General features: G+C 46.8%; 2 protein-coding genes and 1 long non-coding RNA gene across 4 annotated transcripts; all 3 read right to left on the bottom strand.

Moving 5' to 3' along the window:
* Window positions 1-35,185: 35,185 nt before the first annotated feature.
* On the bottom strand, window positions 35,186-82,388 carry LOC144095606 (uncharacterized). The gene is made up of 4 exons (XR_013306743.1): window positions 81,999-82,388; window positions 78,375-78,616; window positions 67,075-67,147; window positions 35,186-35,276 (listed from the first exon to the last, which is right to left on the bottom strand). It is a non-coding gene; the product is annotated as an uncharacterized LOC144095606 (long non-coding RNA).
* A 37,158-nt stretch (window positions 82,389-119,546) lies between these two features.
* LOC144095612 (uncharacterized) lies at window positions 119,547-120,753 on the bottom strand. 2 transcript variants are annotated; one of them, XM_077629291.1, is made up of 2 exons: window positions 120,605-120,753; window positions 119,547-120,182 (listed from the first exon to the last, which is right to left on the bottom strand). In XM_077629291.1, exons 1-2 carry the CDS (start codon window positions 120,652-120,654, stop codon window positions 119,561-119,563), a joined length of 672 nt encoding a protein of 223 aa, XP_077485417.1. In that variant the 5' UTR covers window positions 120,655-120,753; the 3' UTR covers window positions 119,547-119,560. The 2 variants fall into 2 exon arrangements, with proteins under 2 accessions (XP_077485417.1, XP_077485412.1); XM_077629286.1 differs by having other exon boundaries at window positions 119,547-120,185.
* A 22,235-nt stretch (window positions 120,754-142,988) lies between these two features.
* On the bottom strand, window positions 142,989-143,462 carry LOC144116097 (histone H2A type 2-C-like). Its single transcript, XM_077650775.1, has one exon. It carries the CDS (start codon window positions 143,460-143,462, stop codon window positions 142,989-142,991), a length of 474 nt encoding a protein of 157 aa, XP_077506901.1.
* Window positions 143,463-144,179: the final 717 nt, after the last annotated feature.

Genomic DNA, 144,179 nt, shown 5'->3' on the forward strand with positions numbered 1-144,179 from the left:
GATATTTCAACAGAACGGTTGTAGCGAGCTCCGTGTCCATCTCCAAGCCTCATAGGGCCTATAATCTGGGAAATAATGATGTACTTTGCTAACAGCAGTTGGATGCACGTAGCTTTTTGGTGTAGCAGGAGGTTCCGCTGAATAGAATGTGGAAACAAGCCCGTTCAAGTAGAGCTAGACGGTGACCAGACGGGTGGTGAATTACCCGACTATGCAAGCGGCCACGGTGGCCATATTATATGGAGGTGAAATGCGAAAATGAGCGTGTATTACGAAGTTTAAAGGGAGGCTGAGGGCAACGAGTTGCCTTGTATCGATAGAGTACAACGTTATAATTACAAATGAACCACTCTCACAGAAAACGGAGCTGTTATAATCTAGAAAAGAAAAAAAAGAAATAGTCAAGCGTTGAACATCGTTTTCCTTCACGCGAGTCTGAGATGCAAGTGTTACGAGTGACCAGTTTTGGAGTTATAATCGCTGTGATTGTTCTTCTCTTGAAGACCAATGTATGCCGCACTACTTTCAGACATCTCACAATGTCATAGTTGCCGCCCATAAATGCCAGGGCTTCGCCGCGCTATTTGACGAGAAGGAAACATTGTCCAGCGTAAAGGTGCACGTTCTGTCCTTCGAACGGCACATTTGGCTTCATGAAATTGGTGAAATAGTAATTCAGCATTGGTAGTTCTATTTGTTGTCGTAGTTGCACTCTACTGGCTCCTTAGAGGCTCAAACGACAATGCTAGATCAAATGGCAGTTGAAGCGAGTGGACATCCGTTGGAAGCCGTACCTCAGAATATTATACAGTTATTGCAATGCCAAGGTCTGCTGCGGCAAACATTTGGACTGTGCGCTTTCTGGTGAGTGGGACTTGGCACCTTTAATGATGAGCTCCTACGTGACATACATATCCTACACTCGGACGTTGTTATAGTCGCTGTTTTAACCACGCCTTTTTAAGGGAGCCTCACAGACTTGGAAACTTCCGCACCGCCTCCCCGATAATGCCCCCCCCCCCCCTAAAAAAAGGAAAAAAAAAACAGTATGAAGCATGTCCTCAGAATTAAATGACGTGTGTACTGCATCGACTGGCCGGACCTGATGTTGGGAACTACGTACAGTGTACCACCAACGCGTCAGGTGCACAATGAAGGGAATGCATTGAAGAGAAAAAAGCTAGGACGAAAGAATTACTGGTGAACTCTTATATGTCCGTGTACCTATAGCTGGGAACAGGGGCCATCACCGAAGACGAGATCTGGCAATGGCCTTGCCGTTGACCACCAGGCTGTCGGGCCTAACTCACAGGCGGGATGGGACACGATCGAATACGACGCCCAACGCCGCCACGCCGCTAAGAAGACTGATTACCAGGAAGCGACACACACTTCTGCCAGCGCTGACGTCAATTCCCTACCAACTGAGGCTACTGACAGGATGCGGCACCGCATTCTACGCACGCTGGAAGGAAAGCGGAGCCATCTGGCGCTTCTGTAACACCACTATCGTATGAGCAGAACTTCGTCGTCGACGCACGATAGCATGCGGCATATAGCCAGTTTGCTCGTGCCAAATTTTAACCTCCTGGAGGAAAGACGCCGGCTAGCCATTATTAACAACGGCCAGAAGAGCTTGTATCAGCTCGCAGGAGCTCACTGAATAAAAAAAATATAGCATGAAAACCCTCTACACTGCATGTGGTGTTTTTTATCAAGGCTGCTCTTTGGTTCTTTAATTGACTATGCGATATTTTTTTAAAGGTACGTGGTCGGAACATATTACGTCGCGTGAAAAAGTGTTGTTTTAGAAGTGGAGTGCAACTGCTTGCACACTGCAGATCTGATGAGAACAAGCTTTCATGGCAACATGCGGCGCATAGAAAGAGGGGGCGGGGGAGAAGGGGCATGTGATTCCTTCTGATGTTCAAAGTTTAAAGTTACTAAACTTTGTTTCAAACGCAAAAAAAACAATAGAGTAAGAGATAAAGGCACAACCCGACAGTGGCACCCTGGGAGGAAGGATGTGTTTGCACACAAAATACTCCAAAATACGGCCGCTGTTGGAGTGCACAATCAGTAAATGTATGCTCAAAGATTTTTAAATGGAGCAAAAAAAACAACTCAAACTACAGCAGAAATAATTTGAAAATTTTCAAGGCCATTATGTATACAAAAATACAGAGGTCAGTTAATTGCGATGTCGCGTAGGATGCTAGACAGCTACAATATTATGTTCGCTTTACAATCGTCGCGCAAGCGCTCAAGTGTCCTTGTTTTTTCAGACTTTATGGTTAGGGGTTATGTTGCCGCTGGCATAGGATTATCCCCGCCGGCCATTGTCACCAGATCGTCAGCTGTCATGTGGACGATCGCCAGGCGTGTGTTACTGGTCGTGGAGCTGGTTCTGCAGAGCACAGCGTGTACACGGTTTTGCAGAACGTTTTTTTCTTCTGGCAACACTGCAATTTTGCCCCAGAACACTTCCTGTTTGAAGAGGGCGTGCTTTTCCAGCAAGCAATTACCCCAGAAAAAGAGTACCATCAAAGCTGGCGCGTCACCAGCCCCGCCTGCACCGGCGCCTTATCAAACACTGCGCACAATGCTTCACACGCCGCACTTCCTCATCACAATGAGCACGGCACGGGTCGTCTGCACCGGCGCAAACCTTTTCAAACGCCGCACCATTGAAACCGGAAGCGGTTTAGGGCAAAGATCACCATCAGCACCTATGTTAGTTTGGAAACGACAAAACCATGTATACGTTCCCTCGACAAGAAGAAGACGAAGACGCCGAGCTGTGCGGACTTTTCCTTCTTGTTTGGCAAGAGGATGAAGAAGAAGAAGTGCGGACGTGAGCGAACAGCAATTAGCACTATTACTACTCCTTTTCCCATCAAAACGTTCCTGTTTCCAGCAAATAGCCGCCAGCGTGTTGGCTACTCCCCCATAGTGGGTATGTGCCAGCTTTATTGGGGGCCAACCAACCAACTAACAACAACAACCATTAGCTCGGCGTCAGTTAACCTTCTTCTTTTGGCTCTCCTCACTGAACCCTGGCCTATCCCCCGTCGCTGGTATTTGCCATGTCGCTAAGGCAACAACAACAACCACTACATGGGATTCCGCTTCAGAGCCAATTTTTGGCAGATTTACTGCATCCTCGGACCTGCCGTTGTTGGGAAAGTCTTCGGAGCGCTGCCCCACACCCATGGACACCAATTTTGGCAACTCAAAGCCTTTTTCCGTGAACTTCACGGACGTTGTGGCCCTGGCTCGCTTCTTAGAGCCAGTCCCAAATTCCCAGCGATGGACCACATCGTCGAGGGGGACGACATTTCGCCTGCGGAGTTGTAATCCGGGGAATGGGAAACCATTCTTCGCCTCCAAGTCTGCGCCAGGCGCCTGAAGCAAGACGCCGCCAACCAAGCCATCACCGAGAGGACTAATCAGGGGCAAGCCAGCGGCAAGCCTAACTCCGGCGCTCCCGCCAAAAAGACACGGAAGCCGCCCGCTACTAAAAGGCGAGTACCGCTACCGCAACTCCCTCTGAGCGACTATAATATACTCTACCATCCGCGAAGCTGGAATTTAAACACTTTTGCACCACGCCAACTCGAACTCGCCATGTGCGAGGGAGCCAAGGTTCCGCATCAGGCCGCGCTAACTGAAGGCACCTTTCGTAAAGACTCCATCAATAATACGCTCACCGTGAGTACTCCGGCACGCCAGTGATTTGCAGCTTATGCCGGAGTTAAGACTTTATAGCTGGAAAGCCAGAATTATAACGTGGCAACGTATGTAGCGGCGCCAGACGACTCGGTCCGAGGCGTAATTTACCAAGCAGATGACGGAAGCTCGCCGAAGGAGGTCCGACAAGGCTTCATGAACCGCAACCCAGGTGTCGTGATCGTCGGCGCTTGTCAAATGGGTCGCTCCCAAACGATGCAGATCACATTCCAAGGGATTAAAATTCCGAGCCAGATTTACTACTGGGGATCCGTCTTTCATGTTCACCCTTACCGTGAAGAAGTGGAATCTGCTACAATTGTAGAAGAGTCGGATATCAATCCGACGCATGCTACCGACCCAAGGCTAACCTTTGCCACCGATGCAGCATGCACCATCCTGCACCTCCTTATGGGGAACCACTCTCATGCACACCCGACTGCATCGTGTGCCACGGCCACGGGGCACAGCACACCGGGAGCCGAAGCTGCGAACACCGCCTCGTGGTCCGGAAAAGACAACCATCTAAGCCTAGCTACGCCGCCGCGCCACGAGAACATCAGCGGAGATCCAGACAGCGATCTTCGAGCCGGGCGGGGGACCAAACAAGGAACTAGGCCAGAGACAGATGCAGATCCTTCCCGCCGCTGACCGGGGCGGCCGATGGAAAGAAGAGCACAAGCTCAAGCCGAGGCCGAAGCCAATATCCAACAAAAAGGTGAGCTGGCCAAATCCGGCCTCCCAACAGATGAGCGCTCGGGAGAGAGAACTAACAGAACAATTCTAAAAAACAACTAAAAGCGCATGCCGAGGAATACGCCAGACTAAAGAAAGAGATGGCGGAGCTCCGTCAACTTGTAATGGCTTCGAGAGAGCAAACATCACAACCACAACGAAAAGCTGTGCAAATCCCTCCGAGAACCTATAGACGCGCGCGTGCGAGGCTATGGAATCGGAGAAACGCAACCCTGCTAAAAGACCCCCTCCCCCCGCAGAGAATACACAAAACAAACGAGCTGCCGAAGCCTCGGAAGGCGATGTACCGCAGCCAGCTAAGGCCACATGATTCCTTAGGGCTGACGTTAACACACTCACCAAAAGTTTGGATAGCACAGAGGTCAAGGTAGGCAACCTAGAGGTTAGAGTAGGAAGCTTAGAGGGGCTAAATAGATGCCTTAACAGTGGAATTTAGAACATTCCAAACACAAGTAATGGCTATGTTCCAACAAGTGATGGAGAAGCTGACTGCATTGGAGACAGGCTTACCATCATTACAACAAAAAGTGGATCAACAATATGGCCCCCTCGCAACAAATTGAAGTATGGCACAGGAATTGCGGAGGCTTCCATCGCAAACGGGGGAATCTACAATTTCGCATTCAACCACAACAACGTCCACCGGTCGTTACCGCATTGCAAGAAGCTAGTGGCGTGGTCAAATCACCGGGATATAAGGCATATCTACCGCTAGGGTACGATGCCGGCAGTCACAGGCGTGTCCACCGCCGTATTAATACAACGCAACATTACGGCAATACAACACAACATAGAAACTTCAAAGGAAGACCACGTCTTAATTAAGATTGTCCCCAAAATACGAGGAGATACAAGTTTGTTTCTCCTTAATATATACAGCCCACCGAAAGATAAGGGCACCGGTATACCGGAGTTATTTATCAAGACTTTGAAACTAGCCACTACTAAAGCTCAGCTATTAATAGTAGGGGGGCTTCAACGCACCACACACGGAATGGGAAAACATTAGGGCTAGCCCCAAAGGCAACAGAGTATGGCATGTAGTCCAAAACTTGGGCCTAACTGTCCTGAACAGCCCGCAAGAGAACACGAGACTAGGCAACAGGCCAGACCTCACCCTGGTCAGGAACATACGAAGTGGAAAGTGGACTAACACAGGACACACGCTAGGTAGCTACAATTACATTACATCTACCACCTTTGAGACACCAAAGCATAAATCTGTCTTGAACAAAGTAAAATTACGGACTGGGACAAGTTCAGACACTTGAGGAACAATACAGACACAGTAATTGAAAACCCCGTGGACTCAGTGGAGTCATTAAGAAGGGATATTAAAGCTACCCCCAACTGATATGGCCATTGAAGAAGAGGGACAAGTCACTGACTCTAGGCTATTGTACATGTGGGAAGGATATTTCAGCTTGCAAAACCACTGGAAGAGGAACAAACGCAACAGAACTCATAAAGAGAGATTAGCCTAATTACAGAAACAAATTGAAACCTATACTGTAAAGCTTCAACACCAACTATGGTAGCATATTTGTGAACGCATAAATGGTCAGCATTGGTACAAGAAGACTCGGCATCTGATGAGGCACCTTCTTGACCTCACACAGACCAAGTCAACTCAACGGAGATTAGTGCATCAGTTTGAAGGCACCATAGAGGAATTCTTAACAGAACTACGAGATTGATACTTAAACACAACCCTAGAAGGACCGCTGTCAGACTATCGCGGCATGTCAAACGAGGAGTTAGAATCCGGGATCATGGAGGCGGAGGTGCGGTTTTCCATGGGGCAACTACGCACCACGTCGGTAGCCGTACCCGACGGTATTACCAACAAACCTCTCAGAGACTTGGAGGCGGAATCAGTGAGAGCTCTCACTGATCTCATAAACAAGTACTGGAGGGAAGGAACTATTCCACAAGAATGAAAACATGCAGATATTACTTTCATTCCAAAGGCAGGCAAGAAGTTGTGTATAGAGAATCTACGCCCAATTTCTTTGACATGCTGCTTAGGAAAATTAATGAAGCATGTATTTCTCAACCGCCTGCAAGAATACGCTGAGGAGAATTTTTCACTTCCAATACTAGGTTTCAAGATGATACGCTGCAAATCAAGGCAGACACAATAGACCCGAAACGTGGCCGAGGAACTAGAGCCATATTAGGCTTGGATTTAAACAAGGCTTTCGATAACGTCACGCACGATGCTATCTTAAAGAATCTCTCGGATATTCATCATCATCATCATCATCATCATCATCATCATCATCCTGACTACACCCACTGCACGGCAAAGGCCTCTCCCATGTCTCCAATTAACCCTGTCCTTTGCCAGCTGCGCCCACCCTATGCCTGCGAGCTTCTTAACCTCATCCGCCCACCTAACCTTCTGTCGCCCCCTGCTACGCTTACTTTCTCTTGGAATCCACTCCGTTACCCTTAAGGACCAGCGGTTATCTTGCCTTCGCATCACATGCCTTGCCCAGTTCTTCCTCTTGATTTCGATTAGGATGTCATTAACCCGCTTTTGTTCCCTCACCCACTCTGCCCGCTTCTGGTGTCTTAACGTTACATCTATCATTCTTCTTCCCATGGCTCACTGCGTTGTCCTTAACTTAAGCTGAACCCTTGTCTTTAGCCTCCACGCTTCTTCCCCGTAGGTGAGTACTGGTAAGATACAGCTGCTGTACACTTTGCTCTTGAGGGATATTGGTAAACTGCCGCTCATGAGTTGAGAGAACCAGCCATATGCAATTCACCCCATACTTATCTTTCTAGTTATTTTCCTCTCATGAACCGGATCAGCTGTCACTACCTGCCCTAAGTAGATGTATTCCTTTACCACTTCCAGCACTTCGCTTCCAATTGTGAACTGCTGTTCCTTTGCTAGGCTGTTGGGTATTACTTTGGTTTCCAGCATGTTAATTTTTAGACCCACCGTTCTGCTCTGCCAGTCTAAATCATTGATCATGCTTTGCAATTCATCTCCTTAGTTTCTCAGCAAGGCAATGCCATCAGAGAATCGCAGATTATTTAGGTATTCTCCATTAACTCTTATCCCGAACTTTTCCCAATTAAGGCCTCGGAATACCTCCTGTAAACAGGCGGTGAATAGCATCAGCGAAATCGCGCCTCCTTGCCTGACACCCTTCCTTATTGGAATTTTATGGCTAACTTTATAGAGGATTATTGTAGCTGTGCAGTTTCTGTATATATCTTCCAGTATTTTGACATAAGGTTCTTCTACACCGTGATTCCGCAATGCCTGTATGACTGCTGAGGTTTCCACTGAGTCGACTACTTTCTCGTAATCAATGAAGACTATATATAGGGGTTGGTTATATTCTGCTCATTCCTCTATCACCTGACTGATAGTGCGAATATGATCTATTGTGGAATATCTTTTACGAAAGCCTCCCTGGTCATTCGGTTGACTAAAGTCTAAGGTTCCCCTGACTCTATTAGCTAATACCTTAGTAAATACCTTGTAGGCAACGGACAGTAAGCTGATCGGTCTGTAATTTTTCAAGTGCTTGGAGTCTCGTTTCTTATGAATTAAGATAATGTTTACGTTCTTCCAAGCTTCTGATATGCTCGAGGTCATAAGGCATCGCGTATATATGGTGGCTGATTTTTCTACGACCATTCCCCCTCCGTCCTTCAAACGATCTGTTGTTACTTGATCCTCCCCAGGTGGTTTTCCCCTTTGCATTGCTCCTAAGACTTTCTTTATTTCCTCTCGTTACTGGCGGGATGACGCACTGCTCTGCGCTACTGTCTCTATCACTAACGTTCACGTTACATTGGCTACTGTATAGATTTGTTTAGAACTCTTTGGTTATTTTAACTATCTTATCCATATTGGTAATAACATTGCCCTCCTTGTCTCTTAACTCATACATCTGGTTTTTAGCTATGCATAGTTTCCTTTTCACCGCTTTTAGGCTACCTCCGTTCTTTAGAGTATGCTCGATTCTCTCTATATTAAACTTTCTTATGTCGGCCACCTTGCGCTTATTTATTAACTTCGATAGGAGAGTTCTATTCTGTCTGTAGGGTTAGATGCCCTCATGCTTTGACGTTTCTAAATCAGATCTTTTGTCTCTCGAGATAGCTTGCCGGTATCCTGTCTAACCGTCCTATCGGCTATTTCTACTGCGCACACTGTAATGATCGCTGCATGTAATGCAGCGATATCCTGTATTCCTCGATTTTCCATCTTATCGCTAACTCGCTAATGGACTTCCTCTTCACTGGCTTCTTTTTTTCTCTCTTCAAGTCTAAGCTAATTCGAGACCTTACAATTTTGTGGTCGCTACAGCACACCTTTCCAAGGGTGTCCATATCCTGAACGATGCCAGGTTGAGCGCATAGTATGAATTCGATTTCATTTTTAATCTCACCATTGGGGTTCTTCCAGGTCCACTTCCTGTCTCTCGTTTGAAGAAGAAGGTATTCATGACCCGTAAATTATTTTTATCTGCGAACTCTACTAACAACTCTCCCCTGCTATTCCTGGAATCTATCCCATAGTCGCCTACCGCCTGGTCGCCAGCCTGCTTCTTGCCCGCCTTCGCATTGAAGTCGCACATCAGTACAATGTACTGTGATTTTACTTTGTTCATTGCTGATTCCACGTCTTCATAGAAACTGTCAACGGTCTGGTCTTCATGGCTGGATGTAGTCGTGTAGGCCTGCACAATCTTCAGCTTGTACCTCCTATTGAGCCTGATTACGATAGCTGACACCCTCTCGTTAATGCAATAGAACTCCTCTATGTTGCCAGCTATATCCTGATTAATCAGGAATCCCACACCGAGTTCTCGTCTATCTCGAATATTATGGTCGGTCTCGGATATTAACCAAGGAGAAATCACTTTCAATTACATAAAGCCGTTTTTGAGTAAGAGAATGGTAGAGCTATCAGTGGGAGAGATCAAATCACTTTCTGTATCACGAGGAGGTAAAGGAACGCCTGAGGGTTCAGTCCTGTCGCTTTTACTTTTTAACCTCATACTAATCAAGATTCCTCCTAAACTCGCAGCCTTTCCGGGCCTGCAACACAAATTCTATGCAGATGATATCACTTTATGAACCACAACTGGCAGCGATGGTCAGATAGAAGATATCCTGCAACAAGCTGTAGAAATAATAGAAGACCAGGCCGATAAAGCAGGGCTAGCCTGCTCCCCTCAAAGTCCGAATTATTTGTAATCAGGGACACACAAAGAAGCCGTCGAGTTAAAAATTATAAACCTCCGTCTCCACTTAACATCTGGGTGGAAAAGAAGTTCAAACTATAAGAATCCTGAGACTCTTCCTTCAGTCAGACAGGAAGAACAAGGAGACATTAGAAAGACTCAAGACAACTGTCAACATGACAGTAAGACTAATCAGACGAATTGCGAACAAAATGACGGGGCTGAAGGAGAAAGAACTCTGCAGAATAGTACAAGCATTTATAATGAGCAGGCTTGTCTACGCACTCCCATACCTAAAATTAGACAGCACTGAAAAAGCCAAAGTAGAGGCTGTAATTAGACACGCATACAGGATTGCATTAGGACTACCGAACTGTACCGCCACCGAAAGACTCCTGAGCCTAGGGGTATGCAACACCCAGACGAGCTTGAGAAAGCACAATTAACTATGTAACGAGGCCGGCTTTCCCACACCAAAGCAGGAAGGACCTCACTTGATCGCCTAGGACTAGGCATCGAGCTGCCACCACTGGGTACCAAGACACATATACCTAAACGCGCCGCTCAGGCAATACTAGTCACGCAGAATATCTGCTCACCACGAGGAGAGAAGGAAAGCTAGGGCAAAAGCTCTGGACAGAATGTACAACCAGCATGAACAAGTGGCATATGTAGATGCCGCAGAATACCAACAGAAACAAGCGTACGCACGAGCGGCGGTGGACACGCAAGGCAGACTGATAGTCACCGGCACTACTGAAACTAGATCCTCAGAGACTGCAGAAGAGGCGGCTATCGCCCTTGGCATCATAAACACCAACGCTGATACTATACTAAGCGACTCTAAATTCACTACACGCTATTATGCGAGGGGAAGAATTTCTCAGGCATACATGAACATATTGCGTCAAACAAAAAACAGAATTATTGAGTTGATGTGGGTCCCTGCTCAATCGGGGAACCCTGGTAGCGAAGCGGCACACATCAAAGCTCGAGAAGTCGTCAGCTGAACAGGGGACGCGGCAGTTACTAGAGTTTCTCAAAGGACGGCCTAGCATCATATCACATTACCAATCATTTTAAACTAGAAAGGAGGATATTTCCTGCTCCAGACAAAACCTTAGTTAAGGAGCAGGAGAGCACCTGAAGGCGACTACCGACGCGATCCTTAATGACTCCTTACTTAATATCAAAATTCTATCCCGGTGATTACGACCCAGAAGGTACACTATGTGGCAAAACAGCCACTTATGATCTCATATTGTGGAACTGTAAAGAGGAGCTGCCACAGGAATCTCCAATACAAGTTCCTAATCTCGAGCAATGGGAGGCCGTGTTGGTCAGCTCAGAGCTGGACGTTCAAACCCGGGCCATTGAATGGACTACTCAGGTCGCTGTCAGTCGTGGACTGATAGCCACCTTGCTAGAGCACGGATTATCTGTCTTTTTTCTTCTCACGAAATAAATGTTTTGCAATCCAATTTCTTCGACAATGACTACTGCGATAATCATGCGGCAAAGCGCACTGACCTTGAATGACAAAGTTACAAGATCAACCTTGGACAACACAGCGAAAACGCGATGCGCACAGCCTTGTGACTGCAGATCGCGATGCGTATAGTGCAACGTGCCGTGCATCGCACATCGTGACACACTTTATTAGCATGTATAGAAGGAAACGCTTCGCACCAATTGTGCTTGGGGGCTTCGCCGCTGGGCTTCAAAACTACTCTCGTAGCTCTGTCGTAGGCCTACTTCTACGCGGTAGCGTATACAGCTCGTTTGGTCGAAATGCTGTCGCAGTGACCTTGGATTGACAGGAAGGCCTCAGGAACGTGACGGAAATATTCCCAGAAGTTTCAAATGAAAAAAGAATTCTGCCAGCATTAGGGTTTGAACCGAGGCTCTTTGCTTGCCAGGCGGGCACGCAACGCATATGCCACAAATAGTTTATTTTTTCTTTAAACGTGATATTTATTACAGTGAGGCAATGTTCTGGTTTGTGGTGGTTTGACGTTCCAAAGCGACTCAGGCTATGAGTGGCGCCGTAATGAAGGGCTCCGAAATTTCGACCGCCTGAGGTTTTTTAACATGCACAGACATTACACACTACATGGGCTTCTAGACTTTCGCCTCCATCGAAATTCGAGCGCCGCGGCCGGGATCGAATCCGCGTCTTTCGGGTCAGCAGCCTAGCGCCATAACCGATGAGCCCCCGCGGCATCTCCCAATGTTCTACATATGTGAACTATGTTCAAACCACGAAGGAAACAATCGAAAATCAACACAATCGATAATACGCACACCGAAACAACCAAGCACGAAAAAAGATGCAACACAGGGGCACATCACTACTACAACGTAATGCGGCACACCTAAGCAAACATTCATTAGAAAAAAGGCAATGAAGAATACAGCATTAAGAGTGCATGGTTGCCACTCCAGCTCAAACTCGGAATGGGCGCACAATTCTTTTAGATGAACAATCTTTTTTATTTATTGCATGATAAAGAGTCGTTGGTTCAAGTATGTTAGAGGGGCATCAAGTGAACGCGTTGTGGTGTGCATGATAGTTAAAGTGTGTAGGCGATTTGTACTGATGTTATAGTTACAAAAGAAAATGGCGCTATCGTATCTACTCTTAGGGCGAAGCCTAATTATCCTCCGAAGTTTTTTAGCAGCGCCAGTGCGACCGTGAGTGGGACATAACTGGGGCCGATGCCAGAAGGTGTGACACCCTTAAACACCGCTTAAGGTTTTGGCAGGCCCTTCAACAGCCGTCGCTGGCCTTTTCTAAGCGGAGAAAAAAAATTCAAGGGGGCGTTGTTGAAAAAGAAAGCATTCGAAGACGTGTGAAAATCTGGACGCCGCAATTTTCAAAACTGCGCTGCGGAACTGGATTACAATTGGCTAGATTTGTCTTAACTCGTGCAAAGTGCGAAGAATGTTTGCGCTTCCCGCCCTTATGAGGGAATTATTTTAGCAGCAGGATGCACCTGGGGCAAACCGCGACATTGTGGTGTTCTGCAAGGGACTAAAGTAACGATAATGTCTTCATTGCTTGCTCCGAAACGCTGCCTTTGTTATTTCTTTCTTTAGGTTGGCTTGGTCGACAACACTGACAGGCGAATTGCAAGAAGAAAACGCCAATAACGCAAATAAAGCTCTAGAGAGCATCAGGCAACAGCGATGCCACCAAGCGTTCTGGACTTCCTAAAGGCGCTGTAAAGAAAGAGAAGGAATGTGAGGAGAAGAACGTGCCCAAACTTTCTTTAGACTTCAAGCCGCGCCCTCTTTTCGGCGAGCAAGGACACGCATTGACAATGGAACAAGCTCCGTCCGGATTGATCCAAAATCACGTCCAAAAGCTCATGTTCACATACGGCGAATCGAAACATATCTGATGTTCATTCGAGATGGACGAGGTGAAAAAGTAACAACCACGTCGCAAAAACGAAAAAAGGTTACGAAGGAGGCAGGAAATTGAAAAAAGTGTCACGTAACCAGGCTGCATGCAACGACGTCGTGCCTATAGTCTGCAGCGGGTCACAGGACAAAACATTTATAGGCTCTGTCTGGATCGAGTGTTTGTCATGCGGACAGGCTCTCAAAGGTTTTGTTGGTACCCATGAAGCTAAGTTCGAGTCCAGTGAGCGCAAAACTGGGTAATACAATAAATTTGAAAGAGCGCCTCATTTTGCCCCACGCAGTCTCACATTTTGCCCCACGTGGTGAATGGGGAAAAACGTGACATTTAAATTTTTAATTTCATTAAATTTTACCCAGTTTCCTTTCAGCTGTCCTTTTCATATTTAATGAACGTGGACCCTGGATGGCAGCGACTAATTCGCCAAGGTAGTGATTTGTAAATTGTTGTCGCGTTTTGCCTCGCTTCCCCGTACCTTTTTATGCTTTTGCTGTTCAAATAACCAAAATAAAAGTTCACCGACAGCCCCTGGCGCCAGACAAGAGCGAAGAAGCCTGCTCCGAAACACACATGCGTCAGACCATAAGGCTCGGAGAGTTTGTTCTGGAAGAGGAAAGAAGGAAGGAGGACTTCAATGAATACAGGAGAGGCCTGCCTGGTTGTTAGCCTAGCATGCTACTCCAGGTTGTTGTTGTTGCCTCAAAAGCGATGGCCCATACCCACGGTGGGGGACTGCCAGGGTTTGGTGCATACCAAACAGGAGAAAATTCATCCATTGTTAATCTCAAGCGGCTGATTAAGATATATAGAGGAATCTGTGAATACAAATAACGAATTTTGAGAGATCTTGAGGAAATAGGAATGAAAATGAAAACGAAGCGGAAATAAATTTTAAATTAATAACCATAGTGAGGGTGAAAGAAGAGAAGAAGATAAGGAAAGAAGAGGGAGAGCGAAGGCAGCCCTGAATGGACCGATTGTTGACCCGCTTCCAACAACTGCTTACATCACGGCGGCACGCTTTCGACGGTACACTGTAATGAACGAATTGGGCGCATCAGCGCTTACTTCCTTGGACGACTTCCAGCACCTACTGTTCACATGGAGAAGCTCAGTCTGGCGATCGCGCAATCTTGAAGTTTCCTTCACGAGGCTTCGTTGCCGGGTGCCGCAACTAAATTTTTACCTATACAGGCCTGGTCTGGCGATCTCCCCATTGTGTCCGTATTGTGCGGAGCCGGAAACAATAGAGCACTTTCTTCTTTTTTTTGCCGTCGCTACTCATCAATTAGGAGGCGACTATTAGAAGTTCCAATACAGAATCTCAGTGTGCGCCTGTCTTCTGCGGTTGTTCTGCCTCTTGGCGCTTCTATGCTTGGCCATACCAATGGGAATGTTTGCTCTGCCGTTCAAAATTATCTCCTAGAATCAAAACGTCTACCATCATGAACTTTCGTCCTGCCCATCCCATTATCAGCTTCTGTATTTCGGTTTTTACAACCACTTATATTAATCCCTACCCCATCTTTGCCTAAATTTTAGTTTGTATGACCCCCCTAACCTCCTGCAACCACCTCGGCTACGGAAACTGTGCGATCCAAATTTTGGCAGGTCATCCCATGCTTGCCACATGCAACTGGTCATTTAAATAGTCACCGCCTGGTTATGGCCAATCCCCCTTGTGGGTATGTGCCATTGTGTGAGGTCAACAGCAACAACAACAACAAAAGGTGAAATCAAGCATACCAAACACTCACGCACTCACAAATTCAAACATGATTATCATAGGGTGTCCGCAAAACCCCTGTCCCCAAGAAAAACTAATAATGCCTTTGTTACTCGCACAGCTGAAGCCACATCGCTCCAGGGTCCAAGGACATGCTCCAGGTCCACGGGGCCTTCCTGACAGAGTCCTAAAGCAGTTGAGGGTCAGTTGCATCATGGTTTCTGTATTGCAATTTCATTCGGCCGTAGTTCATCACACGTGCGTGCCCGGCAACGCGCCAGCAATACGCACTCCTATCATTCTTTAGTGTAAACATTTGTTGCACCTACCATGAGGCTCGGCCTGGTTCCTGTAGGCCTTGCCGCTGGTAATTAGCAGTTCCCTGACAGCCCGTTTTTACCACATCACAAAGGGCTTGGCGCCTTTTTCACCATGACAACGCTTTTTGCCTTGACTGCATGGATTGACCTGGGCAAAGAGAGGTGAGACTAGATGACGTGGAAAATGCGAGGTAGATTCCTCGCGTTGTCGCCATCTTCTAAAGTAGTAGGAGACCTTGTGCGCTCGGGGCATCACTTCAGATTTGTTTGGTATACCAAGCTCAGGAGGGCGTTTTGGCGCGTGGCCTTTGACTTCTATAGGGGTAGTCTGAGCCTTCCTCTTAAGACGATGCAGGAAAAACCAGCGGAAAGCAGCCTTCCCAGTTGATTATTAAAACACAGTGTGAGCTTAGACTTCGACATTCGGCTCAAGGAAAGGCTGACTATTGCTCGCTTCACTGTTTCAGAGGGCACAATGTCAAAAAAGCATATATGTATACCTCGAAAAACAAGGAAATCTTACACCGCAGAAAAGATACACGGTTTGCTCGTTGTCCTTCTTCAAGCTGGTCCCCCCCCCCCCCCCCCCACACACACACACACACTTTTTTTACGCTGTAAGGTTATTAGGAGGTCAGGAGCCCCCCCCCCCCCCCCCCACCCCTCGAGATTAGGAGGTCCTCCCGACAGTCCTGTACTATAGGGCCTCCGTCTGTACTGAGTTTATTGTAATCACTATGATTGTGTGTGTAACTCAATAAACTTGAAATTTGAAATTTGAAACAGTTTTGCACCTGAGCGCAAATTTAGCTCATATCACACCTTATCATAATGGCATCAGGTGTGATATGAGCTAAATTTGCGGTCATATGCAGAAACTGCAGCGAACTCCAGGAAGGGGCCTTGTGCACACGAAATAAAAACCTTTCCTGCGTTGCTTAAGATCGATTACAGTGCCATTCATAATCTCTGCGCGCGTCAAGGCGCCTTTTTCCTTCGTTGGAGTTAAAAAGCCGTTAATGAACCCTATAGCAAGGACAAGCCAGTCATTAAATGTTCGCAAATGAAAGTACCAATGCCAGCTAAAAATGAGTACACAACACAAGGGTTACATAGGAGCCAATGAAAATATTTTGTAGCAGCCGAAAGAGATCGTTGTCAAGACCGATAAAAGTAGCCCCAAGGTAAATCTCTAGTGAATAATATCGTCCGCTGACACTCCTGTGTAGTATTGGAAACTCAATACACCGTTTTCTTAAAAGAACTATTTTATCTGGAAGATCAGATCGCCGTGATGCACAAAATAAAAAATTCTTCAGCATCAACTGAACATAAGTTGCCGCAAGAGTCATTTCCCTGCAAAAAAACGCCATTTCTGATAAAGCTCTAAACGAAAAAGCACGCGAATGGTTTTTATAGAACACTGTGCAAGAAAATGCTAGCCAAACAAGGGGTGAATAGCTTTGTCTTTGCGCTATGCAAGGCCGTCGGTTAATGCAGAGGCAGTGCTCTTCAGGCTTTATGCCCTTCCAAGGATCAAGAACCGATGTCGGACCCCTCGGACTGTTCCAGAAAATAGCTGGCACCTGTGGTACCTGCTCAGCCTATACACTTGGAAATTTTTAGTGGCTTAAACTTCGTAGAGCACTTGGAAACAACGAACCGTAACCTTTAATATGCCCTTTTTGCAGGAAATTAGCTCTATAGGTAACTACTGTTTAGTGGTTGTTGAAAATTGCGTGATTTACATGAAATTCTCTTTTTGATCGAATCATCAGTTGGAGAACTTATGATAGAAAATGAAGCGATTGATTCTCAGAACTGTGCAGAAGTGTCGCCACACAATTTAATTTTCTTTACTCTAGCTTTACTTTGCAGCTACTTCCATTTTCAATACGATCTCAAACGACAGCTCTAGAGTATTTGTGTCAGCTCATGTGGGACCTCTGATCTACGTGACTATTTTAGCTCCCGAGCTATCCCATGGTAAAGTTAACGACATACTTAACCTCAAGGCTTACAGATTTGTTGACTCGTCGATGGGCTTATTTATTTAAAAGAAAAATGACGTCTTAGGACACCACAGTTGTGGAGTGTTTTAATCATTTTTAAAGTACATTGGAACGGCTCTGTTTTTATGTACAAGGAACCCCCTGTGGGTTACTCGCGCTTTCAGGATGACAGGTTAGATTTTAGTTTTCATCGTGCCTGGTGGCGCTGTGCTCCGAGAATTTTTTTTATTCTCGGCAGTATAGAAGCTTCCTCTGGAGGGAGCTGTCGTAAAGTTGTGCAATCGTGCTGCGCACGCAAGTTATAATAATTAATCAGAAAGCTGCGTTGAGGTAGTTTCTTCATAGGCAGCAATCACAGTAATGGGCGAGATGCTTCACGAAAATATGAAAGCTTTGCGTCGAAAAAAGAAAAAAATTGAGTCAGGGCAGCCAGAAGTAAGTGTCGTAAATGCCCAAGGTCGGGCAGAAATCAAAAAGATGGTGATAAGGCACAGGACCCGTATTTACTGAACCGCCCCCCCCCCCTTTTGTGGGTTCCACACACACACACCCGACTCAGGCTCACTGAGCAATTTTTTTTTTCTGTGAAGGCAAGAGATCAGGTCGTAACCAAAGAACTCTTCAAGCCCTACGTGAAATGGTCGAAAGGAACCCTCCGTGAGTGACTGTTTATCTGCAGCAATGCCTAAGTAGGCTGCAGGCCAAGCGGTTTATTTGCGATCGTGCACGGGAGCCTCTTTATCGCTACATAGGGATGATCATAGGCGTGCACAGAGAGGCGGGGGGAGGGGACTGTCTTTTCTAATAGGCATGGATTAGGGGGGGGGGCGCAGATTTTGTTCTCATATTGCTCTTTGTTACTCAGAAGACATCAACTCCTCTCTCTCTCTTCACGTTGTGGAGAGACCTGTGAACTACTTAAGGGATGGGGACGGGCATTTGCGGCGGGCGTAGTAGCGTGCGCGTATGTGACAGCCATGATCGAACAAGATTATAGCCACAAGCCGTGATGCAACTTACCGTGAACTGCTAGAAGCGTGCAACAGAGGAACAAGAACGGAATGCATGTATCGGTGACGTATCTGTTTCGCTATGCTGTAGGGAGATCAACTTCGTGGCCCTATGGCCCGATGCACGTGTGCCATGTATTGTATAGGTAAGAGGCAATTTTTGTTTTGTTAGGTGCGATTCGCACGTGCGACTGACTTGTCATTACTTTTGCTGCCCGAAAAGCTAATAAATACAGCTGTGAGCAGCGCACTCCACGGAAATTCTTCCTTTCTGCTGGGGCATTCTCGCCCCTGCCACCGTTCGATTCGAGAAGAGGACGTACACGATGCAGTTCATACATTTTATGGTTTTAATAAAATCCACTAGCCTAAGAACATAAACCTGAATTTCTGATCGAATACTTGATCGAGCAGCATCGAAAGAGGTAGCTTGTAACACCATGTTGGTAAGGTATACGATTGCTTCGTTGTAAGGGTCCAGGTTGAGGAGTTACATTATACTACTATATCTTGGCGGTGCAGTTTTAACAGCGCTGGTAGTAGGAACCCACTAATTTTGTCATTTTTGAAGTGGCATTCCAACATCAAATCGGCGTGTCTTAGGAATTGGCTTAATTTTGATATCTCACTTTGCAGGTTGGTGGGGGATATTTCGCTGTTGCCGAGTTGGTGCGTTTCTAAGCGGGTTGCGAAAGAACTGTGTAACAATGCGCGCAGCAGTAACACAAAAAATTACGCCTCATAGGGCACATCTTCTTGCGTTTAAACGTTTCGCGAACCGTGGAACAAGTAGGGTTCAAAGAGGTGCTGCCAGGTAAAACAGTTTGCGGTTGGCTAGCATTAAGCGATCACGTTGCCGATGTTAAGGCCTACCGACTGCGGCAGTCGCTACTCGCTCCTAGAGGTTCCAATGGGTCGATAAAATCGAGTCACAGGTCCTACGAAACAGCTAAGTGAACTATAATTAGAGGAGTGAGTGCAGAAGTGCAAAAAATAAATAAATATTGGCTAAACTAGGTTACAGCTTAGTTAATAGATTAGCAAAAACCGTCATTAGTCGCAAATCACACGCGACGGCTGTTTAGCTCTGACGCTTCCTAGACACTCAGTGCTGCGCAGCTTTCCTACATTCTATCTCAGTTGTTCCATACAGCACTACCAAAGCTGCGATGAGTGCAGCTCTTCTGGCCCTGCGCAATGCTGTCCCAGTATAAAAGGAACATAAGGGCACATACTATAGTGAGCTTTCAAGTGCGAGTTCGCCAAAAGCGATTTCAGTCGAGCCTGAACGTATGCTCGCTTTACGTACGCATTTCCCATGTTCAGCGCGCCCCATTCTTGTGCACGCTAAAATAACGTTTTGATCATGGCGGCCCGCTTCGAAGAAGGGATCATCGCTTCGGGGTCAATACGTCGGTTTTACTGGGCTTTTCAGTTCGTTCACTGGTCACAAATGAGCCACCGGGCTTTCATTCTGTCTGATCATACCTAAAGAAAAATCCATGGGAGATAATTTTGCTTTATTTTTTATTTCGAGTTACGATTCTGTCGCTCATAGCCCTAGAGAAGATGGTCGGTTTGTTGAGAGAAATGGTTTCTGTTCTTGAAACCAGATGGCACACTAGGCTAAAGCTATCTTTTAATCTCCGTTTGCATGCGCTGAACTTAAAGAGTGGACGCGACAAGCCGCGTAACATCCGGCAGAATGCTTGCGTTTAGCGTACATAAGAGTGAATACGAAAACAACGTCTGTAAGTACTGTTTTGCAACCATATCGGCATACGGTGCGAGCAGACGACAAGGAGACGTCGAGGCGCGTAGGAACACGTTTAACGCACTTTCCTGATTGGCTGGGGAGGTCTGTAGCTTCCATAGTGTTGCGTTTCCACTGGGCTGTGCCAGCAGTGTTCTGATTGGCGGATTTCGAACAGAAGACATCTACTGCGCATGCGCAGCACAGACCAACACGCACACTCGCTGAAACTGTAAACAGTGAAAGGTCTATAGCACGAGCCTCGTCCGAGTGGCAGGTCCGCCCCTTCGCTTTATCGCCGGCGCTCCTCTCGCTGCTGCGGGGCCTTTGTCTCCCCCAAGTACATACCTTGGCGCTGTCGACGCGGCGCTGTCCGTGAGCCTTCCTTCTTTCTCGCGTTCTTTTTCTAAAGCGGTAGCGTCATGGGTCCCGCTCGTGGAGAACCCGTCGTCACAGTTTTCCTGTCAAGAAAATCCGGATTGGTAGAAACTTTGTGACGTCACACGTGGCTGTGCGGAATTGAAAAGTTTGGTTTGGTTTTCTATATTAGGATTGACTTCCCAAAGCGACTCAGGCTATGAGGGACGCCGAAGTGAAAGGCTTCAGAAGATTTCGACCACCTGGGGTTCTTTAACATGCACTGACATCACAAAGTACACGGGCCCCTAAAATTTCGCTTTTATCGAAATGCGACCTCCGCGGCCGGGTTCGAAACCGCGTCCTTCGGGTTAACAGCCGAGCACAATAAACTGAGCCACCGCGGCGGCTCAGAATTGAATAGTGATTCAAGCGTTAGTGAAGAGTAATTCAAGCAATCATTATTATAAGGTCCCAACTTGACTCAGACGTCGTTATGACAAGTAGAAATGTAAACTAAATTAATTGCGGTGAAAACAAAATTGGGGTAATTAGACCAGCATCGCACCTGTGAACCTTGAGTTGCGAGTCAGACACGCCACGCCTAGGCAACCGAGGCACGTTCGTTTGACTTAGTTAAAGGGAAGCCTAGTGTGTCTTGTGGGGCAGTGTCCGTGTATGCGAAGTGATATGCAAAGAGGACTCCAGGCCGCTGAAGGCACCCATTAACGCTATGGCGTCATGCCCTGATTTCCCTGCGGCTTCGTATTGAACTCTCTTTTTTACTACGTGAGCCATGGTTTCGGCACATGCCTCCTGCGGAGCACCCTCCGGTGGGCATCTCCGAGCACCCATCAGTAGTTAAACGCGCATCTCCCACCAACGAGCCTCCCCTACCGCCAAGTTCGACGGATTTCAACCACGCAAACGCCCGGGGTGGGCTGCGTATAACGGTTCACGTTGTGAAAAACAAACAGCGGAAGGCTGGCATCTCGTCACCACGAGTCAGTCAATGCGGTCTCTCCTAGACACTCCAGGAAATTCCACAATATTCATATTCACGACTATGTATCCTTACTCACATCCGATTAGGACAGCACCTGTTTGTATGTGGGGCCTAATGGGTGCTACACTTACTTGATATGCAGCTCTTCAGGTCCTCCATTCGTCGCTTCCCTAAAAGCTCGGTTTGTGCGAGCTGTTCTTAATTTGTCGGTATATTTCGCCCATCATTTCGGTTCTTGAGGCTGGAAGCTCTTTGTCGCTTCTTTCTCGTGGAGACGAATCCTTTTCTCGGTTGCCCTCTATCGAAGCTCTTTCCAAAGAACTAAATGTGATGTGTAATACGCCCGTTTAATAACACCGCTTTTTGGGTTTTGCATAGCTGCATGTTTCAGTTCAATTACCGTATTTACTCGCATAATGATCGACTCCCTCGTCAATTTGCTGAAAATGTGAGGATTCCATTCATACGCGTGGATGAATATTCAGAAGGAATTTAAAGCAGTAAAAATGCGGCAAAAAAAAACAAGGCTTTAGGAATTAGTGCGTCATCTGGCACGACTCACCTTTTAAATAAAACAAAACGCACTTTTCACCACAGTTTCTGTGTTCGGGAGCGTATACAACTTTTATTTTAAAAAGGCACATGTAACTGCCGTAGTAGTCCCCAATGCTGTCTAAAGAAAGCGTAACTTAAATTCACTCTAGCGCAGCTCACAGACTTGAGCTTGAAGCCCAGCCACAACAAGTTGCTATAATCATTAATATGGCAAATCAAATAGAGAAGTTGCTTGTGACGAATCGTGATTTCGATTGGCTCACGAAATTCTTGCGAAGCATTCTTATTGGCTGTTTGTCCCGTAGGGTGAGGTATACAGCGCGAAAGGAAAACACGGACGACAGAAAGAAGGACACAGACATGCCTCTTAACCATCTTGCCCAGCTTTCTGCTTTTCTGAGGTATACAGCAGTTGTCAGGTGTGCCTGCATGGCACCCATACTCTTCTGGCAGGGCAAGCAGCTGCGCAGTGGCTTCACCACATGGATCAGAGTTGCATGACCATGCGATGGGCTGCAACTCCTTGGTTGTAACGCCGGCCAGTGACACGATCCGCGAGAAAGAGTTGATGACGATCAGACAATGCATCACGTAATCGAACGGCGCCGCTCCGGCGATAACAGCAAAAAGGGCGAGCTGACCGCAAGTGCTGCGAATACTTGAGATGAGTAGAAAAGAGCGCGGACCCACGAGCCGACGGTATAAAACGCAACTGGAGAAGTGACGAAGCAGTAGAGGTTGGGAGGGTATTCTTTGTTGAGGAAGCCGTCGTCGTAGCTTCGGCGGACGTGGTTGCTGCGACGCCACGTCTTTTCTTTTAGTCTCTTCTGTCACTTCTATTTAAACTCTGCTCTGCCTGCACGCGGCAGTGATTGCGACTCAGCTGGAGCCAGTTGAGAGGCCCATGTACTTTAATCTTGATTCGTCTCTCAGTCTCAACAACAAGAAGAAAGCAGTTGGAGTTTCTGTTCGCCGTGGTGAGTAGTAAAAGAAAATTCACGCAAGGATCTTTCGCAGCGTGTTCTCCACAAGACACCGACCAAGACTCAAGAGGCCACGAAACGTCAACGGGACCACGGGTTACCAACTAGAAGGGCCACGTACGAGATCCCCCCGGATTGACCGGTCAACCGGCTGGCGACAATCGTGACCTATTGACGAGACACCTCCAAGAGAGCACGAAATACCAAAGAGACCCAGGGACGCAACGAGACGGGCCACGAGCGCACCCCACGGACGACCATGTCATTGGGCGGGCCACGATCTTGGTTAAGGTGGCGGGCTCTTTACGCCGGTGCTCAAGCCACGAGGGACGCTCTCGAAATCCCAGCAAAACTCCACGAGGCTTCAATAAACGACATTCCACCCTATTTTTGGGACCAGGTTGTCACAGTCTTGATATTCGACAGGTGGTTTTTAGAGTACTGCGAAGTTGCTTCAACATTAAAAAAACAACAGCGCCTGCTAGCATCCATTATCGTCATCAGTGGGCGTCACACAAAGGATGAGGTGCGTTTATTACGCGAGGGAAAAAAAATCTAAATTTTAAATAGCTCAAGTAGGCCGTGCGTTCATTACAGGAGTAAATACGGTACCTTCTTCCAGAAGTGATGGAGTGTCTGGATGGGTAAGTGAGAAGCTCGAGCAGAGCGATTGTACTTGTTCTTATGAGAGGCAGCTTACTGCCTTCCGATGGGTTGCGGGAGGAGCTATTTGCGCATCCCTTTAGGTTGCAATAAGTTATTTGGTTTATCTTGTTTTTTTGTTGTTACCGCATAAATTTATCATAGGGAAAACCTGTGCTGAAGATTGCCTTACCGATCGCAGCCCCTTAACACAGAACCTAGTGAGCAGGAGAAGATGCGTTTTTCTGACACACAGTGTTTTCATGACGTCAACTCGAACTTATCCTGGAAGGCGAGTGTCTGGTTTTTATAGCAATAGCTACACTACGCCAGCCACTTGGCGAGGTCAGCGTGGCTGCGCGCTGAGCCGTGGCACCACCGGCCCGCAAGCTGTGCGCTTGCGCGGAGTGCCGTCATAGCCCGCAGCTGGTGTGTGCGCCTCGCCGCTGCGCCGACGGCAGAGCAGACGCCGCCCGCCTCATCAGTTGTGCGCATGCGCGGAGTGATTTCAGAGGACGCAGCTGGTGTGCGCGCCGCGCGCCTACATTACGCTAGCATTTCGAGCCTTCAGCGTGGCGGCGCCGTGGGCACCGTGGTAGCTGCCTGCGGCGCGGGGGAGGAGTGAGTGGGGGAGGAGTGGAGAGAGTGAATCCACGTCCAGGGACGAAGATGAAGAAGAAACGCCCAGCGAAACGCAGCGGCGAAAGACTGACTTTGCAATTAGACTGAGCGAGCACCACTCGGCCAGCTGTAGCTTTCGCTTCACTCCAGGTTTAACCAGAGCTAAACCACAGCCATTTTTTTTCTAAAAACTGACAAGCTTATTTAATTACGCTGCCGAAGTCATGCGTAGCGTGCGTTTGCGTGATCATAGCCCGTGTCGGTCTGAACAAGCCAGAACAGTTTTCAGTAAGGCGCGCATCTGTGATAATCCAGAACACATATACTATTCCTAATATCAGGTTTCAGTTTGGTTTATATACTGAATGGCTAGGTACGACCGCACTGAAAAGCAGATTTCGTCAAACTTTCCCCAGTCGCCAAAGATTCAGCAAAGGCAGCCAGTAGCACTCTGTCCTCAGGTATTCTCTCTTATTTTCCATCTACAGCTAGCGCATTCTGATTAGCCACACACTATAATTGTCAGGAACGTCACTGATGGTATTGATGCGTGAGCCCAATTCATTTCATAAGCCCCCTAGCCATTGCACGAATTCACTTCCTCTTCAGTCACTGCTGTGCCTGGGCGTTGTCATAATCATCACGAATAAATGCGAGCGTTAAGCGTGCTAACGCGATTCCCTGCACATCGCAGGCATTTTTGCGCTTCCTCTTTTCGATTTACTTTCATTTGTGTTTTACATTTACCGACCTTTGGCCTTTCGCAACATGCTGCGCCCCAGCCTTCCTTGTGACACGCAGCTCTCGAGACACTGGGCGCGCGATCTGAAGAAAAAAAGAGGCAGCAGATATCGGCGTGTGGTCGCGCGACACTCGCCGCCTCGTAGCTCGCCGTCTCGTAGCCCTCTTCTCGATTCCGCTCCGGAAGACGACCCCAGCCATGGCCGAAGAACGACGCCGCGAGGATGAAGGAGGCACTGGATCCGAGGAGTCGTCGATCCAGTCGCCGGGGGATCCTGACGAGATGAGCGAGTACGACGAAGCGGTCTCTGCATTCTACGAGGAGCAGGGACCTTCAGGGGACATCGAGCAAGGAGCCACTGCGGCACACGAGAAGCCTCCAATTGTCATCACCGTTCCCAGGCAGGAACCAGAGAACGCCCCTGCGGCGGATAACCCGGTGAGCGACGAGGAAGCCCCCACCGCGGCCGAATTCAGGGAGCCGGCGCCTCGCGGCGGGCACCTTGGGAACGTGGGCCGGTTGGTCTTCTGCATGATGTCCTCTTTCGCATTCACTACCGTACCGGTCGTCTTCCTTGTTTACCTGTACCGCACACGATTCGGCATGGAGGCAACCCCAACCGAGCCCTGACTGGCCAGTGGTGGAGATGGAACAGTCCGACGCCCAACCTTATGTTCCCGGGCCCACAGCGACATGGACTGCCAAAGCAAAAGGTGTTTTTTTTTTAGGGAGACCACTCCTGAAGAATTCTTGACTTGCCAGTGTGTTTGTCTGGAAGCTCTGAATCCTTGTAGAGCGAGAAAAAGAATGAGTGGTCTCTCAAAGTATTCATGCGTCGTGTTTGAATCGCCACACTTGTTCACATTATGCGCTTTGAAGGGGCTTGCGCCTTAGCCACAGCCTCTAATGTTGTACATTGCCAATCATTTCACATGATGTAGGGTCGGCGTGGTTGTGGATGCTATTACTCTTTTATGACTCAGGGGAAAAGAGCTTGTAATGTTTTGGAAGCTGACCGTTTGCAATATCTGTGCAGCGGGGTAGGGCAAGTTAGATTGATGTCTAAGGAGCCTCTCGTTTGTAGAGTTTAGAAACAGTTAAAAAATGATGCTAGTTAGTCTTGACAACTTGATGTATGGGAACGACCTTGCCGATTTGCCTAACGATAAAAGACGCGAAAGTGGCTACAGGTATTCAAAGGCTTGGCTGTATGGCCCGAAAATCTCGCCAAGAAGAATTTCATCAGATGAGATTTTTTCAAAACTTTGTTTCAAGAGTAGTTACGGCCGGGATAACAGAAAAGGCCCAAATACGTTCGCGTTATTGGTTGTGTTGTAGTGGGTGCACAAAAAGGAATCGAATGGTGGCGCCAGGCCCTTTAGAGGCCGCCAGTGCTCGCATTATATGCGAGTCCATACCTGCACAGAATTGCCGCCGCGGTGGCTCAGTGGTTACGGCGCTCTGCTGCTGATCCGAAAGGCGCGGGTTCGATCCAGTATTCGACCGCTTCTTTTGCTTCAGTGTCCTCCATCGAATCCCGCTTCCCTCTTGCCACTACAACGCCTTCTAGAACATTGTAGTTGGAGTATAAAGGAGCGTTTAGTGAACGCAGACGCCGCGCGCTGGGTGTGAACCCGAAGCCACGCAGCTGGCAAATGACCTCTGCATGCCTCTAGCCTCTGCTACGTCGCCCCCTGTGACCTCGACGCACCCTTTCACCCCTTCTGATCTGCGCTCTAACTTCCTAAACACACACACACACACACACACACACACACACACACACACACACACACACACACACACACACACACACACACACACACACACACACACACACACACACACACACACACACACACACACACACACACACACACACACACACACACACACACACACACACACACACACACACACACACACACACACACACACACACACACACACACACACACACACACACACACACACACACACACACACACACACACACACACACACACACACACACACACACACACACACACACACACACACACACACACACACACACACACACACACACACACACACACACACACACACACACACACACACACACACACACACACACACACACACACACACACACACACACACACACACACACACACACACACACACACACACACACACACACACACACACACACACACACACACACACACACACACACACACACACACACACACACACACACACACACACACACACACACACACACACACACACACACACACACACACACACACACACACACACACACACACACACACACACACACACACACACACACACACACACACACACACACACACACACACACACACACACACACACACACACACACACACACACACACACACACACACACACACACACACACACACACACACACACACACACACACACACACACACACACACACACACACACACACACACACACACACACACACACACACACACACACACACACACGGGCTTATAATTCGGTCTAAAGTTGAAGTATTTGTTCAGAGAATGTCAGCTTTCCCCTTTATAACTCCTCTACCACATTCGTCCTTGTTCTTGGAGACTTGCTTGCATGACAGAAACAAGAAAACCATGCCCATACGAAAAGGCTTAATTTAATAACCTCAGCCCGATCTAGCTTTGACCAAGCTCGCAGTGCACTCTCTTACTCTCGTGAGATATTTTTCATTATAAGCACCGGTGCATTTTAGACTCCATAGAAAAGTCTGACGTTCGTCCATCAATATTACGGGATGGGAACTGTTGGCTTGTTTACACCCCATAACAAGCACGAGAAAAGCTGCCTAGGGACACTGCTTCTGTTCTGCAATGGGCTTAAATGATTCTCGCACTGGCCCTCTGTGTGTAGTCATGTAGATATGTCATAAGTAGTCAAGCGAGTGGGACATCTTCACATCTGGCACTTGTCGGGATGCGTGCAACACAGCAACTTAATCACGTCGGCAGGGTTCTTGACACAAAATAGAACCACAACTCACAAGAAAAACAGGCGTGTTTCCAAATATACAGAAGCGGTTAACACGCTACAAGATCCCAGACTCCGAAGCAATCACAGCCAGGAGTGCAGTGGTAGATGAGACAAAAAATATTATTCGGAGGAGAAGCTTTCTGGGTGGCAGGTGACATTGCAGTCGGTCTTATCTGTAGGATGTTATTAGTGGTTAACACGAAATGAGGGCTCCCATTTGTGTGATTGTCTGCAGCATCGTATGATAGTGTGCTATTTTTTTTTATATGCGGCAAGATGTGTGTCGTCGATGTGGGGCTTGCACCAGTTTCGAGTAAGGACATCTACGCTGTGACTGAGTTTCTCGCGCCGCAGGCACCTCGTCGTGCACAGTGGTTCAGCACTCGCCAGAAGTGCCAATTGCAGCTAAAAATAATACGCAAGGCACAGGTTACATAGGAGCCAATGCAAACACCTTGTAGCGATCAATAAAGATCGTTGTCAAGGTCGATGACCTGTGATTTCTGAGGTCTTCTGACTTACCTACAAGGCGGCATACTCAGCCACATCGATGTTGCAGCGTTCCAGGGCAGTATTATTTGTTAAGGTATTTTTCATCTTTTCTTAGTTATGCGCAATGAACCTTTCCAATATGGGCTGCCTGGGCGTCGCCATATTGGTCACTGGGCTGCTGTGTGCGCCTGACGTAACCACAGTTGAAGCGGTAGAGGAAATGTTTTGCAACAGCCCGCAGAGGAGGCATTTCGGCATCCCCCTCGCCCGATAGAAAGGCATATAGGAGCTGGCATTTTTGATGGAGTTTTTGGTCTTTTTAAGTGCTTTAGCGCACGGACCAATACATGTGCTTGCCTCCAGGAGGTAACGAAGTGCTCCCCAAAAGGAATATGGTAAGACATTTCAGCAGGGCATGAATTACATCAGGTCGCGCAGCTAATAGCCGATAATTTTGAAAGCAGAGAAGGTAGCCTAGAAGGTCAGCCGCATGCCTCTTTTGTTGGTCACGTACGAAATGGGCATGGCAATATGTGCGCCACATCCTAGGGTAGAGTGCCGGGTCAGAGTAACTAAACGACCCAAAGAAAAAATATGCTTCCGCAGCAGTGGCACCCGGAGTAATATTGCAGCTTGGAGGATGGTTAGCCGTCCCATACCATAAGTTGGCCTATTAAGGCGAAAGCCTGTAATACATCATACTCTCTGCCATGAATCTTTCCGGCATCCGTTACATCCAACAACTGGATAAGAAAAAAATCTTTTTTTTTCACGGCGGGATTCGCACCACCATCCGCCGTTCCGCAGCCGAGCGTGCTAACAACTACGCTACTTCCTGCCAACGCATATGTATTTCCGCTTGTCTAGGACGCTGGAGAGTGTTTGCGGAAAGGCGTCAAATCAGACGGGTATCTCCCAAACGGTATTCAGTGTCTCCAGCATTTTTGTGCACGGTGGAATTCGAACCACCATCCTTTCATTCCGCAGCTGAGCATGCTAACGACTACGCTACTTTTTGCCAACGCATATGTAAGTCTCCTTGCCTAGGACGCTGGAGAGTTTGATGAAAGGCGTCGAATTAGACGGGTGACTCTGGAACGCCTTCCAGTGTCTCCAGCATCTTTTTGCATGGTGGGATTCTAACCACCATCCTTCCATTCCGCAACCGATCGTGCTAACGACTAGGCTACTTCCTGCCAACGCATATGGAGTTCTCCTTGCCTAGGACGCTGGAGAGTGCTTGCAGAAAGGCGTCGAATCAGACGGATGTCTCCCAAACGCCCTCCAGTGTTTCCAGCACCTTTGTGCATGGTGGGATTCGAACCTCCATCCTTCCATTCTGCAACCGATCGTGCTAATGACTACGCTATTTCCTGCCAACGCATATAGAGTTCTCTTTGCCTAGGACGCTGGAGAGTGTTTGCGGAAAGGCGTCGAATCAGACGGATGCCTGCCAAACGCCCTCAAGTGTCTCCAGCACTTAAGATTCACAAACACTTGTGCACTTAATCAACATCTTAACCACACAAGCAGCAACATCGCGCTAAAGGGTTTCGCCTCTCTGCACCTTTGGGCAACAAAGCGCCCCACTGAATTTTTTAGGCATATATCATTGTAGACGAATGAGGCTGATCACTACTTAAATGTGTGTGCGCGCGTGTGGGTGTGGTTGTAACGAAAAAGACATTGTACGTGGCTGGACTGAGAAAGGGGCAGGACATACTAGACAGTCCTACCCTGGTTAGCGGACCCCGGAAAGACAAGCGCACCACGCACAGTTTCGGCAATGAATAGTTCTAGCCAAATAGCTTCCTGTTCGGGGTGTGGCAACTATTTCAATGGGTTCTGATTACGCACGCCTTTGCAGAGATAAAAACTATGGAGATTTCGCATTCTGGACTTAATATTGTATTTAAAGATAAAAATAAAACGCCTTTACCCACCGCGGTGGCTCAGTGCTTAGGGCGCTCGGCTACTGATCCGGTGTTCCCGGGTTCGAACCCGACTGCGGCGGCTGTGTTTTTATGGAGGCAAAATGCTAAGGCGCCTGTGTGCTGTGCGATGTCAGTGCACGTTAAATATCCCCAGGTGGTCGAAATTATTCCGTAGCCCTCCACTACGGCACCCCTTTCTTCCTTTCTTCTTTCACTCCCTCCTTCATCCCTTTCCTTACGGCGCGGTTCAGGTGTCTAACGATATATCTATCACACAGATACTGCGCCATTTCCTTTTCCTCCAAACCAATTATTATTAAAACGCCTTTTACGATTTGTAAAGCGTGCTTTTCCGTCGAAAGAGCAATGATAAGGTGAAGCGTGTAAGGATAACAAGCGCCAAGAGCAGCGCTGCGGCTACGCATCATTATGACGTCTCCTCTTGTGCCCACATGTCGTCATACAACGGGATGTCTTGCTCGTCTGCTAGCCCCCAAGCTGAGTCTATGATGTCGTTGTGGTGGTCATCTGCTTCATCGTTGCGCTGACGTCAGTTACTGTGCCGACATTCGAGTTTGGTAAAAAAATACTTCACTTCGCACTGCGGATTTTGTGCGTCTTCTAGAGGTTAGGATGATAGGTTTTGCGGGCTTAACCAAATGAGATTTCAGTCCAGGATTCTGATTTAAGTGAAGGACCTCTTTATTGTTGGCTGGGACACACGGTGGCGCTTGGGAAGATGGCAAAGTAACTCAATTTAGCTCATTTCCCGCAAGGTTCTTTCTGCAATAACGTTTACTTACAACTTTTCTTGAAGTTTTCGAAAACATCTAGCCTCCGCGTGTCAATGAGTGAATAAGTTATTGATGGAAATCCTTTTAATATCTCGGCTGTACTCATACCGAAAAACAATAGTATAACCAACAGTCCTATGTATAACTACTGGGAACCTTGTGGACAGTTCGAGTGACTACAACTTGAAACTGAGTATGTAAATAGGCGATTCTGAGAGTGGTTGCAGTTGCTGACAGAGTACAAGACACGCAAAAGGACACACATTTCAGGTGCACTTGGTTCGCAGTGACGTCGTTCGTGCCACTTCTCTATTCGTGGGTCTAGAGTTAGTTTTCAGTTTTTTTTTGTTGTATGACACCAGAATGATATTCTGGTGTCTTGCAACTCCCTGCATTGACGTCGTGATTAGCTTTCTTTTTCGCATTCTTTTAGAGTGTGCACCCAACTTTTTTTTTTCAGTGCCAGTTTTGTTCAAGTGCGCCTTGACTCACCGAACGCTGAGGCTGTATTGCAACATATGCGCTCCTCTGTGCTGATACTGAGTGCACTTTTCTTTTTTAGTGCTAAAGGCCTTTTCCGATGAATAAACTCCAAGCAACATCATGCAATGTTTGTATGCTTGCGGTGTTTCTGAGTTTGTTGAAAGTAAAGTAATTAAATAAAAACAAATCAGATAAATATCCCCGCCTGGGATTCCAACCCGCAGCGGCGCGAACAAATCAACTTCGCTGGCCACTGCGCGAGAACGCCAGGCTATCGCCGCAGCCAAGCACGAATCGTGTTACACTGCAGCACACTCTTGCGCTGTGCATTGCACATCATCGTCTTCATCGACTCACACTACTATCAAACTAATATTCGCGCTTTGAGCTATGCGGAGGTAGTGACAGACAGATGTGCGCTGCATGCATTGGCGGGGACAACATTGCTGCAGAAACGGGGCACTGAAGCATAGGCCACCGGTGTACATTGAGTAAATTGGCGTTGAAGACGAAAAAGTTGAAGACGCGCATAACTGGCTCCCTGGGTCAGTGGACACCTCAATCGCACTTGCAGTTACGTGGCGGTGGTGTCCACCTGCAAAAAACTGCGCTTTTGCACAATACTTCGTGCTTAGCAATATTCTGCCAGTCATTTTTTTGTTTCTGTTTTTGTATTGAGATACATCCCACACACGATAGCGTTTGGAACGTATGCTTATTCGTTCATTTATTCACTTCTGCTTGGATTGCGGACATCCAAGCAGAAGTTTATCAGAAGTTTCTGAAGTGATCCTGAAGTGAATAAGCTGAAGGCCCTGAACTATTGATCATAGGTAAAGGAAAAAAAAGCATTGTAAAATTTATATATGCGTAGGTAACAGAGGTATGTGCATTAGTTTTTCACGCAGGCGGTCTGTGGAAGAAAGACACCAGCTCTAAAAACTGATTCAACGTCCCGTTATTTTTTGGTAACCCTTCTTGCCACGTATCGAATTTCTTTATCCAAAACATTTTGTTTTGATAGCTGATTTCGGGCGGCTGCGGTTAGATTTTTACAGCATCGTTACCTTCGAGATGGAGTAAAATATATGTTGGCCTCTCTATTCCGGAGACTGAGGAGCAAGGATTGCCTTCACGAGTTCCTTCGTAGGCATGGTGGCTTCATCACTTGTCAGCATACGGGCTGCGGCATGCTAATGAAGCAGTACTAAGTACCAGTCACTTTATAAGTCCATCGCCACACTTGCTTTCAACAACACCAAGGAGAAAGGCAATTGAAATTATGCCAAGAGTGCAGCTTCACTAAGCCTACCTATTGTTCGAGAGTACCTGCTGTTGGAATAGTTGGTTACTGTTGATTCTTAATGTTAAAGGCGCCAGAAAACAGGGTGGAACACGGAGGAAGACGGCAGGACAAATCAGCTTCGTACCTATCATGTTACTTCAGGATCCGTCCCATTTCTTTAGCGCCTTTAAAATCAAGAGGTACTGTTGTTCAGTGACACTTGGCAATGCAACTTCACGTTTTATGCCACTGCAGACCAGTCGTTGTTTCTCATCTTGGCGATTTTTTTAAGAACTGCGAGTAGGCGTGCGCGATAATCGAAATTCTGGAATTGCGAACCGAACATCTTTCCTTTTATCCGATTAGGTGAACTCATCAGATATTGCATGTTCAAATTATTTAACTCAAATCGAGTCCATATTCTTGTTTTCGAAATTTTTTCGAATATGTGGCGCCAATTTTGAATAGGACGCGCCGCAGTTTTTTCTACGACGTATTTAAAAGCACTACCCACTCCGATGCCGCAGAGTACGCTGCCGCGACTTCTGTGAGGGAAGGAGTGTTTGGCGCCGCGACACGGTCCATTCATGTGGCGGTGTTCATAATACACATTTGGCCTTCAAGACTGGACTACGCAAAAGGGTTCAGCCGAGCTTTGCAAACACTGCATCCATCCCAATATTGGAGGGCATGGTTCAAACTCTAGTTCCTCTCATCAACTGAGATTTGGAGTTAGTTATTCACTCTCTTTACAAATAACAAAAGGTAATTTTCATAGGGGTACGAATGACAGTCATGAAGTTGATATACCGACTTCGTGTTGCGTGTCCCTTGTGGAGATTCCTTTTGCGCCTTTAGACAGTTAAGTAACGTGAACTCCATGACTTACAGCGCCGCCACTGGTGCATATTTCTCATGAATATTTGTTCTGTACGAATAATCGCACAAGAAGCGAATATTCACTCAAACATTAGAATCGTAACAATTCTGCTCTTTAACGATTCAATTCTTATCCTATTCGGATTTTATCTACATTACTTACATTAGATTCGTTAGCGAAAATAGGTTATTCGCATTCGACTGGGTTCCGAAAAATATTATTCGCGCACTCCTAGCAACTACGCATAAGGCTGACTCCAAGGCAGCTGATAAGCGGTGGCTTGCACTCTGTCTGAAAAGCTGGGGCACTCTAACACGAGGATTTCCGTAGAACTCGAGTTGCATTGGCCGAAGGTGCTAGCGCTATGTGATGCATGGGTGGCGCCATAGTTTCAATGTTGAGAATTCGCTCTTTCCGGATGAGTGAAGTCTGCTTCCAAAGTCTGATGAGCCTGAATGTCGTCCATATCTGGTTTTTAAATTCCGAGTTCTTGAGCTGCTTAACGTTTTATGACGCTAGCTGACAGCTAAGTGGGACCGGGTATGACGAAAATGAAAAGATGTGGTCACAGTGCACGCAGTATATTTTTAAAAATTTGAATCAGTTTTGCTGCCCCGGGGTTTGAACATACTGGGAAGTTATTCCTGCCCGCAAAGAAAAAGTGCGTTGAGTGAAAAAGGAAAAAGACATTTTTCTTTGTGAAGACCTGACGCTCGAGGCCAACGGCTTGAGGAATGAAGACTGCTTATCCTGCCAAAATAATTTTCATTTCATCACTCTCGTCGAGCGCTGTTTTGCTCTCCTTTTATCGACGAACCGCAGTTTGTCGATAAAGCACTTATCCGATGGGTCACAACCCCGAGCAAAATCGTCCGTGGTCTGTTCGCCTAGCGCGACCTGTTGTTGTTGTTAAGCTTTCAAAAAAATGGCACATACCCACAGTGGGGGATTGGCGAAGAATCGGGAGCTAGACGTTGTTATTGCTCCGTGCCGTGGCAATGCCCGCTCTTGGTCGTCTTCTACGTAGCGAAAATCCGTGCTTTCGCACCGATTCGAATGTAGTAAACATTATCTGTAGTTTTTTTTGACTGATTGTCTCTTTATACACTAGCTGGTTTATGCGTTTCGCAATTTTTGTGCGTTTATTTTCTTACGGTATTTGGGGTTTTGGTCACCCCCGCAGAAAGGCAAGTGGTGCTAACAGCACATAGTGAACAATCGTCCTTTTTTTCAGTTTTGTCGTACGTATCTGATCTCAAGACAATAAACACATTGAATGGGAAAACGCACAAAGAAACAATCAGCGTGCGGATCTCTTTCGTGTCTGCTTCGGTGCCAACGACCGTGGTCTATTGGTCCTTGCTGATATAGGAGGCAGTGAAAATAAGATTGGAGTGAGTGAACAAAAACTTTATTGGACGGAAATGGTAGAGTGGTGGTCAGCAGGTGATGTCCAGACAATGCAGGTCTCGGACGGCATGGGCCCATTCGACGACCCTGAATGACAGCTGCAGATTCAAACAGAAAAAAGAGTATTGAGTTTCGTCACACGCTTGGCACACGAACAATGCATTTGTGTTTAGTTTCTGATCCGCGGAAAGCGCGAATAAAACGTAGTCGTAATAATAGCTGCTTCAACGTTTCTCTGTCTGGACCGGAAGCTTATGCTGATGAAAACGAAACGCAACGTGTTGGAGAGAAGAATTGTTCGCTGAACGGCTGCACGAAATCTGAAATGGCTTACGCGTAGCCGCAAACAAGAAACTCGGAAATGAAGGAGTGATACTGGGCGCAAGAAATAGTACGGGCATCTCCAGCTGTGTGGTTGCCGTGTTCAAGAGGGACGAAGCAAATGAAAGTCAATGTCGCGGTAAAATAGCGTAGACGGTTCGAATTGGGTGTGGTAGACGTTGCAAAACGTGACCAGGGGATGTTACGTTTGCAGTGAGTTTCCTGTGCACTGCATGCACTGTGTTTCGCATTTGTGCAAAAGAAATTCCCAGACTTGTTCGCGCTGCAGGATTTTAGAGAATGACATTTTTTTCGGCTTTAAAAGGTGATATAGCATCGTATTCTCCGTAATTTTTTTCTCTGAATAGACTTTGAGCTCCAGACTGTTTATAAAAAGTTAATTGGCTAAGTAATTGAAACGATTTCGCAATAACTGACGTCCGCTGCTGCTAATAGTTTGATCCTGGAAAAACATTTTTTCTTTGCCGATCAGCCTAACATTAGGAATGGTCGAAAGAGTTCGCAGATACACCCGGTATGCCGGTGTGCATACGATTTCGACTGCATCAGACGAAAAAAAGCTTTACCAAGTTCAGTAATGTAATTAAATCAGATACACTCGTTAGTCAGTTCACTATTTTTGAGATATTAATATATAGCAGGCATGCAGAGAGATCAAACGCCCCGGAGACATTGTTAGGGGCAAGGAAGAGACGTTGGTGCGCAAACATTAGTCAGACGAATGAAGCCGCTCGTTTGGCGAGAAAACACCAGCCAAGAAGCTGTTTGTTTTAACGCTAACAGCGTAAGCGGTGGTAGTTTTTTTTAGAAAGTGAAAAATAACCACGTAACACACCCACAGATGGAATGAGCCTATAATAGAGAACATAAAAGAGGCTAGCCTGAGCCATAAAAAGCTATAATTCAAAGAAAAATAAGCGGGCTGGTGGATTAGAATGGCTTTCTTTATATGCCATACTAATAGAAGATGAACATATAACCAAAAATGACTTTGAAAACAGCCTTCATTGCACACCATCCGTCCGTCAGGTTCGCCCTGGCGCCTAGGGCAGTTTCCCCATAGAAAGGGCGTCCGTCCAACTGTCTGAGAGTATCTTTAAAGGCCCTCCTCGTGTTGTGAGGACACTCGCAAATAATGTGATGGGTTGTCCCTGGATGACTACAGTTAAAGCAATTCGGGTTAGCTTCAACTCTAATCTTGTGTAGGTAGATTTTAGTGTACGCTACACCGATCCGCAACCGATGGAGCAGAGTTCCTTGACGTCGCATAACATTTGATGGTAGGCGAAGTCGCGAGCCATCATCAAGCCGAGCGATGTGGTCTTGCTGGTGGTTCACATCGTTCCAGCGCAGTTGCATGGCAGCCTGCATTGAATGAGCCAGTAAGGCTACTGCGTCGCTCCTTGAGAACGACACATGGATTGAAGTCCGATCAGTATGAGCCAGCTTAGCTTCCGCATCGGCGCTCTCATTTCCCGCTGTACCGCAATGGCTGGGTATCCACTGAAGCCTGGTAGTGCGGCCGCGCTAGAATGCCTCAGCTAGCAAAAGTACAATTTGCCCGATTGCTCGCATGTGCGTGGTTTCATGGGTCTTGAGTCGCAGAATATAGTCCAGTGGTTTGCGGTCTGCTGACCAATGTAGCGGATGATCTCACGTATGCCTGCTAATTCAGTTCCCGTAGATCATGTTGAGTGGATGAGCCTGAAGCGGTGGCTGAAGGCGCTGCCAGGCCCAATAACTGCTACTGCTGAAGCGGTGTTCGTCACTGATCCGTCAAGCAAAACTTGCTCTGTGTCAACATACGTGGAGGAGATATATGATAACGCCAATTGCTTCAGTCCCGCTGTCGCGATATGCGACTTTTTGGTGTTCCTTGGAGTGTGACATGCCCATTGGTATTTGGAATTAAATAGATTAAATTTAACAGCAATAAAAGACCTAGCCCTCCTTTCAAGGACTTGTTTTTGATGATGCCCTTTATTGCGGCCAACGTTGATGAAAAAATAAAATGCTGCGGAAAAACTTATATCGCTGGCATGCTCAAAATAATCTCGATGAAATCGCCAAGGAAGGTTTTTAGCAATGTAGGCCATTTTAGTTGGTGTGTAACGCCTTGGAGCAGCGTGAACAGCCATAATATGGAATGTGTCGCAGTGTATATGAACAGAGAATGCGAACCAACAAGGATTTTGCAAAATTGTGTCTACCTGCCTGTCCGGATTGACATTTGTGTCAGAATAGGCAGGGGATTGGCTAAGAAAAAAATCAGTCTGTGTATCGCAAGAGTCCCACTAACGCATGGAATCTGCAACCAAAGTTTCAGCCAAATTCTTTGCGAAAGCCATTTGGCGTGAAACTTGCTTTACTTTGGAACGTTGCCCATGTAGGACAAAATGCAGAAGGCACACTGACGAAGTGTTTCGAATTTCGAACGTAAGAATGCGTCACATTTGACTTTTTCGGCATATTTCACTTTTATTTTTCTATAAAACATATAGCTTTACCACTTCGCCCTTCACAAAAGTTGCCGCGCAGTAAAAGAGTTTACGTAAAATTCCTTTCTTTTTTCGCCTTTCCGTGTTTTGCGCACGGGTCCAAGCTTCAGTGGCACTCCCGCCCTCCGAGTCATGGGCTCTCCTCGTGGAAGGAAGCTTCGGAGTTAGGGAAGCCTATTTTTCAAACTGTCTCGGTCAGATGTTTTGGGGCCATTTCAAGTGGAAGCGAAATGTCAGCTGCGTGCGTGGCAGTCTGCTTGTCGTCTACGTATGTGGGTTGTTATTGGTCGCATTTGTGAACTTTTTAACTTCCAGCTCTCCTTGAAAATTCCATCCATATGGTGGGCTCGATGTCACCATTTTACCCTCCCGTAGTAGTCCCCGCCGAAGGGAAGCTTCCGGTAGAAAAAGGCGGAAAGCGAGTGATGCTGCTGTTAACGAATGCCATGACACACAAAAATCGTTTCTTCCGAAGCAGCGTTTCTGAAAGGGTCATTATGCTTCATGAAATAAAACCTACGTGGCGCAGGGTCAATAAACAAAAATACACTGCGGTCGTCATTGAACCAAAAGGGGAAGCCTAAAACGAAGTATTGTTGAATGCGCAGGGCTCAGCTAGCTCTTTGTTCCGGCGCTTTCAACGCGATGGCGTCAAAGATCCCGGTTGGCGGAAATCCGGCGTCGGCGTGATTGAACAATCCTGATTGGTCGAGAGGGTAGTGACGTAGAAAGGCAGTTTCGCCGAAAAGAAAAAAAGTGGCCAAGCGCATTCGAAACGCTGGCCTTTGGGTCGAGAGCCGAGCGCGCTACCTTCACACCAGTGAGGAACGTTCGTCCAGTGGAATAAACGGAGGCCGTGTACGACCGTCTCAGACCGCACCGTAGGCGATTTACAGAGCAGGAACACTTAGTTATTTAGGCTCATTAATTGGCATCACCAGTTAATGTGAACGATGATGTCAAGCACGTGTTGGCGACAAGCGCGTCGATGTCAGCGAAAGGGTGCGCCAGGGGACCCCCAAGCAACCGTAGGAACCCTTTAACGCTCTCGCGTCATACTCTTAAGGTGAACTTAAGTGTATCCCAAGTTTTTTTTCGCACGCTGAAAACTGACAGCAGTGCCTCTTTGTAGGTATGAAAATTATACAGTGCCACTGAATTATCTCCGAGCTCCGCATAAAGTGAAAAACACGGTGCTCCTAGACTAAGATCAAGCATTCAATTGCTGAGATTGCTCGTAGAAGATAACGAACGGCTTCTTTGCGTGAAAACTGCAAAATAACCTCTGTGGGGTGATTTATCTGAACGTAAGGAAGCCTGAGTTGCCTAAACTATTGCTGTGCTCCTTGCAAAGGCGTAGACTGCAGGCCCGAATGCATTTTTGGCGCTCCGCAATGTGCGTTGTTTTAGGTAGGACCAGTCATTTGTGCTTTATTTCGAAGCACTCATTATTTTCTAAAAGAAAATCTTTTTTAAGCCACCTATTGAGGAGTCGCATCAAAAGGGTGTGGCCTGAAAAATAAAGAACAAAATAAAGGGCTCCAGAGTTGTCTCCGTTTTCAGAGCACACGCTTTTCTTAGATCTTCATTTCCAGTTGTAACCTTTGCACTTAAAAAAAAAGGGGCACCCGAATTGTGAAAGCGACCATTATAAACATGAAGTTTGGCTTTAAAGCACGTGAAAAAAGTTGGAGGACGCTTAAGCTTCGCCTGTAAGAGGAGAATGCGATAGCGTAATCGGGCCCAGTGCGCGAGCCGCTATCGGCCCGCTAATCGGTAGCCGCTACGGGCCGCAGCTGCTATGGGCCATTGCTATCGGCCGCGGGCGCTCATGGGCCCGCCTCCGCAGAAGAAAGGGATCGGAGCGCCCCTTGGCGGACAACGACGGAAGGACACTTTCCGCCAGACAGACCTAATGTCAGACTAGTATCGGAACACCACGTGGCGGCACACTCGGCAGCCCCGCGGCTGTTTTCCCTCGCTTTCTTTCCCTGATTAGTGTTGCCCGAATCACACCTTACACATCGATGCATCTCATATGCACATGCATCAAACAGTTCAAGTACAATAAACGAACTAAAAAATGAAATTAATGGTTAAATTACGTAATCACAAATTAGCATAGTCAATAAACTATGCGCACATCAGTACATGTCCTTAAGACACCACAGCAAGACAAAGACCACAACGCATTCACCAGGTACACCTCTATCCCGCTTAACCCGACGAGTGTCTGTGGACTTTGGATAGCGTGCCTGTTCCACAATCCACAAGTCGTGGGTTCGCTGTCCACCTAATTTCGCCCAATTTACTTTTCACCGCAATACGTTAATGTGCATATATAAACGTCCTTAACACGTCTGCGACCAATGCAAGCATGCTATAGCACCAATTTATGCCATTCACCGTGTACGGGAAGCAAGAGTGTGATCGCAGGGGGGTCTTTGAATTAGCCGCGCGATTTCATGTGGTTGTGACGTCACGAACCGGTCGATTAGGCTTAAATACTCGGCCACACCGCCGGTCAACCCCGACGCCGGTTTTTCTTCGACACGGGGCCTCTAACGCTGACGCGTTAAAACCACTATGATGTTAGGAATCAGTGCGTTAAGTTCGTGGAAATGAGCAAGCAGCGTTTGTGCTCTCACGAAGGATAGTGCTGCAGGCCGAGATTTGAGTCGTTCTGCCCTGGAAAGTGACCGGCACAGGCATCTCATGGCTAGGTATTCTTCAGCACTGACAGGGCAAATTGTAGAAACCGGGCTCAGTATGTGTCCCTTGATTGCTTATACTGTGCTGTTCTTCCAGACGTTTCACCTCGAACCTTCACAAAGAGCGATGAACTTTAACATGTCGTGGCACGGAGAGGCTGCTGCTTCTCCGACAGTATTATCTTTTTGTTCACTAAGGCAGGCTCATCACAAACTTTCTTATCAGTAATGCATGCAAGCCTAGCTGTAGTCGCCATGCGCTCAAGGCCAGCAGGCTCTGAATTTCTTGCTGCGCAGCTGCAGAGCAGCCTAACGACGTTGTTCTAGCATCGGCTCGTAACACGAAAAACATGTGGCTGCCTGTCAGGATGTTTTTTTTAAATATATGAAATTATGCTTTCGAGTGGCTTCAACCACGTGAACAAGGCTGCAGAGGGTTAATATGCTGCCATATGGTGAGCTGGTATAATTAGCGATGCGGTGCGCCCTGCCCTGTGGTCATGGCTAAACAAACAAACAAACAAACAAACAACCAAACAAACAAACAAACAAACAAACAAACAAACAAACAAACAACGTAAAATTTAAAACGCGTAAAAAAAGAGGCAGTTTGCTACTTGCACAACAAGAATGAACACTGCAAAATTTCGGAAAGTACTCCTTCCTTGAGAGCCTCTTCCTTTCTTGCTCAACATTAGGCGAGATATTCAGCTTGAAGTGCTCGAGGATGACGTGTTTGCATAGCCTGTAACTTGCAAGTGCGGGGAATGGGGAGTTTCTCTATGGCGACGCTAGGGATGAAGGATTTCTCGGGAAAATCTATCAAGGTGTTTTTTCTCCTAAATATGCAAGAGTGAAAAAAAGTCCGCCTGAAGGGAGATTTAGAGCCAGATGTGTCAGAGTGAACGCAAATAAATAAAAAGAGAAGCGCCTCTAGACAGAATTGCAAGAAAGGAAAGCATGCTTAACAATGACGTGTCAGTGGGCGCTCCAGCTTCCTGATAGCTAAATGAGTATATCATGTTCTCAGGTTGTGTAAACAATTCAAGTGCCTCTGATATTTTGCGCGTCCTTCTTTTCGGAGTCCCTCAGCTTGCTGGCGCACAAGATATACCTGAATGTTTTAAGCACGTCACGCTGGTTTATACACGAATTGTCTTTTGACTACGCGCGCTAATGCTGAGGCTAACTTCCGCACAACGACAGCACAAAAATAAAATTCAGGGGCACTTTGTTGACCTAAAGTGCGGTGAGGCGAAAACCTTTAGTGGGGTGTTGCTGCTTGTGTTACTGATGTATGGTTAAGATGTTAATTAAGTACAGAATTGTTTGTGAATCTTTAATGCTGGAGACACTGGAGGGCATTTGGGAGGCATCCATCTGATTCGACGTCTTTCTGCAAACACTCTCCAGCGTCCTAGACAACGAGAACTACACATGGATTGGCAGGAATTAGCGTAGTCGTTACAAAGCTGACTGCTACTGCATTTTTTGTTTCCTATTTTTTGTTTTCTGTTTCTGCGTATCGTCCTGTATTAGTGCGCACTGTCGGAGGCCGGCAATAAAGAAACAAAAGAAGTAGCGCAGTAGTTAGCACTATCAGCTGCGAAACGGTAGGATGGTGGTTCGAATACCATCGCGCCCTAAGACTTTTTTCCTTAACGAGTTGAACAGTGTCACAGACGGATGGACGGACACCGCTAGCATGAGCCATTCTAGGCTTTCGCCTTAAAATTTGTTTTCTGAGCACTGCAGCATGGTTGGGATTTATTTTCTCTCTTTTATTTCTTAGGGTCGACAATTTAGAGAATTAAGACCGCAGTGAATTTTACGCAGTCCCTAACTATAATTCACGACTGCTAAATTTTCGTCGGAATGTTCTTCCAGGGTGTCCCAGCTAAATTTAGCCGGGGTTTGAAACTACGCCGCGGCACTCTAAGACAACGCGACCACCTGCTTATTGATGGCTATTGTATGGAGCAAGTTACACTATTTTTGTATCGTGCTTGATTGCATAATTAGTCGAGATTAATTAACCAACTTCGCAAGCAATGAAGATAAGCGAAAAATTTCAACGAGCAAATTTTAGAACGGTGCCAAAACGTCCGACCGAACAGTTCCTACCTTTTTATCTGCTACATATTAGTTTTTTTTGCTCACCGAAGATGCATGTGAAAAAAAAAATAGCACGTGACATGCCAGCTTGCGCGCCGCGATTGCAGTGCTCTCACATTTTCCGCGAAAGAAACGAACAAATCATTCAACCGGTTGTGCTGCACCTTGGCGCTGTGTGTGCGATTTACGCCAGCGGTAGGTTTCCCTCGTGGTGGTTCATGCATGACAGCGATAAGCAGACGCAGCCTTCATCGCTTGCGCTTGCGCAAATCGCACAGCCAGCCCTGTCGCCCGTTCAGCGGCGGCCCACCCGGCCAAATGAGATGTTCGTTTGTAGGCGGAACGTTTCAGAGCGCTGAAATCGCGGCGCGCAAACTGAGATGTCAGGTGTTATTTTTATTTTATTTCGTGGGCATCTCCAGTGAGATAAAAAAACTTATACGTAATATAAAGCTAGGAACTATTCAGTAGGGCGTTTTGCGAATGTTCTGTAACTTTCTCATCGGAATTTTTCGCCTATCTTCGTTGCCTGTACAACTGGTTAATTTATTTCGACTAATTATGCAACTGAGCACAATACAAAAAGTCTGACTTGCTTCATACAATATCCAGCAACATACATTTGGCCACGTCGTCTTAGAGTGGAGCGGCGTATATTTTTAAGCGCCGGCTAAAGTTAGCTGGAACAGCCTGCATAAGTACGTGAAGTGCTAGCAGATTTGCCGTGAGTGATGGAAGGCAACTTTTTACCAAATAGGTGACTAAGAGTGTTCCGATAAAAATTTGTTTGTTTTTTCTTTCGCACTGAAGGAAAAGAGGGCTTAAAAACATTTTCGGTGATAAGTAGCGCTTTTCTTCTCATACTGTTGCCGATAGAGCTCACATGCTACCAAACTGTGACTTAAATGCGTATTTTTTGAAGCATCAGAGAACTAATCGTAGTCGCCAAGCAGTTTGCTCGGCGAGTTTTCCTAGGTCATTGCAGATTTTTTTTTTGCAGTTGTCGCAGCTGCTGACTGGCAGGCAGACAGAACAGCTAGAGTTGTGCACCGTTGGCCATTACAAACTGTTTCGGAAGCACTCTAGCCTTTGTGTGGCAAAGTAGAAACTTCCTAAATGCATCCCCGAAAGTGTCTGAAACTTATTGAAAAAAATGCAATTCGAACTGAATAAAGTCGATTTAAATAACGGGCCCGACATTTGGAGTGACTGGCGCACTCTAAACACGTAGACTACGTATGAACAAGCGCTCTTATCGCTGCCACGCATTAGCTGCCCAGTGAACTTTGGTTGTTGTAATTCTTCGTAACCTGTCACTGCGTCAAAAAAATAAAACACGCATCCGCAGGCTTTTCAGGGCAGTTTCATTGCTTTCAAGGTATGGCGAAGTGCGAAGCTTAGAAAGATACGACTTATAGACAGTTAATGCGGTCCTTAAAGGGGGGAGCAGTAAGCCTAAATGTTTTGCTCTCTCACTAACCTCGCGCCGCCTATGTTTTCTCGAATGTGGGAGTTAGTAATGAAAACTTACACGCAAGGCAGAGTCTTTCTTAGAGAAAAAACGCAGAAAGGTCGGCCCGAGTGAAGGTTCGCCAGCCCGCTGCTTTATACTTTATCAAAAATGCATTAAAATAGTAGATGCTGAAGCGCAAAGGGCGGAGCATGATTAGGCGTTGCCAGATGGCTCTGAAGTGCATCTCATGCGCGTCCGTACACGAAGTGTCGCAACTCCACTTGTGCCAGCAGAACTTTTTATCTATCGTGAACACATACGCAAAGTGTTTTGTTTGCAATCCGTTGAGAGCTAGGGGAAAAGTCCTCAAAACCCAACCGTAACTCCAGGTCGTTTTACACCAATGCAGACGCATGAAAGTAGCGCACATGTCAATCTATCCGAGAGCTTGTAGTGTACATCGATGTTCGACGGTCTTTAGTGGAGAATATTTCACAAGTCTGAGCCACACTGTTGCTTTCAAGGCCTTATTTTTGGCTCTAATCCCTTTTATGCTCGAAGAGTCTCTTTCGCCCATACTATGCTGGCGTCTGGAAAATGCTTGCGACTGTACTGATTTGGTTTTTAATCATTTAGTCACTGTCAGAAACACTCCTTGTCGTCTAAAATAACCACGATTACACTTTTCATGTGAAATAAATATATAAGACCTACAGAAGGCGGTGGACGTGCGTGGGAGGTTGCGATTGAGGAAGAGGGAAGGGCGGTGAATGCGTATAAGTAATGACAAGGAAGGTCCACCGTCTACAAAATAAATCTTAGTTTAAGTACTAGACAGCATGTAGGAAAGGACGGAGAAATGGAGAACAAGTGAGTGCAGATATGCATAAAATGCGCGGGGATTCCGTTCCAGGGGAAACAACTCTATTTGCCGAAATTTCAAATAAGCAATAATAAACAATAAACAATATGGCCTGATGAGTCGAGCCTCGTGTTCGGTTCCGTGGTGCGGCAGCACATCGGATGTCTGCAAATCTCAGCGTCGATCATACGAAAAGACTGCCGACGAAGGTGGTGCCTTGCGTAAGAGGATAATTTTGTGTTATCACAGAACAGGAAAATATGCAGCGCAAAAAAAACGCATGGACGACAGAATAAAGACAAACAAAAGCTCTGACAGCGCTTGTGTTTCTTTCTTCTGTCGTCCATGCGTTTTTTTTTTTTGCGCAGCATATTTTCCTTTTCTGTGATGAACCAGCAGGCCCAATTTACCACCCTTTGTATTATCCTCCGCCGTTCACCAGCGGAAATAATTCGTCAATCATATCATGGTAGCAACATGTTAGATACATTCCTCGGTGCCTTGCTTCACTCGACGTGATGCAGCACATGCCCAATTTACTTTTAATTTTTCATTTGTTTATTTATGTATTCATTTTTTGCTCTGAGCAGCTGGTTTTCTCGCCCCCATCAACGTTCTTCTTCCGTTCGTCACAGTTTTCGCGCAACGTCTCCCGTACAATCAATCGCCGTTTTCACGATGCCATAGCGTAAACGCCAGCGTAAACACATTTCTGCGTACGGGGAAAGTCGGTCGTTTTCTCGTGTAGCAGCGAGACCCACAGCTGCGTGGCACCGCTCTTATATTTTACTAGAGTTACTGCATAGTACCTAGATTTTTGCGTGTAGGTCAGCTATATTGATCCCCCAAGCATGGAAATTATGAGAGAAAGCCACAACTATTACATGCAGGAAGCGAACTTGGTGCAGTGGTTAGAGCGAGTGTAGGCTGAATCCGCTCGATTCTGACAGCCGAACTTGTTTTATTCTAGGCAGATAGCTGTTGCATTGAATGAAACTACTTGTAAGTAATGCGTCGGCTGTACCAAGGCCTATCTCACTGAGTTACGAATAAAAACTCGCCATGTAGGGGATGGGTGACGTGATAAAACGCCGCAAAGCGCGGGAATAATAGGTGTAAGAATGAACTGTGAGCAACTGTCTGGTGCTAAACGATTCAAAGCCGTTGGCCTCAACGCAATGAATTGATGCTTTTCAACCATGTGTTCGCGTTTAGCCAACAGAGGCGTGGGCGGCGCAGGGAAAACAAATGCAATTCTAGGTATATACAGTAGCTCTACATTCTACGAAGAGCAGGCTGGAGAGAGAGAAATACTATAAACACATGCGCTGCGCAAACTCCACTGCTGTCACCCTCCCCTGTGCTCTTAATAAGGCGTGCGGAGCAACGTCCTGCTGCTTACCTACCGGCCAAGTGCGTGTTAACGTCTGCATGACAAAAACTTCAGTGTTGTGAGCAACACCAATGTCCTCTGACATGAATGTTTTATTGCGGGCTGCAGCAATAGTCAACGAAAATTGAAAAAAGAACACACCTCCAGTATGTACGGACTCCATGTTATGCCGAGATCTCAGTGGTTCTGCGGTGTCTATTACTTCACTACTTTTCAACCAGCTCCGAGTTACAACGGCAGTGGACGCCTTCGGTGAACAGAAAACACTTGCGCCAACAAGCTTGCGCTTATGTTCATCGCATTTTGTGAATGAAATGCAGACAGAAGGAAACTCACTGCCTACGCGTATGCTTTATAGCGGGCGCGCAACTAATCACTGCGCCTGACCTACAAAATACCCTGCACATTAATTTTAGTAGATTGGGCCTAGGGATGGTTTGGGAAAAGCTGTATTAATTCAATAGCACACGATAGAGGGACGTCAAAAATTTGGCCACAACTTCGTTTCGCCACCTCACTCGTTCACAAAAATCGGTAGCGTGTAGGCATCGTCGCTTAAAAACAAAAAAAAAGAAACTTGCCGTTAGGACAAAAAAACTGATCGCATTTGCGCAGCATGCCTTGAATGGAAGCGGCAACGCGAACTTATTACCCTGCTGTAAAGTGAGAAAAAGTGCAGCGACGTCAACGAAAGAAAAAATACACGGCTTGCATGGGAGGGTTAACTCTGTCATGCATTGTAATAAATGCTTCGACTGAAAGCATGTGGAATGCATCGTAAATAGTTCTGCCCAATTATACGGTGCATAGCCGTGCCAGACATACAGCAATTGTTACGACTTGAGATTGGAATTCTCAACACAGGCGCGGTGATTAGGACTCCCAGTAAGCGGTAATAGCGAGCGTTACATTACCATACCTAACTACCAGTCCGTGTAATTACACATTTTTCTATATTTGTGGGACAGTGAGTGCTGGCGGGAGCGGAGTCGGAGAGAATGTGATGGCTTTGAGTCAACTGGCTCGTACCGCTCGTAGTTTGAACAGCCCTACGCGAGCGGCAGGACGGACCGAATTTGTTTCATCCCGCCTATCGGTGCCGACAAACCTTGCAGTGATCAGATGTGCATTCGTTTCGTTCACGTAGTTCGCTGTTGTCTCACTAATGTTCACTTAGCGAACGGAGTGACTGTGTCGTAAGCTTTGCAGTCCGAATGGTCATATTGGCCGTGGACCCAAGCAGGCAGCCAGTGCGCTCATGAGAAACGATGCTCTTCGAAACCAGAGATATTTGATCGCTGCCCCAGATTTTAAGTTTCAACATATTTTCACGTTTGGCGATGGTAACTTGTACTTTTGCGAAAATTTAACACACCAAAATGCGTCTCGAAATTATATTAGAAACCTTTAGAATAGAATGACCCTATCGCTTAGGGGCAAAGTGGAATAGCAGGACGCCAGTGTGAAGGGGAAGGACTATAACGCCCTTCCGGTTATTTCCCAGAGAATACGCACTGGCGCCCCGCTATACCCCTATGCCCCAAACCGGTAGCGTCAGCTATTCTAAACGTCCGTATTACTGCTCTTTAATCATTTGCCTCTCACTGACTTGGTCACTAATTCATCGGTATGCGTCATTTTTACTCTCTTCTCTTCAGAAAAGAAAAGTCGGCAGAGACACTCAAGACTGCTTACGTGTGAGAAGGCGTAATTAAGCCCGCCCGCTCACGTCGTGAACGCAGCTGCCGCGCGCTTGCGCGTGATGTAACCCAAGCAGCTGGCAATTCTACCTCTGCACGGCTCTACGCATCCGCCGCACCCTGTCTGATCTACGGAGCAATATCGCGATCCATTATTAATTTAAACGCTACATGGCAGGTGGCATGGGGACGCCATCTTTTCTGGGTACCACACACACACACACACACACACACACACACACACACACACACACACACACACACACACACACACACACACACACACACACACACACACACACACACACACACACACACACACACACACACACACACACACACACACACACACACACACACACACACACACACACACACACACACACACACACACACACACACACACACACACACACACACACACACACACACACACACACACACACACACACACACACACACACACACACACACACACACACACACACACACACACACACACACACACACACACACACACACACACACACACACACACACACACACACACACACACACACACACACACACACACACACACACACACACACACACACACACACACACACACACACACACACACACACACACACACACACACACACACACACACACACACACACACACACACACACACACACACACACACACACACACACACACACACACACACACACACACACACACACACACACACACACACACACACACACACACACACACACACACACACACACACACACACACACACACACACACACACACACACACACACACACACACACACACACACACACACACACACACACACACACACACACACACACACACACACACACACACACACACACACACACACACACACACACACACACACACACACACACACACACACACACACACACACACACACACACACACACACACGCACGCACGCACGCACACGCGCACGCACGCACGCACGCACGCAGTGAGGCTGCCGCCTTAGATAAACACTTTTTTCTTTACGTTTTACTTCGGGCCACCAATAGCCTCCTCGCCCTTCGCAACGGCGCTCAAGTCCACCGAGAGCAACAAGTGGCCAGCGTTTATTACTGGCGCTTGTTTATAAGTGCGCCTTCCCACTAGGCAAACGCTGCGATAACGCCAGAACAAGGATTGTCTGCCACGTTGACCCCGACAAAAAATATTCTCGCACTTTCCACGTGGAGCTGAAGACAGCATTCAATATTTTGTCCTCCATTGGCCCTTCAATGCCTTTGTCCTGTTTGACCTTGATCGCTTTATCTTTCATCGTGATCGATGGGAGTGTTGTGTTTTTAGTTGATCCTCCGGAACGGCGAATAAAATGGCTGAAATAGATCGTAAGAATGTATGCGTCATTTATGGATGAATTCTAGCGCATATTGATTTATTGACAATCGAATCACCTAGTCTTACTCTTCGTTACGAAAGCATATGCGGCGAAACCTCCATCAAACCATCGATTTTGGCGCAGGAATGGAAAAGCGGTGACAAGCTAGCCAGTAGAAAGCCAAAAATGCGACCTCACATACAGCATACATTCTAGGCATCAATATGGCAAAAGGGAAGTTGTATAACGGAACGAAAGAAATTACTTGTCGTATTCAAGGAACTAGTTTGTCCAATAGTTTAGAGTCACTGAACAGATACCTGTCCTACTTTGAGCAGTCGATCTATTCGGTCTCGCACAACCATCTGCATGCCAGGCATCCTGGTTAGCTCATTTGATAGAGCGACTGCCCCGTATAGGCGGTGGTCCCTGGTTCGAACCCCGGAACAAGACAAATTTTCAGGTATGAAGTTTCTGTGAAAGCTGTATAGCTTTCTGTATCAGTCTGCGCTTGGGTGGATACTAATGAGCAGATACTTCATTATTACGCTATAGGCAATAGTGCGGTCTTAATGCGCCACTAAGAGAGGGGACAAATAATATGCAATCTTGCAGCTCAAAATATGGTTGTGCCGTCCAACCTCATGCTCCATAAACGCACACAGCAATACTTGGAATTGAAGACACAATTGTCACCATGCGTGTAGTTAAAGTGTGCGTTGCTCACGGCCAGCACGACAACGGTACATAGGTAGATGACTACAGTGCACGTGCAGGGGCCTAAGCTCCCTACTTAAATACAAAAGGTAAGACACAGTTGCAGCTACCTACTTGGGATGTACATTGGGCTAAATAAACCATCTAGGTAGCAGCGCATTGCTTGTTCTCTTTCGGAAGGATATGCTGTGCAGAGTACTACTCTAAATGAAAATTTTTAATAATAATCATTTTCTCTGGGATTACTAATTGAACCCTTATACAGAGAGCTAGTGCAGCTATCTACATTAATTTTAAAACCTCATATAGTGCATGCCCATATCTCCAAGGTGTGCAACGCTTACAGATGACAATAATATGTCTTTCAGAAAGCATCAAGCGTTGGGTAACCGGGCCCGTATGTTTTCGCTGGACCTGCTGAGGAATGAACGAAGAGTTGGGAACACTTCTCAGTTTCTTGAGAGAAGCCGAGCTTTTTGTAGTGTCGACTGCGAGAAAGGAGCACGATCAAGAAAAACAAAATATTCCACGAGGTACTACAAGGACTGCCTCATCACAAGTGAACGCCTAAACCACTGCTAATGACTTCCTATATACGAAATCGGAAAGCCCTCTTCTAGGAAATTCGAGCGCCACGTTGCTTGGCTGTATCGGCCCAGAGAAGTACATATTCTTAAGCATGCTTCACTCCCATTTTTTATGCGTACGCAGTCAAAGTGCAGTAGTACAATTATGCGTGCCAAGAATAATGCCACCTGGCGCGATTTTCGAGTATGATTTGCAATGTGACTAGGCACGTAGTCGGCCTCAAATTTGACAGAAAGCTAATTAACATGGGCCGCAATTCGGCCTGAAAAATGCGACGCCACAGAAACAGGGGCTTTCTCTTTATTTCTTGCGTATTACAAATAATTTCGTTTGTAAACCGACAGATCACATGGACCCCGAACCAGTGACATCAAGAGCAATAGCTTTTGATGGACCAATTATATATTGCTCAGGTTTTCAGCCCCCGATAGCGGCGTTTCTTGGATAAGGCTTTAACATATCTATGCGTAGTATTGGTGGTGTTAGTTCAAACAGGTTGATTTTACGTAGTGCTGCGAACCAAAAAAAAGGAGGTTTTAGCGTGAATAAAACCCGACAGATTTGTTTACTCTTCTTAAAACGCGAGAATTTTAGAAAAATATTCGCACTTTAGGCGCATTCTTATACGGAAGTGTCTTCAGTACATTAACATCACATTTTGTTATTCGCTATTAATGAACATATCGATACTTTAACTAAATAGATGTGAATACCACTTTCAATCAAATACGAGTATTCTGTGAAATTGGTTTCAGCTACTGTCAGATGCATCCACGATTTAGTCTTTCAAGGCTGCCATAATCATAGTCACACGGCTGCCCGCGGTAACATACAATAATCCCGTCGCACCTACGTTCCCGCTGACCTGCGGCGTCTCAAACTTGGATCCAACGACCCCAACGCCCTTGCGTCTTCCAACGACGCGTGTGCTCCGTGTGCTCTCCTCAGAGCTGTCGGCTCCAACCTGTTGGGCAAGTTTCGTAGTGAGCTGCAGTGTACTGCGCCATTTTTTTCTCCCGAAATTCTGAGAAGGCCGAATTCTCTCGTATCTTCAAAGAGAGGAGCAGTGAACTAGATTTCTGGAGACAGCAGCACAACAGCAATATATGGCTCGAAAATGAAAGCAAACTAAATATCATGTCGTGTTGTATAATACCTCCAATCTGGATGATCAGTTCAAGCTTTTATCTCAAGCGTTGACTATGTTAGACGAATTAACTGTAAGGAGCAGGAAGGAAGAAGAAAGCGTTCGCTGCTAACTCATGCGCACGCATGCTATCCTCAGGTATGTGTTTCCTTTTTGGTCCCTGTTCCTTTTGTGCGCAGTTCACTTGTCTCTTAGCAAGCATGAACTAGGAACGAGTACCAATTACTGTGGCCATTGAGAATGTCTGTGCTTGTCAAAAAAATCTAAGGCATATCTCTGCTCCAAGCATGGCTGTTGCGTTTAAGCGAGGCAGTGAAAGCGGCTCTTTCGATTTTGTTTCCTTGAGGTTCTGCAAGCAAGTGCGCGCTATTTAACCGCTTTTTACTGCAGTGACATTGAGAAATAAGAATGAGTGATAGTATTAACTACAAAATGAAGGCGAAGAAAGGAATGGAGGTGCAGTAACCGGCACTGGACTAATGCGGCGTCTTCGGCCGGCGTACGTGCGTTCAACTCTCGGCCTTTGTATTCCCTTAGACATAAGCGGATTGCTGCCCTTTCACTGGATACTGTGCCTCTGAAGGCACGGAGGAAACAGCGAACGGTCGATGAGCCCATAAACGTTGGCCATGTAAGCCTGGGTGATCTCTTCCGTGGAGGCCCTTATTTACGAATCGATGGTCGCGCTCTTCCAAGCCCTTTCTCCGATGAGATTACGGTCGTTACGGTTCCTAAACTGCAGACGCTTAGGTTTGCGACATTGCCATCGCTTGCGCATTCGGCACCAGAAAGTACGAAGACAGCCTGACATGCTCTGCAATAAAAAAAGACTAAAAAACGAACAACGATATCAGTTTTTTTTACGTTTTACTTGCGCGCTTGCGCATATAGTTTTGCTCACTGAGTTCACGCAAAAGAAAACGTAACCGCTGTACTCTCTTTGTACGTGCATGGTTGGCCGTCACGTACAGTCTGTGCCAAAATTAAGAAATGCGGTTTGTTTCTTGGCAGTTAAGCGGAGAACTTATGACACCCATTAAGCTCTATACCTACGTAAGGTAAAGAGAACCCTCGTCCTCACCTTTCGAAACCTTTCGGTCTTTAGGGGTGCCCTAAGTACTGCACTGTGTACGACTGAAAGGCAAGTCCCACTGCGTGGTTACTTTTGGCAAAGACGGTGTCTTCAATCGAAGTGAAAGTCACGAGGGATGCATTTGCGCTGTTTTTAGAAAACTGAGTGCTACCTATTTTGCAAAAGGTGCGGGAAGTGTCTTCGTGGTTTGCCACGAAGCACAAAACCACTGTAGCTTTCTCTAGCTGTATGCTTCTTGTATTTTGTATATGTGGGGTTTAAGTTCCCAAACGTGCACGTTGCTTATGAGGGACGCGGTAGCGGAAGATTCCCCAATTATTGTCATGCCTTGAGCTCAGCAGCCTTACACCAAAACCACTGATCCACTGTAGCGAGTATATTTCTTGTATTTGTGGCATGCATTCTTGTGTTTCACTGGTGACACCCTCGTTTTTTTCTTGTACCTTGGTGCATTAGTTGGAGCGTTTAATTGTCAATAGTGCGAAAACTGCGCCATCGTTCATCACGTTGTTGGGGACAATTAAAAAGCCATAGACATTATGAGAGTGGTGAAACATGCCTCGACTAAAGAGCCATCAGTGACACATTAATGAGTACACGTTACAAAGAAAAACGAGGTTTTACACGTGCAGCACAGGGAGCTCATGCGTATTGCTAAAAAAGCGCGGATCAGGAGAAAAATCAGTCCACCCAAATAAAAGGAGATAAAGAGGTCTAGCTGAACGCTAAAACCCACTAGAACCCATATTTCTCGGAGAGTAATACTCACTATTACGCCCGGAGCGATTTGTCTGACACGATGCGTTTTGTGACTATCGCCTGGGGCTCTCGCGAGAGGCTTCTATTTCTTTGCGGTAGAAATGGTACTGGCATTACGGCCTCAGGGACGGTTAGCCAGACCAATGCACCGGCCCCCGGATCCGTCGTATTACTTTCCTGGTGGCCGTGTCCTCTAAAACATCCCCGTCTGTGCTGGCCTCTCGCCAAGTAACGCGGTCATTTTTCTTCCCACCCATCCGGATTGTTCCGAGTTAGAACCAATGTCTGCGAGCGCAGGCACTGGGCACACGCGAGAACTCATAAAGAATCTCTCGTCAAGGCGAAACGAAAAGGTCAGCCAGATGTGGGCCCGTTGTCGACAGCTTGAGCAATATAGAGGGTAAGTTTAATTTCGGGCCTGCGGGCTGTGGGCCGTCGATGATCTATGCACTTATTCTACGTAACTGTGCGGCCAATTCAGAGCTGGAGACGCTGAAGTGCGTGCTGCTTTGCGCACTCGCGTGCTTGTATGGTGAGTGTGGCGCATGGTGGGAGCAGTAACAGCTTTCGAACGGAGAGCTTGGAGCTAAGAAAACCAGTTTATAATTTTTAAGGCCGGCGTGATCGTATACTTGAAGTGAAGTATGCTTCACGGGGACGTAGTAAATTTACGAAAAACGAAACGTCGACGTCGGACACTCGTGCTGATTGTGTTTGTTGAATTGCTTACGGTTACTGTTCGGGCGTTCTCTGCGGTTATTGTAAATCTAAACAGCATCTTAGGCCATCGTTTTACCTTGCCGATCCAGTGATGTGGACGACAGTAGCGAATAAGCAACTTAGCACACGTAAAATAAAAATAAAAATGTGGCTGAAATTTCACAAAAGTATTTTTCAGCAGCTCTGGGGCTTCTTTTGCATCCTTTAGGAGATGCACGTACTCCGACTTGTTCTTGGAGGAGGAACTCTGGTGGAAGTGTCCCCTGCTTTGCTGCAAAATAATGTGCCAGCCCTTGCAACTCCGCCCAAGCGGCGGCGTTTCATCTCGGTAGAGAGTGAGTGTTCCTTCACCTTCACCACACCGCCTAATGCATTCTGAACGACTTACGAATGCGATGCGGCAAAGCCTGTGCCTAAGCCCCCCCCCTCCCTCCCAGGTCTGCGGCGTATAGCGGCTTTCAGGCTGGCACGAACGGCACTCTGTATCGCCCACGGCAAGGACATTCAGGAGTGTCGTTAACCTCCCTCTCATCGCGTACGTGACGAATGATTCAGGTGGTTATTATTCTTGGGGTCCTCTTATCTTGTGCATAGCGAGGCGAGATTCATGATGTGATTTTAATGAAACAGCCAAACCGCTATAGTAACAAGAAGGAACACAAGGAGAACAGATGCGTTCGCCTGCATGCATCTACACTTAGTCGAAATTGATGACACCGATGTCAGCCGACTCCGCTGACTGGCAGAGATTGCACGAAACTTTCGATTGAATTAATAGAAAGATAACGCTCGGCTCCGGTTTAAGAATATCAAGAAAACAGGGTGTTCTTGAGTAGAAGATATACCGTGCGTGCAGTTTGCAGTAAACTTCGCATAAATGAAAAATTATAAATTTGCAGACATTGAAGATAGTGAAGTTTCGACACTTTTGCATCTATTCCCCCTTTCTGTATAGGCCTAAATAATAACGGGCTTTAGGTTCAATGAAAAAAAAAGAAGACGCAATTTTGATACGTTTTCGTGTTGGAAAAAACAAGAGAATGGAGGGGTTGATCAGGTGGCGCGTTTTAGAATGGCTTAGAACTGCTTTCAACAGGTAAAAAAAAGGCCAAAAGCGGGGACCTCTGCCAGCACAAGTCACTGCAATTGTTCTTAGGGCGTGGTAATATGAAATTAAGAGAAATGCTCAAAGTTTACGTGCTTGTATAATTGTAGGCGTTATTGTTATTACATCAATAACAATAAAGTGTTGATGCTTAACGGGCACTGAGAAAAAAAAAACTCACTGTACGGTTACCACTGCGTAACGTGAGATTCAGAAACAGCTGTTCAAATACTACGCTCATCCCGCCTTCCAGAGATACCACTCGCCGAGTTGTTCCCGTGGCAGCCACTCTCCGTTGGCGCGTTCCTCCGCTCTCGCCTTACCCTCATCCTTTAACGGCAACCGTTTTCCCCCATCGCAAGCACCCTCCGGGAGGTTCCCGTGGCAACTCCTCTCCGTCAAATGAAGGTGAAACTGCAGCCCACGGTGAAATCGGCGCCGTTAGGCTAGTAAAGCTTTCACTTTAAAATGATAGGTGTAACGTTAAGAGACAAGAAGACAGGAAGAGGGCACAGTGAATGAGGGAACAAACGCGGTTCAATGACATCCTAGTCGAAATCAAGAGGGAGAAATGGTTTGGGCAGGGCATGTACTGCGAACGCAAGATAACCGCTGGTCCTTAAGGGCAATGGAGAGGATTTCAGAAGAAGGCAAGCGTAGCACGGGGTGGCAGAAAGTTAGATGGGCGGATGAGATTAAGAATTTTTCGGGGATACGGTGGGCGTAGCTGACAAAAGACTGGGTTAATTAGAGAGACATGGGAGGAGCCTTTGCCCTGCAGTAGGCGTAGTCAGGCTGATGATGATGATGATGTTTACCCAGCACCCTCCGGTTGCACCTTCCTCACACTGGGGATACCTTCCTCCTTCCAGGCTAACCGCCCCCCGCTCACGCACTCCCTCTCTGTCTTCATGCCCTCCTCCTTCCAAGGTAGCCACCCTCCAGATGGTTCCGGTGGTTACCACCCTTTAGTTACGCATTCCCTCCCTCTCGCCATACCCTCCTTCATCCTTACACAGTAACCAGCCCCTGGAAAGTTCTGGTGGTAATCATCATCATCATCAACCTGACTACGCCCACTGCAGGGCGTATCACAGAGATGCGGTAAAGTTTTTTTTAAATAGATTATGGGCATCAGATGAAACCATGAAGGCAAGGCGTAACATGACGGCAGCTTTTGTCACAGCCGTCTGCTTGCCGACTGGCAGCCGACAGGCTGCTTGCACGGCACATCCAAGCGGGCTCAGCGGTAATCACTCACAGCGGGCGCATGCGGCTGGAATGTTGTGCTGCTCGGGAATTTCGATCTCCGCTCTCGGGGAGGGGAGATTGTGACGAAAAACATTGAAACTTGAAGAACTGCATGACTTTTGTTTGTTTATTTTTTCACGCTCTTGAGAGTTTTTAATGAAACGTTTCGAGGTAGAGATGTATTTCAGCTGATGATCAACTCTTTCATTACCATGAAACTGCAAATTTTTTTCTTAGTTGCTTTAGATTGCCGTCACGGATGTTGTTCTGGATTAATTTTCTCCATCCATTCTGTGCTTTGCTGAAGTGAGGTGGATTATATTTCATTTTCACGGTGAGATTTGATATTTTTAATGTAAGCTGTGCACATCCCTCGATGTCCGTAACTGGTGCTTCTATTTGCCCGGCCTCGCTTCAGCACCACTCGGATAGGGACGAACTTAATTTGCTCACTGAACAAATGCTACTTCTTGTGCAACTGCTGGTTTTAGTTGTTTTACCGCGTGGTTGAACTGCATTGAACATGAAAAAAAACTCTCCGAAGGAGAAATCGTTAAACATTAACACGCCTGGCGTGACAAGAACTTTATCCTCGATCCCTGTGTAAAAAAGAGAAACAAACCAAGCGTATTTCAGATAACGTGCACTCCATACTAGCATAAAGATCTTTGATGGATGCGGCACAGGCATGACAGATCACCTGGCCTCCCTTTCCGGACATCCCTACACCTAGGAAATTCTTTCGCATTAAGAAAATGGTTACCTTGGAAAGCCAATGGAGTGGTCAGTATATGGCCGTAGCGTGAGGAGATCGCCGAAAGAAGACTCTGGAGGGAGGTGGGGAGGAATGGAGACGAGTCACGACTGAACGATAAAGGAGTAAATGCTGTTGTGAAGAGGAGAGCCTGTTCTAGCTGTGCGAGTTCGCACAGCGCACAGTCACCGCTGAGTGCAAAAAACGACCCCTTGGGCAAAAAGAAAAAGGAATATCTTGGTAGCGAAAAATTAACATGATCAGAGTTGACTGAGTTTCTCTCAGTATGAAAGAGCATTAAGACGAGAGCTCTGGGAAAAAGTAAAAAAAAGCAGCGAAGTGCAGCAAGTGACGAAGGGGGCGGCTCATCCTTCCTGTCATTTAAAAGCGAGCGCACGTGGGTGTGGCCGTTTTGCTTTGCTTTGCCCATGCACGAGCGAAGAAAACGGCCGCCAACTCATTGTTGCAGGATATGAGGGCGCCGCGTGGTAGCCAACGAACTGCAAAGGCAAAAAAGTTCTGCTTACCACGACGCCCAAATGGACTAGTCTTTGGCGTGTACAGCGGTTAATGCGACTGAAATCATGAGGGGCTCCCCTTATTGTAGGAATAACCAGATTTATTCCCTCATCACACGCACTTGCAAAGCACGCGAACTAGTCGCATTCAAGGACACATTTTTTCTTTCTTGGCAGAGAGGCACAACTTTCCGCGCAGTCGCGTTCTTTACTTTCTTGCGAGTTGCAGACCCACAGTGGGCACCGCCCCCAATTTGGATCTATCCCGTGAAAATCACAGCCCTCGGATCTAAAAGCACGCAGGAGGCGTGTAGAGGAAGCCTGAAGACAAAGTGCCCCCAGACAAGCAAAATACGGACGATTCTGGTGGCCAGCGGCGAGGAAAAGACAGAACGAGAAACAGGGAGCGAACGCGGGAGGGAGAAAGGCAGCTGCGATAAGCGCGCGAAGCGTGTGTGGTGGAACGCCCCGGAACGCTGAACATCGGCGATAAATCAATAACCTGACCGGAGGAAACTCCGTGCAGAACACTCGTTCATCGCAGCAGCTTCTGCAGCAAAGTAGCCCCGCGATGCCGGGAAGGAACGTCGCGAGAATGCGCCCGGTTGTTACGACTCGCTCCTTCCGTGTGGAGAGAAGGAAAACGTTGTGACGTGCACAAGCCCTTCCCGGCGTGGTGGACCGCACATCACCGTGGCCGGAAGTGGCGCAACACGAAAGCGCGAGAGGAGAGCGCGAGAGATAAAGTATAGGAGTGAACGTTCTTGACTTCCTTTCAATGCGCAATAGCGGTGGCTTCAATTTTCTTTGTTTTCGTTTGCTACTTGCGAATTTTTATGCCTTTTATGAATTGCCGGAACGCAGCTGGATTATGCATGTGCGTAAAATATTGATTAACTATTCCTGAACGCAGTGAAATGAGTCAACCATGCCTTATTGTTCTCGACTCCGCTGAAATTCTTATATTATGAATGCTGTGCATCGCGAAGGTCCGTCGTAAAACTAATCCTTCGAAAGATAAACCTCGACATAGCAGAGCAAAAGGTGCAGGAGACAAAGAAATGAACAAGCTTAGCTGTGTTGGTATAGAATCTAAAATTGCGGGGCCCGCACTGCCGAGTGATCAATTCTGGTGGTCATTTTTTGCCTCACTTGATGTTGTCTAGCATTGTCTGTCTTAGGCGGAAAGCGTTACAATACTTCACCAGCAGAGGGAAGTTTAGGTTCATGTATTTTAACGCACTAAACCAACTTAAGCTATGAGGGATGCCGTAGTGAAGGTCTCCGGAAATTTTGACCACCTGGGGTTCTTTAATGTGCACTGACACCGCACAGTACACGGCCCAGTAGCATTTCGTCTTCATCGAAATGCGACCGCTGCGGCCGGGATCGAACCCGCGTCTGTCGGGTCAGCAGCCGAGCATCATAACCACTGAGCCAGCGCGGCGTCTAGATCTGCTTAATGGCAGTATGGATACAATGTTTAAATAAGCTGACGAAGTGTAACCTACACTGGGAAGTAGATGTATGCCAGCACAAACAAGATAATAAAAAGGCAGGAAAGTAACATGGAAAACCGCCATGCTCTTCTTGCGCGAGAATTTTCTCCTAGTTGAATTGAGGCGAAAAAATTTAGCAAACTTCATGCTCCTGATTAAGAAAAAAAATAGTTATCCTGACAGAGGTGAATGAAGTCTAGGCTAATCTGGCTGCCAAAGTATGGATATAAAAACATATAAGATATTTGTGGTCGCACTTGAACGTTATCTATTCAATGCCAGCGCGTGCAAGCTGCACCACGACGTTTAACCGGCCATTGTGTTTTACCAGCTGAGACTAGCTTTACCGGTCTGTTTCAACTGTGATTTTCCTATGCAACAAGACGTCCCCCAATTGCCGCGCACAGCAAGCAGCGACACACTGACACTAAAGGTAGAAAATGAAAAAGAAGGCCTATGATTGTATTAATTTTTCGATAATGGGAGAGTACGAGTGTTCGTACTATGGACATGCTGTTGGTGGCAGGAGAGGCCACTAAACTCCTGAAGACGTTGCTGGTAGCTTGTTTGTCTCTGATGAAAAGCGATTTTGGTCTTCACGTTGTCGCGTACTGCTCTCAAAGCTGGTCTTAACCAAAACGAATAGTCTCATGATCTTCGAAGAACCAGCGTAAAAGTACAACGAACAAGAAGAAGGACGGCGTGGACGGAAGCACTGTACTAAATACTTTTTTTTCAGGAGTTATTAGTACAGCGCTTCTATCCACGTCGTCCATTTTCAACTTGCCCGTTCTCCTTTTGCGCTCGTTCGTCGAAGATCATGGAAGACCAACTAGCCCAACAGCAATCGATGCATGTTCTCAGCTTCGCTATTTTAGTCATTCACATTATACCGGTGAGAGAAGCGTATTATAATTTTGAGTAGACGATGCAATACGCCCGTATGAAACTTTCTTTGAAGCCTTCCTTCTTAATATGAAGATGCCACAGGTGCACAGTTCCATGATTTTTCGCCAGTTTCAAAGGTTTTACTCCAAAAGGTTATATTTCCGCACAAAAAGGCAAATTGGTCTGGTTTGGTTTATGAGGCTTAACGTCCCAAAGGCACTCAGGCTATGAGGGACGCCGCAGTAAAGGGGCCCGAAAAATTTTCACCGCCTGGGGTTCTTTAACGTGCACTGACATTGCACAGTACACGGGCCGCTAGCATTTCACCTCCATCGAAACAGAACCCCCGAGATCGGGATCGAACCCGCGTCTTTCGGATCAGCAACCGAGGACCATAACCACTGTGCCATCGCGGCAGCTTAATAAGGGCAGAATGGGTTGTTTTATATCCAGGACATGAAAGCCACAATCATAGTAAACCTTTTCTTTTTTCACAATGAGGAAAAAGGGTAGTACCATGCTAAAGAAAAAAATAATTCGCAGAGAATCCTAATTACATTACGTGCTGGCAAAGAGACAGCATCAGAAGCTGTTCCAATTTTCTCCAGTGTTGACAGCGCCGCTGGCTCCTGCAAACGTCACAGAGAGGGGCGGGGTGCTCCGGATCCTCTGCCCGTCCGCATAGGCAGCTGCGCCCGAGAGGTCAAGAGGAGCACTGTTGATGCCTTTACCGGAAATGACGTAACTACCCTCCAACCAATGGGAATTATCTCGCCTGGTGACGTCTCTTCTCTCGAGCCAATGAACTGCCCGATGAGGCTTTTATTGTTACCACATTAGAAACGCCTTTGCAGATTGAAGCGGGACCCATGTAGCTCATGCCCTGGATTTGCAAAACCGCTTTTAACTTTTAATTGCTAGGGCAAGAAATGACGGCACTAGGTCTGTCTAACGAGTGAAACAGTTAGAATTGTTGCAGTTAGCGTACACTGCAAGGAGCAGTGGCCAGAGCTCGATGGTGATGAAGAAGCTTGCGGTACGGAAAACACTTTCCGAGTCTGCAGAGCTCTGGGACATGATATATAAACTGATGCTAGCAGGTCCCCGGCGTGGCGGCACGCTTCAAAGTCAGTGCATGATATAAAGGAGCCAAAAGCCTCACCTCCCACAACTTAGAAGTTGAGCGACAGGGCATCACTGGTCTACGCTGTTTTTGACACACGTTACTATTCAATACGAGCACCCGTACACTTTGCTAACTTCTCTCTCTACTACGAGGGCCCATGTGGTACGTTTGCCCACATTCTCGCTCATTTTTCGAAACGAGATCACACAATCGTGCAGGTTCTTGAAAGTTGGATGAATACATCTGCTAAGCTATCAGTATATTGTGCTACTGTCCTGTGTGCTATCACTTCGGGATAAAATAGGAACGTCAACTTTAAAAAATCAATCCATCCCCTTTTCAGGTTCAGGTATATAGAACAACGAGAATGATTCACGTTAGCACGTAAATGTTCAGTGAAGGATGTGGGAATTGAACTGCTTGAGCGAACCGAGTGCGCGCCCGCTGCTGTCGTTTCGTTCGTTCGAGAGACCCCCCGTGGGTTGTACGCGAGCGGAATGTAGGCGGCCGCGTTCCTTGTCCTCCTGAGAAGCTCCTTCGAGAACCGCTGTAAATGACCCTCCCTTCCGTTCTACCCGCTTCGACTTCGCGTCGTCCCCATTGGGTAGCCCCGAGCCACATTTGGGGGCGTTGTTTCGACGAGAGGCCGCAAGCGGGAAAGGTACGGGGAGACCGCGGACGACTCGGGCAGCAGAAATGTGCGTAGAGCCTTTGCCGCAGCCCCTCGGTGCCGCAGCCTTTGCCGGGGGACCGAGAACGCGGGCGATTTAGCGCGCGTACCTAGTATGTGCTATGCTCGAGTCCAGGCCCGAACGGAGTCCTGTCTCCCGCCGGTGCGGCACTGACGCTCCAGTTTCGGGAGGACCTGATTTGGCTGTTTCACCGTCACCGCCGTCCATCGCCAATGGCGACGCGCGAGGAGCCATCGACGTGCGACCTGTGCCATCTGAATGAGCTCCGCGAATTCCACATCCTCTTTTATGCTGTGCTGTGCGGCCAGCGATCGCCCTTAGCTCTGCTGTCACACGTGTGTAGTCCTTGCATAGAGCGCCGGATGCCGCGGGCCCGGTTTCGGGAGCTGCGCCTGGGCTATGGATTATACTGAGGTCTGGTGTTTAGTGCAGTGTTTTGTAATGCAGACAAGGTGGAAGCTCGGGCATGCTAGGTTTGTCAGTGTCGCCACATTTGGTTTGTCATTACTGTGTTTTGCGCGGTAGCGATCATTTTGTAATGCAGCTTAATAGGTAATAAACACCTGCGATATCAAATAACCGTGCCTTTCTTCCTTCGGAGCGACAGCGCAGGCGTGCGGCGAACGCTGGCAGTGCCTTCAGCTTGTTCTGGCCCGAACCGAGTTATATGGTTGAAGTTTCACTTAATTAACACGCCGTCATAAGTAATCGCCACAAGCGAATGACCGTAAATCAGTTGCACACATGCCATGCAACAGTGGAATGAAATGGAAGAATAATGCTTGTGAGAACATGCGTTTCACTCTTCCGACGGGGTAGTAACTGCATGCTATTATTCGCCTGGTGAACCACTTAACCCTTTCTTTTTCACTTCGTTTTCATTTTATTATTTGTCAAAAGTTTATTCTTCTGTAAGATTCAAAAACCCCTCTCCAAACAGTTTTGAAAGCTAGTCTCATGCGAACTTTGAATTATAGTGTGGAAGATATGTATTGTGCCTATTTATCAGAGGGCAAGAAATATAAGCCTGTCTGTACGCTTTAAAAATTAATCTCCATGGGCTATGCAGCGATCGAGTGTCGCGGAAAAAAGCTCGATCGTTCAAATAAGCGTTAAATTGGCGTTAATTAGCGCAACTATCACTGCACTACTATAGAGGCTCAATTGATCGTAATGCTAATTTTGATTTCTCTTGGACATTTTATGTCCAAGCAATTTTTAAATTTTATGCACACTTTTGCATTTTTTTCTTATTGCACGGTCTGAATTCGGGGAAAAATGTTAATGTGGACAAGCACAACGCTTCCTTCGTAGTTTATTTCCATTTAACATTTGCCTGGCGGGGCAAGTAATATTTAGAGAAAGAAGCCCATTAGCAGTCTACGTGCGAAGTCTTTTTATTATCTTGAACCTGCATTTAAATTTGGCGGCATTGAAGAGCCCGTCGTGAGATAATCTGCGCCCGGATTCGTGGCTCTATTCAAATAATAGCGGGTGAAGTTATGGACCTGCATCTGATACCTTTCCCTGTCTTATCGTTTCGGCTCATGTGTTAGCAATAGAAGCGTGCCATGAGAGCCAAGATATAGGCGTATTTGCTTGGATCATGATCTGAGCTTTTAAACAATATCTACGAAGCGGAATGCAGTTTAGCGGTTTGCCAAACTATGCACGGACGGGATGTTAAAAGAAATGACGCCTAAGTAAAGATATGAGCCCGACTGTTTACAAGTTTTTGAGGTTATTCAGAGTCCGCACAAAGCAATTTTTTAACTAATAGCGAACAATACTTTGCTTTCGATCATTGTGCGTCCATTTTTTAAAATGAACTAGTTTTATCCGCGCTGTCCTTTAAAGAGGTGCGATTAATGAATTATTTTAAGTCTCGTACGTTAAAGGCCGACGTCATTCTCAGACTATCTTGATTCGGCTATAGTGATGAACTATTCAATGTGCGAACGAGGCAAATTCTGGCTATTGATGAAACGTACTTGCATGAGAATGTTTTGAGAAGATGGCCTTTCCTAATCAGCCACGGTACATATAACTACATTAGGGTAAAACAAATTTGTAGTAAGGTGTCTGTCTATACACATATGTACGAAAGTGTGAATGGTGCTCCCGAAAGGCGTAGAGTCTTTTCGTTTAGTGGTAGAACTGTAACTGTTTCGCAGAAACTGCCGTCGTTCGGACACCGTCTCTTGACAAACGCATTTGCGCCAGTGCATGCCTTCGCTGAATAGTGCTTATTGGCAGCTTTTGCCGAGGTATATTACTTTCTTCCTGTCGCTCAGGACGATACCTCTTAATTTTTCAGTCAGCGGAATAGGCGACGGAAGTATTTTGATACATGACATGTAGCGCGAACAGGACGAAGGACAAAGAAAGAGGCGCACAACACAGGTGCTTACTTCAGACTGAAGGAAACCGAAGGTGAACAAGGCGAAACGAAACCCTAAAGGACAAACAGGCGCACGCGCCCCGAAAAAGCAGCGATTTACGTTCCTTAAGAATGCCAGCTCTCTTTTGGACAGGGAGATACGACGGCTCGCTAACACATTTACCTTCCAATGCAGTGATCTTCGCTGCTTCAATGATTTCACGGGTCAACTGGTCACGGTGTCTGGCCAGGATCAAGCACTTCTACATAAACGGAACACAACCATGCTCTTTGGCTGTCGATTGTGAAGAGTGTACTTGTGTTCCCTGAATGTTGGTGCACGGCGTTCAATTTTCTCTATTCAAACACTAAACAGTGGACCTTCAGAACATTGCAAGTCCTCATCCACTGACACTAACGAAGGAAATATACCACAGGGGGTTGCATCAGCCCACCCTACTGGTTGCAGTGTCGCCGGCGCTGGTCAGGCACACGCCAAAGTTAAGCGGCGACGGAAGGCAAGTGCGCTGTCCCGCTAAGAAAAATGGCTGATGAAGGAGACACCTCAAGGCCCGAGTGCTGCTAGCCGCCAAAATGTATGACCCGTCATAAAGTCCGCAAATCCTTTTCTGCAGTGCATTTCATGTAAAAATCCACTCCGGACGAAGAGACAGCCTGTAATCTTACGCCACTACATCTCTCTATGCACCCGGCGAATAATTGCTAGCTGTGGACATTTTAGTAATAAAACTGTGCATTTATCTTCATCCCGAAGTGCAGAGACAAACTTATTTTTTAGATAAGAAGTCACTGAACTCCTGGAAATTGCCCTGATATTATTGATAAATATTTTGAAGAACACAGTTGGTTCAACTAAGTGGCCCATAAAAGACTCCCAGGCTTCCCGCCGTACCCCTGGCCAAGAAGTAGCCGTGGCAGCTCTACCTTATCTCTTACGAGAGTGCCCGCTCCCACGCCCAGCTGATCTAATCTCATGACCACTGGCCGAACATAGTGGAGAGCCCCCTCCTTCACGGGTGACATCTTGTAGATGTCCATCTTGATAACAATTTTGTTTTGACAACAGATGACTGTGGAAGTTTCGGTTAGTTTCCCCACAGAAAATCAAATTGTAGGCTATCGCTGTATATGTGCTGTGTTTCAAAATGCAAAAAAAAGTGAAAGGTAACAGAATTGGCTCTTCACACTCGGGCTCTTGAGTGACGCTATTTATAAATTTAGTTGGGTGGTAACAACTACCGCCAGAGATATGCGTTTGATGCGTACTACATTATTTGCAGGCATTGAGGATAATAGGGGTGGGAAATTGATGCTATTGCCTAACTGTTTTCACCTTTGTCGTTGCAGAAAACCTTTCCTTTCCTTCCCTCCTCACAATTCAAGTTTATGACGTCCACGCTCTAGTCCCTCAACGACAAAGGTAATTCTGTGCCAACTACATTCCAGTGTTCCGTCTGGAGTGCTGAACCGTGTCTTTCGTAGGGTCCACGCAACGCGACTCGTGAGTGTGCGAAGATGTTTCGTGTTCGTAGCCATTCCTCGCACCGAAGTTGTTCAGATGTGAAGCTGTCAAGCGATAATGGTCAGCATGGTCGTCTCGCTTGTGCAATACGACAAGGAAAGAACAGCGCCGATGGTCACCAAGCACGCACAATCTCCTGGGCGCAACAAAGTAGAGGAGCGACCGTCTACACGCTATCACAATATCTCCGGCTCAAATCGGCCTTATCATGACTCTTGACGAAACCTAGCTGCACAAAACCTTTCGTAGGCTATGCACAGCAGGAAAAGAAAAGATAGCAAAAAAAGGGAGCTAGTTGGGTAACCAATAATGCCTATTAGCACAAGCATGCGAGATAACTTTGCGTGCTAAGTGCTCGGTTCAGGTGCTTATGGTCACTGTGGCTGAGCCCAACGAGTGAATTGATAGCTCGAAGCTGCCCATAAGTCTTGCCCATTCGCAACAAATGCATGTGTATCGCGTAGCGAGGGGAAGATAACGCTATAGGATGCACACGGCCGCTCCTGTGCATTGTGTCGTCCAGGGGTGCATTTCTCTGCTTTTTCCCATTTTTATGTCCTTTGTGTACTCTCGAAGGCAGGCATTAGAGCACGACGTGTTTATAGAAACGGGTCAACGCAATTGGACATGGTCGAGTAGCTATACTCACACTGTTTTGGCGCGTTTCCTCTGTTGCCAAGAGAGGGCGTTCCTCTTGCGGTGCCTCTGATTACCGCAGTCAGCTGGGAAGAAAAAAGTCGGAGCATAGTGTCCCTTCTGCGAGCAGCGAGAATAGGGACTCAAACTTTGCGACTTAATGATGTGGACGTCGTTTTATCTTACTTTCCCTAGTGCAGGGTTGACAAGCAGACTATCTGATTTGATATTTTTTTCTTTTTCCCATGCCTAGATTCAAAGCATCGTATTTTGTGCATTTTGACGCCAATAACTATTAAGATGTAACGCGAAGCATGCAGGCAAGTTGCTATTCGTAACTTCCTCACGAAAGGTGCTGCACCTATTTTCATTCACAGTCGTGAGACTCGATCGCACTTCACAGCAATGCTTGCCTCTTAGTTACAGCAGCAGAGGTGGAAGTGTCCGCTCAGCGAAGTATTGAAGCACATTTGTAACCTGAACATACTATGTACTGACATCTCACATGTGTAAAACTCAGTGAGTTTATACTTAGCTGATAGCGTATCTTACTTTGTCAGTAATTTGCAGTAAAGCGTTGCTCTAAGTTTGGAAACTCATGAAAGAGTTGTCAGATCCTCGTATATCAGCGTAAGGAGTACTGCGGAACCTTCATAAGTGCACTTTTAGTGGTATACGCATTATAGTGACAGAACTGCAGTGCGATACTCTCGCGCACTAATGGATCGCTTGTTTTGCACAGCGAACGATTCAAGCAGGGGTACACTACAGATGGATGGATCGTTTGAGCGAAAACCTTGATGGTAAAGGCAGTGTTCTAGTGGTGTGCCAGGTTATGAGATTGGTGTGAAGCTCGTTACCACGCCCTGGATGGCGAGGTACATGAACATGGAGACCAGCTCTCTCAAATGAAATGCAGTGAACATTACTGGACATGCGGAAAAAACAAAGAAAAGAAAACTGATTACATCTTTGCGAGGGGAATTAATAAAGAAAAATAATTGCGTTGAATCCTTTCGGACGCGCATCTGGGTGTAAAGGGAGATAATGCGTGGAGCAAGCGCGCTCCACGAGATCGGCGCCGAACTGTGCGTTCTTCGCGCTGTCCTTCGTTTATTCCTCAGTAAGTTACCCCTCTCCCTGCCCGCTTTTACAAACCTCCTTTCAGTACTGATGCAAAATAAAAAGGGAAGAACACATGTGGGACCTTTGTAAAAAAACAGATGACAAATAACAAAAATGCAGGCGAAAGCACAATGACACTGCGCAGTTAGAACAGAGCATACTTCTCTAACAAACCCCCGTCCAAGCGCCAAGCAGTCGTTTTGTTCTCTTTCCTTTTTTGCACCACTTTAGCTCTGACAAAACAAGAGCGTTGTCGACACTCTATGTGTTGTCACTTTTTGCTCAATTTGCAGGTGTAACAATGCTCTTGGTTCATTTCGGGTACTACATACCTACATCACCAATGAATCCTTTAGGTATTCAGTTCATTGGGATACCCTGCAGCGTTAAGAAAGTTTTGACGCCTTAGAACTTCTTGCGAAGTGTTTGTAATTTCTCTGCGCTCTATGGCTCCAACGCGCAAAGCTTTCTGCCTGAAGATTTACGTTGAGATCATTTTGTGGCTGCTGCTCCTACAGTCAGCATTTTTTACATCCATGAGAAGCGATGATTTTCAACTCCCCTACGTCAGCGTCGCGTTAGTACGAAGGAGGCAGGTGAGGTTTTTATGAGCTGTCACCGGACGGCGCTCTCTCGCGTCGTATTGAATTTCCGGACCTGTCTGCTCCCATTTCCACAGCGATGATCATAGCGCATATTCTTCGCTCGCGCAAAAAAAGAGAAAACCCTGGTTTCCAAATTTTTCAATCATTACGTTGTAGTTCCCGCCAAAGCCGACAAACGGTCGAAATGAGTGGAATTGCAACAATTCATGTTTTGTGGATCACTGGCGCGATCAAACGTCCGCTGGTCGCTGGAAGGAACGTTAACATTTTATTAGAGTCCCTGTCACATTTCGAAGATATTGCGTTAGACGGGAGAACAGCATTCGCGGTGCGTATCGCAGATTAATGTGCGACTGCGTAAAAGGTAGGGTGATTTGAAGCATGCGCTTAAAAACTGCTCGCCAAGTCGAAATGACCATAGGGATATCTTTTCAAATGGTGCTATTGAACCATGAAATTTGAACTTTTAATGAGAAAGATTTGAAGTCGGTGTTTTTATGTATTTACACACATTCCGCAGCCCCATAAAGGGAGAGAGCAATGTATTATTGCAAACTTCGATAATGTTCCGGGGATTTGGAGGTCCCCTTTATTGAAAGGGGTGAGGGCGCAGGAAAAGAAAGGGGGTGTACGGGGGATGTACGTCTCTGGAAGTTCCATGTTTGAAAATATCGCCTCGTGGAGTTGAAATCGCCTGCAGTTATCAACACTGCGACCATAGTGGACAGATCGGCTATGTGGTTGCGTTCGTCCAGTATTTGTTGCTCTTATCCTGTTGTCATGTCCTAGGGGCGCCACAGGCAGCATCATGACTAAGAATACCATATATTATAGACGGATTAGCTACCTCTTGTTCGATGAGAAATTGAGGCTCGTGCGGCTGCCAGCTATCTCGGCCGCATAGTTGAGGATGGAGAAACCGAAGTGAAGCAGAGAAGGAGAGAGAGACGTGAATTGCGACGAAAGGCATCGGTTAGGCGCAGCGGTTTCCGTCCGGGTCATTGAAGCGTGTTGCATTTTTTCCGTCTGCGATCTCGGGTGGCTGTCTACTTGGCCACATATTGGGTGGGGGAGATAAAATTACTGCCCTCTCCGTCCCAGGTCCCCTTCCGCCCGCCGTGCATCCGAGGGCTGAATGCCGTCTGTTACAACTTGCACTATGGCTGACTGCGTTTGTTTGTCGCATCTGTCCTGCAACGCTGCTGGAGTGTCTGCGCAGACCCGACGCGCGCATCTCAGTGCTGCTATATAAAGTAAAAGGCTTCGATTCGTTCAGCGGATTGTTTGCTCAGCGAAAGCAGATTGTGTGCGGTCGGGTGTGCGCTCTATCGCTTATTTACCCGCTTAGCGCGAGCTCAATCATTATGGCTTTTCATTACGGCTATGCTGAACGTGATTAGTGCGTCATATTTAATGGAGAAGGGGAGCAGGAGAATGATGAGAATTAAATGACGTCTAAGATTTGCGCATTCGTGCAGTGCTATAGATAGCCACGTATGCTACTTTAGAAAAGACAGGAATCAAGGGAATAAAAAAAATATGGCTACACTTAAGCAATTCTTATGAGGTGTAAACGCGAGACCGGTACTTGTCGCTGATTGTGTCACTGGGTTATGCGGCTGAGTTTAACGATGCGGCGAAATGTTGCTGAGTTTAGCGCTGCTACGCTATTTTCCGAGCGTAATGTTCTGCTTATAAGATTGCGACAACGCTAGACGACAAACCGGCCATAGTGCGATCTCTCAGCTTAGTTTTATTTGCGGAGTTAACATTAAAGCAGTGCTTCCCCCACATTGCGCTGAGTGTTCTTTTTCGATGACACCACTTTTCAGCACGATGACGCTCCTTTGCCGAGCGATGGCAGCACTTCTCCGAATGGCGCCATGATGTTGACACTACATTTCTTCACGGGGTTCGTAGGCGAATTCCTGACCATACTCTGGGGGGATGTCGTCGTCGTCGTCTATGGGATCCGGCGACGGCGTCTGCAGGACCAAGTTGGTCGAAAGTAGCATGACCTTGTGATCGGAGTAGTACGTCGATGCGTATACCTTACTTCGTGCACTGCGCGTGGCATGTTCTCGAGCGTCAAGTTGATTCCGGTGCCTCGTGAAGTGGTGACTGCATCTATTGGAGAGCGAGTCTTATGCTGAGATCGGCACGCATCGCGCCGATGAACGTTGGCGCTGAACGTGCGTCCTGATTGAAGCCTCCAACGACGAGCACGGACGTGCCGCAGCGTAGAACCCAAGGCAGATTCCTGTACACAAGCGCAGGTCTCGTACTTTGTCGGCAGTGAACTGCCGCCTCCGGCCACGCTTTTCTGCCTCGCCTGATGATGCAGGCGCGAGCGATTCAACTTCAGACGATGAAGACTCCATAGCTCAGCAACCTCACTCTCCGAAAGCTGAAGGCCAACTGACGTTGGCGGCGGTGGCTTTATTTTTTGTGTAATCTTTAGCCGCGTTCTCAAGGCTACGACAGTGCCGGATCGCATTTCCGAGCGTATCCCGCGGAGGTGACACGCCATTGTTGTGGATGGATATGGTGAATTGAGCCAGCCGCTCCTATCTTGAGCGTAGTCTGCTTTGTAATCCGACAGAGGGGTATTGTATAGCCACCCCAGAGATGAGGAGTGGTGCCCCCCAATCTAAACCCAAATTTGTTTCCAGGCATTGCGGAAGTCGACTTGCCTTTCTCTGAAGGGGAGGGTAGCATTCCGCATTGCGAGGAGGAGTGTTTCCCTCTCTTGCCTGGGCGGCGGCGGTGGAACTTCCAGGAGGGGTGATGGCGTTATTTGCGTGCAGCGTTTCTGCTCCGGGTTTCTGACGACGGCGGTGTTTTCGTTCAACGGGCTAAGTAATCCTAGAGCTGCTCTCACAATAACATTAAAAAAAAATTCACTGACGTTTGCTCGTGACATAATGGCATTTTGAGCGCAACTGATATTACTGCGCGTTTGGCAGCGTATTTAGCAGCTGTAACTGCCTTGCTCATCGCAGTAGAAGAAGTGTCCGAATGTATTCTGCCACATGTTTCCTTCGCCGCCTTTTAATTGTGCAGTTTGTTCCCTCTGCGTGCGTCATGCCGCGCAGCTCGTTAAGTTTTGTCTCTACATACATTAGCGGCGGCGCGTTAGTCATCATCGCGGCCACCTCTCGCGTCGCGCTTTTGTAGCTGCTTCTGCTTTGCCGTGAGTACAGCTTAATCCTGACGCCGGCGTTGCTGAGCCTGGGCTCGGAAGGCACGTTTAGCTATTTCGTTTGCCTCACTCATCGCGGTAGAATGACTAACCGCATGTACTGTGCCGTGCGTTTGAGCCGCGCTTATATAGCCGCCACCATCTGTCTACGAAAACCTGTGGCCGGCCACCCTCGGGCGTCCCTCCGACAAATGCTCTGGTTACAAGATCGCTCCGCCGTCGCCGCCGCCACCGCCGCGAAAGCTTGTGACGATCCTTTAAGAGTTTCACTCTAAACCTTGTTTGTGGTGGGCATTACACAGCAGTGGTGCTATTAAAAGAAAATAACATGATGGGTTAGTGCGCCGGGATACAGAGGTAGGTTTGTTAAAAAAAAAAGAAGCTCCACTCCAAACTCTCACAGTGGAGTACTTGTCCCGTTTGATGCGTGAGAGTTCCTTTTTTTTCTGTTGGGGTGGGCGGAGGAAATGCGAATAATGGACAGATTAAAACCCAGTTAATATAGTGGGTATTTCAGGATGTCTGTAATCTCCTATGCAACCCTGCATGGTAGCTTCGCAGATATGCATAAAACCCATATTATTTTCTGTTGTCGTTGGGCTTTGGAAGCTTTAAAATGCGTACGGCACATTTTAAAGCTGGAAGACTTTTAACTGCGTTTCGTGGATTAACGATGAATTAGCGAAATTCTCGTGGCAGGTGTCCTCACCAGCACGGCAGCGTAAATGATGGCATCTTTTACATCGATATGCCAATAGACGAGAGGGTTCTAATCCCCCGTGCTGCATACGATATGGTCAAGCATGACCTTTGGGCACAAGTGAATAGGGGACTCGCCTGTCGCTCGCGGCACCCTGTATCTCTTTGCGCAAGAGGCACACCTGCATGCCCAGATTTCTTTCATGGCTCTTCCTCATTTTAATAATAGCGGTTATTTTGAAAAAAAAGTTTCGGTTCGATCATCTTTACGAAAACAACTTCAATTCCGGCCGCTCTTGAGGACCAGGAACGAGAGCATCTACCCAAGAGGCCCAGAGCCACAAGGCGGCGAGACTTAGAGCGCAAACATTCCGGGGTGCGTGAATTGTCGAGGACCTCCTGACGACTCCTCCTCTAGGGGCTGCCTCCGCTAAAAAAAAAAGGAAACAGGAGGCTCTAAAGCAAAGGCTGAGAGACCATTAAACGCACAGAGAAGCCAGCGTGAGAGCACGATTACATTGTTCCCGCCATTGCAGGCCTTATTGGAAAACCGTTGCAAGTCTTAAAGTGACTCCATATACTACCCCAAAAGCTGTCAGCGACTGAACATCGCTCTATTGACACCTTTTTGTTGTGCCTGTGGTCGCTACGTGGGCATGTGATTTGCTTCTCCGATGGCCGCATCACAGCTGCAGGTTAAAGAGCGCTTCGTAGCAAGTAAAAGAAGTTTCATGGCAACGAAAAAGAATTCCCAGTTATAGGCTCCTGTTGACGTAGGGGCTGTTGAACAGTGGGCTAACACTACGTGTTCGCGCGCGCAAGACAGCAGTTCCAGCTCCCTTGCGGCAATTCCCTGTTTCTTTTGCTTTTTCGTAATTACAGTTAACAGCATGCAAATTATTTATGATCTCCCCTGAGTGCGCACTTCATGTTAGGTCAGATACGAAGAAACGTCTTCATATCTGACCATTCAGCTAACTGTGAGACGAGCTACGAGGTATGGCCCAAAATCACAGAGTGACGTCCTCCTTCGCGCAAGTGGGAAGTAATTGGGCGATGGCGGAGAGTTCTTCGGCACACCCACTTCCCGCAGTGACGCAGTGATCAGGCATCCACTACACCTTAAATGCACAGCCTCGTTGAGCGAGACGCTCTATGTGGTCGCGCATTGCACACAACAGCGGCGAACACTGAGCACATATCTGGATGTGGTTGAGCGTGGTGTGGGAGACGCACAGCGTGCAGTGTACACAGTACAGTGTGCAGTACCTCCGCCGTGGTTTAAGAGCAGGGTACGTGGCGTGCAGTGGTCCGTGCAGCTGCGAGGCGGTGATGGTTGCCGCCGCTGAGATCGAAATATCCTGCATCGACACGAATGACGTCGAGATGCGTCGACGAAGGCTCCGGTCAGCTGCATCACAGCGCATAGCGGTGGGCTGCGCTTTCCGCGACGGCGACGACCTTTGAATGCACCTGCGATTATGCGTGGCGGGACGAGCCACAGCAGGCGTGGCGCCAGTTAGCTGTTTGTACTCTCGGAGTGCAGCACCCATGCGGTAGCTGTTGTGCTGGTGCAAGAGCTCTGAAGGCGCTTCATACCAGGGGCGGACTTATGGGTCACTGTTGGAGGGGGCGGCCCCATTTGAATCACTTCTGAACTTTGTCGCCAAAAAAATGGGGTTTAGCACAATTTTTCAAAGCAAAATTTCTCGGTAGAGGGGAGGAAGTGGTGATGGCAGTTGCTCTCGCTGAGCTATTTGAGTTGCAAGGGCCAGGTTACAGTCTCGGGCAGCGTGCCAGCACACTGGGAGACATTTGCGTAAGGGCCTAGCTTGAGCGCCGTGCACCGTGTCTCGTGCAGCGTGACGAGCGGCAGGGCAGAAAGAGAGCCACCTACGGCTGTGCAGTTGTACAGCCGCAGCGCGGCCTGCTGCGAGATGCCCCCGGCACGCGTGGTGAGCTTGTGCAGGACGACGGCGATGGTCCTTTTCATCTGCAGTTGGCTCATGGTTAGCACGGGACAAACGTAGAGGCATTGGTCGAGGGATTGACGTGCCTGCCAATGCAAGTGGCATAAACTTGGCTGCGCAAAGCTGTAAGCAGAGGCTGGGTAACCCGGCGTCGTCAGCACTGAGGGCCTCATGGAGGCATCCTGTCAAGTGAGTCGTTTCTTCCTGCGGCCAGGGAAGCCGCGTGGTAATGCCGTCGGTATAAATTCAGATGCAGGCGTGGTGCCATTTGTCGGCGCGAAGGACCCTTGCGCCACCAATATAGAACATTGAAATGAAACGGGAACAATGCAGCCGTGCGGCATGCCCGCATACACAGAGAGGCACTCGGAGAGCCCGGGTCCAATTCGCTTTCGCATGGTATGATGGTTCGGACGTCCCTCAAGAAGCACAGAAGGTGCCCTGTCACACCTGCATTTCCCAGCACTGCGAGTAACACTGCACGATCCCGACTGACGTTCCCGAACGTGCTCTAGACACCAAACAGCGCGAGCAAGGCCAGCTGTAGCACGGCTGGTGTGGGCCCGAGTGCGAACAAAACGCCGGAGTTGGGATCCGCCGTGCAGCGCACGTCACGGAAGCAGCTTCTCTCCTCGGCTAGCAACTCCGCCGCCTCAAATTGCACGTGGAGGCGTTTGAGTGCGACGTAGAAGAATAGGCTCAGAGGCCAGGTAATGCGTCAATGCAAGACTGGGCCGCACGCTCTATTAGCTTCAATTGTGGTCTATTTTTTTCGACGCAGTGGCTTGTGCTCTGTTCTACTGCCTCACCTCATTGCTATATTTCGAAATCATCGCAACATTTGTTATTTTTCACTATGAACAATATACTTCTAATTTGCCTGCGAAATAAAGTAACAACATTTGGCCTGCCAGAGGGAAGCAAGTCTGTAGGTGTGTAGGTCCAAGTATTTTTGTTTTTCAGCCCTGCAACGAGGCCTCACGTAGAATAGCCAGCTCGCGGTCACCAAATAAAATCAAATCAAGTTTATTTTTTGATAAGAGAAATAGAGGCAGGCTCAAACAAGAAGTGAAAACTAGCAAGTTCACTTGACAAAGGCTTAGGCCCCCCTTTACATGAGAGACAGCTATGATGACCAGCGAGGAATGAATGAATACAGCCTTCATTATGAGAGAGGGATGGCTCTCAGCCACTGCTGGGGTATTAGGAGGCATAGGGGTGTAGGTGCAGAAGCAACCCTTAGTCGCTCGTTTTCATAGGCTTCGGAGCTGCTCGTCGTAAGTCAGTCCACCTCTCCTACACTACTTAAAGCAGGCCGCTCTCACTCCCGTATGCCGGGATGGAAAAAAGTGCATAATACAGTTTATTTCTAACTATTACAGTGGTTATGCTCAGTGCTTATGGCACTCGGCTGCTGAACCGAAATACACGGGTTCGATCCCGGCCGCGGCGGTCGTATTTCAATGGAGGTGAAATTCCAGAGGCCCGTGTAGAGTGCGATGTCAGTGCATCATCCATGTCTAGGGCCTAGCTGCTTATGAGAGCTTCTAGCAAGCAAAATGGTTTATGGCTTAGGGGAGTTTAACGTCCAAAAGCGACTCAGGCTATGAGGAACGCCGTAGTGAAGGGCTCCAGAAGTTACTATCACCTGTGGTTCTTTAACGTGCGTTGATATCGCACAGTATACGGGCCTCTAAAATTTCACCTCCATCGAAATTCGCCCGCAGCGGACGGAATCGAACCCGCGTCTTTCGGGTGAGCAGCCGAGCGCCGTAACCACTCAGCCACCGTGGCGGGGTTCAGACTAGGAAAACTTCAAAAGGTAATTGCGCTTTGCATTACGTAGCAAAGAGTTAATTTTGTTTCTATGTTATCTAAATAGTTCACAATCTGCAGGATTGCATGGTGTCAAGAATCGTTTAAAAATATTATCTATGTTTTTATCATTTGAAGGCAGTGGCTTGTTGTTGAACGTTTTCGCGACTCGTTTGCTTTTGTAGGCTTCCTTAAATAAAGCTAAAAAAATTTCGTGTGCTTCGTCAGACATCTGTGAGACATATACAATATCCTGAGATGTGTCACTTAATCTGGTAAGAAATGTTTCTAATTTATTTTGAAATATCGCACTTTGAGATCAAAATAAGATATATTTCTGACCTCAGAATAAGATTTGTTAACCAAAAAAGAGGAAAACAGTCACTGATATGTGTAGTAAGAACGCCCTTTATCGCGTAACTTGGATCTACATTCGTAATATAAAGGTCAAGCAATTTTGTTTAATTAGGCGTTATACATGTCACCGTTCTGATTACACCATCAAAGTCTTGCCACTGAAATATTGTTTCAAAATGTTGCTGCGATGTTGATACATGTAATACACCTAAATTAAAATCATCACCGAGGATGAATGTCAGTGTATTTTGGCTTGCTTAATTAGTAAATTTCAAATTCAATCAAAAAAGGCCGGTAAACTTCAATCAAGTGGAAAGTACATCACAGCGATCAAGGCTTTCAGTGTCATTAGTAAAAAAAAGAAAACGTCTCGAAGAATTCGCACTCAATCGTTTTATGTGCATTAGCAACTCACCCTCATGTCTGGTTATCCGGTTTAGGAAGAATGTTATGTAGTCTGCATTCATCTTGACATCAATGTCAGACGTGAATCAAGTTTCCGTTAGCAATATAGTGGAAAACTTGAAAATTTGCCATGACACTTGTAAATGATGAGTTATTACGTGCTGATCGCATGTTTAAATGAAAATATGTGAAACCTTTAGTTTTCTCAGAGATGAAAATCTTGATCAAGTCATCACAGTGTGTCATCATTTTAGGATGCTGATTTACTGCACAGCGACTGATATGTGAAATCTTTAGAATCTTGTCCACATGAGGAGCGCTTCGCACATGAAGTATGTTAGGTTCTTCATCCTTGCGTACTAGTACTTTCCGACCTTTGTCCAGACAGACTTCCACTCACTAGTTTTCGTATCCTCAATTCTTATTCCCAACAAACGCTTCAAAGATGGGCAGAGATGTTCATCCACATAGACAGGGGAGATAGACGTGTGAGGGATATCATTCATTAATAAGCGAATCTTTCTAGCTCTTTCAAGGAGCGAGTCACGGTTGAGGCGGTTCCTGGACTGGACTACAATATTAGGGCAGGTGCCCTCATTGCGAGCTTCCACTTGGTGAACTGCTTCGACGTGGTCCGACGTAACCGGCTAATTTAGCAGTGCTCCAGTCTTGGCAAATAATAGTCTTTGTGACGTTCTCATCTCCCACCACCTGGACTACTCCCTTTATTTCGGTGTGTACATTTTTGAGAAATTTGCTCGTTGGTAGTCATCCTCAGGTGATGTTCCTCGACTCCGTTTTTAAGTTTTGACAGTCATTCACCAAACTTTCATTCGATTTTTTCAGAGCCTCATTTTCTCTATCGAGACAAATGTTTTTTTCGGCATCTTCTTCAAACCTAAGTCCAAGTCTTCAAGGATTTTTTTTAAAAAATCTCTCAGTTCCTTCTTTACAACATGTTCAAGTTTACTTTTAATCTTCTTGCACTCTCTCTTGAGCCAATCGTTTAGCTGATCACAGAGTGCACCCATACTGTTCTCCACAAGGTAGCATTACAAGAAGACATAGGCTGGCAGCAGTGAGATCGGCCGAGAAGAGCGCGCAACAAATAAAGTATAATTTTAAGAACACCAACCTGTTGCGAGGAAGAGAAAGCCGATGCGCGCTTAGCGTGGGTGTTCACTGGCCGTCTCGCTCTTGCTAACTCCGCAGATCCAGTGACAGGTTCGGCTTTTGTAGCTTCCAGGGGTTCCTTGCAGCCGGCCCAAGCACTTCAGCAGGACTACGCCCCTTGATACCCGGAGCATGCGGCGAATTCGGACAGCGGCGAATTCGGAAAGCGACGGTTCGGCACTCTTCTTCTGATACTGGGTTTATCTGCTGCGAACAAAAGAAAGCAGATGCGCACTTAGCGTAGGTGATCGCTGGTCGTCTAGCTGCTGACAAGTGAGCATGTGAGGGCTGCACGCTCGGGAGCCCAAGAAGCGGAAAGGCAGGCAGATGGCGCACAAGATCGGCCAACATTCAGATTGCTGCTGCAAAATGAGAAACGCTGGATGAAAGAAGACGCTATGGCGGCCGCAAGTACACGATTGGATACTGCCTCACTGTTCGGCGCCTTTTTCTAGGAGAGTATCTGTACGCGATGCAGCAATAGCCAAGAGGTGGAGCACCTGTCTTGCACTGAAGTGGACCGCGGTTTGAATTTTATTTCCACCGCAATTCTCCACCGGATTAAAAAAAAATCCGAGTGTCGATAAAAATCAATAGCCAGGCCTGGGGTACGGCGACCAGAGCCGACAGTGCACCCTCCCTCCAGAACAAGATTTGACTATCATAGTCTAGATTTTGGCCACAATCTCCTTATACCCGGTGTTTCAGGGAAGAGTAAGCAATTTAAAAAAAAATAGGATTTTCGTACTAAAAATATGGCTTTTGTGGCATAGTATTACCAGTGTTGGTGGACACCAGAAAGCCGGTGAACAGTGTTAAGAAGTAAGGTGATTAACTAATTTCTGATAATTAACTTTTCAACTATCACACCTACGGAATTGGTTGCAATTAGAGATTTGTAGCCGGTTGATAGTAATATCCATATCAGTTTTTAGAATATCGAAAACGCGATTATCCTCGGTGCTGTGGCTCAACAAAATTTGTCTGCATCGTGCCAAAATGCGCGCTTTCGAAAAGCATGCGGGCAATGCAACTTTCCCAGTGCACGTAACTAGTCAAAAAGCCAAATATTTTCTAGCCACAGCACCAAAGGTAATCGCGTTTTCTAAATTCTAAAACTGAGATGGCTATTAATAACGACGGGCTACAAATCTTTAATTGCAACTAGGTGCCTAACTATTATTTAAAAAGTTAATTATTAAAAAATAGTTAACCAGCTTACTACTTTAGACGATCCCCCGTTTTCTGATGTCCGCCATAACTGAAAAAGCTATGCTGAAAAAGCCATATTTTTATCTCAGAACATCTATTTTTGAGAATTCCTTAGTCTTTCCTGAAAACTGAAAAACCTGGTATGAATACGCTAATTAACCCCCGGCGCTTAGTCCCCAGCGGATGCGGAGCACCTCAGGAATGCAGCAGTCAGACCTATGACACAGCGGGAGGGTGCTTAGGATCTCTGGCTCCGGACAGGCCTCCACTGAAAACTGAACCTGGTGACGTTTAACGCTTGAACTCTTTTCGGTGAGGCTAGCCTTGCAGTGCTGTTTGAGGAATTAGCGGGTATTAAATGGGATGTCATAGGGCTTAGTGAGGTTTGGTGGAAATATGAAGCATATATGCACGTAGTACTTAAGACTGGGCGCGTATATTGCAATTGCGGATTAGCGGACAGATTAGAACTAGGTGTGGTATTCCTGATCAATAAGGGTATAGCTGGCAACATGAAGGAATTATATAACCTTAACGAGATGGCACCCGCTATTTAAATTGAACTTAATAAGAGTTAGAAATTGAAAGTGGCATGGGCCTACGCGCCTGCATCTAGTCATGATGACAAGTAGTAGAAAGCTATGCGGATGTGGAGAGTTTTTATGCGGGTGTGGAATCGGCAGTGAGCATAAAGTAAAAACACAGCACTCTGTATTGATGGGCCATGGGTATGCAAGAAGCACAGGCGGCCAGGCAGTGGGTGACTAATGCTTAGGTTCTAGGAATAGCAGAGGAGAGTCTTAGAAGAGTTCGCAGAACTAAATAATTTATGCATCATGAATACCTTCTTCCGAAAACGGGAGAACGAGAAGTGGATGTGGGAGAGCCGAAACGACGGGTCTAAAAATGAAACGTGCTTCTCATTGTGCATGCATCCTGGCATAGTGCAAGATATGAAGGTGCTCGGCAAGCATGTTTGTTTTCAATCGAACTATTAATAGCCTCGCGCCGAAAAAATGAAATTGCACAACTATATTAAACTTCTCCGCCCCTCTTTGTGCGCTGTGTGCTGGCGAAAGCAATACGGAAGAATGACGCATCAAGGGGAAGTGTTTTTCGAGCGGTATATTTGCAAGCGAAATGAGTTGTGCCTTTGCACTAATACTGACGGTCTGAAAGCTATATGTTGGTGTTTTAACAAACTCTGGTCGATGCTGTGTATGCAGCCTGGTTGTCCGAAGCGTGAAAATGGCATTATTTTGTCGAGCGCAAATATTACGATCTTCACTCAGCCTCCATTGTTCGCACGAGCAAAAGCGGAAGGGCTCATATGCTCCTATTTTAGAGCAAAAGGATGGTGTTTGCATAGGCTGCGAGTGCTCTTTGACGTTGGCGAATCCGCATTAGTTGCCGGGCTGCACCGCGTGTTCATCCTTTTTTCACATTGATAAAAAAACCATTCAATCGTAACATCATTAGTGCTCTTTAAAATGATCTTTGTTGCGTCGTTGGTGCTTACTCTAATTCTGTGCCACTGATCCACATATTCGTCAGTTTTGGTTTCGGTGAATGAAACGGCGACAACTTTAGCAGCTCCACAGTCTGCTTTACCTCTAGTAGCAGGGTGCCCTTGTCAGAACTGCCACTTAATGGCAGCATACACCGCACATTGGCTTTTCGGCCTTAAATTGAGCCCTCACTCGGAGTCGCCATCTGGCCTATTTGTGAATTTCGTTTCGATCGAACAATCCCCCCCCCCCCCCCCCCCGTCCCCTAAAAAAAAAAGAAACCTTTCTGCATAAAGCTGCGTGAAAAATATGGCTTTAATTTTTAACTTTATTGATGTTAAGGGTAAACCTTCTCAATATCTGCAGCAAAAATTCATGTGCTCATCCTGTCCTAGCTTTGGCATTCACAAAAGCGAGGATAACCATGTGAGCCAAAGGTCGACCGCTGAACTTCAGTTAGATTCTTGCAACATGCGGCAGCTTTTTCAGAACCTCGCTTCCCATTATGTGAAGATTTCTTTACAGTCTGAAAGTACCTCCAGAGTGTGCTAGGAAAACGAATGAATCATTGAGTTTCCAGGTAACTAGCACCCTTCTTTAATTTTTTGTAAATATGTCCGACTTGGGTTCCCGTATCTTTGCCAGCCTCTTTTCTTCCACAGCTGCTTAACGCTCCTGACGAAGGGGAACTTGTCACTTCCGGAGTACCTTAGCGTGACTGGGGCTCTTCTACAAGATCTCGACCTCGTAGTGTTGCTGTTGTACCCTTGCTTTACAGTGTACACATTATTTCGGAGCCGAAGTGTCTCGCCATCATCGGGATGAGCCGGTCGCAGCGAAAAGTTCGATTGAAACGTTCGTCCCACCTTTCCTTATCTTGAGTTAGTCGTTGAGACACTTGCCGCTGGTCATGCCATTGCTGTTGGCCAAAACTGCCCTTGCTGTCCAGGAAGAAGCGGCCGTCAGGTGTGGACCCTGGCGCCAAGGTGTGGACCCTGGCGCCATGAACCACACCGCCGTCTAAGCCATTAGCGAGGTCGGCCGCTCTCATGGTCGGTTTCGTTGTGGTCGTAGCTTCGTAGCGCAGCTGAGGACCAGGAGAGGCACCCTACTGCTCTGTTGCCAGTGGGAACCATCGCAGCGGGAACACAATGGTGGCAGCGGGAACGGGCTCTCGAGCATCGCCACGGCTGGTCCCCGGTAAGCGCGGGTCAGGGATGCCGGGGACGAGCTGCTTCCTGCAACAAAGACAGCGATGATACGGTAAAGGGCAGAAGTGCTACCATCGTCTTCTTCTTCTTCTTGGTCCTCTTAAGACATGGCACATGTCCAGATGGGGGGATTGGCCAAGTTGTAGTGGCATAAACAAGGAGATTTCCATAGGAGATTACGACAAAATTTTGGCACGAAGCGTGAATTTTGAAAACTGTATCAATAAAAACGACAGAAGAATATTTAAAGTAAAATTACAGACAGCGTTTTGGTGGAAAAGAAGAGCTCGAGGAATTTTAATAGAATTAGCAAATCAACCGACCAGTTGCAATTATGTAATCACGGAGAATCTCACAAATTGAACCCAATGCAGATTGTTTGGCGCATGCACCGAACGATAATAACACTGGCAGAGATAACGGAGGCCCTAACATGGAGAGAGGAACCTCCAGGTAAATCTTCCTCTGAAGTGCGAACTGTGTGGACAGTAGAGAATGGTCTACAGATTCAACTTCCCCGCATGCGTCACATAGGTTTGTCAGTGTCGACCCACACCTGCATAGATACAAATTCAAACTGAAAACACTGTACCACAACCACGTAATTGATACCTCACACAGACTGGTTTTACACGAACGTACGTTGCAATTATGAGCTAAGTGCAGACAATGAGTGGTATTTAGTAAGAGATAACGTAACCTGGCTGATATGTGTTGGAACCACTGAAACCTGGAAATCGCCAGAAGGTTGAAATTTGGGACAGGATGCGTCACTGACCCGTCAATAGCCGACCTTGCTAAGTAATCAGCCACCTCATTTGAATGAATACCTGCATAGCCAGGGACCCAGAAGAAACGGACCTCCTTCAAAGTGCATGGGAAAAAAAGTCGCAGGAAGCGGCTCAGAAAATCTTTTTGTGGTGTTTCAAGGGCGACTAAAACTGACAAACAATCAGCGAGAATAATAGCGTGAGACACATGACAGAATTTTGCGCAGGGCCAATCTGAGAGCCAAACATTCTACAAAGAATACAGGAATATAATCAGGAATGCGGACAGAATAGCTCCAGGCCGAATCCTGCGAGAAGATGCCAACTGCAGCTTTTTGGCAGCTGACGGAGGCATCGGCAGAAAGCACCGTATGATAGGAATATTCCTTTATGTGATCAGAGAGAAGGCCGTTTAAAATGTTTGCCAGCATGTGTTTTGCATGCTACGGGAAGATGTGGTCAAAATGGAATTCCACTGTTGCCGGTGTGTCAACAACCCACTGAAAAGAACTAAGATCAACACCAATCGTTGTTAAAAGGGTTAAAAGGTTCTGCGTTAACATAATTTGTGGCATTTGATACCGTGGGCAATGATGAGAAAATAATAAGGCCGGATGAGACCCAAAATAGGAGTACTGACATCAGTCACCGGGTACAACAACACGAGGAAAGTTCGCATCGTATTTGAAAGCGGGAACTTAGATGATGGACACGGGCTTCCAGGTAAAACAGGGCGTTTCAAACTGACCTTGGGAGACCAAGGCAGAGACGTAGAGTGCGCCTTTCTAGTAAGATTAAGTGTTGAATCTTGTAGTTTGCATTACCAGAGAACAGAATGCAACCAATTCAAGTATAGGTCTTACATAGGCTTCGTATAGTAACAATAATGTGTCGCGGCGCATCTCAAAAATTTTATTGGCGATTCTTGTCAGTCGGGCTAGAGCGCGTTCTCCTTTAGACACATTGTTCTTTATATGAAGACTCCAGTCTAATGCTGGGTGATAAGTAACACCTAGATATTTAACGGATTATACTTGTGGAATATGGTTAGAGCAATGGACTAATGAAATGTGCAAAGGCATGTTTGGAGGAAATACCAACACGCCGCATTTGTCAACATCCAGGGTTATATTTATAGCGTGCAACCATACTGCAAGAGCATGCAAATATCGCTGCATAATCTGGTAAAGGGAATGGATATCCCTGGCCAAGGCGAAAAAAGCTATTTCATCTGCATACGCAAAAACTGTTATATTAGGACGAATGGGGATGCCACTAACCAAAATATTAAAAAGCAGTGGGCATAGCACTGATCCTTGCGGCACACCTCTTGATTGATAATATGTATTAGAACATAGGGTTCCCTTTGTGCAGTAATTGTATCTGTCCTTCAGAAATTCAGATATCCACGCATAAATGTAGGTTGGAGGATTTAACTGAGCAAGTCTGTAAAGTAGCCCAGGTTAAAGAATGTAACGATAAAAGACAAGGACAAACGAAGAATTGCACAGGACTGGCGCCAGTCCTGTGCACTTCTTCGTTTGTCCTTGTGTTTTCGCGCTGCATTCTTTAACCATGATCACTGACCAACATGCCCAAACAGCCACTTTAGTTCTGTTAAGTAGTATAGTATGTTCTACACTGTCATAGGTCTTTGCTACATCAAGAGTCACCAAAGTTGAAACTTCCCTTCTGCTAAGCGAAAGCCAAATTCTGCTGTCTAGATCCACATGCGAGGACCATATAGAGCATCCGCGACGAAAGGCAATCTGGGCTGTGCTGCGACCGTTGACGTCATGAACGTGTTTTGTGAGGCGACTGTGCACTATTATTTCTATTAATTGTACTAAATTTGAAGTTAGCGTAATTGGCTGAATATTATCTAAGACGTATCGTTTTCCTGCATCTTTCATCAATAAAATAAATTTCGCTGTCTTCCAAATGCTTGGAATCCATGAATTTTCCAACGAAGCATTTACGATATCTAAGAGGTGGCTTGTAAAATCCTGGGCTAGAATTTTAATCATTCTAACAGTGACACCATTTTGTCCAGGAGCTGCAGGATGCAACATTGCCGAGACTGAGAGGGGCTCTGATGCGTCAACCTCGGTATAATCCGAAGAGGGTGAGATTGTGCACAAAGGGACGTTTCTGTGCGCCTGGAAACGTAACGCCTATCACTGAGCAATACGCTCCAGGGTTTCCTGAGTCTTTTGTGTTAATAAAACTGTTGAACTAGTGAGAAGAAGGACTGCAAAACGCTTGTTACGTTTCATGAATCTATATAGGGCCTTCCGATTACGAGGATTTGAAAGATATGTGTTTGAATTTTGGTTATACTCCTTCTTGGCTTTTGCAATTGTTCTTTTGAAAAATGCAGAGAAGAATTTGTAATTTATCCAATTAGCTGGACTCTGGTTGCAGGATAGCCTATTCCAGGCCGTTTTTCTGCGATGATAGGCCTTCTCACATTCTTCTGTCCACCAAGGAGATGGATTTTTATTAGAAGCTGCTGCGGGCACAGTGAATATTGAGTGGCCAACTGCATTTTGCAAAAATGAAACCGTCTGCTGCGCTCTGTCATCCTGGCTTGTACTAACTAGAGAGGCAATTGAGGCGGACATCAAATTTTTATAAATATTGTGGTTGACAAATTTATGGGTTACACAGCTAGTTTTGAGCGGAGATGACCGGATAGTGAAAGTTATAGAAAAGTGGTCACTAGATGTACCCGAATCTTGTGTCGACCAATCAATCATCTCTAGCCTACCTGCTGATAAAGTTGTCAATGGCTGAGCGAGCAACCCCTCGCATAAAGGTTATTTCTCTGGAATTGCCGCAGCGCACAGCATTGGCAGACAGCCACGACCAGAGAAGCTGGCCGCAGGAATCACTACGACTTCCCCACACACCATGGTGAGCGTTAAAAACCCCTGCGATGACTGTACTGCTTGTGCCAGTCACCAAGATTTCTAAACAATCTGTCCTGCTTACACCTAAAGGAAAATACACATTAGCAATTGTAATATCGGCACAATGCGGAAATGAAACTTTTATCGCTAAAAGTTCAGAGTCAGGCAGAAGAATTTTCTTAGAGATAGATGCCTGATGACATAAATGTTTAGAAAGCATGATTGCCAATCCACCTCCCCTGCCAACATTTCGATCGGACCTGAAAACTCGAAAGTTTCTCATTGAAAATAATCTATAAGGTGATAACCACGTTTCTTGTAAAAGCACAATATCAGGTTCATGTTTGTGATTAAGTATTTCTAGATCTTGAAGAAAAGACAATATGGAGCGGCAATTCCATGACAACACTTTGATACCTGCCATGATTACTGGCCAATTGAAGAGGCAGAAACCACCTCTTTAAGGATATCAACATGAGGAAGAAGTTTGGGTGGTTCTTTTTTAGCTTTTATCTGTGTAGAACTAGATTTAGATGGTGACGAGGAAGCACGGCGCTTCTGCGTAGGGCACGACGTTTCGACATCTGTTGTGCAGATGCCAGTGCGACATGCACTTCTAGGAACAGAGATGTTAAGTGGGACCTGGTGAGCATTAGGAGGTGATGTTAAGCGGCTAGCACTAGCTGCACAAGCTGAAACAGATGCAGATGCAGATGCAGATTCAGACCATCCTCTTCGGGCGTTTATTTTCTTTGTCGCTCGGATGCTAGCGCGTTGGTATGCTGGAGGAAGCAGAATAACAACACGTTTCGCTGTTACCCAACTGATTTCCTGCCGTAATATTAATTACGGACTCATTATCCTTAGGCACTTCTCTATCCGCGTCTACCGAATCGCAGCCATTTCGCACGCTCAAATTTCTGATCCATCTTGATGTACTGTCGGGGAGAAAAGTTTGTGGGGACGCGAGTTTTTGGAAAAACATTTTTCCAGGAACTCGAGTCCCCGCAAACGTTTGTCCCCGATAGTCCAATCAATTCGGTTTGTTAGGGTTACGGCCACAGGGGCCTTCGTTTCAAGGAAATTGCTGATGCTTTAGCGAAGGAATCTTTGAGTCGTCCAATCGTTAATCTTTGACTTGTGCGTACCAGGTTTCTTACGTACACTTTAGTGCGATAATTTGCCGAATCAGCACTTTCGTCCCCAGATGATTTTCAGCACCTTCTGTTCCCATGGAGGAGTAAATTTTGGTAATGTCGGAAACTTGAAGTTTCCTTCAGGATACTACGTTGTCGTGTGCCGCAGTTAAATTTTTAGCTCTATAGGCCTGATCTCGCGATCTCCTCTTTGTGCCCATATTGGGCTGAGTCAAAAACAGTAGACCTCTTCCTTCTTTTTTTTTTGTCGCTGCTTCAGTTCGTTAAGGAGGCGACTGATTAAAGTTCTGGTCCAGAAACTCAGTTTGCGCCTGTCTTCTGCGGTTGTTTTATTCTTTGGCTCATCTTTGCTTGGACATACCGATTGGAATGGTTGCTCCACCGTACAAAATTTTCTTCTAGAATCAAAACATATTGCATCATAATTTATCGTTTTTACCCTTTTCTTTATTTATGCCGGCATTCTTGTTTTTAATCTTCCAATTTCTGCTTTTTTATTTTTTATTATCTCCCACAAATTTCAGTTTATTAGGACCCTTAACCATCACTGTCGCTAAATCTTAATCGATCTTTTTTTTCTGATCTCATTTCATTTCGGCTGCATCCAATCCAAAAAAGTAGTAGTCACCGCCTGGTCATGGTCATTCCGCATTGTGGGTTGTGCGATTATAAATCGAGGACAACAACAACCAGTCCGGGTCCGGGGTCGGCATGTTGAATATTAAGGTGGGGTATGTTGCCCGAAGCCTATCTTTGATGCGAGGCGCAGTAGGGCGCTGGTGCGGATACGTCCTTCATCCAAGTCTCCAGGGTAGCATAGATGAGAGCGAGTTAGGATAGGATGGAGCTCGGGAAGAACGCAAAGCGGTAACGATACCAGAGAAAGCGATGAGTGTCAGAGAACCCGGCAGAGTGAGAGAAAGCTAGGCTACTCTGTCTACGCTCAGTGTAATGGGTAAATCAAGGTGTGAGGAGGAAATGTGTTTGTGCAGCGCTGCAGGTAGTGCCTTCAGCGCAAGTCATAGCTGTATGAGGCGGAAACACGGGAAAACACATCCTTCGAACAGCAGAAAAAAGGAAGTGGAGTGAAGAGACTTGCCTAGACCAAAACCACGTGGATGTTTGGCGCTGGTTGGCGTCGTGGACCGCTCTACATGGTCATTTAGATAGTCTTTTACATGGTCATTTTATGCATGACTATACAATAAGAAGAAAGCGAGAATCTTTTGCTACAAAAATTCCGGGGAGCACTTAAGTCACCTTACGCACATCAAGGCGAAAGCCTTTGTGTCGTCCTGTTGAGCTCTCAAGCTCAACACGATCGCCTCACGCTTTTGGTATTATTTTTGGTTTCAAGTTACGACATACTACACCGTCGTTATATCGGGCGTGTTCACTACGTCTGGTTTCTAGTTACGACATATGCCTTCTAAAACACCCTCAATCTGTCGGACGTGGTGGCCGAGGATGGTGGCTGCCCTGGAAAAGCCGCGCAGCTGGCTCCCCTGTCTTGATGGATGTCTGTGCCTCCCAGAATTTTGACGTTTTGGAAGCTGGGGTTGCGCAGGGGTATTATGGCCTGGTGTTTTGGGGCGCAAATATGCTTAGATTTTTCTTTTCTGCACTATTTTCTTGTAACAAATAAAGAAAAGACGAGGTGGCCGAGTGGTTAACGCGATGGACTGCTGATCCATGGGCTCTGTCCACGTGGGTTCGAATCCCATCCTCACCGGAATTCCTTTTTCTTTATTGACCGGTGGAGCGGACACTTCTTATACGCGTTTTCTGCTGATAGGTCTTGCTCACGCTGATGAGGCAAGAAAGTGTTTGGGTTTAGAAACGAGGAAGTCGCAGCTCTGAAAGCGTTGCGCTCTGCTACGTGTCTTGGATCGTATTTTTGTAGGAGGGCATCCAAATTCACATTACTGATTACTGACTTTGAGGGAGCGTTTTATATTCAAGGGTGGTAACAAGCGTCGCTGGGTAAGATACTCGGAGAACATGTTTGCAAATAAACGTATATAACCGTGCTGGTTGAACTCTCATATAGCTGTTACTGCACACAACTGGATTTCGACATTCGCCTTGTCAACGACGTTTCGAGGGGGATAGACCAAAGACCTTTTTCCGAAAAATTTCACCACTAAAAAGACGAGCAGCAGGCAGGTGGAAAGCGTGTACTCGTCAGAAAACGTGCGGGTACCCGGCAGCATTGGGGATCGAACACCGCATCTCCAGGAGGCCAGGGGGATGGGCTAACCACTAAGGCTTCGCTGCGCTCAGAAGGAACAGGAAGTGACAAAAAATAACAACTGAATGGGGTATTTCTACTTGAGAATATAGTATAAAGCGCATAGGTATTTTATGATTTAACCTAATTTGGTTTTGTTTCAAATATGCAAGTTTCGAAAGATGTTTCTCTGAAAGCTGGTAAACTAATTTCTTTGACGGAATCGTTTCTTACTGCTCAAAAATATATTTTGGTACTTTACTGATCCACTTCTAAACGTTTTGGGTTTTAAAAGCCAGAGCGAGGCAATGTAATGAAATCACCGAAATAATATTTGAAACGACAAAAAAGGGAGCAGCCGCCTTGAGCCACGTGAAAGTTTGAAAGAAATCGCATTGCCAACACGTGCTTTCAGGTTAAATAAATTTTCAAATCGACCGTTCCTACGGAGCAGGAGAAATTTTGGGCGCGTTGTGCGCAAGAGGAACCGACACAGTGCTTTCGTTGCTTTGTTGCTGTGAACAACAGAAGAGCAATGGAATTCTTTCGTGCTGCACTGAACTCGAGAACTTGGTATTTCGAGGTTTCTGTTTCAGGATTGTTAGAGATGCTTGAGAACGTCGCTGGTTTATTGGTTATTTTATTAAAGCGCCATGATATTCTCAAAGCACTACATGACAGAACACTTTTTTTTTGTGACAGGATAAATTAGTGCCTATATATATGACTTAATACATATCGTGATTATAGTGGTGGGTTGCAGGGACGAGGTATAGCAAGGTCTTTGCATGCTCGCTTTTAGAAAAGAAAAGAAACTGAAATCGCTTCTTTCTTGCTCTAATCCGGTTAGGTGGTAAGGGAAGAGCAGAATTTTTGCTATTTTCTGCAGGCTCCCTTCTTCATGCTTGATGTGTGCCGTGCCTTGCGCAGCACATGCGCCCCATTTGGTTTTGTAGTTGCCGTGTGTCAGGCAGTCTGTGCGGTGTGCTGTTGCCAGTGAGGTGTCCTTCGCTTGACGGCTGTGCCACCTGCGACAATTGAAAACAAGGGTAGCAGAAACGTTGATATGAGGCGAATTAACACGCCTGGATTCTCGCCAGTCCATGCTGTTCTCAGAATCGCCGCCACCAGAGTCGCGATTATGGGCTACGCGTTCATACCATGCGGGGTAATGACCGCTACGATTAAGGAACGTTCATACTTGTTCATCTGTGAGAAGCGACGGCTGTGCTTGGCTGCTGGTGCTAGGAATAATTATGAGAGTAAAACACACATGAAAGAAGAAAAAGATTGCCATCAATAGCATAGCTGTGGCATTTAATATGATGCGGTTCAGTACAGCTGAGGCCTGAATTCTTGCGTGCTTGCGTGCTTGCGTCCGGACTTGTAAACGACGGTGACGTCAAACTCCTGGAGACGCAGACTCCATCGAGCGAGTCGGCCAGAGGGGTCCTTCAAATTGGCAAGCCAGCAGAGCCGCTTCGCAAGAGCTTCAGCTCACAGCGAGCGGAGAGGCCTTGAGAGCCACCTCTCATTAATTACACTGAGTGACATAGCTGTGGCCTTTAAAGGTGCACTAAAGAGGATTCTGAACTCCTCTTTTTTCCGCGGGAACTCGATCTATACGCTCTAAGTATTCTTAGAAACTTGGAATTATTGTAATTTGTGGCCTGTTTCTCTAAAAAATCAAATTAAACGTCCCGGCTCCCGCCTTTTCTTTGAACCCACCTCCGAAAGTAGGAGTCAACCAACGCGTGGAGCGCCTTTGAGCCAGTCGGCTTTGCTTTTTTTTTCGTGAATAAGCAGTTTCAGTCGCGGACAACAAAGCCGCAGATTAGGCCCACGGAAATAAAAGTACGCGTGGACTCTTTGATTTACGTATCACTCCGCCGATGGCAGAGCGGCAAGCCGCCACAGGACTAGCTGAAAGGCTCTGCACGTGTTGGTTGACACCTCCTACTTTCGAAGGTGAGTTCAAAGAAAAGGCGGGAGCCGGGACGTTTAAGTTGATTTAATAGGAAAAGAGGCCACACATTACAATAATTTCAAGTTTCTAAGAATGCTTGGAGCATGTAGATCGAGTTCCCGCGGAAAAAAGAGGAGCTCAGAATCCTTTTTAGTGCACCTTTAATGAGAGGCGGCTATCAAGGCCTCTCCGTTCTTTGTGAACTGAAGCCTTTTCATATACCCGCTAAATAATCATTGTGGCGTTCACAGTACAGCTGAAGTCAGGAGACATTTTTTGGCAATAATTAGTCGCTTCTCAAAAGCTCTTCGCCGTGGCTGTGATGAAACACAGGCCAGGCTCTCAAGGATGTTTCCGCGAGAAGCGTGGTTTCAGTCCGGCAGTATTTCCGCTAGCGTAAGGGATTCTTGTTGTTGCTGATGCGTCGCAGGCGGCTGTAGCGACAAAATGAGTTTTTTTTTCTCTCGCGTTGGCGCAAACTACACTTTAGCCACCTCAGCTACGTCACTTGCGAGCGCTGCCGACAAAGGCGAAGGCAGTGTAAGCGCAAGCTGGGAATGTTTGGGTCTTGAATCACGGTCCGTGCTTTCTAACGATTCATTTGTGTATTGACTATATACAAAAATTCTGTTGTAAACAATAACGAACTTATACTGACAGTTTTAAATCTCAATCATTATATGCCCGCGCACAATGTACATCACTTGCTCTGGTGTCTACCCTCTTGCCACACCTTTTATAATAAACAGCCGTTACCCTATAATGTCGTTCAATACTTCAACACATTTGCAGATGACAGCGTTGGTTTTGAAGCAATATAACGAAACCGGCTAATACCCATTCTTTGGAATTTGGAAGGCACGGCCGCAACATTGTAAACAGCCAAATATCATTGCAAATAGCCAAATAGCCAAGTTCTTTCGACTACCACAGCGCATTCAGCTTCTTTTGTAGTATATAGGATGCGCTATAGACTGAATGTTCCTCTGGAAATGTCGTTTTATGTAAATCTTGCATTCCGAACCCATTGTTTTTGGCGTGTAGATGGGGCACTGGGCGCTACCTGAAGCTGCCTTTAGAAGCTTTCTGCCCAGTGTCCCCTTTTCCCCGCACTGCATTGTAGTGCGTGAAGAGAAATAAACTATAGTTTTATTTTCCACTTACTTTGAGTGTGACATCAATCGTGATGAAAGGGAAGTGCATGTGGGAAGCAAACGGCTGATCACAGGCACTCCGGTTACTGTCACACCACCGCATCCAGTCTGACTGAGTCAGGTGGACTACACTGCGCCAATCCCTCGCGAAGCTTGCATCCAGTTTCTTTGCCGAAACTGGATTAGTGCGCCGATAAAGTTCGTTAGGCGTGTCCACCGCGTCGTCATACTCAGTTATTCGACATATGCTCTAGACGCATTTATGCGAGCAGGCGGCACCACGGGTGCGTTTCTCGCACGACCAGAGTTCCGCATTCCCCAAGGCCTACATCACTGGGAGTAGCGGCCAATGGTAGAGGACCAAATGAAATGAATAAGAAATAGATCGTTAAAAAATACGGCCCCAGGGAAGGCTGCTCGTAAAGCCAAACGTCACCGCTGCCCGCCGAGTAAACGCTGTGCTGGAGAATAAAAACAGTGGAAGGAAGGAAAATATCGAGAACGCAGGACGACATTGAACTTTTGTATGAAAAACATCGAAAGAAGGAAAGACACCCGCTGCTATGAAAGAAAACGCGTTATCTATGACTCTTATAAATAATTTTAAGGTCTAAGTTTTTTAGTGTGGCTTTGTGGGCTTGCTGGTTCATAGTCGGGAAATATACTGTAGCGCGGAGCAGAAGTCGAAAACACAAAGAACAGAAACGAACACCACGGGCGCCATAGCACGACATGTCGCAAGCGCTATGACAGCAGCTGTAGCACATGAATTCTGGAGAACATTAATAAAAGGGCCCGTTGTACTGGAAATGTAGTTCAGTAGGTGTTCGTTTCTGTCTGTGTTTTCGTCTTCTGCTGCGCAACAGTGTTTTCATAAATTCTTTGTCCAGAAGGCTCACCAAAGTAACAGTAATGAATGCATCTGCTTTCTTGATAATATGGTTTGCCTGTAAAGTTTATCGCTTGTTGATAGTTCTCCTATGCCCTAGCGTGGCAGTGTTCCCATTGACTGGAGTTCACGTGCGTCGTCTGCAGGGCACATACTACATATGTGTTATGTCCTTGGTGAGAATGGTGTTCGATGTTCATTGAGGGGGACATTAATACACTGGCCAGTTTGGCCAAAGTGCAGTCTTTAACGGGATAAAGGAATATAAAATACGCCCGGCGTTGCAAAGGGAATCAACCCCGACACGTGGCTGGCAATACACTCCGAATGTCTGTGTTGCTTCTCCTACACTAAGTGCTCAGCTTTCGTAGGGCTGCAAAAAATGCTTCAGCTCCGCGTTTGCTCGCGGCCTTCTTTGTGTTGCGCGAAAATTTCTGTATGTAAGACACGAAATCTCTTAGCTTCACGTATTTCATCTGAAAAATCTTTGCTTTTTACGCGCTTAACCTCTATTTTCTTCAGGAGCTTTTCATGTACCGCTTGTAGCACATATACACTGGAACGCCTGCTTCTTCTAAAAGGGTTTAACCTTTTAGGATACATAAGATATTTTTCCAACTTGCTTAGTTTTGCCCGTAAGCTAGGAGCTGTCGTCCCTATTAGATTTTTTATACCTTTTAATCTTTAATGACAACGGTAGCCTGAGTCGGCCCACCTCTGTTGGGCGCACGTCGTCTGCATTAAAAATCCTTTCTTGCCTTGCAGCTCCTGCAATTCACAACTCACTAAAAGGGATATAGTCACGCTGTGTCTTGAAAACGCATTGCAGAAATGCTATTTCATACCATAGAAGCTTGCCTTCTGTACCAATTATGAAGACTAAAAGGAACGGGTTTTTCGGCGCATGTGCTAAAAGCCCTCTGCCGGTGGAGCTCCCAAGAAGTTTGAAAATGAAACCTGCGTAAAAAGAGCTTTCAGGATAATGCAAAGCCAGCTAACGTTCACGCTTTACGAATACAAATTTTCGCATAATATAAAGAAGATCGTGAGCCGACACGGGGTTGATGTAGTACTTTTTTTTGAGCTTCATGAAAAGTGAATGCTAAGTGCAGAAGCATCGGCTAGAAAAAGCACAGACATTCAAAGTGTACTATGCTACTAGACACCTATGAAAGCGCACTCCCTCTGCAATGTAGGTTGTATATTGTATTAACTTAGCTTGCTGGAGGCTGCATTTTAGCCAGGCGGCCTCTCTATTAAAATAACTGGACACATTTACCTCAGCACTGCGGTCAGCGCAGGGGCACTTCGCTCTTTAGCAAGAGCTTTGGCGTTGGGCATTGGAGAACAAATCATCGACGCAGATGTTCAGAGGCACTCCATATTATAAAGAAGGCAGATACATGCATTAATGATACTTAGCCTTAAGAATAGAGGAGCTAAATATTTAAAATGTTTTGAACGGTCGAAGATAACTGAGCACTTTAAAATATATTAGCCGACAACTTAATTGTTCTGGTTTTCTTCGGGGAAATCGTGCCTCGCCCTAAGAATGCGTGGAAGTATCGTGGAAGGTTTTGTATATGATCATTTCTCAAATAAACTCAGTTTAAAGTGAAACCTCGTCCTACGTTTAGCGAATTTTCCTACCTTTCGCTGGTTTTGATCGATATAGCATGCACGAACTGGCCAAACTATCCAACCGCCGCCCACAGTCGCCTAAACGACGAACTACACTAAGTGGTAGCTGCAGCCGTGGACACACCACCTTTTTCTTCACATCTTACGCCGATAACAGAGCCATTCAGAGTCATGGGGAGTTCTTTTTAGCTGCAGTCTGTTCTTCAATAGAAGTGCAGCCGTGGGCTCTAGCAGCTCGCGTCCTACACCACATTCCAATAAAAAAAAACAAAAAACAATTTGCATTTTGTGTATCTTCATTTCTCCTTATGACTGTCGTATCACCCTCGAGCAGGTAACCTAAACTCAACCCGCCGCCGCGTTGGCTCGGCTGGTATGTTGCCCAGAAAGGTTCGTTAAGGAGGACAACCTGTACATAGCATGGTGGTCTGTTACGATTGTGAACTGTCAGCCATGCAGATAGGGGCGAAACTTTTGAACGACCCAGACCATGGTGAGGCACTCCTATTCGGTGATGGCAGAATTCTGCTCGGCTGGAGTGAGTGTACGACTCGCATAGTAGTTTTCAACAGATGAAACTTGTCGTTGCAAACGCACAGCGCTAAGACCGTGTCCCCTGGCGTCAGTATGCAGAATTGTTGATTCAGACTCATCAAAATGGCAAATTACTGCATCACACGTCAAAGCTTGTCTAAGTTCTCCAAATTCTGCCTCGAAAACGGCAGACTAGACGAAATTTGCTCCGGAAGTCAGAAGTTTGTGTGGAGGCGACGCGATAGACTCGAAGTTGCGGATGAAGCGATGAAAGTAGGATGCCAGTCCAAGGAAACTGCGAAGGTCTTTGGCACTGGACGGTCGTGGGAAATGCAGAACAGCCACAATTTTATCGAGGTCAGACAGTTTTCTAGCCTTGCTGACGACGTGACTAAGCATTTTAATAGATTTGAAGGCAAAGCGATATTTTTTAGTATTGAGCTGAAGGCCATCCCCTGCAAGCGCGGTTAAAACTTCATACAGGCGTTTAAGGTGGTCAGAAAAGGTCGGTGAAAAGATGACGATGCCGTCCAGGTAACAAAGGCTAGTTGTCTATTTGAGGCCACGGAGAAATGCATCAGTCATGCGCTCGAACGTAGAGGAAGCGTTGCACAACCCAAAAGGCATATTATTGAATTCGTACATCCCATCCGTGGTAGTGAAGGCTGTCTTTTCTTTGTCATCTTCATACATAGGGATTTTCCAGTAACCGGATCGCAGGCCGAGGCTGGAGAAAAGTGAAGGCCGCCACCATCTGGAAGATGTTGAAGTAACGAGTGTTAGCTGTTTGGTTTACTTGATGAAGAAAGCGAAGAATAACGCGTCGCTCGTCTCGAGAAACAGAATGTAATGCTCTTCGAAACGGGGTGGATTGCCACCATGCTCGGCTACGCGAGCACGCACACCGCCTAGCGCCATCTATAAGAGAAATTACGATGCACGTCTACCCATTGTCGAGTGGCACCCCCTCAAGGTACGTCCCAAACGGAATTTGCTTCGTTTTGGGGGTTCAAGTTAGGCCTAAAATTTGGCTTGCGGTGCTATATGGTAACACTTCAGTTAGCAATTGCAAGTATATACATATTATTTATTTGTGGTTATATTTCTATACCACCACCATAGGGCTTTATTTGCCTACCAAATTCGGTATACAACTGTCCCCGGATGGATGCACGTTGTTGTAGGAGTATATATAGCGGCATTTCTGACTCCGGACAGGCCGCTATCGGAATCTGAACCTGGCAACGTTTAACGCTAGAACTTTATCTAGTGAGGCTAGCCTAGCAGTGCCGTTCGAGCAACTAGCGGGGATTAAATGGGATTCGTTAAAACGGATGCTTGGGCGAGTTGGTAAGTGATTTTAAACTGAACAGCGCGCACTTTGACAAGAACTACGAGGAAGACCGGTAAAAATAGATGCAAGCGGCCCCCGGCCTGGCGCCCGGCTTTATTTAGGGGTGTTCGCCTGGAAGAAGCTGCGTAAACCCCGCTGCGCCCCTCGCGGGCCAAGCCCCAGTTTCGAACGACCTCGCAGCCTGCTAAAGGTGGTACCCCTTCGGCCAACGTGGTTCGAACGAGAGAAAAGCCTTGATGCGCTGTCCCTGGGCGCACGCACGCCCTAGCGCAACGGCCTCTCCTCCTCCGTGAGGACAAAGCAGACCTTCAGCAGAGAAGGCAAATACCTCAGCGCCACAGTGTCTCCACGACAACGCCTCCCCTCTCGTGAGACGCACACACCGTCGCCAGCAGTTCTCTCGACAGAACTCGCCGAACCTTGATCCGCTGGCAGACAACAGTAGCAGCCGGAGCAGTCATAAAAAAAAACGTGCCACAAATGGGATTCTACCGCACGAGGCGGAATTAACGTTGTTGACGGCGGAACTTACCGCTGATCCGTTAGAGCAACTGTGGTCAAGACCCTTTTCCCAAGCATCTCACCCAAAAGAGCCGAGCACCAGGCCGGGGGAAATCTTGTACCCATTAAAAACCGGTGGGTACCCGGCGGCACTAGGGACCAATCCCAGCACCTTGCCTTGCTGAGTCACTCAGGAGGTGAACTGGAAATCATGATCAATGAGTTAGACAGGCAGAGCAGAACGCGGGATGTAAAAATTATCATGCAGAAAACCAAAGTAATGTTCAACAATCTTGCAAGAGAACAGGATTTCGAAATTGGCAGCGATTGCCTCGAAGTGGCAAAGGAATACATTCCTTAGGGCAGGTAGTGACAGCTGATCCGGATCATGAGAGGGAAATAACTAGAAGGATAAGAATGGGGTGGAGCGCATATGGTAGGTTCTCTCAGGTCATGAATGGCAGTTTACCAATTTCCCTCAAGAGAAAGTGTACAAGAGCTGTATATTACCGGTGCTCACCTACGGGGAAGAAACGTGGAGGCTAACGAAAAGGGTTCAGCTTAAGTTAAGGACAACGGAGCGAGCCATGGAATACAAAAATGATAGGGGTAACGTTAAAAGACCTCAAGCGGGCAGAGTGGGTGAGGGAACAAACGGGGATTGTTGATATCCTAGTCAAAATCAAGAGGAAGAATGGGCTTGGGCAGGGCATGTAATGCGAAGGCAAGATAACCATTGGTCGTTAAGGGTAACGGAGTGGATTCTAAGGGAATGTAAGCGTAGCAGGGGGCAGCAGAAGGTTAGGTGGGCGGAGGAGATTAGGAAGTTTGTAACCAAATGGTGGATGCAGCTGGCAAAGGACAGGGTTAATTGGAGAGACATGGGAGAGACCATTGCCCTACAGTGGGTGTAGTAAGGATGATGATGATGATGATGATGATGATGATGATGATGATGATGATATAGCGGAACGAATGAATGCGTGTATAGCGGCCCTGAAACTGGACAGTTTTCCTACCCGTTTTAGGATATTTTTGGTGAGGGGTGTGGGGAAAGAGATGAGAGGGCACAACCAATTTTAATGGCCGCCATGTTGGATGCGAGAAACTGAAATTATGCCACCATTTCGTCCTCTGTCGTCATACTCACATAGTTCCACTTATATCCACCATATTGGACCGTGACATCTTTATTGAGACGCGGCAGCTGGTTGCTTCTACAATGCTATTGTAGATAGCGCTACAAGTCTCAATGCGAGATGCGCTGTTTTCTAGTTTCAGCCACAGATGGCGCTTTGATCTTAGGGTGGTAGGAGAGCTGACGAAATCTCGAAGCGTAATGAGTAGTTGCTGCCACAGATGGCGCTGTGATCAAGGGTTGTAGCAGAGCCCACGAAATCTCCAAACGTGATGAGTAAGAGCTAACGCTCTTAAAATTGGGATCCTTGCAAGCAGTAGAGGGCGTCGTCAATGCGAGGAAGTGGGTATACATTTTTGCGAGTTATCCTGTTCAAAGGACAATAATTGACGCAGAAACGTGGAGAATCATTCTTCTTCTCCACTGACACAGCCGGTGAGGACCAAGGAGCGGACGAAGGACATATGATGGGAAGATACAGCATGCAGTGACATTAGCCTGGATAGTCTGCCGTTCGGAACTAGACACTCGGTACATATGGCGACGAATGATCCCACAGCTGTCAGTTTCCCTGCGATGGGTGGTTGTACATGTTTGGTCCAAAACTGCACAATGTACGTCAAAGGAAGAGGCGTGCTTCTTCAATATGGCGACAAGGCTTGTGACTGGTCTGACGTGAGGTCGGGGTTGGTGGTAGCGAAAACTGTCTCACCAAAGAGAGACGATGAGGAAGCTGGTTAGGCGGCATTATAAAGAAAAAGGAGCGTTATTGGATGAGCGCTTGAGATTGAAGCGACAGTAGATGTTTGGAAATGAAGAATAAACTTAGGCGTAGTGTTTGAGGCGTCCCTTCAGATAGATCACAGATGTTGGTTTCAGTAACCACGAGGTATGGGTGGCTGCAAGTAAGGACAGCGGATGCTGGTGAAAGAAAATTCCTGTCGAGAATGAGTTGATGGGCACAGGAAGAGAGCACAGCAAGTTCCATGCGATGCGGATGCCGTTGGTAGTGGTCCGAGTGGTGCACTGTCCAGAAGGATGTATCGCGGCCTCATTAGCAGCACGCAAATGCGGACCGAAGTAGGGAGTACGGACTTTCTTCAAATGTAAACAGAGGTCAGAGCGGCTGACGAAAAAAGCGGCACCGGCATCAATTAATGCTTCCACTAGAGTTCGTTCAAAGTCTACGAACAAGTTATGAAATGGAGCAGGAGGAGGACTTGTAAGATGTGGTGGTGGTGCAGATTACCTCCGGAAACTGCACACGTCAGCTTTCCGGGCGGCGGTACGAGGGCTGCGAAGATGAGTGCAGGGTCGATGAAGAGCGACGAAAAGTTTCCGGGGAGCGGCAGCGCGATTCTCGGACGGTCGAAGTGCGGTCAGGAGGAGGCGGCGGTAAAGGGGAGCGACGAGGATTGGAATAGTCTTAAATCGGGCGGTGCGGAAATTGCGGCAACATGTCGTCGCCGCGGAGGTCACTATAACCAGCACGCTCATCAGGCATTCTCTGGCGAGAGACTTGAACAACATGGCCGGGAATTCCGCAGTAAAAACAAATGGGACGGGGTGGACGCGGAAGCCATACAGGAGGTTAATAAGGAGCTGAAGGTCTGAAGGAAAGAGCGGCAAAGTTGTGCTGCACAGGTGCAGAACGCGTGGAAGGGCAGATGAAGGTGGTTTAACTGCAACCCCAGGGTACGTTTGGACGTAGCGAAAGACAGGGCTTGTGACTGACGTAGCGCGTGAAGGAGGCGAGCTAGTTCTTGGTCGCGCCGCTCTACGTGCTCTTATCACACCAAAAAAGTCCTAGATTTTTCGTGCAGGACTAAAGCATTTAAAAATTCATTTTTTCCGCGCACTATTTGCAATTGGAATGCTTTATCCGCCGACACGGTTGACTGCTCAACGGTTTCGTCATTCCTCTGTGCACTTGCGCATAAATCCTGAGTGACATGTGCCTCCCCCGCCCCCCCCCCCCCCCCCCCCAGAAAAAATGACATTCATGTTGTAAATAGTATCTTGTGTTTTTCTTTTTGTTCTGATTTATTATTCAGCGTCCTGTATCTTGTTTGCTGATTTTGATGTTTTTGAATTTGTTGATTTGTGCTGTCCACTCCTGCCTAAGGCCTGATAATAAGGCTGGCAGTACCTGTAAAATACAAAAAAATAAAAAATGTGTCACAAATGCGAAGAAGGAGGAGGAGGCGGGCAAGAGGCGGCAGCAATGAAACGGCACCATGGAGTTGATCGCGGATGATGGAGCGAATCAGTGTGCATAAGTCGGTATTAGCGAAGGGGCGGGTATCCCAGGTTCCTTGAAGTCGGAGCGACTGCACGTCGTCAAGATGCTGACACGTGGTGCGCATGTCCAGTATCGTGGATGGGTTCTGGGCAGCGAGAGCAGTGAAAGCGAGCAAGCCGATGCGTTTAAGGATATGGCGAACGCGGTCGGCTTCAGGAATGGCCATGCTAACACGGCGGCAGAGAGCAAGCACGTCCTCAATATAGGATGTGTAATACTCGCCTGAAAGTTGAGCACTAGTGTCCATTTTGTTTTTTTTGCAGACAGAGGGGTCAGTGCTGACGGTCTGAAAGATCTGGCGAATCTGAGATTCAAGTGGAACCAGTCTGGAATAGCGTATTCATCGTTGATAAACCAAGTCTTGGTCACATCGGACAAATAAACTGAGACATTGATAAGCTTCAATGAAGCGTCCTAGCGGTTGAATGCGCTTACGCGGTCGTATTGCTGCAGCCAGTCTTCAACATCGTCGCCATGAAGACCCGCGAAAAAGGGAGGGTCACGCTGGCGGGCACTGACCGTCGAAGCAGGTAGGGCCATGGTGGTGGGATAGCGCTCCATTTGATCCCAGGCTGCCAGTGGAAGGATCGGGTCCGTGAGGAATAATGCCAGTGACGGCCGGTGCAAGGCCTGTGGTCTGTTCTGAACGCCTTGGGTTGACGTGCACCATCGGGGCATGTGGGCCGACCAGACGGCGACCGGAACGGAGCTGCAGGGGTCTAGAGAGAGGTACATGACTCCAGAAGCCACCACCACCACATGTGAGATTGAGAGCGCCCGGAGCAGTCGTTATTGCCATCCGCAGGAATGGCGTTCGTGGCGAAGATGAAAATGGGCGATGAATATAAAGAAATGAAGATGAGATTGCCACGCAACGCTTACGATAAATAGATTTTAGTGTACATAGTGTGTAAAGTGCGATATTTGTGTTTTGGTATCGATACATTTCGTGTTTATTGGTTATCAGTTAAGTTGTAACTAAAAAAGTTTAAAAAAAGCTCAATTTGCTCTGGCGGGGTTGGTGGTTTGAAGCAGCCTGCCTTGCCCTATCCTCTATAATTCCTATAGGCGTAAGAACTGAATGAAAAAGTAGCTCTTTTTTTTTGTACGAGACAAAAAATATCCTTCATTCCAAAGTAGAGGTTATCTCTCCCCTGCGAATGGACATCGAGCTTGAAAAAGCTTTGTGACATAGCAGAAGCATTTAACAGAAAAGCAAGCATTACAGGAGCAAAACTGCGTGAATTTGCTTGGCTTTCGCAACCGCAGCCAACCACTTAAACTGGTTTCAATTACGCCACTATCAAGTGAGCCTGCACACGAAAGTAATCGGAGCACGCGAGAGCCGAACTGACTGCATTATCTTGCGAACCATCTGCCCCTCCCCGGAATGACTACTGTGGCAACGCGCGGGACGCTGGCGCTTACTGAGGGTGCCTTCATTGTTCACCTTAAGATGCACTGTGCTTTACGGCGCTGTTTGTGGAAGATGACGCTATAGCATCTCTCGTCGGTGGCGAAACAATTGGGCAATACATCATAAAAATGTTATCAACGCGAAAACACTGCTACGCTATGTCGACAAGGTCATGTACGCAAAACGTGTCCGCAGCAGTTGTGAGGAACTTATAAGAGGTAGCGCCAAACGAATGGTTGTAATCAAAAGAGCATGATGTGAGGTTGAAGAAGAAAAAGAATTATGTCGATAAGTAGATTAGTTAATTAATTCGAGCCAGAAATGTCCAAAAAGTGGGCGGAGCCAGGGCAACTTGTGCCGCCAAATTTGAAAAACCGGAAGTGTGGGTGCAGCCAACGGGTGGCGCCAAGTTTGAAAACGAAGCGTGGGAAGCCAAGTGTTCAGGAGGGGCCGCATGTAGCTAAAAACTATCTCGTGGCTCGGGCTCCGTATCAGAAATCTCATTTTTTCCGGTACCAGGAGAAACTACAATTTACAACTACATGGCGAAGGTGGCGTTTGTGTTGCTTTGGTCAGGCTGAGAACCATGCACTTCCGCAGCAAGGCGACTGTGCTTTTAAGGAGCATCACCTCGGCCCTGCTTTACTTTTCGTGATGTACTTCCCAGTCAAGCTGTAAGAAAAAAAACAGAGTGTACCTAAAATCTGGCAGAATCTGGTAAAAAAAGTGACAACGTTAATGAGGAGATACCCCGAATCACCGGTTCGTAGGCGATAGAGTTTAGCGTGAAGTCCAAATTTCGCTCAATATTGCGACTTTGGTGTTGATGGTGCTGGATGAAATGTTGTTCTGGTGAGACACGCGGAGTATAGTCTGCATAAGTGTAATGTTGTGGCAATCTTTAGTTTCCTTCAACACTTACGCGTGGAGATTCGGTAAAGAATGAACAGTTTCACCAGATTGTTTCTGCGATCCATTCCACTTATCTGCAAAGTAGGTGGTCAAGTGGCCATGTGTGAAACCTCCTCTTCCATACATAAGCAGAAATGCTTATCATTTGCGCTGTCGTTTGAGATGGGTGTAACATAGCGCCGTACAGTAGTGTTTCGCATTTTCCTCTCTGCAGTAATTTCAGACGGCTATTACCTGCATGTAGATCCTGAGAAAGAGATGCCATATTGTTTCACCGCCTTCAGGCCTCAGCGTTTGGACTGCCAGCCTCAACAAGACACGATTCTAGATTAGAATATACCAATTTTTATTTAGTCGTTTTTATTTATTTTATTTTCGACAACGCTCCCGCATATAGCTGCGCGCAACAAGCAACACTGCACACCCAAGTGCACCACATCGAGCTGATTGGGTGCATGCGAAAATCGCCTGTTTTTAACCAAATATAGTAAATGTCTTCAGAGGTTAAATTGGAAGTAAAGGCCTTCCGAATTGAGTCAAGGGATGCGTTGCTCTCCACTCTGAGAGGGATGACGAAAAGTGAGCGCGAGCGCTCATTGTTACTCGGAACTGCTCAATGTTCGATTCATAAAATACAGTTCGCCACGTGCGTGCCTTTCCTCCATCACTATTTTGTTTCATACCGGCAGATTTGCGGGGGCATGACCCGCGCGAGTTTTGAATTGTGCTCTATTATCAAAGCTTGAGCTTTTATCGTGTACCAAAGCGTTTGAACAGATAACCTACGAAAGCTCCCGACAAAACAACCAGACTGGGCTTACAATGACATGCTGTTAAGATCGGCAAGCCAGCTGTCAACTCAAAGTCTATCGCGGCACCAGCGTTTGAAAAAGAAAACATCAAAGCGAGCGCGGAGCCAGACAAAGAGGCAGGGCTCCGCCAGCCCTGACGCCTAAAGCGGTCGGCATCAGCCCATTCAAATGACACAGAATTGCATTTTCATTTCCCCCGGATACAGCGACGTGGCCAATGGAGGTAATTACAGCTGACCGTGCCTGACACGGCCCAGCATGAAAGAAGGACAACGCAGGCAAACCGACGCTTTGGCTGGAAGAATAAAATGAATCGTCTCGCCCGAGCCACAGAGCTACCTTGCTTTCCTGTTGCAAGTCGGAAGCCGCGAGTAGAGGTAGTTATCCTGGCCCAGCGGCGCTGCTGCGGGAACCAGTGGTACGCTGTGACACGCGAAGGCCTCCTCCTTTACCCCGCGGTCGGTTACCAGCGTCGAGTGGAGAGTATAATTCCTCCGCCGTTACTGTCTCCACCGGAGAGCTGTCAAAGTGTGACAAGTGGCGCCCCTTGATGTGGGCGGTGTCCATGATTGCATTAAAATAGTTAACTTCTGAAGTTTATGAAACTGGAGCCCAGGGCCATTTAAGAAAAACGTCGTGATTTGTGCTGGTGGGCTTCCTCTTTGAGCCTATTTGCACACATAGGAAATAAACCCTTCTTGTGAATCTCGTCATTTGAAGCCCTGTCTTTACTGAACGTCACTAACAACTTTTCGAACCGGGAACTGCGGACTTTGGCCTCGCGAAGAAAATGCCCAGTTGATCCAAGGCCAGACTTTTAACAAACAGCAAATTGAAGAGATTATAAGGAAATGATCTAAAAGCCTAAAATTTCCTGCTCCGTTCCGTTTCATGAGAGTTGCACGAGGGCTTGACAAATTACCTCATCTAACATTCACGTTGAAAAATCATTTCTTATTTAATTTTCATGCTATAATTTTATCCATATTGCCACGAATCTTTGTAGTGTATGTTTCTTCATTCTTCAAAGCTGCTGCCACACCGCTTTAACACTTTGTTTGTGGATGCAAGACGTGACCAGATTTATCTCGATTGATCTCATCCAGGCGGAGCCGATTCTACCTTGTTCCAGAAGGTTCTAGTGAATTTGCACGCTTTGTCCCGAAAGTTCGCTGTCAGCTTTAAATTGAACGAAGCCGAGAGCGGCGGGGATTTTGTTGGACGACCTCTAAGCACGCTAGCTGCTTTCGCCGCCGCCGAGTCATTCAGTTCGTTCCGGGCGCAGGTAAGCCTAATAAACAGTTTTCTTTTAGAAGAAATTTTGGCTGTCTTCCTCACTGCTTCGACTGCCGTCACCACTACGTGATAAGACATTGCGAATTGTTTTAAATGGGCAAGCCGTTCCGTAATAGCTTGAGAAATTATTGATCCTTTCGGCGCTGCCTCCAGCAAAATATTGAAACATAAGGACACTAGAAATAAAAAAAATATCATATAAGATACAGTGCATGCTTTGAAGTAAAGTTCTCATTGCATTTTTCAGAACATACATTTGTAGCAGCACCATCGCCGCCATCATCAGCCGCTGCAAAAGGAAGAAGCGGTGACGTGGGCCGGCTGCATCCTGATGCGTGCCGCATGGAGAGAGCGTTCGGTTCGACCACGCTGTTCGGTTCGGCCAATGTGTGCCTTTATCGCCTCGCAATTTTTCCGAGTTCTAGTGTAACTTAATTCCCGTGGACTTGCGTTCCTGACGCACTTCATGCGAACACAACACCTCACGTCTACATATTCTCCACGTTACACATGAGAATCGGAGTCAGTATTTTTTTTACTTTTTTTCAAATCGCTACTGATATGGTGCTCCAATATTCAGTCTGTTATGAAATTATAACTCTTTACGCAACGTGAGTGTATTGCGTGTGCATTTCTGTTAACCAAAAATGAGCTCTGCTGCGGAACTTTTTGCTGGGCTAGTTGGTGCTTCATTCTATTTATTTTCAACAAAGAGCATTGTCCAGTTGGAAACTTGTGAACATTTCTATGTTGCTCTAAGTTGTTATCCAAGAGAACGACGCTAGGCTTGTTCCAGTCGCGGCATTTTACTTTCAGGAGGCGCTCAACAGCACCAGGCGGTCGAAGATAATCGGAAGAATTTGCGCATGTTGTCGCTCACAGTTAAACTAGTGTTCTGAAACCATACCATACCATATGGTATCATACCATACCGTACCATGCCATACCACACCATATTATACCATACGGCATGTCGCCAAAGGATGCTGAAAGTATATATATCATACCAGCTGGAAGTATCCGATGATTTGATGCTAAAATTTCAAATCGTTGCAAACAGCACCTAGGTTGTTCGTACCGAAATTCGCGACAGTATGCTGGCTTACAAAAGAAAGTCAATATTTCTCATCATGTGAAAGATGGGGTACTGATGCGTGGTCTATTAAAATGGCGTGAGACAAGTTTCTAGATTAAATTTATAATACGACCAGGTGTTGCGCATATCCGTGGCTCATACCTGAGGGGATGCTCTTCTCCTGAAGACGCAAGATAGTCGCTGAGAAAGGAGAATAAGTCACCGCAGGCGGAAGTGAAAGGAAAAGATGTAGAACTAAAGTGCTCGTCGTCGAGTTCTACACTCTTCTGACGCCATCGGCACACAACTTCGATGGTTTCTACTTTTTAGCCTTTACCTATAGTGGTATCGGAGGCCCCATGTGCAGCATTTAGGTGCCGGAATCAGCACCCTGGCTCAAAGATTTAACTAGCGAAAAGTGAGCGGTTATTACACTGACTGCCTTAAGAACGTGATGTGAGTTAGGGAGTTAGGGGGCGCAGCCTGAGAGGATCGGGACTGTTGCTCCGAGCATTTAATGAAACCCGATCAGTTTTTTTACAAAACAGCCATACAGATATTTCTAATCTTACTGCATCTTTGAGCTTGAACTATGGAACTCAGGCGAAGTCTGTAAAATAAAAGGCAGTTCACGGCGGTTTACTCATTTATTTTGGGGGGGCCGAATTCCCGTGCAGAAGCTTTGTATGAGTAGACATGTAAAGACCACCCATGCAGTTCTTTTTAGTCATCAATGTCTGCCGCGCTGCGTGCATGACATTGTAATTGGGCCAAATTTTTTGAAATTGTTTATGACACTTATATATGTGGCATACAACCCTGTGTACAGAACAAAAATATGTGAAAGCCTAGGCTAAAGGGGCCCTAAAACAATTACTTTTCGACTCCAGAGCAAAACAAATTGTAAGCCCAAAGGGATGCCGTCGTACTTACTACGGTAGAGAATGAAAACGTTTTGTCGGTGCCTATTGACCACGGCGCAGGCGTTTTCCTTCTCACCCATAAAAACTGACCATGTACTTTGAAAAAAAAATACAACCGCTTATCTTCACAGTACGACGAACGATTAGTACTAGTTGTACTGGATCTCGAAATGATTAAAGCAACGAGGACTCCATGCATGACTTGTACTGCCAATGAACTACTACTGAACTAACACAAATAGCCGCAGCAGCCTACCAGTGATTAGGTGGACGCTTTGCTGAGTACACTCTGCATCATGGCCTAGGTTAGAGTTTCCGGTTTGAAGTCGGTTGCCCAAGTTGGCCTTCGCCGGAGGGTGGAGACCAGTGTAGAGTGGTCGTGGTTTCGAGGCGGTAGCTTTGTACATATGTATAAATACATGTCTTGCTGTGGTCTTGGGAGGTGGATGTGCGCGTGTGTGGGAGTATTCAAAGACGTGTAAAGGGGACGATGGTGGGCGGAAATAAAGTGAACGTTCTTATAGCAGCTAAGGCTTTGAAACATACCTCATAAAAGCAAGAACAGCCAGCTTTTATGGGGTCCTTGTTAATTTTCTATTAATATCACTCTCTTAGTTTCCTTCCTTTTTCTCGCTCAATCCGCTCAGAGCAGTTCAGACCAGCAGCCTGAACCAATTGATGCGGCTGTACTGTCACACCCCGGGTATCACGGTCCACTTCCACCTTTCCAGGATGCCGGAAACTCAGTGCAACACATTGTTCTAGCAATCTTCATGCAAAAGGGCGTCACCGTTAGCTGGATGTGGTACTCTTGCCTACATAGCGCCGTCGTCGGGGAGGTCTGTTATTGAAAGTTACTCGCCGCATGCATGCTTCTGAGTTCGTCCTTCAGTGACTTGCTACAGACTATGTCGCTCTCCCCCAGTGGGTTCCAGGGCATGGTCTCGGGAATATTGATGTGCATTCGCTTGACGAATGACGGTAGCTGCTACAGCAGTGCTTGCAGTGGATGTGGTGGCGGCGCCGGAGCAGATGGGGATGCCGACGGGGTGACCCTCTTTTGCATAACTAGAGGGAAGAGTCCCTGACCAGGGCGGCAGAGTGCAGCTTCGACATACTCATACAGACAGCTCCACCTGGTTACCCTTGGACCTATCGCTTTCTTTCCCCTGTCATTCCCTCCTTTATCCCCTCTCTTACGGCGCAGTTGAGGTGCCCACCTAGCACTGAGATATTTATTGCGTCTTTCCTTTCCTCAAAACAATTTTCATTTTGCCTAGTAAGTATAACAGAGAAAGACAGGCTTGTTGGTGACTAGTACTGAAATGCATGTTGAAACCGCGCAAAATCCAAGGGACAAGGAAGAGACGAGCAGGACAGAGCACGGAACTTCAACTGAGATTATTACACAGGTGCATCACATTTATATATTCATCGCAATCCCACAGTAATCTAACAAATGGCCATCACGCAACACTGGTGCTCTAGCGTGTGTGGGATAGCATGTTATCAAGATATGCAAACTCTTTATGAGATAAGTTGACTAAGGCTTTGCTGACACATGGTCCTGATTCTTTCTTAATACAGACAGCCTCGTACACTTCTCTACTTATTTTAGACGCGAACTTTTTCAAGATTGTCGTATCGCAGAACCTAGGCGTGCGACTATGGCAGTGGCGACAATGGTCGGCCACATGCCCTCCCTCCGCCAATGCACCTACTCCTGCGTGGTGTTCCTGAGGTCTGACATTTATACAACGTACAGTTTGTCCAATGTAGCTTTTGACAGAGGACAGGGGTATTCGGTAAACGACCCCACTCTTGCCCGGGACAAATCTGTCTGCATGCTTAATACCACATTGTTCCTTGTGCCTTCCCTGCACCTTATTACACCGGTCGGCCAGTTCTCGCATGAGCACCGGATCTCGCATCGCTTAAAAAGAGTGGGTCAGTAAGGTGACGTGCCGGTGGTCTTCACCACACTCAAAAACGTATCGTTGCTGGCACTTATTGCAACGCATTCTCGTGTCTGCGTAAAAAGTTACGCTCTGCCAAGTACAAGTTGGTCGAAAGCATTGATTATGCACACGACGGCCTTTTTTATGTGAAAGGCTTCTAACACAACCCTCGCCTGCTTGATTTTGGTTCTGCCTAGAATCTTCGTCATTTCTTGTCAAGGCTAGCACTTAGTCGTGCTAACATGCACAGCTAAATTGGTATATTTATCTTGATTAATTTCTACCTTCTTGCCGTGCTCCCTAAGGCGGTCTTTGATGCGTCGCCTTGTTTTCCCTATGTACGACATCCCACAGGAGAGGGGTATCTCGTATGCCACTCCTTCCACGCAGCGGATGTAGGCTGTCTTATGCTTTATCTTGCAGCCTGGGGCCTCAGCGCAACAAATACGGGGTATTAGTTTTGAAAACTTGTTGGGGGCTGAAAAAATCCAGCGTCAACTTGTGTATGTTAGCCACTTCCTGCAGATTGTGTGACATATTGTGCACTTATGGCATAACTTCAGGTTTGGCCGTGGATCCCTGATCTTCAGACCGCTTTGGTCGAGTGCCTCGTTTTGTTTTCTGGAGGAGGGTTTCACCGACGGCAGTCAACACTACCGAAGAGAAGCCAGCAACCAATAGGCGGCCAATTTGATTATTTAAACTAGCATGTATTTAGTGCGGGAAGGACTTTTAGAGTGAAGATTCAATGCATAAGGAGACGATAGCCCGTTTCGCAATTTTTGAATGGGCCGAGTTGACAGGGAACAGTTTCTTGCTGGTTCCAGGAAAGTATCCGCATCATACATGGTCCTCCTAGAATGCTAGTTTTCAGTCTAAGAACTGTAGTTATTTATTAACTGGGAGTACATGTGTAAACACTAGGCCACGGCCTTTGACTTTAAGAACACTTAAAATCATAGAAACATTAGCTTCAATAGAATTGTCTTTCCCTATGGCATGGCGGGCAGCGCAAACCAAGCCGACAGACAAAGAACAGATATACAATAATTTTTCTATAATGATGAATAGATGGCCTCCGCCGTAGACAACGAACGGCTTTGGTATGCTATGACTTTCTTGAGGCCCTTTTTCTTCTGCATGAGTAGGACGCCTTAGACCACTCTGCTTGGACCGGTATGAATATTGGTTTCGGCGTTTTCATCGAAGTGTCTGAGCGCAGACAGCGACTGTATGCACATTGAAGTTCTTGGATGATTCTAGTTGCTGCAAATCCCATTTTAGTTAGACGTCTGCCTTCATCAGCTGCGTCAAATGTTTGGCAATGAAGAAAATTTCCTGAGTAACCATCAGTAATACGCACACGATTTCAGAAATCTGCGGACGAATTTCTTGTCGGCTGGAAGTGGAAACTGCGATATAGCAGCTGCTTTCTACAGGTCCGGGCGTACTCTCTCCTCGCTGATGTTGCTGATCATATAGAAGAAATAGCGGCTCCACGTAGGCGAAGCGATATTTTTTTTTTGGTTTCAAGGTAAGCCCAGAAAGACGAGGACGTCACCTAGAAAATCTAGAGAAGTTTGCCATTTAAGGCAACCAACACAGCTTGAATGACTCGCTATAACGTTGCGAGTGCGGTGCAAATCCTAAATGACATGATCTTGAACTTGAAGGTCATGATCTAGATTACTTGAAAAACTTGATCTTGCGTTATGAAGGCGGCCCCTTTCATCAACTTCAATCTGTCAGTAGCCGCTCTTTAGATCCACCGACTAGAAATACCTGGCGACGGACAACCGATGCAGGGGTAGGTGGGCAACTATTTAGGTTATCTTGTTCAAGCGGAGGTAACCGACGCAGTAAGGAAGTGTGCCGGCTTCCTTTTTGACCTGAAGAACCGATGACGACCAGGGGCTCTTTGACGACTTGATAATGTCGCGTAGCATTTTATCGACTTGTGCTTCGATGGTCTCGCGTTCTAGTGTTGACACTTGATAAGGGCTCTGGCGCAGAGGTCAAGCGTGTGCGTCGGGGATTACCCGTCTCTTGGCGATAGTTGTTTGTGGCTCCTGTGGCGAAGACGAAAAGCAGTCGCAGCAGCGTTGGCGTACATTCTCTACATGGTCTTGTATCTGCGAGGCAGTGCTTGCTTGATTTCGAAGGCTTGCATCTGGTCATGGTTAAATGGAGCTTTTCCTGGTGAGTTGGACAGAGCGAAGACGCCTCAGTGTCAGTTATTTCGTCTAGAAAAGCAATCGTGGTGCCTCCGTCGAGGTGTCGATATTCGTAGCATAAATTTGTCACCAACACTTCATCTTGTTCATTCGGAGTAAGGGTGATGCCTCTTGTGATGCCGGCACCTTGCTCCAGCAGTAACTTCCTGTTCACCTCGATTATACCTTCGATGTTTTGGCATTCCTGCCACTCACGGGGACCATGACGCTGGATTGAGGTGGGACGCTTACTTCTATATTGAGGAGACTGAGGACCGCGTGATGCTCCAGGTTGTCTCCGAAGGTAAGGCATCATCCGTCGAAAGCATGATGAGCTTGGATCAAAGGTCGATGGTTACTTATTGATCAGCCAGGAAGTCCATGCCCAAGATTATGTCGCAGAATCACTGCTGGAGGGCTACGAGGGTGGAATGGTAGGTACCATCTTTGGCAAAAGTAACTAGGCAACCGGGTTTGCTTTCCAGCCATATGATGGAGCACTAACGGCACTTCTAAAGACCAAAAGTCTTGAACGATGAAGAAAGGAGTTTTAATTGTCTTGCACACATTTGTACCTCAAGGAGAGCCACAAGTGCTCCACTAGACGGCTAATGAACAAAGCTCTACGGTTGGTTACTTCTGCCATAGGAACCAACCAAAGGGTTTGGCTGCACCGGGGCACCGTTACGCGTGCGGTTCATTGTCCCGATGGCTTAAAGGGGCTATGAAACGCCTTCCAAGGAGAGCATATTAACTAACTTAATCACTGCACTGTGTTGCCATGAAAACCAGAGCCAAATGATGCCCTTCTACACGCAGCAGACGACCCGCAATCACGCGCGAAAGTTGACAAGCCCTTCCCGGCGACTTTTTCATGCTCGCACACTTTTCCGTCGCTCGCATCTACGTGTACGTGTTGAGATATGACTATTGGTTAGATTTCTTCAGACGTCAGGCAGCTACTATGGCCGCGGCCAATAAGCCACTTGGCTTCAGCGGGTCGGAAAGCTCCGCTCCCAGAGTGGGGGTCGGCGGAGGAGCGCCTACCTTCCAGGGTGCAAAAAAGTGACGAGAGAAGAGGGAAAGGGACGAAGACGCTGAATTTCAAATTTTGACTACAGATAACTCAGCTTCTACAAAGCACATTTAAAAATTATTGCTAGACGCTATTCGTGAAGCGGCGTGCTTTCATATCAAAGGCATGTCACGACATTATTAGAGCCCTTTTCACAGCCCCTTTAAAAAAGTGCCTCCTGCCGTACGAATGTGCGAGCTGTTCCAAGCGGTCGTCACTTCCTTGAGCTGAGTGGATAATGGTCCACTGGTAACATTTGTTCGAGATGGTCGTAACTTTGTAGAAGCAGTCACTGGCAGCTACAATAATTCCATAGAACTCTTAGCTGTCATGTCATGAAGTGAAAAGGCCGCATGCTGGCGGCTTCGAGAATGAATAAATAATCATTACTAGGCATCGCGGAAATATATTGGACGTTGCGCTGCAAGACGATAGTAACTTACAAGCTGCGGCCCATCGAATCCCAGGGTCAACGCGTCTTTAAACTACACCAGGCATCATTCGTGTGTCTATTTTAGGAAAGAAGCAGCCAGTCGTCTTCATTGGCGCTCAATTGTTACGTGAACAACCAAATTACTCAAAGCCAGTGAATCTCCTTTTTAGCAGCTGCGCTGCCATAGCAAGCTTTTGGTACGCCGAAACATACTGAAGCGATAACGGGTACATAACCATCTGGATACCATAGGTTGTTGAAAATCGCCCTTCGGCTTAGTGTAGGCGCCAGTTTTATGCGTTGCATATTGCAATCACTCAGTTCAGCCCTTGGGCGTGGCCGGGCAGCCACCAAACCACGTGACGTGACGTCACGACAGCCGGAGGAAAAGCTGGGCCCCAACTCGCGCGGTCGCGCGCGGCCGCAGCCACCACCTGACTCCCGATCCTCCCGCTAGGGGCGCTGCACCGGCGCGTGACGTCACGGAGGAAAAGCTGCGCCCCAACTGGCGCGGTCGCGCGCGGCCGCAGCCACCACCTGACTCCCGCTCCTCCCGCTAGGGGCGCTGCGCTATGGTTGACGTCACGGCATATGTATAAAAGAGCTGCGCTCCTTCGCCGGGACAGTCTTATACACCTGTCACACGGGCATTTCGAGGGCCCTCGAACCGATAGTCTATCGACTCAAAGGCGATCGAGCGCTGCTACACGGGCAGTTTCAATGGCGATCGAGTCAATAGCCTATCGAGTCAACGGAGCAGCACGGAACTCCATCGAGATATGCAACGCATTCCTGGCTTAACAAAGCTAAGCCTGGCCATTTTTTTCCTCATGTGTATGCGTTCTTCTGTGTTAAATACGATAAATAATGCGGAGGACGCTTTTTAGATGGCATTTTCACGTTTGTTTTGAAGTGCCTAAAACCTACCCGCACTTTTACTTGATAAAGTTGCATCAAACGGGAGGGCCTAAAGATGCTAAGCATGATTGTGAAGCATAAGGGCCATAGCATGACGCGGAAACAATTACCAATAAATCATTGCCTCCCTATCGCTCTTATACTTGTTTTAAAAAATTTCCTGGCCCTTTCTCGTCCTCACCCTCAAGTGGTAAAATCTGCTTGTCCTCCCTCGCCCTCCCATCACCGACGCTCCCTCAGCCTCACTTTCGGGAGGTTTAACTTAGAGTTACTTTTCCGTATTGCCGACTTGTGTCTAATATTATTGAGTAATAATTGGGTAAAACGCCCTAAACGCGCTGTGGGGCGAGGTAATTTGGATGTGATCTTACGAAAATCTTAAGTTTAGGCATATGTATGAAGGGTGTTCCGGCTGATTCATGGAACAACAATGAGCCACTTACTAGTCACGCCCATGAATATCGCTCTGTTTGCTGTAGAAGAGTTCAAAAGGGTTATTAGCAGCCAAGAAAACCATAAACGTGACAGAGAACTGAGCCGGACACGTGCTAGATTAACAACTAAGATTTTTATTGAGAACAGACTGCCGAGTAACAACCGTTCATGCGCCAAGCCAGGACAGATAATTTAGAAATGATCATTCAAAAAACCAATTTCCTTTAACTTAAGCGCATTAGATGGTGGACATATAAGTGACTCCTTAAACTGCGCTATCTGCAAGGCCTCAAAGGTTTCGCGTGTCTTAAGTATTTTACCGTAGTCCGGAAGGAAAGCTTTGCAGAAACGTGGGGCACATTTGCCGGGACATCTGCTGCAGTGAAAAGCAAAATTATCGTCTTCTCCGGCATGAATTTTCGTTTGCTGCTTGAGCATTCTTTCATTTACACAGTCTTCTCTCTGACGTATGTAAAATTTTCCACAGGTCAGCGGTACCTTATGGATGTCTTAAGTTTCGTATTTTGCGCATATGTTTCTATAATTGGTGGTTCAGCGTTTATTTTTTTTTCCGCCAGGCGTAATGAACGCGCAGAGACCTGAAAGCTTTACAGAAGCTGAAAAAACGACATTGATGCCTTGGCGCTCAGCGAATTTTTAGCATTGCCACCACTTTGTGCAAATACGGCACAACTTGCATGTTTTTCCTTTGGTTTCTAGCATTTTTCGTTTCTTTCTGGACACCACCTTTCATCTCTTAACACAGATTCAGCTAGCCCGGTCACCATTCTTGATCGGAAGTCTGCATTTCACAAGCTGTTTGAACAGAAGAACGCTCAAACATAGAACGAAAATTGGTGCCGGGGAAAATGGTAATTTTGCTTTGGACTGTAGCAGATGTCCTAGCAAATGGACTCTACGTTTCGACGGTGTTTCCATTCTGGGCCATGGCAAAACATGCAAGGCGCGCGAAATCTTTAAGGCCTTCCAGATAGCGAGGCATGATGAACATGCTCAACCAAAACATTCTCAACAAAATAATAAGGTGAAGAAGCAGCCCAGACAACAAAAAAAAAACGATGACAAAAGCCCAAAACCAGAACAGTATATTGGTTTGGATTTTGAGGAAAGAAAATTTCTTAGTAATTATCTCACATCTCGGTAGACAGAACCGCGGCGTCAGGCGAGGGAGGAAGGTGGGAGTGAAAGAAGAAAGAAAGAGGTGCCGCAGTGGAGGGCTCCGGAATAATTTCAACAACCTGGGGATCTTTGCTAAGGCGCCCGTGTGCTGTGCGATGTCAGTGCACGTTAAAGATCCCCAGGTGGTCGAAATTATTCCGGAGCCCTCCACTACGGCACCTCTTCTTCCTTTCTTCTTTCAATCCCTCCTTTATCCCTTCCCTTACGGCGCGGTTCAGGTGTCCAACGATATATGAGACAGATACTGCGCCATTTCCTTTCCCCCAAAAACCAATTATATCTTTAACGTGCACTTGCATCGCACAGACCACGGGCACTTTTGTGTTTCGCCTCCATCGAAACGCGACCGCCACGACCGGGATCCAACCCGGGAACTCCGGCTCAGTAGCCGAGTGCCCTAACCACTGAGCCACCGCAGCGGGTAACAGAGTACAGTAAAGTTATAATTTGCGGAAGGCTATGAGGGACGCCGTAGTAGAGTGCTCAGGATTAATGTAGATCCCCTGGGATTTAATGTTCACTGACATCGCCCACCATACTGTCATTCTTGTATTTCGCCTCCATCAATACTGGGCGAGAGCTGTACCACTGAAGCGAAAGGTGATAGTGTCTATCTTGCGCTGGAAGAAGGATCACGTGACTGTGAGCATAGGGTGCTGAAAAGAATTTCAGCGTTTTAAAGAAAACATAGGACGCGTTATTTTCTTTTTCTTCCCTATTAGCGGGTTCCTGCGTTGAATATTTTAATCATGTGTCGCCCCAGTAGCAACCGCTCGATATGAATGCTTTTGCCACAGTATTTTATTAGTGGCCCAATGCCCCACCTGCGCGACAGCACTCGTTGCAAGCTCCAATTTCGATCGAAATGATTGGAAGCTGCATGAGGTACGGTTATTTACCTTGAGAATGAGCACGAAAGCGCGCCCTGTCGTCTGTGAAGCAAGCATTTCAGAGAGGAAGATTTCGTTCATGGAGTTCGCACGAAACTGTTAATAGGTAGGAACCGGCGCAGAAGGTGCTCGCTGGTACGCATCAATGCAAACTGGAGAGATTACAGATATATGCACAGTGCGTCGCCCAAGACCTGCTACTGTCTCCACTACCCCACTCTAAAATAGTTCAAGGAAGCAGGTGAACGGTGCCGCTTCCGGCGGCACGAACCGAAATCCTACGGCTCGCATTTATGTTTGTATTGCACCGATATGACTTGGAATTCTGTACATCTCCGAACATGTCACGTAGCAATGATCTTTTCACCAGGATTCACTGACGTGGTGACCGATTACGTCACACAATTGATGTAGCAGCTTCAGTGTTGTCCATAACAGCGGCCACACAGGCCATGAGTGATGGCTGGGAAATTTTGATTGCTGCGAAATTTTAGCAACGGATAAAACTCACAGGGTCATACAGAGACTGCCCGTTCACTTGGCGAGTCCTAGGTTGGTGAAGTCGGTTTAATTCCTAATGTGGAGTGGATATGTCGAAACAACTTTATTTGGCAAAATAAAGGCCGTCCACGGGCGAGAGCAAAACGTAGGGCCCGTTCCACTACAGCCATTTCTGGCCGGCCGCTGATTGTTCCGCGAAGTAGCCTCTCAGGAGGAATGAGTGGGATGGGGAAGGGCATTCCCATAGTTAGTGGAAGAGTGGATTTTGAAGCGAAAAGCTTTACTACGCTCGTCAACACCGCGCTTCGCACGAGTCGGCGTATGTCGGAGCACGAGTGACGTCACGCACAGCGCAGGTGGCCGCCGCCGCCGACTCCGTCGCCCGATCTTTCGCCGCTGTTTGAAGCGAAAAGCTTCACTGCGCTAGGTAAAGCAGTCGTTGGCTAGGCCAGAGAATGGCCTTGAACGACCTTCAGCCCAAGCAGGTTTATCCCTTCTTTACGGCGCGGTTCGGGTGTCCACCGATATAGGAGAGAGTTACTGCGCCATTTCCTTTCCTCAAAACCAATTTTAAATAATAATAATAATAATTGGTTTTGGGGGAAAGGAAATGGCGCAGTATCTGTTTCATATATCGTTGGAGACCTGAACCGCGCCGTAAGGGAACGGATAAGGAGGGAGTGAAAGAAGAAAGGAAGAATGAGGTGCCGTAGTGGAGCGCTCCGGAATAATTTCGACCACCTGGGGATCTTTAACGTGAACTGACATCGCACAGCACACGGGAGCCTCAGCGTTTTTCCTCCATAAAAACGCAGCCGCCACGGTCGGGTTCGAACCCGGGAACTCCGGATCAGTAGTCGAGCGCCCTAACCACTGAGGCACCGCAGCGGGGCCAATTTAAAAAAAAATCTTCAATTTTCCTCGAAAGCAAAGGAAAGGTGTATAACTGGCACCCTGGGACAGTGGGCACATCAGTCGCGCCCTAACCTACGCATTAACAACATTGTAGGAGAAACGCGGCACTGAAACTATATACCGTCGGCGTTCATTGTGTTCACTGCCGTTGGTGTTGACAGCGTTCTAGACTCCGATGATTTTGAGGAAAGGAAGGCGCATAACTGGCTCCCTGGGGCAGTGGACGCCTCAATCGCGATTTGAGGTTCGTGGCGATGGGGAGAGAGAGATGCGGCCTGTATGCATTAGCACTTACGACGCTGGGGCAGACGCGCGGCTCTGTAGCAATAGTTCACAGCGTTCACTGGGTGAGTAACCTCTCGGGATCAACCATCAACTGCCACCTGCCAGGGTGGGCGCGCTGCCAATCCAGTGTCCGGAATGCGCTCAACGTTACAGACACCAAGCCGCGTCTATAGTTGCCCGATACACCACGGCTTTCGCTATCTAACCATGTTTAGCAGTAGTTGAACCGCAGCAAATGTTTTGTCCACCACAGGTGCTAAAATGCCAGGAGGAAGGGAAGTTGGTGAACGTATGAGAGGAAGTAGGCAAACCACTCCATACAGCCATAAACACGAAAACTAAACTGCTTGAGACGCATCGCGAAGCAGGAGAGCAAGAAACGTGACCCCATTTCCAGCGTCCCACGGTCACCGCCGAGAGATGGCGCTACGCTGTGTGGTCGCGTTAAAACGGCATCCGCCGCCGGAATCGAAGCCGCGACCTTGGGATACGAAGCCGAACGCCAAAGCTACTGAGTTGCCATGGCGGGAGTGGTCGGCGTGTTTTTTTTTTTTTGCGCGAACAATAATTAAAGTGCCGACTAAACCCGCTGTGTGAGTGCTTTCACCTACCTTTCTCTAAGGAGGAATATTACTAGTTATAGATTCTGAGTGCAGTATGGCGGAACAAGTGCTTAACACGAGAGACGACTGCGTCAGCGTGCGTTCAAGGAGCGCGTTAAAGCAATAGCTTTAAGGCTCCCGTTCAGCGGAAAAGGCAGCGATGGCGTATTGTCAGTGCCCCAACAGAAGGTGCGCAAGCAATACAAAGTTTCCTCAGTGGGGATCCTTCGTCTGGGTGGAACGCTTCTTTGTGCCTGTTATTGTGTACGTAGTGCAGCGGGAACTAATCATTACCTGTGTATATAGAAGCAACAATACGTGAGTTGACTGCTGTGTGGAAGAATTCGAAGAATATGGAAATTATGATAAATATTTTAATGTGAATAAATAGGGACTATGCGGGAAGAGAAACCTCTGAAGTAAGTATTCAACGTAATCCCTTCTTACCCTTATAGGCGAAGAATAATTGTCTCTCTATGTTATTTTTTTTACAGGAAACAATGAGGCTGAAAGTCTTGCTTAGAAGCCGAGGTGTATTGTATCGAAGCGCGAAGGGAACAAGGACAGAGGCGAAGGACACGCCAGCGCTCTATTAGTCCGGGTGTCGTTGCGCTACTTAATGAGGTCGTGAAGTATTGGTCTATGAGCGGTGTTGTGCGGTATGTGTGATACTGCTGGCAGAATCCGATAAGCGGAAGGTTGATGGGGCAACTCGTTTATTGTGCTGATAAGTGTAGAAGTGCAAAATGTTCTCAAATCCATCACTAGCCTTGGCTTCCTGCTCCTGGTTTACCGTCCCTGTGACCGTTCTACGAAGAGCTGGCGCCACTCTCCTTGGGAGGATGCTCGGTCGGGATGTACGGCAGCACGCCGCCGCCCGATGCCGTCGCGTCGCCGCCACCGCCCGATGTCGTCGCGTCGCCGCCACCGCCCGGTGTCATCGCGTCGCCGCCACCGCCCGGTGTCATCGCGTCGCCGCCACCGCCCGGTGTCATCGTGTCGCCGCCACCGCCCGGTGTTATAGCGTCGCCGCTCGGTGCCATAGCGCCGTCACGCTGCGATGCTTTCAGACGCATCTTTCGACGGAGCTTCCGACGCAGCCCTCTCAGATCGTGACTGCGAATTGCAAGCTGGATGTGGCAGGGCATGATAAGAGTCTTGGCGTTGTCTCGCGCCCCGTTGTCTCGCGCCCCGTTGCTCGCTAGCTGCAGCAGTTCTGCCGTTAGGTACTCGAGTACCGCTGCCATGTAGACAGCGGCAGTAGAGCCAATACGCTCGGCGTACTTCCCATTGCACATCAGCCGGTGAATGCGGCCCACCGGAAGCCGCAAACCCGCCCGCGCAGAGCGGGACATTGCTGTCGGTTCCGCAGATGACTCGGCCTTGAATTCCAGGCTGGCCATGGCAGGAATGTGCGTTGGGGTTGGAGTGCTGCTGGAAGGAAAGGTCAAATAGGCGAAGTTGGTTTTCGTTTCATAGAGTTTCACGTTCCAAAGCGACTCAGACTATTAGGGACGCCGTAGTGAAGGGCTTCGGAAATAGAGACCACTTGAGGTTATTTAACATGCACTGACATCACACAGTAGACCGGTCTCTAACATTCTGCCTCCATTGAAATGCGACCGCGACGGTCGGGATCGATTCCGCATCTTTCGATTCAGCAGCCGAGCATCGTAACCACACAACGACCCCGACGGTTCGAATGGCCGAAGTTCAGGAGCCACGAAGCGCTGTTGGCCCAAACTAGGAACCAATGACCCCTGTACAAGTGTCGAACGCGCCAATATGCGCCAGTCTTAGCCGATTGTTTTTAGCAGTAAACGCGCTCTGGAAGTAGTTTCATTCGTACTCACATTGGGATGAAGAAAAAGGCTATCTCGTCGTCGGGAGTAGATCTAAGCATGAAATCCACTGAATCCACGTCACCTACGCATTCACAAGGTTGTAGGAGAAACGCGGCACTGAAACTATATACCGTCGGCGTTCATTGTGTTCACTGCCGTTGGCGTTGACAGCGTTCTAGACTCCGATGATTTTGAGGAAAGGAAGGCGCATAACTGGCTCCCTGGGGCAGTGGACGCCTCAATCGCGATTTGAGGTTCGTGGCGGTGGGGAGAGAGAGATGCGGCCTGTATGCATTAGCACTTACGACGTTGGGGCAGACGCGCGGCTCTGTAGCAATAGTTCACAGCGTTCACTGGGTGAGTAACCTCTTGGGATCAACCATCAACTGCCACCTGCCAGGGTGGGCGCGCTGCCAATCCAGTGTCCGGAATGCGCTCAACGTTACAGACACCAAGCCGCGTTTATAGTTGCCCGATACACCACGGTTTCGCTATCTTACCAGGGGGCCTATTCTCGACACGCAGGGCCGCCGTTCGGCGCCATATTGTCTCTCTGATTGGCTCATAGGGCGGTCACGTGCAAGTCACGAGTTTCAAATTTGTGGCGCGGAACCATCAGGCTTCGAAATCGCTTTCTGCTGTGACGTCAAAATGACGTGTCCTTGAAGACTGATTTTTAGCACAGTTATACTTGGTGCCAGGTTTGTAAATTTAATTTTCTGTGGAGGGGAAACGAAGCTACAGCTGGCAGGAAAGAAAGAACTTGGCTCGTTTTAGCAATTTTGAGAAAAAAGTTCCTACTGTGAAGGGTTGCTTCCTAGAATGTGACTGGCTGGGGGAATGTCACGTGAATCACTTGATACGCAAGCGTAATTAAGTGAAGTCAAAATGACGTTTCGTGACGCAAAGGAAATGCTGCCATTGCTGAAAAATTCCCCATTTGGCCGCCGTAATTTGAGACGGCCGCAAGGTGGTCGAATTATGGTGGACATAGTCGAATTATGACCACACTGATTTATACGGCTGTTAGCTCACCGTAGTTTGGTAGGCGCTTATTTCAAGAAATAAACTGTTCAGAAACATGGTTGTTTTGAATGTAGAATAATTGAAACGGCGTTATAATGGTACCTCTTAATTAAGCAGCCTTTTAGAGCCTTAATTATCAGAGCGTAATTTTACACCCGCGTGAGGACTCTAGCTGCGCTCTCGTTTCAAACGCTTCTCTCATGCTAAGAAATTATCGGTCCGCGCGGTCGCGGTTGCTACAGCGCGGATATGGCGGCGTCCGTAGCTGACGTTTGTTGTCATGGGCTGCGAGAAGCGAGGCATTCGTGAGTGCGCCTCAGTGTTTTCGAAGGACTGCACGGTTCGTGAGTTTGACGGCCTGGCCAGTGTTATATGGTGTTGTGGCTGTGCAAGAAGCTTTACGGCAAGAGGCAGCGCGTGAGCACCTTGGTCTGTCTTAAACATGGGATTGTAGGTGCTCCGGCCGTTATTCTGATCCTGTGTTTCAAGGCGCGATCGGTAGCTGTGAACGTCTGGACACCAATTTTTACAGTGTTTGCCTCTATTTACTCGCTGTCGCTGACCTGATATTCAACTGCGTGAGTGATGAGAGGGTGGCACGAAAGGTTGTCTGCCGGCTGAGCAACATGCTTCCAGAATGTGTTCGGCTTGTCGGCGGGACTGTGCTCATCAGTGCATCATCTGTATGCATCAGTGTCTGTGTGCCTAAGGGCAGTTTCTGAAGACAGCGGTGTCAGCAAGGCAGCGTACATGTGCCGGGTACATCGTCTCGAGCATCGATGAGGTAAGGGAAACAGCAACGAAAAATTGCTGTTGACTTTCTTCAGATGGCTGCATGCAAGGCTATTCATGTTGATGGCTGGTGGCTTTCTTCGGGTGTGTAATAACAAGTCCCTTATGTTCCTAACCTTTTTTGGTCACATGCAAACAGCTATGAATCTCATGGCACATTTATTTGTAGCCTATTAATCGAGGAAGCCTTGTGCAAATAAAAGCAGCATTTCAAAATAGTCTTGTCTGTAAAGTAAAACACACGAGTTTTCAGATTACTACAATACGCGGATGTGGGTGACTCGTAGGGCGTCTGCATGTCTATGGTTTTCTTTCATTGCACACAAACACAATGGCTTGGCATCTGCATTTTGATTAATGCAGTTGCAAAAGCATTCGTGTACTGAGATTTTAGTGCAGTTAAATATTCTGAAGTAAAGTTAACTTTGGACTTCCGCTACAATGTGCCATGTAGCAGTTGCCTTCACTGCAACACAATAAAAATAAATATGTAATAATTATTTATACCCATCAGTCTGGCTGTAGTCAAGCTGTTTTCACAGTTCTGTTTTACTTCCTCTATTTTGATAGAGATGACCAATAAAATATAACTGTTACAAAAGCAGTTTATTTGAGGAGCAGTTACAGTCATACGTGAAACTTTAGTTTGATAATTACAGCCCTGTGATGTCTCGTATTTGAAAGTCTTTTCTCTTGTGTGTATGAAACTTGCATTTTTGCACTCAAGCTCACGCACTAAAGACAGTGTTGATTGCCTTCCAGGTGATGTGTATATTGTGCCTCTTCGATGCATCACTCCTATCCTAGGAAGTCATGTGCTGAGGAATGCTGCTGCAAGGTTCAACATCGTTCACCTCTCAGCTAGAGTGCTTCTAAAGCAAAGAATCATTCTTTGGAAGAGTTGCATTGGATGTCTTCACAGGTGTGAAGTGCTGTACATATGGAGCAGGATTCTTTTCAAAGGCGATCACAAGTTGCACTGTGCGACACATTGCATGCATCCGCACTTAGCTGCAGGACTCACTGCCATAGTTTTCACCTGCAGTCATGCTATGATCAGTTTATTTTAACATTTTTTATGCTTCAAGTTTCATTGCACACAGCAAGAAAGCTGTTCAAGTCTGTGATTTTTGTGCTGCTCTTTTAAACAGGACGAAATGTTACTTTCAGTTTGTCACTAGAGTCTGTAATGACATGTGTGTTTGATGTGTAGACTAGGCGTTTCTCTAGTGCTGCAGTTGTTCACGTGACATGAAGCGTAGAAGAAACTTTTCTATTACCATCTGCAAATTGGCCGGATGTGTGCTTAAACACATGCTTTAACTCTACTGACCAGTTGCTAATTCTTAATGTACTGCATTGCTGTGTGCTCTCTTTGTGCAGAATGTGCATGTTGGTGTTTTAGTGCAGCGAAACAGAGGAAGTCACCAAAATGTTTTTCTCCTGCCAGCCAGAGCTTTGAACCAGTACTTCTCTCTGATTTCTGTTAAAGGTTTGTGCTCCATGACGTGATTACTGCTTCACTGAAATTTCTTGACATGCGCAAAACATTGGGATGTGTATGCAGTCCTTTATCACATCTTGCTCAGGGCGCAGTCTGATTTTGTAGGTAACTGTTCGTCGGATAGGAGGTCCCTAATGTGTCATCTGTGTGCTCACAGAGCAAAGCAAGCTTTGTCTCCTGACATTTCTTTGCCTCTGTGCCTGTTTTGTACTGTTGCTTTTAAATGCTTTGTGTAATAATACAGCAATCCACTAGTGTTCCTCTGAGGAAAAAGTGAGGCAACTCTTTCATGTTTGCCATCTGCCAAGCTTGTATGAATGAAAGATAATGCAGCTGTCTGCTAGTTCGACCAGTTTCGCTGTGTAAGGCCCTGCTTTTACCAACCTTGTTGCTGGCACTTAGATTCTTGTCTGTTGCTTATGCTGTTAGGCGAATTTGACAAAAATTCCAGACAATCTGTTCAACCTATGTTTCTTTGGTAAAACTGGGGCATCAATGGACGCATTGCTATTTTTGATTCAACACAGGAATCTACTGGATTTGGCACTTCGTGAAATGGGCATTATCAATGCGCACATATACCGCATGACACTTCTTTCACACATTGCAAGCTGTCTTGTTACCGGAGAAATCTGCCTCTGTGACCCTGATGTGTGCGGGATTTTACCACTTTTGCTGTGTGGCAGCAGCAATCGGCTCATTACTGTCATTGCCATCACATGTCCTGCAGCAGTCATGAAATTTTCTTTTGTATAAAAAACAAATGTGTTTGTTGTGATACTTTGCAGAAGGGAAGTTTGTTCTACAGCTGACTTGCTCCGAAATTTTGCTTGAGCTTCAAAGGAAAATTGAAAGCAAAGCAATTCTTTTTTTTAAAACAAGCTGATATTTCAGGGGGCTCAAATTTTGTGCAATATATCTTCCAGTGCACTCAATTTCCACTAACATATTGCAGTGTTCTCTGCCTTTGTATTACAGCTGATTTGTTTAGTCAATAAAATGCACGTTTCACTTATATCTATCCTGATCACCAGTTTATCGTCTACTTTACCCAGTACTCAGACCTTCCCTTGCGATTAACTGTGCCAGTGCCACCAATGTCTAATCCCACCTCTGTGTAAAATTATCTGTGCATGCGTGGCTGTGCTGATGGTCGGCAAAAAAGATGCAAATGACTAAATGCGTCAGAAGATTGCATTCAACCCTTTAGGGCACTTTGTACACAATTGCGTACATTGCGAACTCATTTTTCACGGGGTTTGCTTCAGTTGTCACTGATTTATTCATTTCAATCCCATTTAGCATCCATCGTCCTCTAAACAGGGTGCTTTTTATGGTTGCAGCACATATTTTTCTGGCAAAATACAACAGCATAGTAACTGCTCCAGTATGTATGTTTGTAAACAATACCTAGATCAAAAATAGGAAAGCTTGTTCTGCTTCGTATTTGGCATTTCTGTTTTGGTATTTAATGGTGCGCCAGCTGTCTTCAATTGTAATGAATTGCAGGGTTGTAGTCAAGTCTTCATTCATTCATTCATTTATTGTACCCTTAAAGGCCCTTTTCGGGCATTACATAAGGGGGGGGGGGGGGACAGTTGAAATACAAAGTAAAGAGAATAACAATGTTAATACAGTAAAATACAACACAATGCAAAAAGGATCTGGAATACACTGTGAAATGTTAAAATGCAGTTCTAATCAATACATGGTGGCGGATAGGCTAAATAGGGAATAGTAACAAGAAAAAATAAATGGTAAAAATCAAAGCATGAGGTTGTTTTTTTCATTTGATGTAATGTTCGATTAGTGCGTCTCTAAATTTACTAGCGTCACGCTTGTTTACGATGTGATCTGGTAACTGGTTCCAATTTTCTATTGCTGTAGGTAGAAATGATTTATTGAAGGCTATTGTAGAACCATGTAAACGCTGAACACTAAAGGAATTGAAGAGGCGACGCGATGTTCGGATGGGAGGTAGGAGTAATGAGTCACGGAGGTAAGGAAAGTTGTAATACAATTTATGAAAAAGGCAAAGTCGTGAGATTTTTTGACGGTTCTCAAGTGGTAGCAGATTGAGTGTTGATTTATTCCTGGTGATGCTGTAGTATCTGTCATAATTTGAGGTTATGTAACGTGCTGCGCGGTTCTGAATAGCTTCTAGGGTGTTAATTAAGTACGCCTGATGAGGGTTCCATATAGAAGATGCATATTCAAGTTTACTACGGATGAAGGTTTCATATGCCAATTTACGGACAGAAGGAGGAGCCAAGTATAGCGATCGTCTGATGAAGCCGAGTGATTTGGATGAATTGGCCGCTAATTTCAAGATGGGCTCGGACCAGGTTAAATTGCTGGAAATGATGACTCCGGGGTATCGGTAGGATTGCACGTTTGTTAATGTGTTTGAAAGCAATGAATAAGCGTAAGTGAGGCTGGAATGTTTGCGAGATACTTGCATGTATTGGCATTTTGAAATGTTTAGCGACATAAGCCACTCAGAGCACCATCGTTCAATTACGTTCAAGTCGTTCTGGAGTAATAATTGGTCCCTGTTAGTAGCAATGCGGCGATAAAGAATGCAATCATCTGCAAAGAGGCGAATTGTGGAAGAAATACCAGAGGGAAGATCATTAATGAAGATGAGGAAAAGAAGAGGGCCAAGGACCAACCCTTGTGGTACACCAGACAGCACTTTAGTAGGACCTGAACAATGGTTGTCTATTACCGTGTACTGAGAACGATCTATTAGAAAACAGTGTATCCATGCTACAATTAGAGGGTCAATGGACAGACCGGAAAGTTTAGACATGAGCCGATGGTGGGGTACGCGATCGAAAGCCTTAGAAAAGTCTAAAAAAAATGATGTCAGTTTGGAATGAAGAGTCCAGATTTAAAAGAAGATCAGTAGTCAATTCAAAAAGCTGAGTTTCGCTGGAGAGACCAGAGCGGAAACCATGCTGTGTAGTGAAAAAGAAAGAGTTATGATCGAGATGCGATGCGACTTGTGAGTATATTATGTGTTCGAGAAGTTTACAGGCAGTGCATGTCAAGGAAATGGGACGATATTGGAGGGGTCTGATCGGTTACCAGCCTTAAACACCGGCACAACTTTACTTATTTTGCAATCTTTAGGTAGTTCACCCGTTGATATAGACTGTTCAAAGATTACTTTCAGGAATTGACTGGAAATGTCCTTGGTACTTTTAAGTAATTTCGCGGGTATTCCATCAGCCCCAGGTGCGCTCGATGTTTTAAGATTGTCAATTAATTTTCTAATACCATCTGTTGTAATGCAAACTGGGGGCATCTGAGAAAAATTTGAGTCTGGAAATGTTGGTATGTTCAAGGGAGGTTCGTGGGTGAAAACTGACGAAAAATATGAATTCATGACGTCTGAACGGTGTTCAGTGGGAACAGATGATCCATCTTGGTTGACCAAGGTGATGCTTTGTGAACGACTGGTGCTTGGTGTCAGTAAGGTCCAAAACTTCTTCGGGTTTGTGTGAATAATATTCATCAGGTCCTGGTGGAAGAACTTTTTTTAGTGCTCCGTAACAAACCTATATATTGGTGAAGACATGCAAAGTATTTTTTCCATTTTGAAGGAAAATTCGTATTTTTTGCCTCACGGTAAAGGCGTTTTTTTCTTTGTGATAGCCTTCTTAGCGTGCTAGTGTACCACGGTCTTCGAGCATCACCACGTATACGAATGAGGGGAACGTACGTGTCAACGAGTGATAATAGTTTGTTTTTATAAAGTAGCCAGTTATCATCCACTGTTCGACTACATGGCGATAATCGGAAGTGCGAAAAGAACTGGCTCAGATCGATGTTGATCTTAGCGAAATCGGCTTTCTTGTAACTGCGGATGTATTTTATGGAAGGTTCACTGACGGGAATTGAAATCGAGAGATCGAAAAGCAACATTTTATGATCACTCAGGAAATCAACACATGACAATGACCGGATGAGTTCGGGATCTGAGGCAAAGATAAGGTCAACAATGTTTTTTCCACGGGTTGCTGTTTTAACTGTTTGGGTAAGGTTAAATGAGAGAGTCATATCCTCGAAGTGCAACACTCAGTGTTTTTGAAGCTTAAAGGGCCTTGAAAGGCTAAAACAAGGGTTTTCCTCACCTTGCAGAAGTTTACAGCATGATGGGTGCCTTGAATACTCCACTACATAGCTAAAAAGTGAACCCTGTGGCGTGAAGTCTTCACGTAGGGGTGTACATGCACCGTATCGTTGCAATTCCTACTGCTAACTTCGCCTTTTAGCTGTGTATTGTATGGTGCTGTGAGGATAATTTATTTCGTGTTGAACAATCTCCTGTGGTTTATTAATTATCATGAATACATTCTACGTGGTGCACAATTAAAAAACATACCGAAAGCCAGTGGCTACTGTCGCTGGCTAGATTGCTTTTTGTGCATCCTGGAGACTTTTATCTTAACAGTACCCTAACCAGAACACTACCGCTGTCTGTATTTTTGCCTCCCATATGTTGTCCTGTGAGCGACATCAGCATTGAATGTCTTGCCTATTTTCTGTCTAATCTTATGCTTTTGTTTTTCCTGCCATGTTCCTGCCTCTATTGCTGCAATATCTGGCTGTATTAAATTCGAAAAAGTAGTTACCAACGTTATGTGTTCCCCCACTCTTCTTTGTATGCCTCCGGGCCTTCAGAGTATGGAAATAAATTAATTTCCTCCTTGTCTGTAGTGCTCTTAAGTTTACTGTCATGATTTTGTTCTCCTTCAGCTCTTCGGCTCATGGTGCCACTTAGTTGTCTCTTTGAATACTGCGTGCAAGATCAACTGGAATGCTTGGCCCCAAAACACATGTTCGGGCTTTGTGTGACGTGCACTAGGCAATGAGTGTGCATACATGAACATTAAATTAAGTTTCTTGCATCATACAAATAAAGCTGCCGCGGTGGCTCAGTGGTTATGGTGGTTGGCTGCGGACCCGAAAGACGCAGGTTCAATCCCGGCCGCAGCGGTAGAGGCCCGTGTACTGTGCGATGCCAGTTCACGGCAAAGAACCCGAGGGGGTCGAAAGTATCGAGAGCTCTCTACTACAGCAACTCTCATAGCTTGATTCGCTTTGGGATCATAAACCCCATAAAACAAAGCAAATAAAGCAAGTATCTTGCACATTGCATGTGTCTTACTGTAATATGGTGTCCACCACCGATATTTACTCTCTACCTCTATGTTCCTCCCCTGCCCATTTGTGGAATAACAGCTGAAGGAACTTTTCCTTCTCCGACCTCTCCACCTTTTCTGTCATATATCTTTCTCTCTTACTTGGAAGCTTGCTGTACTGTACTTGATCAGGCATCTAAAGAAGCTGCTTGATTTTATGGTAGGTACATAACTGTTATTCTACAACGAAGAAACTTCAAGACGCTGCCTGACTCGTGTTGCTTGTGTGGACAGCAAGGGAGGTGAGGCGGCCTGTAAGTGCTCAAGAAAATAATTTTCCCCACCTCACAGAATGTTGTGCTTACTGGCATCGCACATATAGTGTAGCTGCTTCTGTGTGGTGGTCGTGAGTGTTACGCATTCACTTGAAGAAGTAGAAAAAATTTATGCCTTTCTAGGAAGGGAAAAACAAGCAAAATTGCTGACAGCATTTGTAATTTTTATGAAGTAATATATGTGCCACTTACATCACAAAAGTGCATGCGTGCAGGCTTACGAAGCAAAATATGAGTACATCACTGAATTTTGTGAGGGTACGCTCTATTCAAATTATGTTGTGTGTGTGTGGGGGGGGGGGGGGGGAGTTTTTGCTTTGTTTTATGCTGTTTGTTATTAATGCCAGAAAAGAATCCTTTTTTTTTCTCCGGCTTTGCACATTAAAGTTGATAATAAGGGATGCGCACTCGGTGCGTTCTCCTTGAAGAGATTTACTCCGATAGTCCGCGCTTTGCAGTTTCGTTTCGTGCGCGGGTGCATGCAAACATGACTAACAACAGAGTCTGGTGCAACGCGTTGCCTAAAATGTGCACATCGGCTTGCCTTGCCAAGCATGCATTTCAGCACTAAACACATCTTGAGGCCTTCGAAGCGCACACAGATACAACTCCGCTGCACCCCGCTCTCTGTTAAAGCCGATACGTAGCGATTAAAAGCTTTAGCACCCTTGCTGACCTAACGGTAGCTGACGCGGCGCCTAGGAAACAGTGGGTTTCCGCAGAGTTTACAACGCTAAGAAGTATGCGAGCGTTGTCCTCGGGAAGGGACTGCTGGCCTGCGCGGATTTAGGCGCCGCTTCGGGCGCCTTTTCAGCAGTGGCGGCACCACTCTAAAAATATAGCTCTCGTTGCTTCCTTTCCTGTCCCGGACGAGATGACTTTTCCCCCAGAAAACTGCCTTAGTCTCAGTTCCTGCATTCAACTGTGGCTGGTAAGCGAATGTGCGAAGCTGTCGTCGATCGTTATGAGGAGCAATCCCACAAAGGCATCATGCCGGCCAAAGCTTTCACTTTCCGCTCCCATTCGGCACGTACGCCATTACGAATACCCTGGCCCCGTTCCTGATGTTCGCCAGCTTCTCTGCGCAACAGTACGCACGCGTGTGCCGCCGCTCGTGACTCGCGGGTACGCCATCAGTTCACCTCGACTGCAAAGTCGTCTAGGCTGCGCCCTCGATCGCACCGCCGCATCGAACTCGATGAATCCTTTGACAACCGACGTGCGAGTCTTTCGCACTGAGTAGCCCCAGTCGGTCTGCCTATAGCTGCTGCCGGCCATCCGACATGATACTCAAGAGGCCGCAACATATTTCACTCCTTCGCACTGCCCCTCGACGCGTATGCACCGAAGATTGCAACGCAGAGGCTCAGCGCAAGCTCCCTGAGCGGCGTTCTGTTCCGTACTTGGCGCCAATAGTAGCAGACGATGGTATTTATTTCTAGATCAGTTATTACTTTTTTTTCTTCTTCATGTAATCAGACTCTGTGGGCAAGTCACCTGGCACCGCCTTGATGGTTACGTCACGCCTACGTCACAATTTGAACAAAATGGCTAATTGTCGAGAATAGGCCCCCAGGTTTAGCAGTAGTCGAACCGCAGCTAATTTTTGTCCTCAACAGGTGTAAAAATGTAAGGAGGAGGGGAAGTTGGTAAACGTATGAGTGGAGGTAGGCAAACCGCTCCATAAAGCCATAAACACGAAAACTAAACTGCTTGAGACGCATCACGAAGCAGGAGAGCAAGAAACTTGACCCCATTTCCGGCGTGGCACGGTCACCGCCGATAGATGGCGCTACGCTGTGTGCTCGCGCAAAACAGCCGCGACGCCAGCGCCGGGTGGAGACAACTTAAGCGACACCGACATATTGAATCACAACTGGCCTCTCCCATGTACCGCGAAATTCTCGAGTGGTAGCCCAGTGTAGCTCCCGCTGCAAAAGGCCGTTCAGGTTGAAGCTCTTTGAAGCGCGCCGAGAGCATGAACGGCGCCGTTACAGACGCTAGCGCCGCTGATACCGTGTGATACAATATGGCGGCAACGCTGAAGTTGTCTCCACTTCGGCGGCGCTGGCATCGAGCCACTCTATGATCGCGCCACGGTGTAAGAATACATTTAGGTGTTGACACTGCGCTCGGCGGCGCGACCAGAACTTGTTCGCCGCTCCCTGCGCTTCTCTCGAACGCTGACAGATGGCGCTACGCACCCGGGGCCCCTAGTCGCCGAGCTTCGGCAGCCGTAATGCAGATGCCACGGGATCTTTCGGTGCCGCTGCGTGTACGCGTGCTTTGTGAAGTGCGGCAAGACAACGAAGGATTGAAACTGCTGTCGACACCAAATAATTTTGGACTACTTCGTGTTTTTCTTGCTGAGACTGCATGAATGGGCGGAACAGCAGCGAGGACGCAGCCCTGTGCTGCTTCCGAGCTCGTTATCGAAATGCGTTCATAGCAAATTTTTTTTTCGTTCATCCGCACGACTGCTGTGAGCATAGTTAACTACACTGCCTCTTAAATATAAAAGGTCGGACTCAACGCGCCCACATTTGGCCTGAAGAGCCTACACGTACATTCAAACATTGCTTGGGCAGTGTATTGCGCCAATGCTGCGAGATGACCGCCGTGTTGAGAACATGGTTAACTTCGGCCACCTGGAGTTCTTTAATTTGCACAGAAACCTCAAGGACGTTTCCGCATTTCGCCTGCATCAGAAATACTTACTCCGCAGCCACGAATAGAACCCGCGCTCTTGTGCTGTATTGCAGAACGCCACTGCCGCTATACACGCGAACGCCGGGACCAAAACAAAAATCCAAGTGTGCATTTGCGGCTTTTTAATAGCAAGCGCAGTCCACAATTAGGTACGCGAAACGCAAATAGTTACTGGAAATGCCACTGGCGTTGTTTCTGCCAATCTTATCCCTCAGGTCGGCACCGACGATGCTGAGTGGTTGTCTCTAGCACTAGGCCCGAGAACGTAGGTGTAATACCGGCTGCGGTGGCCGCGAAACAACGCAAAAGGTGCCCGTGTGCTGTGTGATGTGAAGAATCCCATGTGGTCTAAGTTTGGAGCCCTCCATTGCGGCATCTATTAATGCCCATATGCCCCTTCGGGACATTAACAGCACAATTTGCTTTTTTTTTGCTCAAATGCGGCCTGAATAGCCATTCTGTTGAACAAACAAATTTATTACTACAAGTAGCCTCTCTGAGAGATGTGATTTCCTGTAGTCACTAGGTAACGCACAAAACACAGTGAATCACAACCTACTGGGCTACTTTCGTGTAATCAAGAGCCAAGACCGTGACTGCAATTGTGATGATCACTGCATTCGTTTATTTGGACGATACACTGAGCGAATCATCCTCTATCATCTAGGATGAGCACAGCTTGGCCTGTTTCTTTTTTTCTTGACACTGCTTTGTCATGACTGCATTGGTGTGCTTACAATGCTGCCTCATACGCATGCTGACGTAATAGTGGAGGAGCTGTGCGAGTACTTCTTCCTTGTGATCAGCACATGGGAATGTCATCGTGTATGTATCTATCACTCGGTCTATGGTGTCCCAGTACACCGTGTGGCAGTCTGCATAGTCAACAAAAAACCGCTCCGTATGCTTTAGAAGGTCAAATATGTTGACGTTAGGGTGGGTAAGACCCCCTCTGGTCTTCACATTTGTTAGAGCTGCTTCAGCAAAAGAATTATTTTTTACGCTGAAGGCTGACAAGCAAGCAGCGCAGCTGGTAACTCTTCGCATCTTTCTGCACAAAAAACCGGTGACATAATAAAGTATGCAGTCTGTAATTTGCCCTCCGTCTGATTTGTGTTTCCGAACGATATCTTCACATTCCCAGTCTTCTACTGAAACTAGATCGTCTAGCTTTTCTTTAATTTGATTGATGAATCCAGGGCATGATGCCACTTTGTCGTCTGTTCTAATGAGGGCCCTGAAATATGACGCATCCAGCAATGGTTCCTCACCCTCGACGACTTTGCAATTGCCATACTTCGGAGGTTTAAGGATACTGTAGATCGACAGCGTCTGGTAAAGCTGCATAAAGGTGGGCATCGAAGGGTGATCATTCTGGCTTCCTGCCAACCGTATTTTGCCAAAGAACCGCTCGATAGGATCTTGGTTCATTTTGTTGGTTAGGACATATTTGAAGTTGTGGCAATCAAGCAGCACCTCAAAAAGATCCAAAGTGGACTTCAATGTGACTCGAAGTCCCTCGCAAGTGCTCTTTGTCAAGAACATGTCTTTTATAATGTTGCCACTTTCCAGTTCTCTTTCCCAGCTGTCTAGCCAGTCAATTCCATGCTTGAGAATTGCGAGGTCTCGGCTGTTCCTTGTGATCCCTTCTGCTGGAAATCGCCTGTTCAGTGCATCAAACAAATTGTTTAAAAACAACGTGAATTCTTGAGTTTTCTCGCTGCCTATGAGTTTGCGGATACCTTGTTCCCGATAAAACTTAATACCCGCCGCCATGGAGCGGCTAAAGACTTGGGTGGCTAACTTCACACGCATCTTCTCACAGTTACTCGGGTATATGTGAGAGTGCGTTATTTTTGGGCAGACTTTTAGGCCCCCCGCGTTGGCAACGTCTTCCTTGTAGACTTCAGCATAGTACTCCCACTTGATCCACTGTCCTTCGTTTTTCAAGTATCGCTGCTGCTTAAGTCTATTTCTCACACACTTAAACAAGTGTGGAGTGTCAGAAAACGCAAAAACTTTTCTTTCAGGGTCAACTGGGTGCGTGAACGAGTTGCAGCTCTCCTTGAGGCTTCCATTAACACCTAGAATGTTCCACATGCTCCTGTTTGTTGACGCGCCATCACAGACAAACCCATGAATCTCTGCACCGGCTTCTTCGAGCATCACAATAGCTTGGAGAAGCAACTGAGCGAGAATGGAGCCTTTGGTTGCATTTTTTGCTGCGAACACCCCTATAGGTTGAGCGTAGCTATCGCCAAAAGGACAGAACATGAAAACGAGGGCGTGATCAGCGAGCTCATCAGCGTTTCCAGCGTCTGTTGCCAGCCCTACATATGTCATCGTGCGAGAATTGACACGTTTACTTTTTCTAACCTGCATTTCATCGAACATGATAATCCCATGTCGCTTGAAGTCGTCCATTTTTTCTATTTTCCTTTTCAGAGCAGAAAAGAACTTGCTGTCAAATCCCGACTTAAATCCCACCATAGAGACATACCGGCGTATTGTTCGGACTGACGGCAATGCGAGCACTTCGTTTTCCATCACGAACCTGTAGGCTGCTGGTGACCTGATATGAAGGAGCAAGCAAAGCAGGATCCAGCTGTCCGAGTATCGTCGTCCCTTCTTAGAACCAGTCTTGCCAGCAGCCACACATTCCTTTAACACAAGCTGCTGTGCCTCAGTAAGGTTCGCATCACGAGAAATGCGGTCAAGTGTTTCATCACTTAATTTATTTATTTATTTATTTATTTATTGATACTGCAGGCCAATAAACTGGCCCTAGCAGGAGGGGCAATACAGTAAAAAGTGTGACAATGCAAAACAACAATAAACACTAACGAAAAATAATGCTGGGTGTAGCAGTGTTACTCAATGAATACGCTCTGGCACCAGCACAATAACGAACAAAACATGAAGAGTGGCACATGTGAAATAACAAACAGGCGGGCAATTTTTACTCAGAACAACAGAACTGTTTCTGGGGGAAAAAAAAAAAAAGGCATCACAAAGTGAAGGAGTTAGGAAAACATAACAGATTGTGAACACTGGTTTTGTTTCAGTTAGTTTATGGAAGAAAGATGTTTTTCCAGCTCTTCTGCAAAGTTTTGTGACTGCAATACATCGACAGGTATAGAATTCCATTCATGTATAGTACGCGGAAAGAAACTATTCATATGGGATTTTGTTTTAGAAAATATTGGCGTAAGTGAAAGGTTATGTCTGTGTCTTGTCTGGCGTGAACTTAGAGGTTTTACGCAATGAGGCTGCTGAAGTGCGCTTTTTCCATTTATAATGTTATGTAAAAACTGGAGACGACTTATCTTCCGCCTGTTTTCCAGCGTACTGATTTTATTTGCAAGCATTATTAAAGACGGAGAATCCTCTCTTTTATATTTACCAAAGATGAATCTGATAGCCTTCCTTTGAACACGCTCTAAATTCATTATATTCTTTTTAGTATGAGGATCCCATACAACTGCTGCATACTCCAGTTTGGAACGGACAAATGTGTTGTATGCTAACATTTTGGTATTTGCAGGTGCATTTCTAAGTTTCCTTTTCAAGAACCACAATTTGCGCAATGCTGCTGAACATGTAATGGAAATATGGTTTGACCAAGAGAGTTTACTGTTGAATGTGAGACCCAAATACTTGTATTTATCAACCTCAGATATTATTGTGTTGTTAAGTACATAAGAAAATACACTAGGTTCTTTTTTCCGTGTGACTCGCAGCAAAACTGTTTTGTTTACATTGATTTCCATGCACCAAAGTTCACACCAATCACGGATAGCATTAACTGATTCCTGTAAGTAATTGCTGTCGTTCCTGGAAACAATTTTTCTAAAAATGACACAGTCATCCGCAAATAAATTAACATGGACATCATCAGGAATTACGTCGACTATATCATTAATATAGATCAAAAATAAAAGTGGTCCTAATACGCTGCCTTGCGGTACACCAGAAGTTACCTGACAGATATTGGAAGTACATTTGTTTATTTCAACAAATTGCTGTCTATGGCGGAGGTAGGCCTGGATCCATGTTATAATATTTGTAGGAAGACCAATGCGCTCTAGTTTGTGGAGTAATTTTCCATGGGGAACCTTATCGAATGCTTTACTAAAATCAAAAAAGAGCATATCGACTTGCCCGGACGTGTCAAGCACCTGAGAGATTTCATGAACAACTGACACAAGTTGAGTTGTTGTCGACAGTCCCTTTCGAAACCCATGTTGAAATGGAGAGAGGACATTATGGTCTGTCAAAAACTGACGAATAAAGCCTGCGACAATGTGCTCTAATAATTTGCTGCAAGTGGTCGTTATAGAAATGGGACGATAATTCGATACTGTAAGATGGTCACCCTTTTTATGAATTGGAACAACTCTTGCGGTACGCCAGTCAGATGGTATTTCTCCTAATTGTAATGATAATTTGAAAAAGTCAGTTAAAAAAACGCATATCTGTTCCGCATACCTTCGTAAAAAAGCATTTGGTATATTATCCGGCCCGGCAGATTTCCTGACATCAATTTTTAAGAGCATATCCAAAACACCTTGCCTGGAAATCACAATGTCATGTACAAAAGACCTATCATTGTTATGATGTTCAAATTCATCCAGGTCAGAAAACACACTCCAAAAATAATCATTGAAGTGTTCGGCAATACTGGAAGCGTCTTCAATTATTTCATCATTAACCTTAATTTTATGAATTGCCTGTTTAGATTGACCTAAAAAACGCCAAAACTTCTGTGGGGCATGTGAAATAAAATCAACAAGATCATGACTGAAAAACTTATCTCGGGCTGCTTTCACTTTTGTTAGTAATTCAGTTTTCAATTTTTTGGAAGACAAACTCTGCCTGCTATGTTTCTTCATTCGCTTTAGTTTTCGCTTAGTTTGAATAATATCTCTGTTTATCCACGGGTTTGATGGAGGTTTCTTGACACTTCTCAGTGGAATGAATCTGTTAATGCAATAAGAGGCTATGTCCCTGAACTTTTGCCATGAAAGCTCGACATCATCATGGACAACATTTAGGTATAGGTCTAAGTAATCGATGATTGATGTATCATCTGCTTTAGCATAGTCCCTAACCTTAAATCGTTCGCGTTGTTTTCTTCTATTCACGTTGATTGTTGATGAAAAAGAAATTAATTTGTGGTCTGAAATGCCTGCATCAATTTCAGCGGTTCCTTCATGGAAAATTTCACTGAGGAATAAGAGGTCTAGAATATTGTCTCCTCTGGTAGAAACAGTAATAACCTGTTCAAGACTAAAAGTTAGCATCATATCAATGAGTATATCACAGGAAGGACTGTGCCCATAGCTCCAGTTATTCCATTTTATTTGAGGAGGATTAAAATCACCCGTTATAATTAAGTTTTTTCCTCTGAATTTCAAAAGGTGATCATATAATTTCTGCATAAAGTGATCATCAGCATTTGGTGCGCGGTACACAGAACATAGTATGAATGAAAAACCCCAGACAGAGACATTCAAAAACAAGCTTTCGTGGTTATCAATCTGATCTAGTTCTCCTATATCAACACTATTTTTTGCTATAACTGCGACGCCACCACCTCGGGAGAATCTATCTCTTCTAAACAGTTGGTAACCTGGCGAAATTATTTCATCATCCTGCACCCCGTCATGCAACCAGGTTTCAGAAATAACGCATATATGAGGATCGTATACTAATAAAAGATCTTGCAGTCTGTCTATTTTGTTGACAATGCTTTGGGCATTTAGTGAAAGCAGCCGAAACTGGAAAGACCGTGATTGCTATTCTGCCTGCTCTAGTCTCATTTCTGTGTCATCCCTTTTTGCAACTAGTTTCCGTGTGTTGTGTACGTCGTCCCAAATGTACAAGTCGCCGCCAACGCGAATCTTATCATGAACAAGCCAGACCTTTCTGCCGCTATCTTTTTCTTCTTTCGCGCTGTTCCAAAGTAGTCGGCGCTTGCGCAGCGTGTCTGCGCAGTAATCATTTTGCAAGGATATTCCTGATCCTTTCAGTTTGTGAGCATTCTTCATGAGGGCTTGTTTTTCAGTGTAATCCTGGAAAAACGCGATGACGGGCCTTCCTGTGGGTCTCTTCCCGAGTCTGTGAATTCTCGCTACTGAAACACAATCTACCCCCACCTTATTCTTGAAGACGTCTTCAATAACCTTCTCCCGTAGCGTTGTTTCCGTTTCATTAGGATCTTCTGTAATCCCAAAAACAATCAAATTCGAACGGCGGCTGCGGTTTTCCAAATCAACCAGTTTTTCATGGTGAAGTTTAAGTAGGTCATGCGCTGCGGTTGCAACTGCATATGTTTCTTCATTTTCATGGGTCTTTGCTCGAACCTCGGTCATACTGCATTCCAAGCTGATTAAGCGCTGTTCGAAACAGTGTATTGCTGTCTCCGTGGATTCAAGGCGTTCTTTCAATGAAGCGATGTCAGCTCTAATTGCTTGCTGGCCACTCAATATAGACTCGAACATTTCATCAACAGTCGGTCCCGGATTTTCTTCAATGTCCCCACAAACGAGAAGCTTACACGAATTTAAACACTCATAGGCAATACTCAAGCACAGATGTGGGCGCGGCAGTACAACAAGAAAACGATCATCACTGCGTATTGTGCTGTTGTAACTAACCTGTACAAGAAGAATCGGACGCATAGTCAGCGTTGTGCACCCAAGGCTTTCGCCGCGCCCACTGGTAAGTCCATCGTGCGGTGCTGTCTTTATAGCAGTGTAGGCTGGTGACGTCAGGAACCCGTGACTTGAAAACACTGCATCATCCGTTTTCGGAAAGAGGCACGAAACTGCATCGTCGATATGGCTTGATGTCACTGTTGTAAACGGCTTGGCTGAAGGCGCAACAAGGAGGCTGGCAGTTGGCAGGAACAAAGCCTGTACAAGAAGAATCGGACGCATAGTCAGCGTTGTGCACCCAAGGCTTTCGCCGCGCCCACTGGTAAGTCCATCGTGCGGTGCTGTCTTTATAGCAGTTGAGGCTGGTGACGTCAGGAACCCGTGACTTGAAAACACTGCATCATCCGTTTTCGGAAAGAGGCACGAAACTGCATCGTCGATATGGCTTGATGTCACTGTTGTAAACGGCTTGGCTGAAGGCGCAACAAGGAGGCTGGCAGTTGGCAGGAACAAAGCCTGTACAAGAAGAATCGGACGCATAGTCAGCGTTGTGCACCCAAGGCTTTCGCCGCGCCCACATTGTTTAAGCTTGGCTTTGCATTTGCTCAGTTCCGCCTCAAGCTTTTTTTTTCCTTTTAGAAATCGCACTTTGGACCTGTAGCAGGAAATTCTTGCCTTCCGCAAAAGGTCAATGCGGGCTTTTTTGGAAGGGCTGCTTAAAAGACGAATGTGCTTCATTTCTCCTCTCTTCTTCATACGGGAGTAATGTATCCGGAGTGTGTCTTTCAATCTTTCGTAACGGTCGCAACTTGCTTGTTCAGAAAATAACATGCAGTTTCTGTGCCGCCGCACGCCACATGCGTCGATATATGCACACTCGGGTTGGATGTTGTGGTACATCTCGCCACCGGGGCCACCAGCGCATACGTGCAGGTTGTGAAACTTGTGAATCACACTCTCCAAGTCGCTTAGGCCGCATGGAACAACATCGCCGCTTATGGCGTTGACAGTTATAGGGTGACCATAAATGAAGGCACGCAGTGACAGCATTCCGCTGGATGAAACTGTAGCATCTAATGACTTCCTCAGGAAAGGTGCCTGGTCGCGTTTCTTCGCCAAAGCCACTTCCGGGAAGACTACAGCCTCCACACCAAAGCTATCAACAACTTGTGTTGCCCACGAGGTTCCTGGAAGTTGAATGCTGGATACATAACTCGAGAGACATGAAAATGTGAGCGGTTCCTTTTCATCTTGGCCGCTGACAGACACTCCCTCGTGACTTTCCTCGACTAATCCGAGGCTGCTGCATGCTGCCTATGGTGCTTCAGTCTGGACGTGACACAATCCATCTGGACCACCCTGATGTGGACTCGTGCGGTTGTCCTGACGAAAAATGAGAGAAATTATATCAGTGGAAATGGATTTAAGGTATTGTTATAAAACATATGCTACTATCAAAAGCAGCCAAACCCAAAAAGCTACAGGCAAAAGTTTCGCGGACTGCTTCAAAAGCTAAGGGCTTAATCATGCTGTATGTTAACAACAGCTAAATTATTTAATGTCCTGGGCTGGGCAGTTACTATTAACCTGTATTGCAAGCAACTGTATCTCGTTATCCAGGGGCACCTATAGGTATCTATGGCATGCCGGGAGGACCGATACGGTTAGCAGAAAGTTATGTACAGGGAACACTAAGCACCTAGAATATTAAGTACCCGGAGCAGTGCAGAAGAGAACAAACCTTAACGTCATGAACGCCAAGGAAGACGGAGGTGGCACTTGAGGAGGTGCCTCCAAGTTCCATGGTGGGAGAAGGGCACGTTCCTTGATCACTCCACTCACATGTCTGCAGTTTCTTCTGAGGGCTCGATGATGGATCGGTGCCTTTGTTTTTCACAGACCGTCCCAACGGGCAGTGCGACAGCGGCGGGAGCGGGCCGCTTGCTTGACTGATCGCCACACGTGGCCGTAGACTGTCGTTTTCTAGGAGGCTTTCTTGACCTTGTCGGTTTTGTCAGATATTTCGGACACCCGGAAAAAATACTGGGCACAGCATTCGCCGACAGCACCGGGATCTTCTTCGGTACATTTAAAAGTACCTTGCCATTGACCTCGGCATAGTACGATTTTGATATCATATGCTCGGGAAAGTGCTTCGCGCAGACGTGGTCGCTCGGTTGCAATATCCTATCTGCTCTGGGAATTGCCCGGCGCCAAAGTTCTAAGCGAGCAGGCTCCGACGGAGCTTTTGAAAAGTGAAACTTGATCCGGACAACTCCGGTAGCCCGAACTGCAGTTGGGTACGAAGCACTTCTTACCCATAATTGCGTCTAGCAGACTTCTGGACCCGGCTGAAGTTGACAGGTGTGTCACAGCAACAAACAACAGATCACAGACACAATGCACATAGGCCGCGACGACCGTCCATGGCGTCGGCCCGCGCCACCATGTGCGTTTCCACAACTGTCAATCCGGCTTGTGCCAAACCGCGACACAAAAAGCTAGTTCTAGCAAAATTTGCTCGTCCACGATGGAAGCTGACGACGTGGAAGCTGAGATCGTGGTGTTCACAGCTTGTGATGCACTCTCTCAGCCCAAAACATCGACCAACGCAGCCTAAAAGGGCACCTAAAGCAGGGCACGCCGGAGAAGGGAATATACGGCTCTGGGCACGCCGCTTGCCGCACCGAAAGCGAAGGATGGATGGATGGATGGATACGGCTGAACCCTTTACATCGGGCGGTGGCTCAAGCCACCTAGCCATGTCTTGTGAAATTTTACTCCTGTCTTGCTTTTAGCCACCAATCAGATAACCTTCGCTTGGTTACTTCTAACCACTTAAAATCCACTTTCCCTTCACTATCCCTAAACCCCAATGCCTTGGGTAAATCAGCCCCGCTGCCTTCCACTGTAGGGTGAAGCCCTTTACTTGAAAAGTATCAAGTGTTCAGCCGTTTCCTCCTCCTCTCCGCACGCAATGCACAAAGTGTCTATCTCCTGGTACCTGACTCTATACTTCTTAGTCCGCAAAACTCCAGTCCTGGCCTCAAACAACAAAGAACTTCCCCTACAATTATCATAGATATTTTCTTTGACAATTTCCTGTTTAAAGGTCCGGTATGTTTCTAGTGCCGATTTCGTCAGCATCCCTGTTTTCCACAAAGCTCTCTCTGTTCCTCTGCTCCGCAGCGCCCCCGCGCCGCTGCGGTCGGCGCATGTACTAGAGGGCGAACACAATCTGTGCGCGCTCTCCGCCGCGGTGGGCGGCCAGTGTCAACACCTAAATATATTCTTACACCGTGGCTCGCGCTAAAAACGGCATCCGCCGCCGGAATCGAAGCCGCGACCTTGGGATACGGAGCCGAACGCCAAAGCTACTGAGTTGCCATGGCGGGAGTGCTCGGCGTGTTGTTTTTTCCCCGCGAACAATAAATAAAGTGCCGACTAATCCCGCTGTGTGAGTGCTTTTACCCACCTTTCTCTAAAGTGGAATATTACTAGTTATAGATTCTGAGTACAGTATGGCGGAACAAGTGCTTAACACGAGAGACGACTGCGTCAGCGTGCGTTCAAGGAGCGCGTTAAAGCAATAGCTTTAAGGCTCACGTTCAGCGGAAAAGGCAGCGATGGCGTAGTGTCAGTGCCCCAACAGAAGGTGCGCAAGCAATACAAAGTTTCCTCAGTGGGGAACCTGCGTCTGGGTGGAACGCTCCTTTGTGCCTGTTATTGTGTACGTAGTGCAGCGGGAACTAATCAATACCTGTGTATATAGAAGCAACAATACGTGAGTTTACTGCTGTGTGAAAGAATTCAAAGAATATGTAAATTATGATAAATATTTGAATGTGAATAAATAGTGACTGTGTGTGAAGAGAAACCTCTGAAGTAAGTATTTAACGCTATCCCTTGTTACCCTTATAGGCGCACAATAATTGTCTCCCTATGTTATTTTTTTTACAGGAAGCAATGAGGCTGAAAGTCTTGCTTAGAAGCCGAGGTGTATTGTATCGAAGCGCGAAGGGAACAAGGACAGAGGCTAAGGACACGCCAGCGCTGCATTAGTCCGGGTGTCGTTGCGCTACTCAATGAGGTCGTGAAGTATTGGTCTATGAGCGGTGTTGTGCGGTATGTGTCATACCGTTGGTAGAATCCGATAAGCGGAAGGTTGATGGGGCAACTCGGTTATTGTGCTGAGAAGTGTAGAAGTGAAAAATGTCCTCAAATCCATAAGTAGTCTTGTCTTCCTGCGCCTGATTTACCGTCCTTGCGGCATTTCTGCGAAGAGCTGGTGCCCCTCTCCTTGGGAGGATGCTCGGCCGGGATGTATGGCAGCACGCCGCCGCCCGGTGTCATCGCGTCGCCGCCACCGCCCGGTGCCATTGCGTCGCCGGCCCCCAATGTCATAGCGCCGTTGCCCTCCGATGCTTCCCGACGCAGCTTCCGACGCAGCTTTCGCAGATCGTCGTGATTGCGAATCGCAAGCTGGATGTGGCAGGGCATGATACGAGTCTTGGCGTTGTCTCGCGCCCCGTTGCTCGCTAGCTGCAGCAGTTCTGCCGTTAGGTACTCGAGTACCGCTGCCATGTAGACAGCAGCAGTAGAGCCAATACGCTCGGCGTACTTCCCATTGCACATCAGCCGGTGAATGCGGCCCACCGGAAGCCGCAAACCCGCCCGCGCAGAGCGGGACATTGCTGTCGGTTCCGCAGACGACTCGGCCTAGAATTCCAGGCTCGCCATGGCAGCAATGCACGTAGGGGTTGGAGTGCTGCTGGAAGGAAAAGTTAAATAGGCGAAGTTGGTTTTCGTTTCACAGAGTTTCATGTTCCAAAGCGGCTCAGGCTATGAGGGACGCCGTAGTGAAGGGCTCCGGAAATATAGATCACCTGAGGTTATTTAACGTGCACTGACATACTATAGTATACGGGTCTCTAGCATTCTGCCTCCATCAAAGTGCGACCGCCACGGTCGGGATCGATTCCGCATCTATCGGGTCAGCAGCCGAGAATCGTAACTACACAGCCACCGCGACGGTCCGAATGGCCGAAGTTCAGGAGCTACGAAGCGCTCTTGGCCCAAACTAGCAACCGATGACCCCTGTACAAGTGTCGAACGCGCCAATATGCGCCACTCTTAGCCGATTTTTTAGCCGTAAACGTCTCTGGAAGCAGTTCCATTCGTACTCTCATTGGGATGAAAAAAAATGTATCTCGCCATCGGGAGTAGATCTAAGCATGAAATCTACTGAATAAAGGCGTACCGAAATCCTCATCGAGAGTAGATCTAAGTATCAAATCCACTGATTAAAGGCGTACCGAAATCCTCATCTGGAGTGGATGTAAGCATGGAATCCACTGAATAAAGGCGTGCCGTAATCTAAGACTGCTCATAGATACTGATAGCCACAAA

The sequence above is a fragment of the Amblyomma americanum genome, chromosome 1 (assembly GCF_052857255.1).
Source record: "Amblyomma americanum isolate KBUSLIRL-KWMA chromosome 1, ASM5285725v1, whole genome shotgun sequence".
In the NCBI taxonomy this organism is placed as follows: Eukaryota; Metazoa; Arthropoda; class Arachnida; order Ixodida; family Ixodidae; genus Amblyomma; species Amblyomma americanum.

Excerpts from the sequence above, each read along its gene's own strand:
- LOC144116097 (XM_077650775.1), bottom strand. The coding sequence starts at position 143,462 with ATGTCCCGCTCTGCGCGGGCGGGTTTGCGGCTTCCGGTGGGCCGCATT.
- LOC144095612 (XM_077629286.1), bottom strand. The coding sequence starts at position 120,654 with ATGCTTAGATCTACTCCCGACGACGAGATAGCCTTTTTCTTCATCCCA. Across the intron at positions 120,186-120,604 it reads GCCTTTTTCTTCATCCCAAT|CAGCACTCCAACCCCAACGC; the intron begins GTGAGTACGAAT and ends CTTTCCTTCCAG.